The sequence below is a fragment of the Aulonocara sp. 'chitande type north' Nkhata Bay genome, linkage group LG10 (genome assembly GCF_057382095.1).
Source record: "Aulonocara sp. 'chitande type north' Nkhata Bay isolate Kocher_YH1m ecotype deep benthic linkage group LG10, A_spYH_male_GT1.1, whole genome shotgun sequence".
Taxonomy (NCBI): Eukaryota; Metazoa; Chordata; class Actinopteri; order Cichliformes; family Cichlidae; genus Aulonocara; species Aulonocara sp. 'chitande type north' Nkhata Bay.
In genome coordinates this window covers 10,547,627-10,691,805 of record NC_141353.1, presented here as the reverse complement: position 1 = coordinate 10,691,805, position 144,179 = coordinate 10,547,627, and the positions used below count along the sequence as shown (strand labels likewise).

Genomic DNA, 144,179 nt, shown 5'->3' with positions numbered 1-144,179 from the left:
CTGAAGCAGGGCTGTGCGGCTGATTAAGCTTTCAGAGCATGCGGAGCTGCACTGTCGGGGCTCCTCCGTCCATTAGGCTCTGAGGAGTTAAATGAGGCGTGCGCCCCCGCTGCTCCGTTCGCCTCGCATTAAAACAGCACTGGACTCCAACAGAACTCATGCATATGCAAAACTGCATCTCTTATTGTTCTCGAGTAATGAAACTTCATACACTAAAGAGGCAAAAGAAGCACGCTAAAGAGCAGTGATGAGCGATGTGTTATTCACAGCATCCAGCATATGTTTTGTTTGTGGACGGAGGAGGTGAGCGCGCCCCTTCGAGGAGCGCTTCTCGCCACCTTTCACTTCAGTGTTTCCAGTTTATTCGGGATCTGCTGATATCAAAGCGCTGCCTTGTTAAAGTCGTTCTCACACCGCTGAGCAGGAGAGCTGGATGGAGCAGAAAGCGTGTGATTTAGTGTTTGATGCATGCTATTTTAACACAGAGTGAAGCTTTATGATTAAAGGCTGTTCAGTATCTCAGCGTGTTCCCGTTAAATATCCCAGTTTGTTTTCTGCTGGAACTTTTCATCCCCCCGTCAGCACCCCGGGATCCTGTTAAAGTCGAGCGTTTTTGTCAGGAGCTGAGTCTGTTTGCATTTTTGATTTCTTATGTTATGTTGGAAATATGTTAAGTTCTTGTGTTATCATTAGTTAGGATTTAGTTGAGTTTTAGTCTAGTTTATATTTTCTTATTATTATGTTTGTCATGTGTTCTCTAATCATCTATGTTCTCCTTGTGTCTCTCTCCTCCTCTCTCCCTCGCTTATGTCAAATTCATGTTAAGTTCATGTCTCTCCATGTTTCCTGTTTTATTTTGAAAGTCTTGTGTTTCCATAATCAGTGTGTTTAGTTTTGCTTCCCCTGTGGCATCTTGTTCATTTGAGTCCTTTGTGTTTACGTCCTCTGTCTTCCTCTGTTCAGTGTCGGTGCGTCTGTTTCCTTCCCTCCATGTTGTGTCAGGTATTCATGAATCTCATGATTCTGTTCATGCTTTTGGGTCCACACCACAAACACACCGGCCTTATGTTAAGAGAAATCTTAACATAAGACAGAGAAGTGCAATTTTAATAATATTTCTCGGTTTTCGTATATGATAAAGAAATATTGCTGTGGCAAATGAAATAAACCCGTTAACACGACTCTTTGGGTTTAACTCTTACAAATAAATGCAGAAAATTACAGAAAAGGTTCTGGTAGCTCATTGTTAAAAATGCCCTGTAATTAAAAAACAGAAAGTTTTTATTAATTGAGAGGAATGACAGAAAATGTCCCTTTTTTTACATTTCTGTAATAGCTTGTCAATAAACAGAAATTTCAATTTATTTCAATTGTATTTATATAGTGCGGAATCACAATAACTTCACCTCAAGACCCTACAATAATATAACAATACAGAGAAAACCCAACAGTCAAGCTTCTTCGAGCAAACACTTGGTGACAGTAGGAAAGAAAAAATCCCTTTTAACAGGAAGAAACCTCCAGCTCAGGTAGGGGCAGTGACCTGCTGTGACTGGTTGGACTTCTCTGGCATTTAATTGTTTATATATTAGTTATTAGTTACTTTCATGTAGTATGATGAAGGCCTTTATGGACTGGAGAAACCATAAAACCAAACCGTCCAGTAGGTCAGGTGAGTATCTTTTCGTGGTCCCCGGGCTTTATGTTTGACATCTCTGTTCTAGAGCTTTGCATGATTCACAATTCAAAATAATCCTTCTTTGTCTCATGAAGTGCAGGGCCTTGTTGTAATCCTTGGCAGTTCTAGCTCCTCCCTCTTTTAGCCAGCTTTCATGTGCCATCGGCTCAAATGACACAGGCCTGGAGACCAGTTGCAAACTCAAAATGTGTGACACAAGCTGGAAGTAGAGACTTTTCAAAGTAAAAGTTGTTTCCAATTTGCCTTTTTCATTCTCTTTGCAACTAACTCACCAGGCCAGTAAGAATCCTCACAATCATTTTTCTGTGGTGGGCAGAGGTTGCCAGGTTTGTGCCAACACGAGGGTCAGAAAACAAAGGCAAGCAGAAAATGTCTCCACTTTAACACGGAGAGGAGCCATCTCAGCCCCTGTGTACTCTCGCTCGATGTTTAAAGACAGGTCATTTGATTAAAATATAGTCTTTCAAAATAAGAGATTTATAGATTTATGCACAGCCCACAGAGTGCATTTCACTGTGTGGCATTCAGACCAAGGAGAGACAAGAGAAGTAGCTTAAAGGATGTAAAATGACCTGCATGTCAGGTGACTGATGCAGCACAGCTCTGTGAGCGCACACTGCCAACTGAACACATGCAAACAGAAGATCTGGTGCTCGGCAGTCTCCGTGCAGAATATGCAGAAAAACACTGCGAAGTGCTCGGCTGACTGCACGAAGCAACTTTACTGCTTGTAAAATATACATAGCCTGTCAGCATCTGATAGTGAGCAACCTTTCTCCCCCTCACTCCAGCGACCGCTTTCAAATGATTCTCTGTTACATTAAAGTGTCAGCGCTGAGGACCACAAATACGTGTCTGAACACTCAGGGTCAAGAACTCGCAGCAGGTCAGCTCAGCTTTGCTGCACTGGCCTGATGTCAGATTGAGGTTAATCAGAGCGCTCTGAACCAAAACCTCGATTCATCTGTTTAGCAACGCCTCCGCATAATGCAAATCAGCAGCAGGCTGAAGGAAAAGAAACTCAGAGCTGATAAGAAGATAAAAAATGCTGAATTTGTCGAGTTTTTCTTGAAGAGAAAACAGATTTTCCTCGACTGACAGGCTGCTTGAAAGAAGGGTTTTGCTAAACTTTTTGGCCCATATGGAAACAAACTTTTTTTCACAGATTAGCAGCAGATGATCTAAACACTCTCGCACACACACACACAAACACACACGCACACACACACACACACACACACACACACACACACACACACCAGAGCAGATAAGAGGAAACTGTGGTTCTTTATTAACAGGATCTCCTGCTGTTCTCGTTTCTCGTTCTCTCCAGTCATTTTCAGTCTTCTGTCTCTTCACATTTAGACTGAGCTTTTTTTTATTTCCTGACATTTTCTACAAACAAGGCATCAAATGTTGAATTTCATTACTTTTAAGGCCTCGTCAGCACTGCCAGCGTCCTGCTGGATAGAAAGACACTGAATTTGAGACTGATAATCTCAAAGTCTCATCAGGTAAATCTGGACATATGTCAGGCTGAGATCATGGTCCTCAGCAGGTAAAGAGTGGAGTGCTCACGTTGGGTCAGGGACAAGTTTCTGCACCAAGTGAAGGAATTCAAGTATCACAGGGTTTTGTTGAATGAGGGGAGGGTGGAGCAGGAGATCTGCTCCGTGTTGTGTGATGATGTGGATGCTGTACCAGACTCCTGTGGTGAAGAGAGAGCTGAGTGTGGAATAAAAGTTCCTGATTTATGGGTCAATGTTTGTACGTACCCTCACCTGTGGCCACGGGCTCTGGGCAGTGATTGAAACACTGAGACTGAACATGTCTGCAACAGAAATGAGCTCCTCTGAAGGGTGGCTGGGCTCTCAGAGACAGGCTGAGAAGCTCCGTCATTCCGGAGGGGATCAGATTAAAGCTGCTACGCCTCGACATAAAAAGGAGCCAGCGGAGATAGTTTGGACATCTGGACCAGGATGCCTCCTGGGTCAGGAGTTTTGGGTCTCGGTTTGGAGACCTCAGAATCACGGGGAGTTGAATCTAATTGTGAAAGTCTCCTGCCTGAACAGAAAGGAATGCTGGCATGGAGAAACAAACACAAAAAATCTGCTCTGGGCCTGACTGTCAGAGAAAAATGAGCTCTTTGTTTCTTTCTAGCCGATTTAAAAGGTAAATGGCCTGTATTTGTATAGTGCTTTACACATCCAGTCATTCACACACTGGTGATGGCAGCTACGTTGTAGCCACAGCTGCCCTGGGGCGCACTGACAGAGGCGAGGCTGCCGGACACTGGCGCCACCGGGCCCTCTGACCACCACCAGGCGGCAACGGGTGAAGTGTCTTGCCCAAGGATACAACGACCGAGACTGTTGGAGCTGGGACTTGAACCAGCAACCTTCTGATTACGAGACGAACTGCCAACTCTTGAGCCACAATCGCCCACAATTTATTTACTGTATCTGAGCCTCATGACCTGGAGCCTAATCAGCCAATAATAACAAGACATTTCTTGGGAGATGAAAGATAAGCTGAAGCTGCTTAATCATCCAGAGAACATTCGTGGCCGTCCTTTCTTTGTGCTATCAGTGACTCTGTGATTTTGATTTCCAGGTGCCGCCGTGCTGTGACGATCCGTTCAGTCTGCACTAACTCATATTTATCTTGTCAGTCGGCAGCTTGAAGCAGCTCCTCAGCGCACAACACACCGTCAGATTATCGGAGTGAAGCTGTACAAACACTCTCATTTACATTTCCAAATAATGGCTTTAATTTGACAGTTTGGATCGGGTTTGACTTTAAACACCATCTGAGACGCTGCAGGATTCAAAGCTGTTTCCAGCAGAGCAGATAAAATGTTTGTTTTCATCTTGATGTGATTTCACATGCGTTTGAAAGCTGTTTTTCGGAGAGCTATTGTTCCAGCTTCAGCTCTTTTCTTCTTGGATGTGTAGAAGTTTCACAGATAGACGTAAGGACTTTAAACTCTGCATTAATAACTCCACTGAAATAAAGGAAACTATTATCACTTGTTTTACATAAGCTTTCAAAAAGTCATTTTCAGTCTCTGTTGTGCGTCATGGTCACTTCGATATGCTCACCGTTCCACCATGACATGACCCATGCAGCATGTCTGCTCACTTGTTCTCGCTCAGCCCATTACTTCCTTCCTGCTGAGTCAGCTTCCAGTGTGGCCAATATTTTTAGCTCACACCATAGAGGTCCTTCTAATCGGATGATGAATCTCCTTCAGTGTGTTAGAACATCGATCCTTAAACCTGATTTGGTTTAAGGTCATGGAAACTCTGAGCCAGCTTAGTTACAGTTCAGGCCGTTCGTGTTTGTTAGTCTCAGGATGTTACAGGAGAGCTCCACGCTCATGAACTCACAGCTGACCTTTCAGAGAAGATGACTGTGACCATTTTCACTTTACGTGCTGATTTCAAGAACTGTATGATCGCACATCGCTCCAGTCGTGCACTGTGATTTGACATGGTCTGCTGTTTAAACTGGAACCATCTTCTGTCTAGTCTGTGTGATATTTTCTTATTTTGAAACCATCCCCTGTCCTGCCTTTCAGTTGCCTGTATTATCTGGACTTCAAGCTGTTCTCCATCATCCCATCTTCAGCGTTTGCTACAGCCTGCGCTGAGCAGGGAACAAGTGCAATTAGCTGGTACATTTCAGACACTCCATGGATGTACTGTTGCCACATAATTATGCACTGTCTGCTTTTAATTATATCTGTCACATGATCACACTTGAAGCCACCAGTCAAATCTGTGCCACTCTCCAGTAAGGCTGAACACGCTGCAGGTTAAACTTCTACTTCACATCCACAAAAAAACACAAAGCTTGTCAAACAACAATTTTAAAACAAAGATGTCACTCTTCCACATTCAACCAATTACAACCTCCTTTTTTTCTCCTGTGTTATAAATGGAGGGAAGCCCGTTCTTTTACACTCCCTCCTAAAAGGCTGAGCTAGCTCGCTGTTTAGCTCAGCTCAGCCAAGGAGACTAAAATCTTTGGTAAAATATCTCCTAAGAGGAAGTGAAATCTTCTAAAGAAGAGTTGGACCCGTGGAAAGATTGATATCAGCAGCCTGCAGATGCCTCTCAGTTCACTTTAATGGAGGGTAGCGGTTGGCTGTCCACTTCAGCTCCGTGTTTCTCACCCTGAGGCTCCTGTCCTTACTTGGGCCCATCTTTGCTGCCGTGTAAACATCCCGAGGTGGCAGCGTGCCTGCAGAGGCATTTCCCCATGTGAAGCATGCTTTATGATAAAAACACCTGGAAATAACTAACTACCAATTCTAACTCTCTACAGGAACATCCTCCAACTTCTAAATCTATTTTTCACTTACTTAAAAATTCAAAATATATTCATGGTTCAAGGGAATTCCCTTTAATAAGACATGTTTTTAGATAACTTACTGAAGTTATTATTACCAATAAAAATGGAGATTTAATACTGACCTAAATATTTGGGATTATGATTTTTTGTCCAACATTAATATCTCGACAGTGGAAACAGATGTTGTTTAGTGATTTGGGATTCATTCCTTTGCTCGAGGAGCTGATTGTGGTGCCACAGAAAGTGAAGGAGTCAAAATATACTATAGGAGTGATGTGTAAACATGACTTGTTGATGCAGACATCAAGGAGGGAGGTGGACTATCAGGGCAAAATGAGGCTACTTTATTACTTGGGATGAAACAGGCTCTTTAGATGCGAGTACTGCTGAGGCCCCTGAGCGTGTCCTATAAACCATCATGTCCTGTCTGCACCTGAATGCATTCTGCATTTGTAAGCTCTACATTTGATCTCCTGTTAGATTTTCCTCTTTGTGAGCGGTGAGTCTTTGGTCTGACAGCTTCGCCTTCATTACAGCATCGCTGCTCCATTTGCATGGCTTTAATCCTCTCCCATTATGGGCTGTAATTCAATCTGTCAAGCAGCAGCTTTTTGTAGTCAAAGAAGCCACAGCTGAAATTCCTTCCAGCTTTTCTACTTCTGCAATCCAATTTGATGTCCTAATGATCATTCCCCATTTCCATACTGAGTACTGGAGGGGAGTGCAGCACCCCTGCCATGAGACCAATTTCCAGGTGCTGCCATGCTGTGATGAATTTCCATGTTGTGAGTCAGATGGATCTCAGAAGCAGGCTCTCGCTGGCTTTCTAAACTCATTTTGCACTTCACGGCTGTGAGGCGCTGAACCAGAAGAGCAGAATTACTGCCTTTTGTTGTTCTGTTTGATTGCATTTGGTAGAAATCACACTGTTATGCTCTGAACACCGCAGGAAGGGTGGAGACGAAGCTTCTGGCTCTGACTTAAATTAGGTTTGCTTCCAAGTGTTTTTTTTCTGATGTTGATTTCACATGTCAGGCAAAGGAAATAAGTTTAATGCTTTTCTCCCCGAGGCTTAGATGAGAAGATTGATACCACTGTCATGGTTCTGAGCCAAATATGAAGCTGCATCCAGAGGGTAATTAGCTTAGCTTAGCATCAAGACTGGAAATAGCAGATCCGCCGACACAGCCGTCCCAAATGTTTTCCTAGTATCATAAGTCTTTAACTGTTTGAGCTTTAAATGACTCAAACTGTTCCTGAAAGTAGATCAACAATCCTTTGGTAGCAATACAGATTCTTTTATACATCACCAAAGCTCATGTAGCAGATGATAAATACACTTTGCAGCAGTTGTTATGTGTAGAGGAGATCACGCCACTGTGGCCTATTAGAATAGGGCCTCAGCCCTGTGTCCCATTTTTCATCTGCAGCTTTTAAATAAGAGTTTCAGCTCCTGCCTTTGCTTTGCTATCTTCCATTGGAGCCATTTCAGTTTAATTTTTTTTCTTTTTCTGATTAGAAATAAAGTGCACTTGAATTTTAGTGATTACACAGATATGACAGAGTCATGGTAGCAATTATTATAAAAACTGAAGCTCAGTGTTTTCTGAAAACAGGATACATTCAATTTAAACACGATAAAAGACTTTACAGTCCAAAATGCATTTTAATAACCGCTTTTAAACATCTGATTCTAAAGGTTAATGAAATCAAAAGTCAGGAAAGCAGAGAGAGAATATTTTTAAAAAAGAAGTTGTTGTTTTACTTTGTCTTTCGCTGAACAAATTTCAACCACTGGCATTCCAGCAGGGCAAGCAGTGCCTGTCTATTGAAAACTAAAACTAAACCTCAATTAAAACACAGCAAAGTGAAGGTGAACGCTCTCCTTCATCTCAAATAGTGTTCTGTTGTACAGCTCCTCTCACCTTCAGCTCACAGAGGTTGGTGCTTTTGTCTCAGTCTGTGCTTTGTTTGCCAGATTACTACACAGCCAGGCTCAAAAGACAGATGTGCAACTAAGATGAAGCAGCAGCGACCAGGTTGGTCTGCCGATATGGAAACACAAGAAAGGAAGCTGTCTGGCAAGCGGGGATTTTCAAAATAAGATTGAAGGGATTATGGATTAGTTTTTGTTTGTTTGTTTGTTTTGTTTTCCTCAGATAGATATAAAAAATAGATTAGTTAATGTTTGGTAGATGGTATCTTACCATCCATATATAGTCTGGTGTGCGTGACAGGAACAAGACGGGACTTCTGTCTTCATATGTTTGGCATGAGATGATTTCATAAGTGAGGTTTCCGTCAGAGTGGATCAATGTTCAGTCTAACTAAGCACCGGCTTCTGTCTCAACCTCTCACTTTACTTTATGAGCTGAGGCTGTCACATCCAGTGTGAGACACAGACACACACACACTGAATAACTGAGGACCTGTGAGTCGCTGTGCTGACGGAGCGATAATGCCTGTGCATGTTAGTCCTGAGATCTCTGATAAACACCGGGCTTTCACGTCACACATATACGCACGCATACTTCATGGCGCTCTTTTCTCCTGAGCAGAAGTATATACAGTGGGGCAAAAAAGTATTTAGTCAGCCACCGATTGTGCAAGTTCCCCCACTTAAAATGATGACAGAGGTCAGTAATTTGCACCAGAGGTACACTTCAACTGTGAGAGACAGAATGTGAAAAAAAAATCCATGAATCCACATGGTAGGATTTGTAAAGAATTTATTGGTAAATCAGGGTGGAAAATAAGTATTTGGTCAATAACAAAAATACAACTCAATACTTTGTAACATAACCTTTGTTGGCAATAACAGAGGTCAAACGTTTACTATAGGTCTTTACCAGGTTTGCACACACAGTAGCTGGTATTTTGGCCCATTCCTCCATGCAGATCTTCTCGAGAGCAGTGATGTTTTGGGGCTGTCGCCGAGCAACACGGACTTTCAACTCCCGCCACAGATTTTCTATGGGGTTGAGGTCTGGAGACTGGCTAGGCCACTCCAGGACTTTCAAATGCTTCTTACGGAGCCACTCCTTTGTTGCCCGGGCGGTGTGTTTTGGATCATTGTCATGTTGGAAGACCCAGCCTCGTTTCATCTTCAAAGTTCTCACTGATGGAAGGAGGTTTTGGCTCAAAATCTCACGATACATGGCCCCATTCATTCTGTCCTTAACACGGATCAGTCGTCCTGTCCCCTTGGCAGAAAAACAGCCCCATAGCATGATGTTTCCACCCCCATGCTTCACAGTAGGTATGGTGTTCTTGGGATGCAACTCAGTATTCTTCTTCCTCCAAACACGACGAGTTGAGTTTATACCAAAAAGTTCTACTTTGGTTTCATCTGACCACATGACATTCTCCCAATCCTCTGCTGTATCATCCATGTGCTCTCTGGCAAACTTCAGACGGGCCTGGACATGCACTGGCTTCAGCAGCGGAACACGTCTGGCACTGCGGGATTTGATTCCCTGCCGTTGTAGTGTGTTACTGATGGTGACCTTTGTTACTTTGGTCCCAGCTCTCTGCAGGTCATTCACCAGGTCCCCCCGTGTGGTTCTGGGATCTTTGCTCACCGTTCTCATGATCATTTTGACCCCACGGGATGAGATCTTGCGTGGAGCCCCAGATCGAGGGAGATTATCAGTGGTCTTGTATGTCTTCCATTTTCTGATGATTGCTCCCACAGTTGATTTTTTCACACCAAGCTGCTTGCCTATTGTAGATTCACTCTTCCCAGTCTGGTGCAGGTCTACAATACTTTTCCTGGTGTCCTTCGAAAGCTCTTTGGTCTTGGCCATGGCGGAGTTTGGAGTCTGACTGTTTGAGGCTGTGGACAGGTGTCTTTTATACAGATGATGAGTTCAAACAGGTGCCATTCATACAGGTAACGAGTGGGGGACAGAAAAGCTTCTTACAGAAGACGTTACAGGTCTGTGAGAGCCAGAGATTTTCCTTGTTTGAGGTGACCAAATACTTATTTTCCACCCTGATTTACGAATAAATTCTTTACAAATCCTACCATGTGGATTCATGGATTTTTTTTTTCACATTCTGTCTCTCACAGTTGAAGTGTACCTCTGGTGCAAATTACTGACCTCTGTCATCATTTTAAGTGGGGGAACTTGCACAATCGGTGGCTGACTAAATACTTTTTTGCCCCACTGTATGTATACATATACAGTAAAGTTATGTGTCATCAAAGTGCTTCATTTTTTTCTCCAGAGCATAACAGGTACCCACAACTCTTGATTCACTTTGGAGTTATTTTTTTAATAATGAACTCTGGCTGATGAAGGGGGCATAAAATATTACAAAATGTTGGCAAACTGAAAGTATTTTATTATACGACTCTCAATCTGGGCTCCTCTGGACTTCACTGAGAAAAGCACAAACAATCGAGGCCAAATGTGGCCCAGAGACAACGGCAGATGTGAGCTCATTTGGGATAAAGACTCATTGTTATCTGAGACAAAAATGATGGAAGAGCAGAAAGATAAGAAAGATCTTCTCTTAGTTTCTCAGACTGGTTTCAGTAGAGTGTTTCACAGCTTTTTGAAAATAAGTAATAGTAATAGTTTAAATGTAAAGTTTTAATATGAAAAAGATTAGGAGCTGTCATCCACTGGGGTAGATTTATAAAAAGGAGCACAGACTAAAGTCTGCTGAGGGAGCACACGTGCTTCTTTTGTCCTCTGTCAAGGATAAAGGGGATTGAACCAGCGACCTTTGTGCTGCTGGTTTCCGCTCTGCTCCCTGCAGACCTGCAGCTCAGTGAGAACACACGACTGTTCCTGCAGATCTGACGATTAAAACACTCCTGCCCGCAGCTGTCTGCCTCCCTGCCAGGCTGTGTGTGTGTGTGTGTGTGTGTGTGCGTGTGTGTGTGTGTGTGTGTGTGTGTGTGCGTGTGTGTGTGTGTGTGTGTGTGCGTGTGTGTGTGTGTGAGCCTCTGCTGCTCTCTCTGTATTTATCTAAGGCCCAGTAAATCTGCAAATCATCAGCACAGTACAGTTGGCCCCCAAAAAAACTCCTGAAGGCGCCTAAAAACCATCAAATGGCTTCAGAAAGTGCTGTGGTTGCCATGACAACTGGCATAAAAAGCAATTGTCAGATAATTTAAAGCTGATTGGCTGCTAATGGTTTGACAAGACGGAATAGATAACTGCTGGTTCAGAGACAGTGTTTGTTTTCCTCAGCTGTTCCTTCATCCCGTCTGAGGCAGTTGGAAGCTGTGCAGATTAAGATGAAGGAGGGAGGTGTCCTCGCTGTGCACAAACTTTAACCCCGCTGTTCCAAGACTGCTGAAGGTGGACCTGAGCGGTCTCAGATCTGTCAGCTGTTAAATATGAACGTGCACATGCAGGTGAGCAGCACAACCACCACACTCTCCTCCTGAAACATGTTCCTGCACGCGTGATGATACACAGTCGAGTAAAGCAGGCACAGGAATGCAACAGGAAACGCTACACAGAAATAAATGTGCGTGTGACGTGTGGATGTGTGTTGACCTAGATGTCTAACTAATAAAGCTGAATTACTATCACAGGAAGCACTTTCCCCCCAGAATGCCTCGAAGAGGTCGTTTTACACGTCTTCTCCTCCAACTCCTCTTGGAACCAAAACGCGCTCGCTCACCAACGGGCCTTTGAGCCAGGCAGCGCTGCCTGGTGGAAATCATCGGTCTATTCATCGACCCTTTCTCATCTTGGGCCAATTAAGCGGCCACTGCGCGCACTCGGGAGGAAAAACGAGGCGGTGCTTGATGCTGACTGACGGCGCTGTCAGCTTTCATGTTGCTGCTCTACCTGCCATCAGCAGCTACACCCTCACCTGAACCTTTGTGCAGGTGGATTTCAGAGTGAAGCTGCAGTCATGTTGCTGATGCTGATCTGTGTCTGACTTTGGGAGCTCACAGTCTGGAAATGTTCAAAAGTCATCTCCTTCCTTATATCTGTCTTTCTTCCTTTGTTGTGCTTCTTTGTCAGTATTTGCAGGATGGATGTCTCTGCTAAACAGCCTTGTCCTTCAGGTTGAGCAGATCTTTAAACTTTAACACTCCCGATCACAGTTAGCTTTAACTTTAGTCACTGCAACAACCCAGCCAGTATGCCTGAAACAGCAACGCTACGTCTCCGGACATAACTAGTCACAGTATGACGACAAAAACTGCAGAAGTGTTTCCAGAAACAGCAAAAGTAGAAAGTGAGAACAGGGCTGGGAGTGGAGGGAGAACCTTCAGCTTCTGTGGAAGCAGCTTCCAGTTTGGATTCAGGAGACAGACACTATCTCTACTTTCAAGATTAGGCTTCAAACTTTCCTTTTTGCTAAAGCATATAGTTAGGGCTGGACCAGGTGACCCTGAATCCTCCCTTAGTTATGCTGCAGTAGGTATAGGCTGCTGGGGAATACCCATGATGCACTGGGGGTTTCTTCTGTGGTGGAGTTTCTCGCTCACTGTGTGCTTATACACTGTTCTGCATTTAATCATTAGTTATTATTAATCTCTGCCTGTCTTCCACAGCCCCCCCCCCCCCCCCACACACACACACACACAGCTGTGCTCTCTCTCTGTGTAACGAGTGCGTTTGTAGTGAAGCACAGGCTCTCACAGCCCTCTGTATTCCCTCAGTTTCTTTCACTGTCACACACTCTTTGTAGTTTGTGCTCTCCGTGCTAATTGATGTGTTTGAGGCTTACCCAGGATGTCCTTTCAGCCTCCTCCTCCGTCCCGACTGTAGCTGATTGGACTGGTGCCCAAAGCCCCGCTCCAGTCAAGCTGCATCACCGGTTACACGAGCTGCTGAATAGCCGAGCAGGTATTTGGCTCGGTTTGGATTCAGAGAGTGCGTGCTGCTGCTCGTTGGCTCTGACTGTTGTCAGTGTTCATTAATGAGAGCGCGCGGCTTCGTCTCAGTCTCGCAGTGGTGCTTCGGCTCTGTGTGCAGCCACCGTGCACACCTGTAATGAGGTTTGAGACACTGCTAGTTTCTGCTGTAGGGATTAGTCTTCACTGCTACACCTTTCGCACAGGTGATCGCTGCGTTTTTGGTTTGGTGAGGCCGCCAAGCTGGAGTAAGCCATCTTTATTATTCTGGTAGGTCAACAGTTTGATCCCCAAGTACTGTCTGCATGTTGAAGTATCCATCAGAGGGAGGCATGCAGCAATGACTGCTCTCAGTGCTCGGTTTGAGCAGAAATCACTGTTTTTGATTCCAGGATATTCAGCGGTTGGTCAGTAAACTGAGCTTTCTTTGTTTTTCTTTTTGAGCAGAAGTGAAGCCTTGGTCTTCCTCTTTTGTGTTGTTTTGTTCCGTTAAAGTTCATTATTTTTCCTTCACCCACTTCCACACAGACCTTAATGTTGCTCCTGGTAGTCTGAGGTTTTAAGAAAGCACCTGCAGGTTAGGTTAGTGAAAAGGTTTCACTTTTCATCCAAGAGGCTTCTTCTTCCAGGCTGTCACCTTTAAGGTGGACCTGAGAGTCACCGACCCCCTGTGTGAGTCACATGGGTTGTGGTAACAGATATCAGGACTGTGTTATGGGTGTTCCTGGGTCTGAAGTGCATCAGGATGTCACGCTTGGAGAATATTCTTGTGAGTTTCTGCAACATGCCTGCCACAGAAGAGACGATGATGCTGATCTGAGTCTGACTTGGGGAGCTCACAGTCTGGAAATGTTCAAAGGTTAAACACCTGAGACTTTCAGGTATTTAGAAAAAGTCTCTCTGTTTTGGTGTAAGCCTGTTTTTTGCTTCTAAAGCTGGAAGAAGTTCGAAACCCACTGAGTGGAGCTAAGAAGGTGATGAATTGAAGTCATGTCCTGCTCCAAAGGAAATGAGCGTCGTGTTCGTTAAATGTTATTTCTATGTTGATGTTTCAAACTGTCGCTGGGAGGAGAGAGAAGCTTTCCTTATTTTTAAAATTTTCATCTCCTTCCTTCTCTCTGCCTTCGTTTTCTCGACAGGTCTCACAATAGTCATTTCCTACTCCTTAAAAAATACCCAGAAATATATATACTCCTCCTCTCACCTCTTCTCTCTCCTCCACTTATCCACTAACTCCTGCTGACAGCAGAGCCGGTGAAGGGAAGTCTTTTTTTTCTGCTTCCTGCAGGCGGAGGAGACAGAGAAAGAAAGGAAGGAAGGACTGGAAAGAAGACCAGTTTTCTGTTTAAAAAAAACAAGCCTATTTTGATATGGAGGACAAGTGGCACCCCTGAGAACAGCGACTCATGCAGTCTGCGCTGCTCCTGCTCGCAGGCGTGAAAATGGAAGGAGAGGATGGAAATTTAAAGAAATAAGTGCTGCGCCTGACTGACCACATCTGAAATTTAACCTCGAGCTCAGAGGGCCAGACTTGAGTCTGTCGTGTGTTTTATGAAGCTCAGGCTTGCTCACCTTCCCCGACGCCTCGGACCGATCCTCACGTAACCTCAAGCAGGAGGTGAAGATTCACAAAAACACAGTGGAGGAAATGAATCAAACCAAAGATCAGATGTTTTTCTGCACTAACAGTTCGTCGCTCACGTGTGCTGTTATAGAAGATGGTCATAGCTGTATTTTAAAGCCAGGAGGGGGCGACTACTCTGGTTGCAAAAAAAAAAAAAAAAGTACAGTTATGTCAACTCAGTAAACATTTCTCTGATTATTAAAAACGTACATTTTGTGGCATATCTGAGAATTTTTTTTAATTATATTTCTATAAATCAGAGCAAAAACAACTGCTTCAATGTTCAAGTTTTTTTTTATCAGGTTTCATTCTAGTGAAACATCTTTGTGTGAGCTTTGCAGGTGTCACACCAACACAAGCTGCAAGCAACACGTTTTTGTTGCTGCAAGAACTTTTTATGCAGTTTTTGCAAAGCTACATGTGGAAGGAAACTGTGACTTAGGACAAGCTGATGGCATAAGATGTAAGTACAACTCCTCCGGTTTCATATGCAAATGAAATTATTGCGCTAGCTTACGAGGTTGCAGTGCTACCAGGATTTAAAAGTGGCGATCGTGGCTCAAGAGTTGGGAGTTCGCCTTGTAATCGGAAGGTTGCCGGTTCGAGCCCCAGCTCGGACAGTCTCGGTCGTTGTGTCCTTGGGCAAGACACTTCACCCGTTGCCTACTGGTGGTGGTCAGAGGGCCCGGTGGGGCCAGTGTCCGGCAGCCTCGCCTCTGTCAGTGCGCCCCAGGGTGGCTGTGGCTACAATGTAGCTGCCATCACCAGTGTGTGAATGGGTGGATGACTGGATATGTAAAGTGTTTTGGGGTCCTTAGTGACTAGTAAAGCGCTATATAAATACAGGCCATTTACCGTGCCATATAAAAATAGTTAGCGTGGCCGCTCTGTTTTGCACAACTTTAAAGGGTTAAAGGATCATTATGGACAAAATGTAAACAAATACATGTTTTTGCTGCACTTGAATCCTTTAAGTTTGAATGAATGTTTTTGTGAAAACTGTTTTGGTGAGGTTCAGTTCATTCTAGCTATTGAGCTCATTTTCATTAGACAGCCCCCTGCTGGCCTCCTGGGTGAACTGCAGCCATTTCCCCACACAATTGGACTAACAGGAAGTAGAATGGTTCTCCAGTATGTGGGAAACATAATGTGTTCCGTTGCTGCTTTGCCCATTTTACTCTAACAGAGACCTTGATTTCCAAAATGAACATCATGTTGGACTCAACCAGACCTGAAACTCGGGACTAAGACCCTAAACTCATCGAGAGAAGTGTTACTGACCCAGACGTCACCTCCATCCAGTAGCATGTTTTAAATCAACCCTTAAAGCTTACATTTGGTGGAAGAGCGACACATGATGTGGGGTTAAGACTGGACCCAGGAACAGATGAGACAAGTTCACTCGTTTTATTGAATGATAAGTCTTTTGGAGGCAGCGCTCACCAACAGAAGCATGAAACAGCCTGTTGTCCAGGACCTCGATTATGCCAGAGAGGAACCAACATGTGAGACGAGAGGGGAGGGTGTAGTCTAGCTTCTTACCTGCATTCCTTCCCTTGTGTAGGCTCAGAGAGAAATCAGCAGACTCAGGAGAATAAACAGGAGGAAAGTGGGCAGGCGGGTGAGTCACAGGCAGGTAATGATTTCCTTCCTTTTCCACCCACAAAGTTTCAGAGTAACAGGTGAGTGAGTTCCACAGGTGCAGGTGTCTTTCTCTTACAGTCTTGCAGATTTTTCTTCAGCTTTGGAAGCAGCGGTTTCTCCAGGAAGAAGTCGACATCAGAGCGCTGACGGAAACCGGAGCAAAGAGCACTCATAAGAATGCAATGACTGAAGAACCCGAGCAGGGCTCCGCCCACACGCCCTCTCTCCAGCTGAGAGATGAGAAACGAGCGGCAGATGGAAGGAAAGGAGAAAAGGAAGGCTGACAGCGCTGCTGCCTCACAGAGAGGTTTGCTGCTCATCCGAGGAGTTTCAGATGTATGGAGGAGTAAGACTTCCTTTAAATTTCAATTAAATGTAGACAAAAGGATATAACAATATTTTTTTTTCAGCATTTTGTTCAATCCTCAATCACAGAGCAGACACGTTTGCTATGGTCACAGCTCTGCTGAACACACAGTCGAGCAGATGCACCTGAAGGCTGCTCAGTTTGAGCCGTCAGCTGTTTGTAACCTGAATGTTTCCTCTTCAGCTGAAATCTCAGGACCTCTGCTGTGTAGATGAATACATCTCGTTTCTCTCACCTTCATGTAAAAACATTTTAATAGAGTATTAATGTTTTCTCACACTCTTGTTTTGAATTATATTTTTGGAGGCAGTGATGGATGTTTGGCTCCTCCGACTTTCCATTGAAGAGTTTTTATCCAGTGCGGTAGTTTTATGTTCCTGAGGTTTATTCTTGTTTTTAGCAGAGTTAACGTGATCCTAAAGGTTTGAAGAACAAAAAGCTGGCGAACAGATGGAGAGCGAGGACAGACAGAAAGACCGAGGGACACGGCGATGTCCTCAGCTCACCTCATTTCGGCTCAGCTCGCCTTCTCTTCTGCGGTGAAATCTTCTGAGCTCGTTTTTCCGTAACGTGTTGTTATTTCTGGCCTTTGTAGCTCAGCAGAGTGCTTTTTTTGTCTTAAGTGCTTTTGTTAAAAGTGCTTTGATAAACAGTTCAGGCTGATACGAACAGAAGCTGGATCTGAATGTGTGACCCAGGATTGAGCAGCACAGCGGCCCACTGATGCCTTGTGACGGCTTTAATGCAAAGAAAGGCCATGAATAAATCACCGGGCTGCTGCAAGCTTCCTGCTTTCCTCAGGTGTTTGGGCGCAGCATTAGAGGAACAGTCGCTCACAATCTTGTGACACTTGGCAGCTTTCCTTGTTTTTCCTTTTTTAACTTTTCTCACAGTTTCTGGATGTTTGTCTTATTTTGATAAGATATGACTCCTCTCAGTCACACTAGTCATACCGTGTCTATGTAAATCTCACAGGATGGCAACAAGAGGTGGAGTTCAACACTAACCAAAAATGTGCCCAACACAAATCCAGAAACAGAACAGATTTAGAGTTGCACAACTAACTCAAAATACATCATTTAAGACATTAACATTTCAGCTCCTCACCCTTTCTGCCAGGTTTCCTCTGATTGGGTGCCCCTCATGAGATGAGGACAGCTGGTGGGTGGAACTTCCGAGAATACAGCAGCTACGGCAGCTCATAGTCTGCTCTTGCCTCACAGTGATGACTTGTAGCTACACCGAGCTCAGTAATTGAAACTGGGCCAGTTTATCATGAACAGTCAGTGCTGAACAGGCAATACATCACAAGAAGTTTCAACATTTTAACAGGAGCAAAGGGTGAAAGTTTAGCTTTTGCTTGTATGACAGATTCAGCAGATTTACTCTGAGGGCTGAAATAAGCATCTCTTTACCTCCACCTTGATGGATGGAGAGGTTGATGCAGGTTGGAGGAAGAAGAATCCCTGAGGAGGAAGTTCCTGTAAAGTTTGTGGTAATTAGCCTTCGCTGACATGCTGACATGATTTAGGACAATTAGGCTTTGATTTCCAAAACTGGTGTGAGACTGAGACATCTGATTATGTCTCAAGTAACAGCAAACAAAATCAGCCTTCTACCGATGGAGCAAAAGTGTTTCGTAATCAGTGTGTCCCACTTCCCGTTTTACCTGCTTGACCCGTTTTTCAGCCCCTCTGCCTGAACCTCAGTCTCAAAGTTTATAAGTGGCTTTTAAGGAACTCAGGGTTAAATGTTCGATCATGAACACTATCATTACAGCTCGATAAATGGCGTACACAGTCAAAGGCGGGCTCAGAGCTGCAGTTTGCATTTTATTGGAAATTTGATGGGTAAAAAAAATGACTCTCATATGTTTGCAGTCACTTTCTGAGCATCTTCAGTGTTTTTTAATGTGACACTAAATTCTCTTTATTGGTTTTCTTTTACATATCCCATCAACTCCCTGCAGAATGACTTTTTTTCTGCCAAGCCAGTGTTATTTGATTTCATGTATAAAATAATACTTTATCTTCTTATTAAAGCTGGCATCACACTGATAACATTTTAATATATTGTGGTGGACCACTAGAGGGCTCCACTCACACCCAGTGTAGAGGAAGTGTGTTCCTGTGTTTTGTGGCGCGATATGCGCAGTTGATGTTGGAGACGAATAAAGAAGGAGTGAGAACTGAGAGCTGTGTCGTTGATGCTTACCTCCACATTGGTGACCCCTGACTCGAGCATGCAACGGGCCGTAGATAACGCACACTCCGCTATGGATGCATCAGCGGCCGCCGGACCTCCGCCTCCTGTTGCAGCTACGTTCGCTGTGGCGCTGAAACTGCCGGACTTTTGGCTCCATGACCCCCCGTCATGGTTTGTACACGTGGAGGCTCAGTTCGCCCTTCGCGGCATCTTGGCTGACGACACGAAGTATCACCATGTGGTGGCCTCGCTCGACCCGCTGGCCACCCGTCGCGCGATGGCGCTCCTCCGGGACCCACCCGCCCAAGGGAAATACGCCGCCCTCAAAGAGCTGCTTCTTCGGCGCTATGCCCTCTCCGACGCCGAACGAGCTGAAAAGCTCCTCAACCTGTCAGGCTTGGGTGGCGGTACCGCGCTCGAGCTCATGGAGAACATGCTATCGTTGCTCGGGCCGGATGACGGTGGTTTCCTCTTCGTGCACCTCTTCCTTCGCCAACTACCGGCCGCCATGAGAGCTGTCCTCGCGAACTCTCCGCTTCTGCCTGCGAAGGATTATCGCTCCCTGGCTGAAGAAGCGGATCGCATTCTCCTGGCTAGCCGCACTTTCGACGTTCACGCCCTGGCTACGGACACGCCGGCGGCACCTTCCACGCCTCCACCTGCCTCCCCCGGAGCATCCGCCCCCTTGCTGACGGCAGGGATTGCTACACGCCGGCACCGCGGAAAGAGCATCTGTTTCTACCATCAGCGTTTTGGCGACAGAGCGCGTCGCTGCCTGCCGCCTTGCGCTTTCACGGCCCAGGGAAACGGACCCGCCAGCGCGCCGTAGCAGCCGCGACCGCTGGCAATACAGAAAGGCTGCTCTTCATAGAGGACTCGCGCTCCGGGAGACGTTTTCTCGTGGACTCCGGCTCCCAGAAGAGCCTCCTTCCCCCTACCGCTGCCGACGGACTAGCAGCGAACTGTGGGCCGCAGCTCATTGCAGCTAACGGCTCTCCCATCAAAACGTTTGGGGAAAGGTTGGTGACTGTTTGTTTTCATGGCCGGGATTTCCAGTGGAACTTTGTTGTTGCTGCTAGCTCTGTACCTATTTTGGGTGCTGATTTCCTGTGTGCTCATGGACTACTTGTCGATGTCGCTAACAGACGTTTAATCGATGCTCTCTCGTTTTCTTCGCTACCCTGTTTTACTCGGGCCGCCGAGCCCCTGATTCGGGCTAATGTAGTGACCTCCGGGGATGCTTTTCAGCGTTTGCTTTTAGAGTTTCCATCGCTGTCTGTCCCTAATTTCTCTAGCACGGTAACGAAGCATGGGGTTGAGCATTATATTCCCACGGTCGGGCCCCCGGTGTTCGCGCGCGCGCGCCGCCTCGACCCCGCGAAACTGTCCGTCGCTCGGGAAGAGTTTGCAGCCATGGAGCGCCTTGGCATTGTACAGCGTTCGAACAGTGCATGGGCCTCTCCGCTTCACATGGTGCCCAAATCGGACGGTCGGTGGCGGCCATGCGGAGATTTCCGCCGTTTAAATAATGCCACGGAGAATGACCGTTACCCCATCCCCCACATTCAGGATTTTTCTGCCAATCTCGCCGGAACGTCGATTTTTTCTAAAATTGACTTGGTGCGGGGGTATCACCAGGTTCCCGTGCGCCCCGAAGACGTTCCTAAAACCGCTGTCATTACCCCCTTCGGCTTGTTCGAGTTTTTGCGCATGCCGTTTGGCCTGAAAGGTGCCGCCCAGACCTTTCAGCGGCTGATGGACTCCGTTTTGCGTGGGCTGCCGTTCGTTTTTGTTTATCTGGATGATATATTGGTGGCCAGCTGCTCAGCGAGCCAGCACGAGTCCCATCTGCGCCAGGTTTTCCAGCGTTTGGAAGCGCACGGCCTGATCATCAACCGCATTTTCGTTTTTTCCTCGAGGGTCGCAACTTTGCTGCGTACGTTGACCACAAACCTTTGACGTTTGCGATGTCCAAGGTCTCTGACCCATGGAGCGCACGCCAGCAGCGCCAGTTGGCGGCCATTTCTGAGTTTACCACAGACATTCAGCATGTGGCTGGTAAGTCCAATCACGTCGCTGACTGTCTCTCACGTGTGTTGGTTTCTCCGGTGTATGTCGGCATCGACTACGCTGCCATGGCCGCCGAGCAACGTGCTGACCCGGACGTCCTTGCCCTTCAGTCAACAAAAACGGGCCTCGTGCTGGAGGACACCCCGGTGTGGGACGGCGGTCCGCGCCTTCTTTGCGACGTTTCCACCGGCCGCCCCCGCCCGGTGGTTCCCCTTTCGTGGCGTCGTCGTGTTTTTGACTCGGTGCATGCCCTCTCTCATCCCGGTGTCCGGGCCTCGGTCAAGCTGGTCAGTGCCAGGTTTGTTTGGCCGGGCCTTCGCAAGACGGTGAAAGAATGGGCGGCGGTTTGTATCCCATGCCAACGCTCGAAAATCCACCGGCACACACAGGCACCCCTCGAGCCTTTCCGTGTCCCGGGTAGGCGTTTCGATCACGTTCATGTGGACCTGGTTGGTCCCTTGCCGCAGTCACAGGGTTTCACGCACCTTTTGACTGTGGTGGACCGCACAACCAGGTGGCCGGAGGCGGTACCCCTGGCGTCCACGACAGCGGCGACGGTGGCCAGGGCATTTTTGTCAACGTGGGTTTCACGTTTCGGCCCCCCTGCTGACATTACCTCGGACAGGGGCCCCCAGTTTGTTTCCGAGCTTTGGTCTGCTATGGCTGACGGCCTGGGAGTCAAGGTCCACTGCACCACAGCATACCACCCGCAAGCTAATGGGATGTGCGAACGGTTTCACTGGTCACTTAAGGCCGCGCTCTGTGCTTCCTTGACAAGTGGCGACTGGGTCGAACGTCTTCCGTGGGTTTTGCTGGGTTTGCGTAGCGCGGTTAAAGAAGACCTCGGGGTTTCCCCGGCTGAACTGGTCCTTGGCCAGCCTCTCCGGGTCCCCGGGGAATTCTTACCTGAGAGCCCTCCCCCATGTTTCGATACCTCTTTGTTGCCTTTTCGCCCCCCAAGAAACTCATTTCCTGTTCCTGGTCCTGTGCACCACTGCCTGCCTGACACCTTTGTTCCGAGTTCATTGGACTCTGCTCGTTTCGTTTTCGTCAGGCACGATGCCCATAGGACTCCGCTGCGTCCACCATATGACGGGCCATACAGGGTTCTTAAACCAGGCAACAAACATTTCGTTTTGGACTTTGGCGGTCGGCAGGAAGTTGTCTCTGTTGACAGACTTAAGCCTGCACATGTTATGCAAGAGGATCAGGTGGTCCCGGCCCAGGCCCCTCGCCGCGGCCGCCCACCTGCCACCGGGCTGATGGATTCTGTTTTTTCCCCCAGGAGCGACCCGAAATCAACGGAGTCCGAGTCGTCTTCAGCTTTTTCTGACCGCCAGTGCCAGCCTCGCTCCCGGGCTGGGTTTCCCTCTGTCAGTTCCCCACCCCCCCAGTTCAGCCGCTCTGGCCGTTTGCTTAAGCCCCGGGTCCTGGACTAGTTCTGCTGGGTGTTCGGGGGGGGGGGGGGGGGCATGTGTGGTGGACCACTAGAGGGCTCCACTCACACCCAGTGTAGAGGAAGTGTGTTCCTGTGTTTTGTGGCGCGATATGCGCAGTTGATGTTGGAGACGAATAAAGAAGGAGTGAGAACTGAGAGCTGTGTCGTTGATGCTTACCTCCACAATATTACCAAAACTTTTATGTCCTTAGAGGCCAGAAGTGGCAAAACCCAGGGATCCAGCTTGAAACTGAAACCTAGTCTCCTCCTTCAGGTTCTTGAAACATCTCACTCTCAGCTGAGAGACGGCCTCAGCTCTAAAAGCTGATTAGTCTGAAAGCTCAGGTCTTTAACCTGTAGTGCCTCTCATACTGTGTCATCACGTGAGTCATTGTGTGAAGGTGTGAATGGTTACCTGAGGCTAGGTTATTACCCACATTTCTGAACGCTGGCTTGTACTGTAAGAACTCAGACCTTTGTTTTCCACTTCCTCTATGAAGAAGTCAGCTACAGTGAATCACCCCAGGGACCCAACACATCTCAGATCGTCTGTTTTATGAACACATGATGGATTAAACGTGAACATTTTCTCACGTTGTTGGATTTCTTGCAGTAAATAAAGTAAAACATATTTTTAATAGGTGTTAAATGATCGCTTTGGTTTGACACTTCACATCACATGTGGGCCTTGTGATAAAATAACACTCGTGGCATAACCGCCCAGGGTTGGGCGACGTCAAAATGTTCCAACCTACAATCGGCAGTCCAATAATCAACAATGGGTGATATATATACATATATGCATGCGCAGACTTTTTGATCGGCGGAGCAATGTGATGATGCATGAACTGATTTGTGCGTTTGCGACACAGATCAGTCCATGCATGATCATATTGCTCATGACACGTTAACGCGGTCATCACGATTAAGGCGATTGAAATTTTCAACACGCTCAACCCATGTGGAGCGCAGAATGAACAAACGTTGGACAAACTGCCCGAAATGCATAGACAGAGACATTTCAGGGATTTTGACTCAGTCTGTGCACAGATGGGTTAATTGTTAATCGTGTTAGTCATGATGACGGCGTGTTAATGCTGACAGCACTAAAAAATATAAAGTCGCCGATTTAGGATAAAAGAGGTAAGCCTAAGGATGCAACCAAAGCCGTATGCCGCTTGTGCAGACATATAGTGCGAGCAACATACGCAAACATGACTAACTTGCATGAGCATGTATATGACCACCATCTGGTTGAGTATGCTAGGCTATCACCAGCTTCCGCGGTGCTGTTAAAACAGTGCTATGTTTTTTCCTGTTGACTGCTTCTGTTAGCTCCATCGTTATTAGTAAATTTACTCATGGGCAAATAAATAAATTGCCCTTTTAAAAACGATCGGCGATGGGCTCACCCACCACAGTCACATCTCTCCAGACAGAAGCAGATGAGTAGGACACATCTCCCTCTAGTGTGTCACTGACTTGCTAACATCTTTCACGACCAGAATTTTTTAAGGTTACCAGAAAGTTATTTTACATCCTTCCAAGTTTCCTGAGACAGCTCACTGTACAGCGACTCTCTTAAGCAAAGAAAAAGAGTCCTGAAATCATGAGGTACTGCAGCTCAGTTCACTTTAGCTTCCACGAGGGATGCCAGATGCAGAAAGCCAAAATCAATAGCAGCAATGGCCTTGCAAGAGTTTTATATGATGATACAGGGAAGAGGCTGGTGGGTCAAATAGATTTGAACTTTTCTGCTAAACTGCAAAATACAGCAAGTAATATTTTATGTAGAGGATAAATTAATGTTTAGTGGTCCTTTGGCAGAAGTTTGTAGAAACATAACTAAAGAAGAAATGAATGAGGATGCTGTTGGAGTCAAATTGTTAAATGTTGTCATTATGTTATTTAAATTTGTAAGTCTTAGTTCAAACTATAGGATCAAAGACATTCTTTGATGTTGACCTGTTGACCTCCCCAGCCTGTTGGTGGGGGAGGCTGTAGTGTTTTATTATAGGGACACGTCCTGTGTGAGGGTTCTGTTTGCTTGTTTAGTAAGCGTCCTGCTTTTATGACCCTTTTGTGGGCAGGAGGTCACACAAACACACCCCCAAACACAAACACACACACACACATTCTCGCACATGCATACACACACTCACACAGTACCTTATCTTTTAGAACCATGGGGGGGGGGGGGGGTTTACAATGGGTTGTGCTTGTGTGTACTGTAACTGTTTTCAATAGGGCTTTGGAGCGTGATGTCACGGGGGTGGGCGTGGAAAGGATTTTGGCCCGATCCGCCATTTTGGGGGTCTAAGTAAGGAGCGAAAGCATAGCCATGGTTCGTACTTGCTGTGTGGTCGGCTGCAATGTTCGATCTTACGACCGGCACGGGAATAAGTTTCGATTGTCTTTTTATGCTTTCCCAACCTGGAAGCAACATGAAGGAGCTCATGTATCGGATATTACCAAACGAAGGCGTCTAGCCTGGATAGCAGCCGTGAGACGAGCTGATATCAAGTTCTGTTACGTCTCCAGATATATCAGCTGGTGTGCTCAAGACATTTTCATTCCGGTAAGTTCTAAATATGTTCACATCACACTTTATAGCTGAATAATATCATCGTTGGTGGTCTCGGAAGTTATAGAAATTGCGATCAAACATAGAATGGAGTGACTTGATTGGTTGATGTAAAGACAATAAATGAAATGAGACAGGAAGGACACAAATTGGCATTAATAATTTACCCGATTATCAATGTGTTAATTTGCATGTACTTTACAATTATGGGCATATAATATGATAACGATATTTTAGCAGTTCAATGATAAATGTGTAACATTAATTATGGTGGGGGGTGGAAAATGGCTATTTCACTCGATGCACTCCAGCTGACTTACTTTGACGATGTACTCAGAGTTTGGCGGCTTGAAAATAGCCAAATCTTGCACCCAGCCATTTGTAAATTGGATGTGCGCCTCCAGTGACTTGTAATTACGAAACTGGTTCGCTGTGTAAGCGCTTACTCCACAAACAAGATACGTGAAGATATCGGGGTAGGACAGTGGCGGTAAGTCGTCTGGGTCTTTACTCCACTGCCGTATTTCATATGGGTCCAGATTTGCGATGCACTTTATTTTTTTTCCAAGTACCACTGCTTCGCAATCGGTCTCTATACCGTCTGTTTTCTTTTGAGCTGCTTTTAAACATGTTTCTTGTCGTCGTTGTTCCAACACAGTGTGTTTGTTTTGATTCGTAGACCCCGAAAATGGAGCTGCGCTCCCACAATGCATTGCAGCATGACGTCAACTCCAAAGCCCTATACAAGGCGGCAAGTGGAGGCCGGGGTTGAAGGGGTCTGACCGAGGGCAGAGGGGCTGCTCTGAGATCATTCCCTTGCGCAAGTAAAATCGCTGTTGGTCTTGCTTCCTTGTCGTTAACAGGAATACGTTTCTAAACCAGCGGGGCCTGTGGAAGCGCAGACCCAACAGATGCCATTTATTTTCCTACGTGGCTCCATTTCGACCCCTCTTATAAAACGAATGACTGTTAAAAGTTCGATGTGGCAAGGCTACGATAAAGTCGTGCTTCTACACATGAAACTAAACTGATCAAGTGTCACTCAATCAAAAATAAATTAATATGCTTTTAAAAATTACATAAAAAGACCATTTAGAATTTGGATGACAGTAAATATGTTTTAATGTTTTCTTCAGTATTACAATAAGGTTTAAATAAACAGCAATTTCCTGTTTTACAAGCCAATGTTTTTTTGATCCATCCATCCACCCCAACCTCCTCCCAACGTTCCCAAAACAGAAAAGCATAAATGTGTGTGTTCTGATACTGTAGGAGACGACTGTTGATGTGAATTCCTCTTTTATAAATAAAACTAAACTGAACTGAAATGATTCTTAATAATTTTTTTCGTTGTCAATTAATTAACTGCAAAATTCCAAAAGTTAAAGAAAGAACGGCAAAATGTGAATTTTACAAAACATTTGGCGATTATCAGTAGCTCTGCAGGATTTTCCCATCATGCTTTGTCCCATTGGGTGTGGCTCTGTAGTGGTTTCAGTTCAGTTCTGGGATGAAACAGAGATCTGTTGTGTGTTATGTCTGGAGGGGTCTCTGCAGGTCACATGATGAATGTTATGTAGTGGGGACAGATGAGACTGAGGGTGGAGGTTATGGGTCAGGGGTTGGGCACTGAAGGACAAGATGTAGGTACGCTCTCCTTCCACATCGAGCACATCTATGATTTACACTCACAGGAGGTGAATCTGAGCATCACATTCACTCTGCACAGGAACAATAAAGCTGTGTGGGCACAATGCAGTCATCATTTATTCATTTTCACATCACGCTCGATGGAAAACTGCACATGAAAAGCATGATTCTTTTACGAGCCTTCCAGCTGCTTTAGATCTTTTAATGTACGATATAGAAACCTAGTAGTTCTGACCTGAGGGTGAAAACAGGATTCTAAACTGCAGCAGGTTTGAGCTTCATGTCTGACAAACAGCTCGAAGCACAAAATGTAATAAAGGCCAGAATGAAACAGAGAACAAGTGAAGAGTTTACCTCAGAACACTGACAAAAACCTGAAATAATTACAATAAGCAGATAAAGATTTAGTCGTGTGCATGAACAGAAAATATTTCACTGTTTTTGTGACACTCACCACAAAGTTAACAGTTATGCTTGTTTGTAATATGTGTAAATGGTGGTTTGGGGTCCGTAGGATGTTAGAGGCAAGATCAGGCTTAAGTTTCTTCTTGCTTAATTTTTACACCCAAATCAGGGAGTCCTACTCCAGAGGCTCCCAAAGTGTGGGGCCCGCCCCCTGGGGGGGGCAGAGCCATTGCGGGGGGGCATGAAAAGGAAAAAAAAAAGAAAGACGAAAAAAAGAGCGCTTGGACACTGCTAGCATCATGGACAGGTTTTTGACGGGGCTCCCACACAAACGCAGAGCAGGAGATGAAGCATCGCTGAATATGTTTCCAAACCAACTTCATTCTAAGCCAAAGACTAGAAAATATGGTGAAGCAAATCTGCCCTTTGGCTTCACCTGCACAGGTGCTGAGGTAGGTCTCCCTGCAGGATTAGTTTCCCCTTCTTCAGGAGCAGCGCTGGGCTCTTCAAATCACGGACAAACAGGATCCCACAGCTGTTTATGTTTTTGAACCCATTTTGCACAGAGAGACATTTTTTGAGAAATGTATTGATGCAATGTTGAATATTATTACACAGGAAAAAAACAACTACCGTAATTCCCGGACTACAGAGCGCACCTGATTAAAAGCTGCATGCTCTAATTTTAGAAAGAAAATCATCTTGTACTTGTACAGGCCGCACCGGATTTTAAGCCGTATGCGTTTCGCTCGTAATATGAGATATTTACACAGAAATATTACACGTGAGGATTTTTAACGTTTAATTTAATCCGTAAGGTAACATAAACATGGTAACATACAAAAATACATACTGCAAATGCTCTTGTTCCTCAAACAGCGCCTGTAACACGGCTACCTGTAAGTACACGTACGTATCAGTAACACACAAATTACGTTGCTTATGTTTTTTTTTTACAAACAACAAACAACTACTTATCAATTTTATTGGTCTACTGTTACCAGGCAAAATGTTTTTGGCCGCATGAAAAAAAAAGGCTTTAGCCGCACGTCAGTATAAGCCGCAGTGTTCACAGTGTGGGAAAAAAGTAGCGGTTTATGACCCGAAAACTACGGTACACGTTAAATAATCACACAAAGAGTTTTCTTGTAAAACAAAGGGGGGCCTAACAAAAAACGTTTGGGAGCCACTGTCCTACTCAGTGCGTCCTTGGTTCTGCTGGAAGTCTCTTCCTGTTAAAAGAGAGTTCTGTCTCCCCACTTTTGCCAAGTGCTGCTCATCTGGGATTGTCTAATTGCTTTGGGGTGAATAAAAAGTGATATATATGATATTGATGGTGCCACCATGGCATTGTATATTGGTTAATCCTCTTGTTAAGTTTTAAGCTGAGTCTCAGACACGGTGAGCAGAGGGTGGTTTTGACCCTGAAACAGAGGAACAAACATTCCCTGCTTTATTGTCCTCCTGGACACTAACAATAACCTCAGTTTACTCAACAAAGGAGCCGTGGGCTGTTATCTTACAGACTTCTATAAAAACACACTTTCAGCGCTTAGTTTTAAATATCTGTCTACAACTGGAAGTCGTTGTGCACCCAGAGGAGTCGCCCCCTGCTGACCATCAAAAAGAATGCAGGTTTAAAACACTGATGAGAGTTTTGTAGGGTGACTTTAAAGAAGGTGATTTATGTTAGAAGACAAAGCTGTTTTGTCCTTCCCCTCAACCTCCAATCAGTCAGGACATCTTAGTTCTGCAGAGATCTCTTCCTGTTCAAAGGAAGCGCTGCTCATCTGGGACTGTTTGACTGTTGCTTTACTTTGCAATATAAATTACCTTGAGATGACTGACGCTGCATAAATAAAACTGAATTGACATGATTTCTTAAAATAATTTTATTTTGCTTTGTGTTGCTTTCTCAAGACTATAAATGTAACACAATCCAACAGTAATGTGTCTGACCACAAGTAGCTCTGCCTAAAGAAGCAGTCAAACAGAACAAAAACAAAACAAGCACAGTTTTAATTGAGTTTATATCCACGATCACAGACAGGCTTTAGAGCCGCAGGATGCCTCAGTTCTTCTGACCTCCAGCTGTTGTCAGTGTGTAATGAAATTGGTTTGCAGCTGGAAATCAGCACAATGAGGAAAAGAGTCACGTCTGACAGATGTCTCCATTTTTCTGAGCTAAAAGACTCCTATCACAGCCAGATCTCCTTCAGATATTATCGCTAAACATCCTGTCAACCAATCACGTCCTCCTGTCAGCGCGCAGGCAGCGCATGGACTCAGATTAGACCATTTGATGTAGCTCATATAGATAAAGCAGATGCCTGTCTGCATGTGCTGCTTCAGCTAATTACACATGGCGCTAATTAGAGTTGAATCAAGGAGGAGGCAAAAAAAGAGAAAAATGACAATCGCTGCTTTTACTGCTGTGATCTTAATGATATTACACAACATTTACTGATGAAACTGCTTTGAACTGTCGGTTGGTGCCACCTTGTAATAATGCGTCAGAACAGCCACCACACTGCTAATGGGTGGCTAACGTTGCAGCTCTGGTGTGTCTAACAGGTCAGCTTCCCTCCTCTCTGGCGACCACCATCAAACAGAAACAAGAATCTTTATTCTTAGACAAATTTTGAGTCGCGCCATCAATCTGAGAAGTGTTTCCACTGTTATGATGCTGCATCACATCAGTACTAACCCTTAAAAATAACCACAGCACAGACTTCAAAATGAAAAATGGCCACAGGAAACTGGACTGAAAGCAAAATCTAACTGAACAAAAAAAGACTCTTTTAACTTAAATAAAACTTCCTGTCGGGTGTCGGGTGCAGGTCCAAGAGGCCTTTTTGTACACTTCTGCATGTTACATACGTGTACTGAAGCTCATACGTGTAGGTGCTTTGTCGGAGTTGTGTCGGGGATGTCATGCAGCTACACATTGCATCTCATGAGTTCTTGAGGACGTTGATGCCCTCAGAAAGCAAACCTGTGAAAATAACAACGGAGCAGATCCAACAAGGCCTTCACACTCAGTCCCGATAACACAGTAAAGAGCTTAATAAGTAAAAAGGACATGCTGTACTATGTGGAAGTGTACTAACAGAAGTATCTAAACTGGGACCCGGTGGCAGTCTGAGAGTGATTCGAGTGTACGAAGGCTTTAAAGTGCAGAGCGCAGAGTTGCTGTGATCAGCCTCAGAGGCTCCTGGTGTGCCTCACTCTGCCAGCAGAACATGTTTTATGTTTTATCCAACAGCTGCTGAGACTTTTCAGTCTGAACGATCGGATCGACGCATTTTACAATCACGACACAAACATTTTAGATTTGATTCTTCTACTCTGCTGTTACATTAATTAGTGAACATTTCATGGTTTATTTAAAGTCACTTTTCCCACCCAAAAGCTTCAAAGTCCATCAGAATCTCTTTCTCAGGACCAGAGGACAACAGGCGCACCGTTAACGTCCTACAACATGTGCCCACACGTGGAGTAACGGGGACGCTGATAATCCTCTTCTATTCACTCTCAGTCGACCAATTTATGGAGACAAAACAAAGAGAGGGGGGAACGTGACCACCCCCTTTCATGCAAGTCCCTGCCTAATTAATTTATCTGTGCTCAGCAAGCAGGCCAACGGCAGCGTGGGCGGATCCAGAGGAAACACGACAAACGATCGACTTCTGACAGTGAAGCGGCCTCGCTCCCACAGCTCTCCTCTATCTGCTGCTGTCCAGCAGCTACGTGTGTGATGTTGTAAACATCAGCATCTAAAGCGGGCATTTCCACGCTTTCAGTGAGACGCACACGCAGCCTCACCCTCAGTGTGTCACTGCAGAGAAACTCAGCTTTCAGGTGTCCGCTCCCACTTTCCTTTTTCTTTGGTCTAAAATATTTACAATTAAATCCTGTCTGAAGGGAAGCAAATAAATAATCCTGTGTAGGAGACACAGAGAGTTTGTGGTTTCTTCTTTTGTCTCTGTATGTTGGTGAAAGGCGATGTGCTGGTGGCTGCAGTTGGAGGCCACAGCAGCTCCAGTGAATGGACTGATATCCCCATCTTACTGTTGTTCCTGTAGCATCATTATTCATTTTGCTCAGTGATTTATGAGGATTGTAATCACGCATATTCTCTGTTCTCATGGTCATACATGTACACTGTGCTGGTGCTTTGTTACAATGAACAGGAACAGTTTTTAATGTTTTCGTTTTGCCTTCTCTGCCCCAGGATAAGCCCAGTTCTTGTGATTGAAGCTAAAAGCCTGGGGACTGAGCAAAGCTCTGATTGGCTGAAAGAAGATATTGGTTTGTCTTCTGTCTGCATTCTGTTTTAGCAACAGGTTGACATCTGCAAACCCATTTGAGTTTGGGTTTGTGGTCACATTAGATAAGATGAGATAAAATTATGATTTCATGTAACGATACAGCTAATAATACAGCTTTGTGTCAGAACTAGTCGTTCTGGTTGGACTCTGAACAAAAGTTCATGACATTAGAGAACGTGGTGGAAGAAGATTTCTGGTGAGTTGGGTCCACGGTTCTGTTTCAGTTCCTCTCCAATGCTGATGTGAGTTCAGGCATCAGCTGAGCCCTCAGGTGAGCTCGTTACTTCCAGCTGTGTGAGGCTGAAGAGTGAGGTTAACTCTCTCTCACACACACGCACACAAACACACACATGAGAGAACAGCAGGGCTGCAAGATTGTGAACAATGTCAGCAGGTGTGTTAGGAGAACATACGGGTGTGTTGTGAACTAGCAGCAGCCATGTTAAATTAGCAGCAAAAACCAAAACTGGTTTTGGAGAAAGATATAAATGTGTTATTTCCACTGTTGGAGCCTCAAGTGGACGTTCGAGGAACTGCAGGTTTTTGCTCTTTGCTCTAAACTTTTCGTGGTTCTAAGTCACCACCAGGCTTTTCTGTGAAGGTCAGTCCAAGAAAAAAAAAGGTTCTCAGGGCTGCAGTTGCCTTTCTTTGTTCCACCAAACAGCCACTGCTCCGGTCACGCTGATATACTCCTAGGATGGGTCTCGAACCCATAACCACTGATTTAGGAGGACAGTTAGAGGCGCTGCCTCAGTGATGGCCGAGTGGTTAAGGCGTGGGACTTGAAATCCAACCGGGTTTCCCCGCGCAGCTCAGAAGCCTGCTCGCACCGGATGGGAAGGTTTAGAAGGAAAAGACTAAAGTCTGTAAACTGACCAGATCCCGTGACGGTGAAAGGTGTAAACAGTTAGCACATGTGTGAATCTCAGTGACCAGCGGGAGAAGCGGGCGATCCTTCACTAACAGAAATCTGACCTGCTGAACTCTTTTTGTCGTGTGGCCAAATGTGTTTCACAGTAATGTCACGCACTGATTTTGGTGTAACTACACTTGACTGATGTGCGCAGCAGAAAGAGAGAGAGGGTGAGAGAGTGGAGGGGGTGAGAGAGGTACAGTCTCAGCGGCAGCACGGCTCTGCGCTCCGAGTGTGGATGTTAGAAAAGAGGGAAGGACTCCGAGACACACACACACACAGAGGAGCGCTACCGGTGGACGTGAGTGTGCTCGCGGGCTGCGGAGCGTCTCTCCGGTCAGCTGTGAATGGGATTACGGCGGCTCCTCCGGGACTGCAGGAGGAACCATGCGGCCGCAGAGCTGCCCGCTGCCCTCAGCACTGCTCCCGCTGCTGCTCGGGCTCTGCAGCGGCACAAGTTTCCCAACTAACATCAACATAGGTGAGTGAGCCCCGAGAACCCGGGTCTGACCAGCCCGACCCCCACATATTCAGATCATTCATATCATGATTCACGCGTGGACGCCTGGACCCGAGTGCTTGCGCTCCTCCAGACTGTCTCGAACGTTCCTGCTGTGACTTTGTGTCGATGTGCTTCTGTGATCGGGACTCCCTTACTTACACTAAGTTAGGGTTTATATTTCCACGCGAGGACAGGCGCTTTTTGTGTCTGCAGCACTTTAATATCGCTGCAAAACGCAGGGCATCTTTACCACTGTGACGCGAGGCGGAGGTTGTTCACGGTGATTCTCAGCGGCGGGAAGATTATGGAGATCAGCACCGCGGACAGAGTCACAGACTCAACAACCAACAACTGAGTTGATTCAAACATGGCTCAAAAATCGTTAAATATGAGAATCATTGAGGGAAAATGGGGATACCGGCTTCAGCACCACGGACAGAACTACTACATACGAACAATAGTGGACCAGCATGAGCACCAGAGTCACGGCGGGTGTGACTGATTGTTTTTATGGCCTTAAATTAAATATAGTTAAAACGTTGCCATGACTGGGGGGGTCACAGAGACACAGACAGAGCTTATTACAGGCTTATTTTAGGACAAAGGACAGAGTCACAGTAGCTTAATGTGCTTTATGATTCATATGGTTTCTGCCATACACATTTCAGAATCAGCATTTATGGGGTCAGAAAGTCAGACGGTAATATTCAGCACCATGGACAGAATCATGAAAGAACATTGTCTGTTTTTATGGACAAATTCCTAAATTTAAATTTACAATTGAAATAAGAGAATCAGAACTTTAGAGGGAGAGAGCGATAAAGACATGGGCTGGAATTCAGGAGCCGGAGAGAGAGACAGGCCACAGCATGGCTAACATCACTTAAGAACGCAAAGTGTTTTTTAAAGAGAAGTATGGTTATTATATTAATCCATAGGGATTAGAAGAATTAACTCCATGAACAGAGCCATATAGGGCTACCATTTCTCATGTCAATAAACATGATCAGGACATCCCAGTAGTAAGTCCCAGACTCTAATCCCCTCAGCTAGCCCCGAGGCTACATGTACACAACAGGATTTTCCATATTGAGCTATTAATTTATGAGCCAGTCACCTCTGAACCTGATCAGCTGTTTAGTCTGCTTGTTGCTGAGATGCGTGAAGATGTCCGTTTGCGGAGCGGGTGGATTCATTTTCTCTCAGAGGACTGATCATTTAATGATTGCAGCTCTAATGCCACACATTAGCGTATTAACTGTGTTTTTATTGTACGATGGTGTGTTATGATAATCCTGACTTTGCCTGTTTGATGGTTCTTATAATTTCCTCTGAGACATCCCGGCCGATGGGACTGTCAGAGAGGAGCCTGCAATCTTTCTTTGGAATGACTTTATCATATTTTTATCATATTTCTAAATTTAACTGTATCTTTTCATTAATCTGAAGTATTTCCTGAGGCTTTAGTGATTTCCTTCAGCTCTGTGTTAAACCGCAGTCTGCTCGGGTCACTTTACAGTTTTACTGTCAAGTCTAAATACTTGTGCTTTGCTGTTATATCACTAGATGGAGTTATTGATGATTTATTCTCCTTTTAAATGTACCTTTTTTTCCATCATTATATAATATTAAAAACTGAGAAAAGAGCTTATGATTTGTGTCCTAATGGTTCAACTGTTATTATTTAGCTGGTTGTAAAACACTCTGTGCCTCTCATGTAGGCTCACATAGATGGTGTGGTTCTCTTGCTCAAAGTCACTTTCATTTAGGGACAGATGGAGTCAACCCTGCCATTACTCAACATCTTGCACTATGAGACTCTACATATAGAGCTCTAACGCTAATTCAGTCGGGACCACTACAGAGCAGACCCCAGGTCAGTGACAGCAAAGTTGAGACTAATTAAATGGGATGCAAAGCAGCTTACAGACGTTCAGATGTTTAAATAATGCATACCAAATAAGATTAAACAGGGGTCACTGATTCATTTCTTATAAGGGGCTAAACTGCAAGCCCAGTGATGGAAGCAATGCAATGCAAGTAAAAGTGGTCATACTTTAGTATATACCTATTCATCCCCTGGGGGAGTAAAAATCCAGCTTTACTAAGTAAAAGTAGAGGTTAGGGTTAGTGCCTTTTAATCAGAATCCCCACTTTTATTAGATGCGTTGGGTTCAGATTTGGATTGAGGAGGTTTTGCAGGATTTCTTGCTGTGGGAGCACAGAGTTGGACACTGGCTCTTGCTGCTTCTCAGATACATATTTAGCTTGAACAAGAAAATCTGGGAGAGATCATCCTGATGTTCTCAAATAATATCACAACTGGATCCAAGGACTCAGGTGATGCAGAGTGTGGAGGAAGCTTCAGGCTTGGTGGTTAAATGCGCTATCCTGTTAGCAAGGCTGCAGCTGCTTCAAATGGAATTACTAGAGTTATTTTAATCAGTGATTCATTCAAGTTATTGATCAAATTAACCCTCACGTCATACTGGGCTCTTTTTGTGCCACTTTTTTCATTCGTATGAACGCCATTTCCGCTGTGTTGGGTGTAGCATAGCCAAACTTGCCAGCCGGTTTCGTTTTTGTAAAATCTTCAAATTTTCAGTCTGATTTTCTTACATCAGCCTAACACGGCTTAGCAGCAAAAATACTCACACTCAACACCCTAGGGACCGTTTTGTGCCCCATTGAAACCCATTATAAACGCTATTTTTCACGGCAAAAAAATTACGGTCAAATCGATCATGATCGGTTATGTTTCCGCTTCCGCTTGCAGTACTGGCCTTAGAGTTGTAATTTTTTTATTTGTCCACCGGGTGGCGCCCTTGCTCCACATGTGACGCCTGCTGGAACATACACATGTTCTCCAGCGGCCTGCTCGAGACAGATACCCGGAAAAGGCAGACTAATTTCCCGTGTACAGCAGCAGCTTGGCCCGCTGCTCGTTCCGGACCATTTTCTGCCCTTAGGTTCGTTTGATTTATTTATTTATTTTTTAATCAACAGGAAATGACGTATTTGTTTTCACGTGGTAGCGGAAGTGTGTGCTGCAGACACGGGAACCGAACCATATGCTCCGGCGCTGCGCGAAACACACCCGCGGCAGAGGCACTCCTCCCCGGGGGAGCAGGAGCAGCAGCGCCGCCTGGGGACATTTTTGGCTTCTGGAAAAAAAATTAAAACCGGATCGAAATTAATGTTCGTGCCAATCTTTTGTCCATCTAAAGGCCTAATTATAATAACAATAAAATATTACTTCAAATGTTTTTTTTGGAAAATATTTTATGTTTTATGTTTTATGTTTTTGGGGCAAAAAAAGCAGTGTGCTCATGTGACGAAACCGGGATATAAAGGGTTAAAATCCGCAAAATGTAATTAAAACTTGACATGAATATTTCAAGGAGAAGTAGGTCTAAAAGATTGGCTAATTTAAAGTGGAATAAAATATTAATATATAAATTTTTTATAGCACTTTTTCGGGCGTGGCAGAAAACGGTCCCTAGGGTGATGAACGTAAGTTTTTTAAAGGATGACGTGAGAATATATAACCTGCAAAAGTGCCCAGTGATTAAAACTGTTAACATCTGATATTAGTGATGCATAAAGCTCCAGAAAAAGGAAAAAAATACCAACATGCGGTTATAACAAAGTCGTACAAGAGTGAATATTCTGCGTCCTCAGGACTTTAGTTATGTAACTTACATTTCTATGCTACCATTTTCATGCAGCGAGCTCAAGTAAAGCAGGGGCTCAGTATTGTTTTCTGCCCTCAGTCCTGATGTGAGTAAACAGACGTTCAGCGGGAGTTTATGAAGCGGGGACTCCTCTGCCTCCTCGTCTATTCCCATGTCGAGCCTCGACTGGTCGGCTCACACTCAGCGATGTGTGGATGAGGCAGCTGTGGGCTGTAGCGCGTGTTACGCTGCCAAAATGAAGTTTAAATGTGATTCATCAGGCCGCTGGTCCAGATTCCCGCTGTGGCTTCCACTCAGGTGGGATGCTCATTTGGCATCAAGTTGAACTAACCTTCATTTTACTGGAATAAAATCCCTCCTGCAGCGTGACCCTGCACGCCCAACCAGAGCGCCTCGGCACTCCTGCACGTCTTTATAGCTTCAGTCACAGCAGATGGATTGCTTCCAGCCCTCATTTCTCTGATGAATAAATCATAAATGATTCTAATAAAATTTCACAAACTGTCTAGGGATTGCAGATTTTATTCTAGGTCAAATATACACAACAAACTCTATCATTAACAAAACCTTTATCCGAGCATAGTGCCTCATTCAGGTTTTGCAAAGGAGACTTCAAGTTATATAAAGTTTAAAGATGGAGACATGGAGTACACAGATGCAGAAATGAAGAAATTAATTTATTCTATTATTATTGTATTCATGGGCAAACATATTGTGACCCCAGTTGACTGAAAAAAGTCCAGTTAAGTCATGTGACTGAACATGCTTCAGTGATAAGTGACGAATGGAGGGAATTTGACTTCTGTCTGTCATGTTGACCCAGCATTTTCAGTTTCTTATGTTTCTGGTATTCTTCTGTATTATGATTTATGTCTGATTCTTTAGTTATCCTGCTTTGATTATTATTATAAGTCTACGTTTCAGTTTATTCTGGTTTAGGGTTTAGTTCTTAAGTTTTGTTCTTATGCCCTCGTGTTTAGTTTAGGTTTAGTTCTGTGCTTCGTCTTCTCTGCCCGTGTGTTCCCTCTGTGTAAAGTCCATGTTTAGTCTGTCTTTGTGAATTGTTTCCTGTTTTATTTTGAAGGGTTATGTCTGATGTCAGTGTTTCTAGCTTCGCTCCCCCTGTCTCGTTAGGTCTCATTCCTCCCGGCTGTGTTCCCCTGCTGTCTCTAATTCCTTGATGACCTCCTTAGTGTGTTTAAGCCCCATGTTTCTTTGTGCCAGTGTCGTGTTGTACCATCAGATTTTGCCTGTGTGTCCAGTTTGTGGGTTTTCCCAGTTAGGTTTCTGTTTTGTTTTCTGCCAGCAATAAAGCTGTGGTTTTTGAGTTGCACTCAGTCTCTGAGTCCTGCATTTGGATCCTCACCTCCGCCTGCCCGCACACAGAGCCCTGACACTGTCATAGAAATCCAAACAAAGACGAGAGCTGGAGTTCCACTGGATCAGGAAGGAAAATGAGAAACTGCAAAGGTTGTATGTTCCTTTAAGACAGGGGTGTCGGACTCCAGGCCTCGAGGGCCGGTGTCCTGCAGGTTTTAGATCTCACCTTGGGTCAACACACCTGAATCACATGATTAGTTCGTTACCAGGCCTCTGGAGAACTGCAGGAGCTAATTTAGCCATTTAAATCAGCTGTGATGGTTCAAGGACACATCTAAAACCTGCAGGGACACTGGCCCTCGAGGCCTGGAGGTGCCCACCCCGCTTTAAGGAGTACTCCAACCTTCACAATGAAGTAAAATTTTGCAACAAACTGCTCAAAACTCATTGAGCTCATTTTGTAGTCCATCTGGATATCATAGTTCTGACAGAGGAGCCTGGGGTAAGTGCCGTCACATTCTCTGAGCTTCTCTTTACTTGCTGCGACCTATTAAATACTCTTTCACAGCTTTTCTTCCCTTCACGAAATCTTCCATTGAGTTCAAGCACTGTTTGTGTATTAACTGATGCCTTAGTAGTGTGGCTAGAAATGGTGTGTGTGTGTGTGTGTGTGTGTGTGTGTGTGTGTGTGTGTGTGTGTGTGTGTGTGTGTGTGTGTGTGTGTGTGTGTGCGTGCTGAGATTTTTATTTTGAAACTGTAAACAGCAAAAATGTCCCATTTTGTGTTTGCGTTCCTCCTGGCTGATGTGCTTTCATACCTAAAAGTCAGGTATGATAGGAGGGGTTTGGGGTCTAGAACACATTTTGTGTAATTATAACATTATGTAATTTATGACCTGGTTACACAGACATGGAGGCGGTTGGAAGGTGATGAATCATAACAGCTGTCTTGTATTAAAAAGTTATTGTAAAGTTTGAATATCTTCGTGTTCTCCTAAGGTAATAATGACTAAATATGATACTGACTTGTATAACTACCAGTTTAAAAAAACAGTAACTGGGTAGGACACAAAGAAAAAGTCTCCAAAATGCTCGACTGGGTTAAATGAATAACACAGTCAAACTTCAGAGACAGTGTGTCCAGTTGGGAAGCATAAACTGTGAATCCGTTTCACCTGCTTTACAGATGAAAGTGGCAGCAGGTGCGCTGGACAAACCCCAAATAAAGGGAATGGTCTTGCAGGTGCTGACCACAGACTGCTGCGCTCTGCTCATCCCTCCTGGCTGCTTTTTTTTCTTTCCGTTCATGTCTTTGTCACTGCTGGTGGAATGAGACGGTACCTGCAGCTCATTCAGGCTGGATCTGGGCACGGGTTCATCTCCTCCAGGATGGCACATCCATATCGACCAGCACATTCTCAGGAGTGTGATGGATCATTAAAAACAGAACTGGACGGAGCCTTATTTGCTCCTGTGTGAGGAAGAACAAAGTGAGCTTCTGTGCTCGTCTCTGACCGAACTGTCAGATCCAGAATCCACAAGGGGCCGGCGTCCTGCAGTGAGACAGACACCGTGCAGCTGGATTAATGTCCTGTTGGTGTCTCTGCAGTGTAATGGGTGCTTCCTGTCTGGACACATTGATATCTGCGAAGTTCAGCTGACTTTGTGTTATACTGCAATGATCGGGAAAAAAACACCTTCTCTCTGAGTGTGAACCTCAGATGTGAGTTATCAGGACGTTTGGAATAAAAATCATAATGATGGCCACAGTGAAGCTGCTCATGTCTATTTTAGGGGGCCTTGGCTGAAACAAACTGATCAACAATTTCAAATGTGAATACAAAGTGATGACCCGCACCGTGCTTTGTTGGAAAAACTAATATACAGTAGGAGTGTGAAAAGTATGAATTTTTTGTGCTCCATATCGCCCCCCTCTGGTGACTGAAATCCCACTTACTCAATAATAAAAATGGCATCAAATTGTGGAGATGCTGAACTGAATTTGTGCTTATCATAAACTTTTATTTCCCCACATTTATTTTTATGTGATGATCTAAGAAGCTCTGTAAAAATCTCAATATGTTTCTGTTGAGGAAACCATGGCGATGCTAATTTCTGCACTGACTGGCTAAATAAAGATGAAGGAGAAGCTCGATGCAGAAGAAAGATGGTTTCCTTCCTTTTTCTTTAACTGCAGAAAATTTGTGCCTAAATGTCACCAAACAGCAGCAGAAAATCAACCATAACTGCGAAAAAAGCTGGAAACTGAAACTTTTTATTAAACTGCTTTATTCAAAGATCTGTTTGTGTGGAGACAGAGGACAGAGCAATTTTTACTTTCCTGCTGAGAAGAAGAGTCGTGAAAGCTTCACCACAAAAAGAAAGAAAAACATAAATTAACATTTGAATCGAGGAAGTTGGAGCGCCCTGCTGTGCAGTCATATGAAAGCATCTCTTCCTCCTTCAGCACAGAAAACAGAAGAGGGTCAGTCAGTCGGAGTTTAAGTGTTTGGATAATTTCCACGTGACCCTAGAAACCATTATGCTGAGAGGGTATGAGTGCCGTAAAATGGCTCCAGTAAGAGCAGAGAAAAGAGGCTTTTAACAGCAATTACAGCAAAGCGGGCACTCGTCATTATTAGTGACAATGGTAAACTCTGTGTGAGCAGCCAGCTCACGGGCAGCACAATCAAGCATCTCAAAGTTTCTTAACTTTACTCCCATTTCTTATTTTAGGGTAAAGTTGGAGTTTGAGGTGCTCAGGAGCAGTGAGTGTGAATACACTTACATGCAAGTACGAAAACACACAGTTCAGCTCCACTTTTCTTTTATTGGGGACATGAAAGCGAAATAAATTGGAAGAAATCTTCTTTGCTATTGTTAGCATGGCTGCTCTATCACGACTATATGGACATCAAATTAAGAACAGCAAGCTGGAGGAGAGAGAAGCTGGGAGTTTATTCATTTCCACCCAGCATGAAGACAAGGAGCCACATTTAACCTCATTTACAGACAACAGAGAATGAAACCTGACCCTGATTAGCGGCCTTAAGTAGACTAATATGAGCTGAACACGTGAAAATGTTTCACTTCATAGGAACTGAGGAATTTTGGCCTTAAACAGGACAAAGGTTCCAAGTTCAGACAGGAGTGAGACACGGCTGCTGACTGCTGTTTCTGGCTATCAGCAGCAGGAAGTGGCATCCACATTGACCACTTTATAGACAAAATCTTTAGATGGTTGAGTAACTAAAGCTCCACACTGGAAAAAAAGTGGTTAGACATATTTTAAATAACAGTCCTTTAAGGCGAAACAGGAGAAGCCCCACAATTACATCATTTAGTTCCAATTGGTTTTTTTTTAAGGCATTTCTATATGAGTAAGAGAAGCTAGCTTAACAGTAGACTCATGAGCTTCATTAGCTCCCTGCTAAAGGTGCAGATGACTTGCAGGCAATGTTCCCTCTAAGCTACGCGCGTGCGCAATCGCACACTGCTGGCACGTCTCTGCGCACAGAAAATCTAACCTGAATTGAAACTAAAACAAATACGTTAACAATTCTGTTTTGCAGTTTAAGTTAGTAAGTGACCGGAAACTGGCTGCTCCACCCAATGATGCGATTCACATTCGTATATACGCAGCTAATCAACGTCGTTTACGGGAAAGACTAACATGCTTTAATTGTGCTAAACAGCTCCACATGAATAACTAGCACGAGCTAATTAGCACAATGTTACGTCATGGACATTATTATAAAATTTTTGCTTTGCGGAGAGACGTTTTTCCTGCAATAATCCAGAACACACCATTAGCTTTTCTGCAGAGGGAAGCAGGGCGATGCGTTGACCCTTGATTTCCTTTTCTTTTGACTTTTTGAGGTTTAATTTAAAGTTTTACTGAGTGTGACACAGAGCTGCTTTTATAAACTCTGTTTGCATTTATACTCTAAGAACAGCATAAAGTGGGGGCGCTCTTCAGGGCGGTCCTATAAAGCACAATCACTATGAACAGCTCAATAAAGATTTCACTCTTGTATCTGATTTCATGTTAAATCAAACGGCGTCAGCTCTTACTGTAAAGCACACCGGTGTTTTTGGGCTTGTGGGTGAGCGGTCGTTTCTCTCTCTGGGGCTTTCCTGTCCTTTGTGCTTTGGGACACTGAAGAACACCCTCTGTGTGTCTCTGTGTGTTTGTCAACAGGAGGCCTTTTCCCCGGTGACTCCCATGAGTACGAGGTGTTTCGTTTCGCCCTGGCACAAAACCAGGACATCCCCAAGCTGGTGCCACAGGTGGACATGGTGGACACGAGCAGCAGTTTCGCCATGACCTACGCCTGTAAGTTCATAGACCGATGGCGCTCTGGGGCGGGCCAGAGGGTGACTCTTTGTTGGTGTTTGGGGTATTTTACCACATTTTTAACTGAGCTTTTTAATTCTGGTATAAACAGCATTTTGTGCACCTGTGCTTCAGCAGTTAGTTTCCATGGAGCGTTTCTACTTGATTTAATTTCATTTTACAAAGCGGTTCAGGTGCCATGCTCATCTTTTAGATATCTGAATTGATATGAATGAATGCAAGCAGGAGGACCTGGTGCATAAATCTTTGAAACAAAGCATCTCCGGCTGTGCTTTTTTTTCCTTTTCTTTGTGCACTCATATCCCAGATTCCAAAACGCAGCGGGGCATAGAGGATGTTTACCTCACACTGGTGCAGTTGGATCAGATCAAAGTTGAGTTTTGCTCAACAGTTTTGGGATGGAACTGGCTGCCACTGGTCCGGTGGATTTGGAGGTCACTCTGCTTTGCTGAAATGTAGCAACAACACGGTTTATTAACTCTACAAACAGTCTGATGTTTCCTTTCTCTGTAATGAAATTATCAGCGCTCACTGTGGAGTACTTTTATTATTTCATAACAGCAGACAGAAAGGAGTGGCTTCGCTCAGAGTTTGCTCAACATTTATGAGTGAAGCCGTCATTAAAGCATCATCCAGCTCAGCCTGTGGTGATCAGCGTGAACTCATCAAGGAAACAATTACAAGAAAAATAAGAACCATCTGCAGAACTCGGAGACATTTGCAACAATCAGAAAGCTTGTTTATATGAAAATGTAAAATGTACCTTCATAACTTATGACCTGTGTGCTCCAGTCCCCTGACTTTGATGTACTTATTTTCGGCTGTATGTGGATGTAAAAATGTAGTTTATCTGTCAGGTTACACGTGCCCAAACAACTGGCAGAGCTCATATTTGAATAACACTGCAGCTGTTTCATCATCGGCTTACTCCGCACGGTCTCTTACCACAAAGTGCTCCAAACATCTGAATCACATTCCTCCCACGACGTCAGACATGCCGCTGGTGTCCTGCAGCACCGATGCTTCTGCTGCGGCATTATTAGATCCCGAGAGAAGAATGTCTCAACTTCTCCGAGGTTTCAGCACTTCTTAATGTTGGTGTGTGGAGTTGCAGGCTGACAGGAGACGTTCTACATGTATGAAGTAATAGAGCGATTGTTGTGACAGTGGAGTGCGCTGCATTCGAGGGCTCGCTTTCAGGAACCAAACAAACAGTCTCTGCAGCTGATGCTGCTCCGGCTTCATTCATTGAACTGAGAAAGTGTCAAAAAAGACATGAAGAACATTACTGGAGATCTTGATCAGAGAGCCAATGATGAGTTAGAAAATAATGGAAAAAGTCCAGGAGTATAAAAGAGTTTTTACAGTAACTTTAGCATTTTTAAGATAAGATCAAATAACCTTTTTTAGTCCCACACGTTCAAAATTTTTTGGTCACATGCTAAATCTATTTAACACTTTAAAGTCAAGAGTTTATATGAGTTTCTGAGACTTCTACATCATCACTGTATATTTTAGCGATGTTAAAATTTGGTGTTTGGTGATTTGCCCTCTTAACTTCACCAAAGGACAAATAGAATTTGAATTTTAAGGGCTGAAAACAGATTTCGGGTCAGTTTAACTGCCCCGCTGCTTTGCTTTGACCGCAGTTACAAGGCAGCAAATTGTGCCATAGTTCTATTTCCAGACTTTTTATTTTGGAAGGTTTGAAATGATTTTTAAAGACAGGATTTTGCAGCAAATACATGTTTAAGACTTCAGTGTCAAATTCAGCAAAGCAAATTTCCTGCCGGTTATTTTTGGGTCTTGATGATATAACACATGGTTTTTGTAGCTACTGAATGTGCGCTTTTGCTCGGATGCTTTTGTGCATTGTTAGTGTATCATTTGGCTCTCTGTGGTGCTTGTCTGACTGGGTTTTTTGAAGGGTTAGCCTGCCGTCCGCTGCACTCGCCGTCATGGGTCAGTGCATCATTCTCCCGTCATCCAGACTTCATTCAGCAGACCTGGGATTTACAGGGTAAACACAAGTACATGGAGCCTGGCTTCAAAAGGGCACGTTGCGGCAGTAAATGGACGCAGACCATGGGGAGCTCGCCACTAAATGGACTCTGGCTCCGGGGAGCGTTCTGTACAGTGCAGCAGGTTTAGACAATAATGTGCTGACCTGTTTCATTCTGCCCCAAAACACTGAATTTACCACCTGAATGTTCAGCTGCTGCTGCAATGAATCAGTTCAACCTCAGACACGAGGCTTCATGTGTGACATGAGCTGTTTAAAGAGCTACAGTACGAGTGCTTAATCACACTGAGTACAGACCACAGCACATGTCATCACTTAACATCATTAGACAACAGAGGTCATTACAACTTATTTAAACTGAGTATTTCACATACATCACTCTGGAACTCAACTCTTTAAATTAAGAAATCAACCTAGCAACACTTTATCCTTCAGTATTTAGCATTAAAAACAGAGTTTAGTTGTCCTGAAAAAAGTGATAATGTTGGTACTCGTCAGAAAGGTGATGCTACTCAAAACACTTGGTCCAGTAAGTTTTTGGGCCAACGCAGTAAATAATAGAAAAACACAAATACAACAATTTGTGGTCATTTATTTAGAAAAATGTGACTAGTAGCTATGATTCTTATTTAACATGGACATAAACGTATTTATTGTATGCTTTAAACCGATGAGTTGCTCAGGTATATTTGGGGAGTCATTTAAACATTTTAAAAATCTTGTTTTTATGACAACAGTATGATTAATTTACAATTGGATAAACAAACTTTTAAGCCTCAGTCTCAACCAAAGGGATGAATTCTTATTCTTGTTATACTTCTTTGAAGTCCGCTGTCTGAGGTTTATTTGTAGCTGATGTTTTCTAATTAAAGTATCTGCAGATGAGTCTGCGCAGTCAAGAAAATAGGCAGTCTACACGGATCCTTGTTCGCCATGTGGTGGTATAAGTTAGACCCCAGCAAACCTCAGCAGGGTCACAGACATGAAAAGTATCCTCAAGACTTTATGTCTGAAATTTGAGTTGTTGCTAAATTAGCTAAATTACACATGCTAATCAGCAATAGGTAAAAGACTACCGACCACAATTTCTTCAACGATGAGTTAGTACAACCAGCTGCACAGAAAGCTCCACCATTTGTCAGATAACTGCATTAGAAAAACTGCAAAAGGCATCAACAACACAAACATGATCCAGAGATCCAATTCAGTGACTCCAATTAGTAGACAGCTAGCAACTGCAGTCGTCTGTGTTGCAATCCATCCATCAGTCTAAGAGGCCACGCCCCTAGTAATGCAAACTTTAAAATTCATCATTATCCAAGTATTTGAGTTATTAAAGAATTCACCCACCAGGAGGCTAAGGTTCAGGAGGTAGCGTTGGAAGGTTCCCCGGCGCCTTTAGCCTGCGTGGAAGTTTATCCTGAAAAGTTGTCCACAGAGCCTGATGTCGCAGTGTGAATGTGTGAACTTAGGCAAAAACATGGTTGTATGATCGTCTGTGAATAAGTGAAGGAGGCTTGTCGTAAGAAAGTGCTTTAAGTGCTCAAATGGAGTGTAAAAGTACCCATCCCTTTATACACAGATGTAATGAAGCAGCTGAGAGTTGGAACATTTTTCGAAGTAAGACATAAACATGTTTATTTCTGCTGTAAAGAGATTTTATCAGGCAGTCTACAGGGACTGATCACGGTGCACATTCACTTTGATGATTGGTGCTTTACCTGGACCTGACATTTCCCACGGCCGGCGGAGCGGACCAATGTGTCACAGTGAGATTCTCCTCCATAATGCAGAAAGTCTCTAACGTTGCTATCTTGAGATGCTTTGTGGATCCAACCTGTCCTCACTCCCAACTTATCACATGACCCGTTGGTGTCACCGCGGCTTAAACATGTTTAATACGAGGCTCTGATCTTCTGAAATAGATGGAATGAGTGTTGCTGGTGTTGTTGAGGAGTAAAATGTAATAAATGTTATTTATTACTGTGGCAACAAAGAAAATGTTGGAGGAGCTTGTTGCATTTTGACAAGCAGTGTTGGTGCCAATATTTCAAATCAGTGACAGAAAACTTTAAAATAAGAAATAAAAGTGACACAAACTGCAAAAAAGGCTCAGATGAACCTTAACATAAGGAAGTAAACATGACGTTGGTACCAACACTCGAATAAGAAATGCTTCATCGTCATCTCTGAGAAGCTCAAGTATTAACATCAGTTTATTTATTCATATTCTATCTTGAAGCCGGCAGTTTTAGCAGCTCCAGTCTCAGAATACTAAACAAAAAAATGCTAATGCTAATAAAAGTGGAATATAAAATCAGCTCTCAGTGGTGCAGCTGTGCTCTGCAGCATTAAAACTAAATCTGGAGTGAAAGACAATTGGACTGCACATTACACAGGTTAGTGTTGTTATGAGGGCAGATATTTCTTAATAACGTCCTCACTGATCATGTTTTACAGCCTAGCAGAGCAGATAATCCCAAAAACATGCTTCCAGTTCAATTGTGAAGTCTTTAGAACCAGCGCCATGTAGTTAATAAGCAACAAGTGCCTGTGTTTCTGCTGAGTCATACTTTATACATGCGTAGAGCCGCACAGAGCCGGTCGTCCTCTCTCATCTGACAGAATCGTTAGCTTTGATTTGGACGGGGCTCAGTCAGGATCTCAAAGTTTGATATTCACAATCTCTTTTCACCCAGTTTTTCATCTTTATTAACCCTTAAACGCACAGCCTGCTGGCTTGGATGCATTTGTTGATCTGAGTGTTTCAGGAAGACAAAGCGTCCGTCCATAGGAACGTTTCTAGACACTTGAGAGGGGTGAGGATTTTGAACCAACGTGTTCTCTATTACTATCATTTACGTACAAAATAAATATCTTTATCTCCAGTTTGGTACCAAAGACTTGGAGAAACAATGCTGAGGAGCACTAACGCTGCTCTGGTGACTCAGCACCTCACTAAGATGCTTAGTTTTCCTATCAATTACCTAATTAAAACAACCAGTGTATCATAGGCCTCTAAGCAGTGTTAGCCTATTGGTTGTTTGTAGCTGAGTGAGAAATGTTTTCAGTCAGTTATAGTGAGTTTGTCTGTGCTGGTGTTTTGGGTTTGGCTTATTCCACCTGAAGGTGAGTCCATCGAGTCTCTGGATCTCTTTAAAATGAAAATTAATGAGAGAAAATCAGTGAAACCAAAAGTGGCCAAAAGGATAGCTGTCCATGCATCCATCAGTCCATCCATTTTGTAGGTGCATACTACTGTTTGCAAGTCCCCCCCCTCGTAGAGTCTGCCAAGGAGAATGGTTAGAAGCTATGATTGCAAGGAAAGATGGAACCAGAGATCACATCGCCTCGTCTGAGACAGCCCTGAGGGAGGCCTTTGTTGGCAAAAGCTGGGCGGAAGCCATCCTCTGGACCTGGAGGAAGGACAGTGAGGGTCCTGTGCTTTTAGCCCTCTGATTACCTCTAGTGTTTTGTTTATCATCATATTTCCAATTTTAATTCTTATAGAAAAAAAGGCGTCACAAAGGATTCACATGTCCTCCATCTCAGGACGTCTCTGTCTGAAACTGAGGGTCAAAGTGGCTTCCAGAAAAAGTCCAACAGTTAGAGGAAGGTTTCACAGTTGTGTGAAGGCAGCTCAGTGCAGAGCAGACCTCTGTGGGTCTTATCCTCGCAGCGCTACCACCTGTTCCGACAGGCCAGTTTCTTTGGGTGAAACAAAGCAGCCTCAGTGTCTGATGCTCTCCTAAAAACGCGTCCTCTGCTCGCTCCTCTGAGCAAACAGGAAACCACAAAGTGCAACTCCTGGTTTCCTCTTTTCTGCTGGTCAGCAGGTGCCTCTGAGTGTTTCTATGGAAATGCTGGTTAGTGGGTGTCACCGATTGTTACCATGGAAACTCCGCTCAGTCGGTGTCGCCCATTGCTGCCATGGAAACACCGGTCAATGGGTGTTTTCTTGTTGAGAGACTGGCTCCGGAGCTGCTGTTTCTGTGTCCTGTGGGAAAATCAGGCTGCAGTCACTGACTCCTGTCTGTTGCTCTTAAAATGGCCGGTTTCTGCTTTTCCTTACTTCCTGTTGGCTCTCGTGCTCCAGTGGCGGAGGTTCTTATTAATGATGGCCTCAGTTACTTTCAGATAATGAGGTCAGAATAAATACAAGTAATCTCAGACTCCTTTAAACACTTTGATTTGTTTAGCTCTTCCCTACTCTTGGATGTGTATGACACCAGTAACATTGTCACCGCAGGCACTGAAACCTCAACCACCTGCTGTTCAAACTTTCTGAGGGGCAGCCAATTAGAAGAGAGTTGGCTTAAAGTGGGAGGGGCTTGTTTCAGATGTGGCATAGCCTGAGGGATTGCACCAAAGCTAACTGTTGTATAAATGAGGATTATTTTGGATTCTGAATCATGCAAAACTTCTCTAATAGAGTCCCAGAATAAAGATATGCAGCTGGATCTGAGCAGAATACGACCACTTCAGGCTCTGACTCTGTTTCTGTAATATTAACTCATTGCCTTAAAATATCTTTTCACATATAATTTTTTTTGTATAACTGCACCCAGAATAGCTGATAACTGCACTTTATTAAGTGTCTGAGGACTGAGGAAGTTACCTGTTGTAGCCAGATTTATTCCATTGCCAGCTGATGCTCAGGTTCAGCCGCTTTGTTGTTTTATCAGCGCTCTGATTGTTTTCAGCCCAGACTCTGACTGCAGAGCTGCACTCTTGGAATATGAGCAGACTGTGGTTTGGGCATCATCTTCTCGAAAGAAATGCTAAAAAAACAACATTTGAAAAATAGGCTTTCTACACTTCTCACGTCAATAGCAGATTGTGGATTATAGGTTATCATTTGTGTAGAACGTTGTATTAAGACTGTAAGCAGTTGCAGGTTGGTTGTGTTTTTTGGATGTTCTGGCAGCCTGGGTGACATCAGACAGGCAAAACTAATAGATTCATATCATTTATTCATAATAAAGTCTGAAGGCCATGAAAATCATGAGAGAACAAAAGAGCAGGAGTGAACCTGGAGAAGGTCATGAAGCAGGTGAGAGAATGTGTACCGGCAGATGTGTTTGTTAATGCTAACTAATGAGCTAATCAGCTTCATTAGGAGGACGCTGATTTAACAAAAGTCAGACCCAGAGGTATCACACACAGATAATCTGATGATGCTGCAGGTATTTGCATATTCAGAGAAAAACCTGAGTTGAGTGAAAACGTGAGTTAACATTTCTGTTCTGAAAGTGATATAATCATCTGTGCTTTAAAAATTAGATGTAACTTGTGTTTAGTGAGCTCAGGAGATGCTGTCAACAGAACCAGGCGGCTGTTTTTATCCTGAGGTAAGCCAGCTGTCCGTTCCACCTTTGTGCAGTCGAGTTTTCATTTTAGTTTTTTCTACGTGCGAGTTTTATTTTTCTTTCCTGAGCTCAGGCCACGCTGTCGAGTGAAGCGGCTGTCAGTCACTCGAGCCGTCATCACGAGACTAAATCTTGATAAAAGTGAGAGTGAGCAGCTTGTGTCGGAGTCTCAGCGCTCAGAGAGATGTTTGTTTTTCTGCCTCAGAGCGCGCTGGAAAGACGCAGCCATGCTGCTCGGCGCCGACTCTAGAGTCTGTCTCGCAGGAGGCCGAGCTCAGTCTGTTTTACATTTCACACAACAACAGACCGGGGAGAAAGCGGGAGGGGAGGGGTTAACAGTAAGAGAGAAAAGAAGCGAGAGACTGAGCAGGAACAGAGGGAAAACGGGGAGACCGAGGCTGGTACAAAAAGCACAGAGGACAGTTTCTCATGTGCAATTATGATTTCAAATTCAGGTTCAGCTGTGGAGAGGACATTTTATCAGCTTCAGTCCTGAGCTGGCCAAACGGCAAGTGAACAGACACTGACAGCAGGACTGCAGAAATCATAACCATGAATATGAGCTTCATTATTTAACATGAGCGCTAACAAGTGAGGATTTCCTGAAAGAGTTGGAGCTTGTGGGTTGCACGGGGTTCTCAGAGTTGGCGCCAGCCCTGGCTCCCTACCATCGTCTGGTTCCACTGTGGGATCTTTGTGGGTTCATTTGAGGGAGTGGGAGGCCCAGGTGGCAGTGGACAGAAGCCACAGGGAGAGCGATGGAGGGATGAAGCCACAATCAGCTCACACCTCTGTCACATGTCAGTGAAGGCGGATCAGGTGAGAGACTTGCGGCAATCCGGAGATGAGGGCAGCTGCAGCCACCCATTAATGATTCTTCCACAGGTTCACAGATGGAAATCTTTGTTGGTTGATGTTTTTGACCAAATGTTCCCTCTCCATCGTCTCGACTCAAGCTGGACTAAACAGTGAGCGAGATCAGTGGAAGGAAAAAGGTGATGCACTTGATTTATATCACAGGACAAAACGAGAGCTTTGGATTGACTATTAATGCAAAACTCTTTATCTAGGTTGCATTGTGTTAGTAACAGCTGGAAACCAAATTTGTAATTAAATAAAAAAAATCGGATGAATTGCTCAGCCCCAGTTGACGGTGAAATCACTCCCTGCAGGTCTGTGTGAGTGCAGCCCAAAGATTTCACACAAAAGGATGCTGTGACATCACCCACTGATTTGTGGCCTACTGGTTTTGCTCTCACATGATTAATGGACCAATTGTTACAGCCTTAAATTAAATCAGTTAAAAGCTGACATTTCTCTGGCTGTGTAAAAATAACAGTGATGATGATTGCTGGGTAACGTTGTGGCTGTTCCTGTATAATCAACAACTGATTGAAAAGACTTTAAAAAGACTATTTTCTAAGACGTCCAATCAAAGTTGAGATTTGGTTTGGTTACAAAGAGAAGAGACTTCAGAGCGTATGAGACGACAGAGTCACCACCGTGTCATCCCAGCATGTCGGAGCCGCACAACTGTGACGCACAGATGTAGGAATGGGTTTGATTAGAACTGAGCAGTTCTGATCCGGTTCTCGATTCCCATCACTACACAAATGGTAAATAGACCAATTTTTAAAGGTTTTTAAAGTTCTTATACGCTTTGCTTGAGAACACAAAGCATTCTTTATAACAGTGGTTCCCAAACTTTTTTTGCTAGGCCGCCTGTTTTACAAAAAAATGTTTGCGCCCCCACCCAACCCCCCGCGCGCACGCACAAACACACCCTCCAACCACACACGCCCATATTTTGTTTTCAAACTCCGTTGCGGTTTATTTCACACCTCAAACATTTAGAAAACAATTAAGCAAATGCAAGTAAACTGCAATAAATTACAGGTAGTTAAAATAAACTCTTTTACGCTGCGTCCGCACCTACACGGGTATTTTTGAAAACGCAGCTGTTTCGTCCGCACATAAACGGCGTTTCGAATCACCGGAAACAGATTTTTTAAAATTCCTTTTCTGTGTTTACCTGTGGACGAGAGTTCGTCATGAAACATTAAAGGTATGTGCTTTATTTCATGTCAGCTGTGTGCACGTTATTGCTTACATGAGAGGAATTGCAGAATGGAGATAGAGACAAAATACTGTTAATCTGACTGTCTGCAGGTTTACAAAGGCAGAGGCGTCACGCTGTGATTATTTTACGTGTAGTTGTTTTTTCCTGTGTAATAATATTCAACATTGCTGTCAATACATTTTTCAAAAAATGCCTCTCTGTGCAAAATGGGTGTAAAAACATAAACAGCTGAGGGATCCTGTTTGTCCATGATTTAGACAGGGGGAACAAATCGTGGCAGGATCAGCCTGATGTTATTTGTATCCAGCTGCAACTTTACTGTATAAAGAGCAAACATCTCCAACATGTCAGGAGCAGTTAGTCATTACAACAAGTGTTTGTGAACTAAAAATCAAGGATGTGGGATCCTGTTTGTCCGTGATTTGAAGAGCCCAGCGCTGCTCCCGACGCAGGGAAGACCAATCCTGCAGGGAGACCTCCCTCAGCACCTGTGTAGGTGAAACCAAAGGGCAGATTTGCTTCATCATATTTTCTAGTCTTTGTCTTAGAATGAAGTTGGTTTGGAAACATATTCAGCGATGCTTCATCCCCTGCTTTGCGTCTGTGTGGGAGCCCCGTGCTGGCAGTGTCCAAGTGTTGTTGTTGTTTTTTTTTTTTCCTTTTCATACCCCCTGCGCTCCCCCTGCAATGGCTCTGCGCCCCCCCGCCCCCCGAGGTGGCGGGCCCCACACTTTGGGAAGGTCTGCTTTATTCACCCATTTATACAAGCACTTTTTTCTACACTTTCTATGTAACATTCAAGGGTACTTTGGTATGCAGACTGGAGCAACCAGGGATTGGACCACCAACCTTTGATTGGTGGTTATGTGGCTCAAGGCATTAAACCCTGGGGGAAATTATATATGACATAAATATGTTTTTACATTTGAAACACATGAAACAAACTCATAAAATCAAATTTCAGGTTATAGTTCAATCAATCAATCAATCAAAATTTATTTATATCGCACATTTTTAAGACCAAAGTACACCAAAGTGCTTTCCAGTAAAATTGCAGTACAAATAAAATCACAATAAAATATAAATTACAAATATATAAAATATAAGATAATTACATAATCTAAATACAGAGCCAGATGTAAATTACCCTAATTCGCCTTAAATGCCAGATCAAACAAATACGTTTTTAAACGTGATTTAAAAGACTGAATGGAATCTGACGCGCGAATATGAAGAGGGAGAGTATTCCATAGCCTGGGTGCAGCAACGGCAAAGGCACGGTCTCCTCTGGTCTTCAGCCGAGACCTAGGTTGCACCAAGAGCAGTTGGCCCGATGATCTTAGTGCTCTCTGAGGGCTGTACAGACAGAGGAGATCAGCTAAGTAGTCAGGTGCCATATTGTTTAAAATTTTATAAGTAAACAATAGAATTTTAAAATCAATTCGATATTTGATAGGAAGCCAGTGTAAATTTTTCAGAACAGGGGTGATAGAGTCAAACTTTCTAGTGCCGGTCAAGAGACGTGCTGCGGCATTCTGGACCAGCTGCAGACGCTGCAGAAGAGAAGATTGAAGACCCAAGTAGAGAGAGTTACAATAGTCCAGTTCTACAAATACACAATGAAATAAACGGGCAAAACTAACAGTTCTGGATCAAATGTAACCTAATTTGAACTTTCATTGAGATGTATCATGAAGTCATCTGTTAGACCTCTAACCAACAGAAAATTGCTCAGTGGGTAAATGGTTGTAATGAGGTTGAATTCATGTCTTTATAACAGCGTGAAAAGATGCCTTTTAACTTTTACCTTACAGCCAAATTTAGACATAAAGGGATAATCTCACCACAGCCAGTCACAATAGTTCACTAGCAAGCATGCCAATACGTGACACAAAGAGTGGAAACATTTGGTGAGAAAAATCTCAACCAGATCTCAAAGCTTTGAGTCTTTGTGGAAGAGAAAAGGGTAGAGCGATGGGTGGAATAAAGCAGAGGACAGAAAGGGAAGCTAAACAAGACAGAAATGCAGTAAGAGAGGGCGAGAGAAATGAAGACAAGTGGCTTCACAGGATAAGACGGGGACAGATAATGAAAAGGGCAAACAAGAGGGAGACAAAGAGATGGATGGAAGGAGAAAGAGAGAGAGACAGATAGATAGAGGAAGGGTTTTTCGGTAGTATCCAGGGGGCAGTGGGGATCAGCTCAGGTGCTGCAGCTCCATTATTCAGACTCTGTTCACGTCTGGTTTAGAAAAATAACCTGCAGCACCGAGCAGAATCAGGGCACACCTTCATTTTCAGGTTAATTCCAGTTTATTATAACCAAGGTCTTAATTTTGAAGTTTGATCTATTGATTTCTTTTGCTCATTCATCCTGTTGGGGACATTTGAGGCATTTAATCTGGAGAGAATCATGTGATCTTGGTATGGGCCATTGTTTGTGGATGCTTTTTGCTTGTTTGATAAAGCCTCTATAGTTCACGCTCACCTTCATCTGATTCTTGCCTTGGGCTGTTTGTTAGTGATCCCTTCCAGATCAGGTTAGTAGTGTATGTGGTGCCAGAGACTGCTGCCATCAGGTGGTGCACTGCCATGCACATGAATACCAAGTATCTCAGAAGAACACTGAGTAACTGCCATAAACTGTATTTCCTGTAACTCCACTTGAAGGTGAATCAGTCCTCATAGACTCAGTAGTGAAAATATCCAGATGTAAGATGATCACAGCTATTGCCTCCCTTTATATCAACTCTACAGGTTACGAATTTGTTATGAGTCATCAACTTGAGTTTTTTAAGGCTTAAACTTGGCTATTTGGATTGACAGGTGGATGATGACACAGGTGGCTGTAGCTGACTGTACTACTGACTGTACTAGGCATTATTGTAGGGTCTTAATCTCACAATATTAAGCACCTTGAGGTGACTGTTGTAGTGATTTGGCACTGCGCAAATAAAATAAAATGGAGTAGGTTCCACCACAGCTAACTGGAGTGAGTGACCTGGGCCCTATTTCAGGAAGCCGGTTTAGAAAACTCAGAGTTACAAATGATACACGGGGTTGAGTAACCCCGAACTGTCCAACTCGGAATATTCGGTTTCAGAAAGGCTGATAACAATTAGTTCAATCAACGCGGAGTTGCTTTAACCCCAAGTGAAGCGCGCGGACGAGGCTACATAAAGCCCTGATAAGCGGAGCACAGATTAAGCGAGTCACCATGGAGACGGAGGGAAAGAAGGCGCGGTCAATGTATTTTACAGCGCTTGAGGCCGAAATTCTGATGGCAGCATATGCCGATAACATGCAAATTCCGCGGAAAAAAGTAACACAGCGACAGCTGCAAAAGAAAGGGAGCATGCATGGCAAAACATAGCCGACAGAGTCAATGCGTGAGTGTTAATATAAACATTGATCGAGGGATTTCCACCCATTTAACACGTTATTTTATCATATGTTATTTTATTTGTTATTTTATACATTTTATTTTGTGACGTGATGTGAGCGCAGGTGCAACCCAACAGGCCCCAAACGTGCCTGGCAGCAAGTAAAAATGAAATATAAAAATATAGTCCAAACAGGTGAGGTGTAATTGTATTATGAGCCATAGTGCTTGGTCTGTTTGTCCCATGTAAATCAATTGCAGTTAGAGGCTACATTAATTTTCTTTCTGTAAGCACTTATTGAAATTATCTGAGCACATTACAAGTACATATTTGCTTACTCTGTATGCTCAAATGTGGCCCGTTATAGCCAACAGAAAAAAAGCGGAGGCCCGAAAAACAGGTGGGGGTCCTCCACCACCACCACTCACAGAGGCTGAGCAGTTGGCTCTCAGCCAAAACAGTGGGCGCCCTGTGGCCGAAGGCATCTCTGCGGGGACATCCTCTGAGGCAATAACCCCGCAAGACACAAGTGCCTACATAAGGGGTAAATTCAAAATAATACATGATGTGCATACATCCTTTCTTCACAGTCACCTTTGCAGTGCTACTCATTCATTTGATAAACTCTTTACCATAATGGATTATTTTGTAGTGAAGTTATTTTCCTACTGATTTTGCCTTCCCTCAGCCTTGGTTGTCTTTGAGAGCATAATGACAATGAAGTGTAAGCTGAGTGCTATATGTTTGTTAATTGCCATTTGGTCCCTTGTAAGTTATAAGTGACCTGTATAAACCTCATATTCTATCAGTTGATGGTGGTGGTGTACTGCATCTGGTGCAGCCTCCTGTTGAGCCAGACCAACATGCAGTTGTGAGTAATACTCCACAGATTATATGAGTTTACAGTAGAACAGCAATGTTGTCTATTTCTTTACTACAGGAAAATAATGAAGAAACATTGACAGCTGTTACAGAGGAGGAAGCAACAGAGACACTTCATGAGGTTTACATCTTTTAATACTTTGTGTACAGGAAACACAGGTGACCAATAAAGCCAGTTGAACAAAAAATCTGTTTATTCTTCTTTCAACATGTTGAGGTGATGGGTCAAAAGAAATGATTGTGACATATGGTGTCTCTGACTGCGCTTCCATCTTGTATGTCCGTGGGAGGGTCAGGATGTTCATGGTTTGGATCACTGCTGATGTTTGGTTCAGAAGGACAGTGTTCTCCTCTAATTGTGGCAATGTTGTGAAGAATCACACATGCCACAATAATGTCACATGCCCTTTCTGGGGTGACCCTGAGTCTTTGCAGGCACTGGAACCGGGCCTTAAGCATTCCGATAGTCATTTCAATTCTGGCTCTTGTCCTGCAATTAGCCAGATTATATCGCTGCTGTGGGCCCGGTTCAGGGTCAGGGTAAGGGGTAAGCAAATAGGGTAAACATGGATACCCCCTATCACCAAGCAAGTAGCCAGTGAACTCTCCTAAGACAGAAGGATACACTTCAGTTCAAATGTCCCTGAAGCAATTGGTCTTTATATATTTTAAAGTATTCTCAACTCACCATGTCCAAATTTTGTGCTCAGTGTACATTCACGGAATATTTGTGAGTCATGGACAGAGCCTGGCCACTTGGCTTCCACATTTGTGATAATGTTGGCAGCATCACATATGATCTTCACAGTGCAGAGAACACAAATTAGCATCCATTACTATAATGAAATAATTTGTTAGTTTGACATGCTACAGGGAACTATGTACCTGTACATTAATGCTGTGGAAAGACTTCCTGTTCACATAGTCTCCTTCATTTACTGAAGGAGCAATGATTGGAATGTGAGTGCCATCTGTACAGCCAATCACGCCTGGGAACCCTGAAAATAAATGTAAAATTTAAGTAGTAGTCCAAGTATCACCACATCATACATTAAGTTTTGGTCATCCTGCCACCTGCAATTTTGTGGAATCCCTCTTTGATAAATCTTGTGGGTCTGTGACCGGGGAACACCACAGACGAGTACAGGAGACGTTTCAGTGCAACTGTAACATTCCTGACTGCCCGACAGACGGTAGCCTTGGAAACGTGCTCAGCGTCACCAATATTATACAGAAAGCTCCCGTTTGCAAAAAACCGAAGTGCAATACAAATAATATGTAATGAACTGAGAGAATGTCCGCGATGTGTCACATGCGTAATATATGGCCTGAGGATGTTATCCAAATAACTTAGAGATTGTGCTGAGAAACGGTAACGTTCGCACAAAAAATCATCAGGAAATGATAAAATGTCCAAACGCGCTCTGATCACTCTCTCCCGGCGGAGAGCTCTGCGGAGAATTTGGGCTTCACGATCTACTGGCTCTTCAAGGAAGGGGCACGCCATGTCTGACACTTCCTACTGTCAGGTTTCCGACAAAGGGGCGGAGACAGTCAGGGTTAGTTGTAGTAAACCTGCTAGGGGGCAGGTTAGCTTCACGGAGTGTGTCGTCATAGTGACTCACTGAGGCTTCATCTGAACTCACTTTGTGAAACCGAAAACCCAGAGTTTTCGTTAACTCAGGGTATACTTACTCAGTTTTTCCACTAAACCGGCTTCCTGAAATAGGGCCCTGGACGTTTGGACCATGTTTGTGGCTGAGTGTTTAAGCCTGTTTGTTACTCTCTTACTTATATGTTTATGTCTCTGTAATAGATGCAGTTCACAGATGCAGGTTGCCAACTAACCATTTAAAGTAACTTACACATCAACATGGCAGTAGCTAAGATGCTAACTCTGAAGCTTTAAATTGCTGAGCAGGTTACATTTTCAATGGTTATGCTTGTGTTAACAACCCAGGAAATCTGCAGAAAGTCCTAAATACTTTTCATTTGTTTCTGCATCTGATTGCTGACTGTTGGGAGAAGTCACACACCAGTAAACTGTACGTGGGATTGTTGTAGCAGTCGATGGTGAATTTTTAATTAGCTTATCCATCTGTCCGCTTTCACACCACACTGCATTAATTAACTCAATGGCATATTTGAAGTTGTAGTTGTTATTTACAGCTGATAAGTGCTAACAAAAATATGATGCGAATGAAAACTCATTCTGCACTAAATCGTCCGTTCTGTTGTGAATGTGAAACTGTAATTAAATTTCCTCTTTAAAAGCTTACAGTACAAACTGTGTGTCAGACATTTGTCTCTTTTTTTTTTTTTTTTTTTTTTTTTTTTTTTGGTTTTTTGTGCCCATTACTTTTCCACTGATGACATTTCCCCTTCAGAACAGTCTCAATGTCAGCTGCCTGTACATCAACAGTGTACAGTACAGAAAGTAGGGTGCATCTGTGCAGGGGGATGGTGGGAGAACAGCTGAGCACCACAAGGGATTTGTGAACACAGGGACTGTATGAATGAAAAAAGCTTCACGGAAAAACCTGCAGTTGCGCCTCTGCTGCTGGAGCTTCATCAATGCAACTCTGCAGTTACTGTAAATGGAAAATAGGTGCCAACGGATATTGATCAGTGATATCAGCGATGTATTTCCATGTAATCTCATAATAAATTCCCTACAGTTGGCAACAAAGTAACTAAGCTCTGTCATCCTTAACTTCAAAGACAAAAGAAGAAAGATGAGATCTCTAAGAAGAGATCTCTGTGGTGTAACATCGAACTTGAAAAGTTAAATTAAATAATTTCAGTATTTGTTTCTGTATCTTTATTTAGATCATTATGCTTTGTAATCTCAGTGTTATTAAACACCAGGCGATACTAATGTGGCTAACTCTTTTTAGTTGAACTAACCAACTGACAGTGCTGGGGAGCAACGGAATACATGTACCGCGGTTACGTATTTAAAATACAAAATATGAGTAACTGTATTCCGTTACAGTTACCATTTAAAAAAGTGGTATTTAGAATACAGTTACTTTGTTGAAATAAATGGATTACACGGTGGTGTTTTCCTGTTTCATATTGTGGCGGGTCAGGACTGTTTGGGTTTGTTTGACAGCTGTGATGTTCTGTTGTTCCAGGCGGCAGCGTTACGGTTGCCATGGTTACAGGATGACACGCTCTCTGCGACTGTGTTTCCTGGGTGAGAGAGTGCCTTTTTGTTGTTGTTGAATGCTACAGGCATAGCTCTAAAGAATGTAGCCTGATGGGCAGTGTAGTCCGTGCTGCAGGGAGAATGGACTGTTATACTCGTTATGTGTCTGTGAGCGAGGAGGGAGAAAAAGGCAAAGTACTGTCACTGAGCAGAAACGGGAGCTGGAAGCATGTAAATATAATAATAACCACTGCGGCCAAGAAGAGAGCCTGATGAGCCCAGCTGTAAGTAAGCTATTAAGACTCGACTGTACACCGTGTTCGTGTTTTCCTCTGAAACAATAAGTTCCGTTGGAGCAGCCTTTCAACGCCTCTCTCTGTCTCTCACTAGCAAAGTCGACCCAGACAACAAAGTAAAGCTAGTTTTCGGCTACAAGCCGACACGAACCCGACGTATTAGCCAGAGGTCCCTTTACCTCCAGTAATAGTAATAAATCACACAGCAATAGTACATTCACGTAGTTGTAAAAAGCACGATAATATATTAAGTAATCCAAAGTATTCAGAATATGTTACTCTCATTGAGTAACGTAACGGAATACGTTACAGAATACATTTTGGGGCATGTAATCTGTAATTTTTAGTGGAATACAAGTATGACAAACCCCACCAACCAGCCAAGCCCACAATCCTAACCTGTAGGGCCAAGCACCCTAATGTTACCAAATCCACCTAATGCTAAACCTAATCCCAGCTCACTCACTGATCCCAGCTAACCCACGCAACTGACAATAAACCTAAATAACCAGCCGATCAGCCTACCAAACTTTTTCCCCCAATGCGACCAACCATCCCACCACACTAACCCATCAAACCAAACCCACCTATCCACTCTACCTCCAGCACTTATCTCCACCAACTTGCAGATACTAATTAACACAATCAACAAGCTGACACAACCAACCAACATCCACTTTTGTCACCCCATGCAACCAAATCCACCTACCCCACGTCTCGTCAGTCACTCTATCGAACCAACACAACCTTAACAAACAACCAGCTCTTCTAAACCATCTGAATCATTCCAAGCAAAGACCCCAAGAGAAAACATGCCGGCTAATTGAGTTATTAATTTTACAGAAAACAAGTCTTCCTAACAAAAGATATCATCTTCACAATACGCAGTACCTGTTTCTTAGAAAAACAGATAAACTAAAAATATAATCTTCTTATCAACACAGACCAGAAAATGTCACCACAGAGAAAGAGAAATTTTGACTGTTTGGTTTGCCAACCACTTATGAACACCTGATTTACCCACCAAATGATCAAATAATAAGAATATAATGCCACACTTTACATCAGCAATAAACAAAAGTAGTTGATATGTTCTGCTCTTCGTGTCAGTCATGTCCTTTATGGAGATTGACGCATACAAATAATGCAGAGCCAGCTTCCTGTCTCGGTCATCAGACAGCCGGTGACAAAACCTGTGATGTGTCTCACTCTCGACGTGGCTTACATCTGTCAGACTGCGTTTATTGTAGGCCTGAACCCTCAGAGGATTCTGTCTCCCCAGTTTGAAACTCAATTTCTTTACATCCTCACATTTTTTCATCATATTATTTTCATTTGCATGTTTTTCATGCTTTGGATATTATCCGTCAGTTTTTATTTGACTCTCCTGCAGACCATACACCTACACTCTAATGCATTTATTTTCCTCTCGGTTATTCTAATGCATGCTAGTGTTGTGTGTTTTTGTTTTTGTTTTTTTTGTTTTTTTTAATCACTGTGTTTCTAGCGTATCTAACATTGAGTATGTTCACGTATACGTCGTCAAACACCTGCTTTTGAGACCAGTGCATGTTGAAACATGATGGGTGACAGCTCACTGTCTGCCCTGTGTTGTGATGTTTGTGCCTCATCAGCCTTGTTGCCTTCTTATTCACCTGCTGATGTTTGTATTCATGTAAACAAAACTGGTTAAATACTACTTTATTCAGCTTACATTCAACTGCATTTTCTCAATGAAGCTACAGCCACCAACTGTTCCACAACATGTGACACAGGATTAGAGGAGCTAGTGTAGACTCAGCTGATCCTCATTTCCCAGCATGTTGTGACACACTAACACTGAATGTAATGTTTGAGAATAATTAATAAATGGTTTTGAGGCATAAGGAATAATGTTGGTATATATTTGTATATTTTGTATAAACACAGACGGAAATGGCAAAAAGGAGGTTTTGAACTTCGTACTTGCTCCTGGTGTTAGTGTTAGATGCACCTAACTTAACTGAATCCATAAATTGCATGTGTGTCACCAACTCTTAGTTGGAGAGTTTCACTGTGTAATATCCAAAAAAAGCACCATCACCACAGATACTATCCAGAGGTCCAGTTCAAGGACACCAGTTAGCAGAGGTAAAGCAGTTACCGAGATAGATGCCACGTGTCAGTTACTTAAAGCGCCCTGCTTTATGCCTGTGAGTATTTTCTGGGATAAACAGTCCATGAGAACAAAACTTTTTCTTAACATTTTAGTTTCTGCAGTAAAGACGTTTTAATCTGGGATGATCATGTGGATTCATTCATTTTCAGGACCGGCCTCAAATGGCTACTTGAAGAATTGGAGGATGACCGTAGTGGATGTGGCTGCTCGTCACATCCACTACTACTCGTCTGTCGCTGTCGGTTTTGTTTTTATATTGTTTCTGCTATGTGTCACTCTGGAAGTCGGGTCTTTACTGGTGTACGATCGCCAATCGCTTCTCAATCTCCGAAGCTCTGGTCAAAATACCGTTTGCTAATGGAAAACAGAATTCCTGTTGTCCGCTGCTGTCACAAATACCAACTTGCTTATGCCGTGCTGTTTTGCTACCTGCCCGGCGAAGGCGCCAGGGTAGGCGCAGTGGTTGGCTGGTTAACCTCAAGCTCTCCTTGGCGCATCATCCCACTACTGCCCAAGGAGTACATCGATTATTTCCTGGCGTTTTTGTGCATCGACGATTCTTGGACCCTGTGGAAGCCTGCCTCATCCCCGTGAGCAACTGGGATGATACTCCGCTTTTTCGCAACCCCTGTCCTCCTCGGCTGAAGGTGCGCCAGACGAACCTCCGCAATCTGTGGCCCTTGTGCTGAGTTCCCTATGCTGCTGAGGCCCCAGCTTCTGTCAGGGTTGGATTGGTAAACGCCAGATCGCTGATAAACAAATCTTTTGTTCTGAAGGAGTTATTCACCTTCTGGAGTCTGGACTTGGCTGAACACTGGTGAGTCCAGTATGTTTTCCGAACTTTTACCAGCAGACTGTTCTTATTTTAACACATCGAGGACATCAGGAAGAGGAGGTACGGCGGTTGTTTTTAAAAAGGATTTTAAATGTAAACCACGCTTTTTACAGGCTTCTTCCAGCTTTGAGCTGATGTGTTTTGAAGTTATTTGCTCTAACTCAGTGCTCTTTGCTGTTATTTATCATCCCCCTAAATCAGGGGTCCCCAATCCCAGTCCATGAGGGCCGGTGTCCCTGCAGGTTCTAGATGTGTCCTTGATCCATCACAGCTGATTTAAATGGATAAATAACCATCTTGAAGTTCTCCAGAAGCCTGGTAATGAACTAATCATGTGATTCAGGTGTGCTGACCCAGGGTGAGATCTAAACCCTGCAGGGACACCGGCCCTTGTGTACTGGGATTGGGGACCCCTGCCCTAAATATACTAAGGACTTCATAAATGACTTTTCAGAATTTCTAGCTGGGTTATGCCCAACTACGATTACGTTCTCATTGTGGGAGATTTTAACATTCGTGTCTGCTACTGATACTGTGTTTTCGCGCACTACAGGTCAAAACAGTGCTCCAGCTTGCCTCTGTCGGATCATCAACCCCTTCCACTACTGCCCGGTTCTCCTCTGCCTTTAGCCAGCTGTCTGTCCCTTCCGATCTGGACACAGAGGTCCTTAGCTCTTGGTTTGAATCCTCGTGCCTAACTATTTTGGACTCTGTGGCTCCACTTAAAACCAGGCAGCCCAATTCTAAAACCGAGCCTTGGTTTAATGAACCACTCGGGCTGTGAGGAGGGAATGTCATAGAGCTGAATGCAGATGGAAGAGGGACAATTTACAGGTGTCTCTACAACTCCTAAAGAACTCCTGGCATCTCTATCGTGATACGGTTAAAGAGGCTAAGAGGGAATACTTTCCCAAGATCATTTCCTCCAACAGTCATAATCCCCGTGTGTTATTTAACTCTATTGGTTTAGTTTTAAATGCTCCACAAAGTGGCTGTTTAGACGCCTCTATCAAATTATCTAATGATTTTATGTGTTTTTTTTTTATTGATAAGGTTGCAACCACACAGGACCTCATCTCTGCCCCTGAGTCTGACCTCTGTTTTAATCCCTTGCTCTGCTGTTTTCGACCAGTTCAAGCCCATAACTCTTTCTTATTTAGAGGATGTGGTTGGGCACCTGAGGCCCTCTGGTTCTCCAAATGATCCTCTACTGCCACATTTTTTTAAGGAGATATTTTCTTGCATAGGGCAGGCTGTTCTTACTGTTATAAATAGCAGTTTAAGATCTGGTGTAGTCCCTGCTAATTTTAAGCATGCAATAGTACAGCTCTTGCTTAAGAAACCTGCCCTGGACCACACTGTATTGGCTAACTATAGGCCTATCTCTAAGCTGCCTTTTATGTCTAAAATCTTAGAGAAAATACTGTACTCCCAGTTGGTGGACTTTTTCAATGAGAATGGTATTCTAGAGGTTTTAAAAACCTTCACAGCACTGAGTCAGCTCAGTTAAAGGTTTTGAATGACATCCTTCTTACCTGTGATCCAGGTAATTATGTTGTTCTTGTCCTTCTTGACCTAACAGCTGCTTTTGATACCGTAGACCACAACATCTTATTGTCTCGCTTACACCATCCTGCAGGCATCTGTGGTACGGCTTTGAATTGGTTTAGGTCCGATCTTACTGACAGAACTTTTAATGTTAATTTTTTAGGGTATGAGTCCTTTTCTGCCACGTTTCAGTTTGGGGTCCCACATGGCTCAGGTTTAGGGCCTTTGCTTTTTGCATTGTACTTACAGCCCTTGGGTACCATCCTTATAGGCATGGAATAGCCTTCCACTGCTATGCTGACGACCAGTGTTGGGTGTAACACGTTACTGTAATTAAATTACTTTTCCACTGAAAAGTAGAGTAACTGATTACTGTTCATTTTTAGGTATTTTAATTACATTGACTTACAATGTGCTTGCGTTACATTGTAAAATAATTAAACTCGCTGAATATCATTATTTAATTTCAATCATTTGTCTTCTAAACGTAGAGGTAAACTCTGCTGCTTTAACATCGCTGTAGTGCAGCTGCTCGTCATTTCGCGTCAGTTTGCTGCACAGTCGTATTCTAAAGCAGGAGCTGCCGGACTCGGCTGAAGCGAGTTTTATGAAATGGACATATTCCCGTCTCTTCACTTTTCTGAAACAAGCAGACAAGAACATTACAGTAATATGTAAAAACTATCGGCGGCTGTTAATAGCAGGAGTAATCTGCCGAAGCGCCTGACACAGAGCACAGACGAACACTTCTGAGTGATCCTTGTTCATCATCCATGGATAACACAGCGGCAACTCCTGCTGAGCAGCAAAACCTGATTTTACTTCAGCAGCACAGAAGGTGCTTAAAAAGGTGAGCTTAAAAATAACTGCAGGCGACACTGTGGAAGAGATGCTACCGCTGCTGTAGAGTCCCTGTCTTTAAAAAAAAAGATTTATTATTTAAAGAGTTTAATTTCTATTGTTTGTCCACTCAAGGTTTTATTGGGATTTTAAGTATTTAGTTAAATTACTTATTTAGTAATTAAGTTACTTTTCAGACACAGTAATTAGATAAGTATTTTAAATACAATATTGATTAAGTAATTAGTAATTAATTACTTTTTTAAAAGTAACTTACCTTAATTTACAACACTGCTGACGACTGTCAGATTTATTTGCCTCTGGAGCAGAAAGGCGCCTCTTCCATTCAACCACTTTTGACATGTCTAGATGATATTAAAACTTGGATGGCCCCAAATTTTCTAAGATTCAATTCAAGCAAAGCTGAGGTGATTGTGTTTGGTCCTAGTGGACCTTGTGACCCCTCCACTATTGATTTGGGACCCTGGCAGAGTATTTTACGCATGTTGTCACTAACTTGGGTTTTTAGATGGATAGTGATTTTAAATTGAACACTCAAATTACTGTCAAGTCCAGTTTTTATCACGTAAGAGAGAGCATATAACTCCTATCCTGGCTTCACTCAGCTGGCTGCTTGTTCATTTTAGAGTTCATTTTAAAATTTTAATGTTTGTTTTTAAATGTTTAAATGGTCTTGCTCCACCTTATCTCTCTGAGCTTCTTCATGCTTCTTCACCTCCTAGGTCTCTCAGGTCAGCTGACGAGCTGCTCCTGGAGGTACCCAGGTTTAAGAGGAAGCTCAGAGGGAACAGGGCTTTCTCTATTGTTGCTCCAAATCTCAGGAACAATTTGCCTCAGCTCATAAGAGAGGCTCCATCATTGTCCATCATTAAAACTCACTTTTGCTCCCTGACCCGGACTTTTTATATGTTTTTAGTCTAATTAAATTTGCATTTATTTTTATTTATTTACTTTTTTACATATACTATTTCACTATTGTTATTTGTTATGTCATGTGTACAGCACTTTATTTTCAGCTGAGAGTTGTTTTGAAAGTGCGATATAAATAAATTGCTTGCTTGCTTCAAGACATGCTTGCTGGAACGATTCAGAGGATTTTGTTATCTTTCTCCAAAGCCGGATAAGTTGTCCCCACTGTTTCCTGTTTTTTGCTAAGCTACACTAACTGCCTTCTGGCTTTGGCCTTTAACTGACACACTGACTCATCTCACTCTCAACAAGACGGCAGATAAGCTTTAATGAGTTGACTCTTGAGGTCGAGAACAGAGCAAAATATGTGGGACTGAGGTCGTGACCTTTTACAGTCACTGCAGAGCAGCAGAGGAGAGCGGGTGATGGAGAGAAGCCTGGATCTTAATAAAGATGTTGCGGCAATAATAAAAACATCGTGTTTCAAAGGAACCCAAATGCAGTCTTTGCCAATACGTCACCATGTCTCATTCACGCCAGCAAATCGGGCTGAATTGAATGGAGATGGACTGAATAGAAGTGAAATGAATTGAGTCAGGACAGGCAGAGAGAGGGATGGGGGTTGGAGCGAGCATCCCAGTGTAGCAGAGCATGTAACAGGGTTGTGAATGGAGCTTTAACCTGAGCGTGACCCCGTGTTAACGCAGGCTCAGACTCTGCTGATGGCTCCATGAACTCGCACCCCACCGCACCTTGAAAATCTGCGATGGCACCGTTTTATGAAGAAATATGGAGCTTATTTTATTTTTTCTTAGGCTGAAGTAATGGTTCGGGGCTGAGCGGCAGAAAATCCATCCGTCAGCAGAGAAGAAATGAAGTGGAGGAAAGTACTCCGAGCACAGAAAATGAAGTTTCTTTTATTTTGGCTAAGGTAATTTTTCGGGCCGTTAAATTGCTTTGCGACACCGCTCACCTGCAGGATTGTGAAATTAAACAAGTGTCACACTGAATTTTACTGCAGCAAACGTATAAAACACTGTTTGATTTCAAGGGAAAATATGAAGCGTCTCTATTGCTGAGCTAGTCTGTTAAATTTAAGGAAGAGTGACTATTCCATGGGTCTTATTTTACTTTATGATCGGCTCGGATCCCAAATAGTTTACAGCTGCATGTCAAGGCAGAGATAAGCAAACAATGAAGTCAAGGTAAAAATAAATAAATGAATAAAAATGAATAATGTGTTAAAAATAAATACATAGAATGACGAGGACAAATGTCTATAAATGAACAATCACAGAAGATTTCGTCTAGAAACCAGACTTTGTTATATATCTGATATTTTTATCCTTCCATCAGAAATGACTCCTGATTTTTGATTCCACCCTACCTGTCCTCTCTCCTCACCTTTGTCACGCAGTGTCTGTAGCTTTGGATGGCTGACCGCCGATATTTAACCTCATCTACCTAAACTACCTCCCCTTTAACTCTGTGTCCTCATTCACAATGAGACATTCTTGACCTTCTTTATACCTCTCCGCCAACACATTAACCGATCAGGTAAAAAAAGCCCACTGCCCTCTCTCATAGATGCCCGCATACCTTCACAGGTATGTCATGTGGACCAGCAGCATTCCACTCCTCACCCTCTTCATTAAGTGCTCTCACCCCTGATTGAACCGTTCTCCACCCATACATCCTTCTCTCATTTTAATTCATAAGCTTCTCAAAGTTAGATCTCTAACCACCAAACGGACTCCTCACCAGAATTAGGTGAACTAATGTTCGCTAATATTACTCGGAAACTCAGATTTATATTATGGAGACTGTTTGGCCAAACAGGCATTTGATCAACTTCAGCAAAAACCCCAAGCTGTCTGTCTGTATGTTATCATATCAGCTTATCATAAGAGCTGGCTATGCAAGGTTTTTATAAGAAAGATTGCTGTGAAATCAACTATGTTCCTTAAGCTAAGTGTTTGTATGGTATGGATAAGCATGGGTAATGTTATCGCTCATAGTAACAGTGCATTTAAATAAGCTGTCTGCCTCCACCATGTCTATGACTATTTTTAATAAAGTACTTTATGTTTAGGTAAATGATGTACTTTCATTTATGTCTTATTTATTACCGTGGTTTCAAACTTAGTTTCAGGCACTGGTGCATTCTGCTGGTGTTTGTACTGGTTACTACATTTCTGCTGTTTTGACCTCTCTGCTTTCTACCGTAAAAGCCAGCGTGGAGGCAGCTAGCTAGCTAGCTGTAACAAAGTCCCCTTTGTCATTCCACACAGGTCTACAGTATATACAGCACACTGCTCTCTCAGCTCTTATGCATACAACAGAACAACATTACAGTTTATATCTCACTGCTGTTTCAGCCAGTGTTAGCGCACACGTGGAGTGTGACTGCAGTCCATTAATCCCAAAGGTGTTCTGAGGTGACGCAGAGGTCTTTTAAAGTTTGAGTTTTCACACTTCATCAGACGGAGCAGCTGTAATATCACAGCTCCTCCTCTGAATCCTCAGCAGTTTAACTTTGCACATTAAATATCAGCTGTAATCACTGAGCAGCAGCAGCATGGGAGCCCGCTCACTCACATTTTAACTCACCGCCCTCCCCGAGGGCCAGATGAAGATGGGAGGAGGAGGAAGGAGGCAGGGAGGGAGACGGAGGAGAAATTAAATGGTGATTCTCGCTGCCAGGACTCGCCTTATCAGGAGCGTACAGATTGAGACGACAGAAGGAAGAAACACGACTGCCCCGCTCCCCGTAGTTAGTGTTATTTGTTGTTTATTGGTGTAGAAAATAAAAAAAATAAAGAGCGCATCGTGTCGGACACACTGAGACAGGAAGCCGGTGGAAAGAGAGGAGCGAGAGAAACAGGAAGAGAGAGAGAGGGCTGATTTGGGTTGCTGGTGACATTTCGCCCTTGAGGACTCACTTGTAGTTACACGCTCAGTTGAATGCCTCAAATGTGAAATGAGGATAAAGTGCAGCCCTGAAAAAAAGAGCGCTGCGTGTATCGCCTGGAAAGACGTTTTATCTCAACAACACAATTTGGCAAATAATGGCAGAAACGAAAAGCTGTCTGTCAGACACGAGGGCTAGCTGCAGGGAGGGAGGGGATTATCTTTAATTAATAATCTTAATCTCTAATTTCATGTCGGACAAACAGAAGTGATATCAGATGGCAGAGTGGCAGGATAAAAGAGGAAGATTCAGATTGTGTTCAGAGAGGAAATAACAAAGGAGGAGAGAGGAGAACTAAAGCGCAGAGTTTTAGAGAAGGAGCCGGAAACATCTCACTGTCCACTGACAAACGCTAAATGTTGGATTAAACAACAGAATCAAAACGCTGATGTGTGAAGAACTGGTTCCTGACCTCAGAGAGTTCAAAGGTCGCAGTCGGGCGTGTGGTTTTCCTTGTGTTTGAAACAGCTGTACTGCATTAAAACTATAATTTTCAGTATTGATCTTCTTGTGTTTGGATTTGGTTCAGTTGACCTCCGTTGCTATTAGGGACGAGGACATCGGGCTGTAACATACCAGTAGCTGAGCAACTTAATTATTTGATGGAGAAAAATAATATCGCAGACATTTTTCAGTCTGTTTTGCACATTTTACTGTTTCTGGTGACGTGTTGATAGCAGCAGACTCCAGAGAATTCAGAGTTTTAGTTTTATTGGAGCCCGTCTCTGTTGCTCACAGCATCATGATAAACAGGCTTAATGACTTGTTTGTGATCAAAAATATAAATATGTCCTGGAGATATTTTACTGTTGAAATGAATTAAGTGAGTTCTGCCTCTCGGGGCTTTACATTTTGGCTTTACAAACTCCCTGAAGACCAAATTATTAGACGTTATATTAATACCTCTTATCATGCTAATGACATTCAGTCAGAGACTTTATATATAGTTTTATACATTGTCTACTTTAAGTATTTGCTAAAAGAATTCAAACTATTACATAAAACCTTCCTTCATGTAAACACAGATAAAAGAGAAACTATGATTATTGCTCCTGATCGTGAGATTTTAGAAATTAGGGGTTATATCTTCTTCTAAATCTTCTCCTCTTCAGTCAAGCCTCAGAAATTTGGGTGTCATAGCTACTGGGTGCTTTGCATCCATCCTGCAGGTATGAGGAAAAAACTTGAGATTTTGCTTCCAGGAAATGCACTTAGGCCATGTGAATCAGCAGGTTGCCTGGGAAAATCAATTAATAAAGGTTTATTTAAAGTGAAAGCAGAGTTCTGTTGATTTAACTTCGTGGTAAGTTTTGGTTCAGCTTTTTATTATAAGAGATTCAGTGAATTCACCTAAATAAGGACCTTTTTTTTTTTTTTTCAATAATTTAACTGATATCAACCTTTTTTTTAGTTTGTTTGAATTTATTGTCACTGTTCCAGAATAACAAAGAAATTAAATCACCATGAAAACTTTGAGCTTTTCATTTTTGAACATTTTGACATCAGACACATTTCATCAGTCATTTTAGTTGCACATATGCCAACAACTGTCAGGTTGTAGTTAATGGACTCAGGCGCAGGCCGGGAATCCTTGCAGAGTAGACAGTCAGTTTATTAACACAACGACACCAGGTGACACTGTTTGCAACGTGCTGGAGGGAGGGGATGGGGGTCCAGGGCATGTGAGGGGAAGAACGGAAATCAGACACACTCCAAAGAATCTCTCTCCTTTCTCCACAGTGGGGTAACACAAATCCACTCACTCGTCCACACAGTAACAGGCAGGCAGGGGAAGGTCCGGGGTAGATCTGTACACAGAAACTAGAGTTAACGACGAACTGACGGAAATTTAACTCACTAACGGCAGAGTGTCTGACGCTGATAGCCCAATGATCCAGCGACGAGTAACACAGCGCTGCCGTCTTAAATAGACCTTGCGATCACCCAGCAGGTGTGGAGATGGCAGGTGCGTGGGCCAGGGGCGGGGGCCCATAATGAGCACCGCCCCTACAGGTGAGAGAGAAGGAGAGAGCAAAAAACAACAAAACACATGTTGCCTAATACAGGATCAGCTGGTGAGGCACAGGGACCATGACAAGAGCAAGGTCAAGGTTTGTCTTCTTCTGCTAAATAAAGGCTGAGTGGTTCACGCAGCTTTTGTTATCTCTGCAGTGAATTGTGGGTAAATCTCTGTGGATGATTGAAATGTAAATGTAGAGGTTCTGAGCTCTGAGCTGACAGATGGGGTTTGAACCTACAACTGTAGGGGGGTAACACATGTAGAGAGGCTCTAGATCAGCGTGTCTGTGTAACTTTGTGTGTGTCAGAGCTGCGTTCTCAGCAGGAGATTATTGCATTGATGCCTCAGAGGCAGCAGTTGCCTAAATGACTTTAGTGTGTGTGTGTGTGTGTGCGCTGCATCACCCCGAGGAAGGCAGTCATTTAATTCATTATTCAGCATTGCTACAAAACACATTAATTAGAGCCTGAGGTTGGGCTGGGTTCACAGTGCCGCTCAGATCACTGCGAGTCAGAATTAAAATTTCATCTCTTCTAATTTTATTTGAAGATCTCACTGTTGGCCTCTCGGTCCTGGACACCTGCTTCCAGAGCCTTTAACACCGAATAAATGACGTGTAGTTGCCGTACACTGTACACGTAGCCACTGTGACAGCACTCTGAAGCTAAAGTAGCACCTCACGTTCGTATCCACACCTGTTGATTTTTACATTTGTACATTTTTAAAGCTTAGTTATAAAAGCATCCCCCCCTTTGCAGAATGGAAGTGAGCTATTATATTTTTTGTGTGTTTGTTTGTTTGCAGTGGGCTGTAAGCATGTTTATTTCTGCTGTGAAGTCAGACAATTTAACATTAGACACAGCTGGACTTTACTGTTGAGATTTATACGTTGAAACCACCCAAGTTTAAAAAGTCTAAGAATATAAACTCAGATGGACATTTAAAGGGTATTTAGACAGAGGGCTCATGTCTTCACCACTCCACTGTCTGTGAACTTTGAAGTTCCCATTTTGGGCTTTTATAATGTCACACACTTCCAGCTGAATCTCTCCCTGAACGTCACCTCAGATCAAATAAACAGTGAATATAAATGTCACTATGAAAGCTTTGGTGCTGGAGTTACTCCTCTTTCTGTTTCCGACCTGACTCGATGTCACTCTGTTAGAAGCGACAGTGACTCGTGCTGGCCGAGTGACAGAATGCCGAACGGCGCACCGAGACAGTGACCTGATCATCGGCTGTGTGTCTCCGGGCCGGCCTGTTTGCTCGGTGGAGGAGAGTAAACAGTCGAGAAGGAGGATGACGGTGAAAGCCTAAGGTTAATAGATGTCCTCACAATTACCCGCCTGTTCCCCTGGGCGGAAGAGTCCTTTCTTCCTCTTCTCTCTCCCTGCAAACATGAGGGTGATGATGATTATTCATCACAGACAGGCAGATCTGCAGAGATGGACCGGCGTGTCAGGAGGATGAATGGCTCTGTGGGTAGACGCGGTCTCAGCTGCGGGCCCCGTGGCACTTGGCGTCGTCGACTGTGGGCTGTGTTTAAATAAAGCTCTGTCTAAAAGCCTTAGGTGGCGAGGAGCGAGCTGTCTGACTGGAGGAGCCTCTGTGGGTACGAGGCGAGGTCAGCTCATTCGCTGAGACGCCGTGATCGATGTCCTCATTCACTGTTTGGCTCCCGAACGTTAAAGGTGGCTTGAATCAGGACAGCTGTGGTTTAAACATCTGTGGTGGAGACAGGAAGTCCAGCACGTAGTGAACCCATACTGGACTTTTGATTGGTGTTACAGCAAATGAGGTACATCTAATATGAATCTTATTTAGCAGCTTTAAGGTTGCACTCGCACTGTGGTTAAAATGTGTCCTGGCCTTGTTTTTAGTAGTTTTTAGCATCTAAACTTAAACAGCAAGTGAAAGTAATATGAGTGGAAATGAAACAAGTCATCAAGAGGGAAATAAACTGAAGTGCCAAACACAAAGATGGGAACAGGGTCTAATAAAAGTATAACTAATAGCATCACATGTACCTGCACTCTCCTGTATTTTAAGAACATCTCCAGTGATCTCCAATAGTGGTTTCTATTTCCCAGGCCCTCGAACTTTCTTCTGACTAATGTGAAAACAATTTCATCTGTTTTTATGTGTGTTTAATGCACCCAAGTTACCAGAGTGCCTATGAACCAGTCCACACACAAATACAGTTTCCACCTATCTGTCAGCACAACCAGGCAACACACAGCCAGGTCCAGGCTGTGTTGATCTCTGCACACACTCAACCAATTATCTGCTGTCTCAGCTGTTCTTGGACACGTTCTGCTGCCAAACCGCAAAGACATCACAACTGGATGAGACTTCAGAAACGCACAGAATTCAGTGGTGGTGAGTTGAGCCGTGTGTTTGAGTATTTGGGTGTGTACGCAACCTTGAGTTGTTGACTTTGATATAGCTGGAAACTATTAGCTGATTCAAGCTTGCAGTTAAAATAAACATAGAAAAGTCATAAATTGCACAAAATAACACATTTTCAAGTGCGATTAAAATCACCCGAGCTGGACGATTTCATGAAAATCGTTGCAACTCATGTTTAACTAAAACCTGCACGTTATGCGCCGTAGTCTCACCAAAATCCTGTCACACATCACTGACCTCCTCTCGATCATCAGAGGAACTGAATCGTTTTGGAAAGAACGACGACAGCTTGTTTGCATTGTATATTCTCAAACTGGATCATTGTCTATATTAAAAAAAATAGACTGAAACGGCAAAACTCACATTAAAAAAATGTCCCATTTGACATAAAGGCAGCATCAACATTAAGGCCAAAAAAAGGGAATGTGCCTGGCTCTGCCAAGTTTAAAGAATCTGACTGCAAGCATGTCTTCACACCGCTATTCAACACTCTGCAGGCTGATTTTTAACCCCTACAAAGCTGAAAAAAGATTGTTGTGTTGCTGTGCATTCAATCTCAAACTCTTTGAAATCAATGACCGGGTCAAGAAAGAGTCTCACGTTTGACATTTCTCCTGGTTACTTACTTACAAAAGGAAAAATAGTTACACTGACGACAACCACATTTGGTATTTTATGCAACAGTTTATAAAAGGCATTAAAAAAAAGAATATTCATACATTTAAAGAGACAAAATATGACATGAATTTTAAATCATTATGGAAAAAAACAGCACAAACTGAGCTCATTAAATCAACAAAGACAGCTATTTATGTAATGCTACATAAATTAGAAACCACTTCATTGGCTAATCCCATAGGTTAAACATCTGGACTCCCATCATGTTGGCTTTAATTTAAACACAACTAACTACAAAGCTTCCCAAGGCTCGCAGCATCTGTCAACTCTGTGCTGCCCGACCCCCTCTGATGAAGGACCCGCCTGTCGTCCCAGTTGGACAGCAGCGCTAATGCTAAGAGACAGATACCTCGTTAGCACTGATAGCATTTGCCTGAGGGTAAACATCTATTGTTAGCATGATAGCATGGCCCCAAAGGGGATGGTTATTTCCAGTGTGAGTCTGCTAAGGGTAGATGGTCTTGCTGTTAGCATGTTAGCGCTGGCCTCAGGGATCTGCACCAAGGACACACACACATTCACAAAGAAAGTAGACGAGGACATCTGTCAGCACCTATGTGTCTGATCCAATACTGATTCATTGATTAGCAGTTTGGCAGCGATTTAGCAAATTTAGAAACAAAAAAACAGATGAATAAGTACATTTCAGCAGTTTGATTTTAAAACTGCAAAAAGTGGATTCTTTTTTGAGTTTTGGTCAGTCTGTGGACCATTTATTAAGAAGTTTACTCAGGAGAAACAAAAGCATATTGAATCAACAGCTCCACGGCTGGAAGAAAGACTGAAGAACCTATTAATTAACAGTTGTTCTCTGAATTTGAATGCATCCGAATAGCTTTACTTCCAGTGTGGGTGGGTGAGACAACCTGGAGATTTAACCATATTTGCTTTATATCTGTAAATGTATAGCGATTACACAAGCTTATAGGTCAATTACTGCCAAAAGAGGGGTTGATGTTTCACTAACCTGACGCACCAGATGTTTGTTATGCAGAACCATCTGGAAGGTCATCATCGTAAACTGTTTAGAAAAAGGCCAACACTAAAAAATAGGTTACTGAATTACAAACAGATGTCTGTTGCCGTGTATGAACTTTTGAACTCTCACTGTTTTTAACTTTGACACATAACATCAATGAACCACTACCAGAGGAACCAGCATGGCAACAAAGTTCAGCTCAAACTCAAACAGTAGATTGGCCAAATGCTGTAGCCCCAATCAACTGATAGGTCAGATAGTTTCCTTTTACACTTGGAGAAGCTGAATGTCATACAGGGTTCAATATTTATGCATTTGGGTCTCAGGTTTTCACTTGATCAGTGTCAGCGCCATAAACAAAAGCCTGTAATGATTAAATACTCTCCAGCTCTGACAAACAGTCATGTCCTGGTCGTTGTGTCCTTGGGCAAGACACTTTACCCTACCGCCTACTGGTGTTGGCCAGAGGGGCCGATGGCGCGATATGGCAGCCTCGCTTCTGTCAGTCTGCCCCAGGGCAGCTGTGGCTACAACTGTAGCCTCCGCCAGTGTGTGAATGTGAGAGTGAATGAATAGTGGCATTGTAAAGCGCTTTGGGTGCCTTGAAAAGCGCTATATAAATCCACTCCATTATTATTATCATTATCATTATGTCAGGAAGAAAGCTTGAAGTTAATAACCATCACACCTAAAGCACCTCTATAGCTACCAATGTAGGAAGACCAAGTACTGGGTCCAAGTGCTTAGCTTGAAGTTGAGTGTACTGGCAGTTATGCTTTGTGAATGAGCCAAAACATTAAAAGAAGTGAGAAGTGCATAGCACTGAGCTTCTTGCAGACCTAACTTATATTGTAAATCTGCTGAGTTACATGCCCTGTTAGCAGCAGCACTCCCCGATGGCAGTCGTCTCTCTCCCGATTAGTGTCAAAAGCCTTCCAACTCCCCAGATTCCAATCAAATCAGGCCTCAAAGGGATGTATATGAACAAGCCTGAACTATGGAGGCAACCAAAGGTCCACCACCAAGCTGGTACAAAAGAGGTCATGATGCAGTCACAGTTTTGTGCAGTCTGTACCTTTGCAGATCAGGACTGATCTGGCAGCATAGAGAGGGGGTGTAACAAAACATTGGCACAGGTGGTTTTAATATTGCTGCTCACTGGTGTAGATGCCTCCTTCTTTCCTTCTTTCCTCTCAGGTTTCACTTGTTTTAGCCTAAATGGGGATTTTTCTGGGTGATGACACACAAATATGGACATGTTTTGATTCAGTCTAAATCCGGGAGGACCATAAAATGAGCCAGTGATTTACAGAATGACTTTTGGAGCCTCAGCAGTGAGTATTATTTTGTCTTAAGACTTAATCCCTGACTGTGAAGGATCTCAGAGTAATTTGATTAGAGCTATTGTGTGTACGGGAATTTAGCATGTGGGAGCGCTTTGTGTGAAACAGGAAGCTGCTCTTCATCAGCTACACAGCGGCAGATAAGTCAGCTGCAGAGATGATGTCTGTTTACCATGAAGATAAGGACACTTTATCATCTGTTAGCTTATTACCACATGGAGATTGGGCTGTTCTGTGTTGATGGGAGGAAGAAAACCCACTGGAAGCGCTGATAAAACAATAAACATGCATGAAAAATGGCAGAGTTCAGCATATTCAGAAGTGTTCATGTTTGTTTGAAGAAGACTGTTAAAAATGCCAAAGAAAGGCGACCCGAATGTGACAAGATAACGCTAAGAAGAAGGAAAAAAGCTGTCACGGTTTTGCACCATTAAGTCAAAATGAAGCACAGTGTGACTGAGGAGTCATAATAAAGTGTACGAGCTAGATTTTACTCGTGGATTGTTTGCTGACCTGGATTTATGGACAACTGGAGCTTAAAAACAAGACAGACAATGAGACAAATGGCATTATTAGAGAGAGAGAGAGTAAGTGCGAGGGAAGAGAACGGGAGGTGAGCGAGAGGCCAGAGGATGGAGGGACTCCTAGTGACAGAGGATGGAGGCAGATGACGAGGTTTTTACTGTTGATGTCACGCTGGTTTGCAAACAGCCAGTGAACTCACAGGTCACAGGAAGGTAGGCATTACTATGAGCACCGGCACTCTGTAACCTCCGGCCGAAGGCACAGAAGCAAAATGAAGCAGATGTGGGACGAGAGAGACAGCTGGCCTTTAAAGGGACAGTTCTCCCCAAACACTCTGGTCTGTAGTGTTTTTCATTCACTTCTGTTTATTCTGGATTGTTTTGATGTGAGATGCCCAGTTTGTCAGAGATGTCTGTCTTCTCTTGAATGTAATTGAACTAAATGGTATTGCCTTGTGGGACGAAAATTAAAAATGGCAGCGTTGCTGTCTCTTTCCAGAAATCGTGACCCAGTAAGTAAAAAAAACAAACTCCATAAACCTCCAGGAGCAGCGTCGTGTTAGAAGGCTTTTCCTTCTGCTGAGAAACGTTTCTGTTACTACGTCTAACGAAAGACTCGTGGCTGTGACCATGTGACAGGATGTAAACATTACTTTCCTCTGATGTTAGCTAGCAACACAGTTTTTTTGTTGTAGTTGGTGATGTAAATAATGGAATAATGGCCTGTTTTATTTTTGAGTAAATGTGTAAGAAAAGACACAAATGCTGGGGCACTGAGGATAACAAAAAGAGTCCACTGATTAATATTCAGCAACAAAAAGGAAGAGAAATGCTAACGACAGTGACATTATCACTTGTGACTGATTATTCTGCAGAAACTCTACATTCTTAGTTATCATGTAACTACATGTAACCCCTTTACCGCATACGCCGTTACCTTCCATGGCGACCACGTCGACCTGATGTGTGGTCATATTTCTCAGGAGGTGCACGTCAGGTTCTGTGGAAGGTTAAGGGTAGATTTCCCACAGAAGTCTAAATCAGGTCACATGTTTTGAGCAACGTTTAGTTTCATTAAACAAAAGAAAAGAAAAGATGTGGGAGTGGGGTGTTGGGGCAATAACCCACTGCCCCCCATCCTTTCAAGGCCCATGGTCTGAGTCAAATTTGTTCCCCTTTTCAGATCTTGGTATATTAAACATCGTCAGTATGTTGGAGTCATATCTAACCACGTCTATGTGTTTAATGTTACTTCAGTTATATGAACTGTAAAGATTTTTTTTGTCAGACATGTAATAAACACACTTGTGGAAACTTTGTTCCAGTAGATGTTGGGATTTGTTAGTTTGGCTCCAAATGGCAGACGGACTAAAGCATTCAAAAATGATCTAAATAAACATTAATGAAACCCTCTTGTTCTGTGTTTCTGTACCAGTCTGCTCACAGTTCTCTAAGGGAGTGTACGCCATCATGGGTCTGTACGACCGGCGGACGGTCAACATGCTGATGTCCTTCTGCGGGTCTCTGCACGTCTGCTTCGTCACGCCGTCCTTCCCCGTGCAGACCAACAACCAGTTCGTCCTGCAGCTGCGGCCCCAGCTGCAGGAGCCCCTCATGGCCCTGCTCGAGCACTTCTACTGGACCAGGTTCGTCTACATGTACAGCTCTGAATCAGGTGAGGACGCCAGCATGCAGCACAAATGGTTTCTCTGTATCAAGCTTCGTGTTGGAGTGCCTGTTCAGCAAGCAGTGCAACATTACTCCTGAGCAAAGTGTGCGGGTCTGAGGAGGGGGCGGGGTTAAAGAGCACGTGTTTGTTCGTTCTCGATGTTCTCAGACTCTTTAGTCTGAGTGGAGAACTGAAAGTAAGAGAAACCTGGATTTAGAAATCAATTTGTTCTAATGTTAACGTGATGCTCTCGGTGGGTATAAAAACAAAAATAGATATCTGGAAGATTATTTTATTTCATTACAAAACCAAAGCTTTAGAAATGACAAACAATGAGTTACGGTAACATTGCGGTAAGTCTGAAGTTTTCTCATGTCAGCAAACAGAAAAAGGGGAAAATATGTCTGGTTGGTCTGACACTGAAGCATTCAGGATCAGCATATCCAGGATAGAGAAACAAGAAGAAGCTGGTTGTCAACTCGATGAATTAACGCAGACCTTATCATTCTGACCAAACGCAAACACGGACGGGTCCACTGGCAGCAGATTTCATAAAAGAAGATCAATCTGTGATATTAGCAAAATATGTGAGACATCAATCAACAGTCAAAGCAGCAGTGTGTGAGTGTGCGTGACGAGGGAAGTGTTGTACGGCGTTTTATTTTTAACAGTCAGGAAGGAAAGAGCTCAGTGTGCTCAATGAAAGCTAATAGGCTAATCGCTTTCACGGCGCTATCATCCAGGCACGCGGCGCCATGGCTGTAATTACAGATGTGTATTCCAGTAAATCAGCGTGTCGCTCCGATGGCTTCTTCTGATGTGTGACACAGTTTCACACTCCGCCTTCTAGCTGCAGCTGCCTGCGCTTTTAGGAGAAGATCACTGCAGATGCTTGCAGCCTCGTCCTCAGGCTCTGCATTCATACAGACAAAGACTTTAGACCATCTGAAACTGTAGACGTGACAATAGTGAACAACATCTGCCACGTGTGCAATTTCAGCTGATCATAACGAGCTGCAAAAAAAGGAGTCGTCTCTGTGGTTGACTTCAGGCTGCTGAACATGAACTCAGTGTTTGTCTGACTACTGAAAGATTCACTTGTGCAGACACAAACTTTGGATTGTGTCCTGAAAACTTCACCTCCAGCTCTTTGGTTCAAGCAAACAACAACCTTTGGAGAATTGACCAAAAAAGGTCTGTTAGCTTGGTCGGCCTCCCTCCCTCCTGCGCCAGGCCGAGTGTCCCCCCGCAGCCCGTGATCTGTTATAGTCCATTTGGCAATCGGCAGCAGACTGTCTAATCTTATTGCCTCTTTTACATCTACCCGGGAAGTGTTATTGGAAGTCTATGTGGTGTAATAGTGCATGGCTGTCTGCCTCGGCAGTGCAGTCTGTCTGATGTTATTGCTCCTCGACATCTGCTGAGGACACTGGCTGTCTGTTGGAGGCAGAGTGGATTTCCTGAGGCCGAGCGCCTCCAGCTCAGCTCTGATTTACGTCCACTCTCAGCGTCTGCACAAACAGGAGGGTCCCTGCTGGGGATGAAATGGAACAGTCAATCAACAGTCAGGCTTCAGTCAGACTGCAGTAATAGTTTAAGTAGTTAGAAAGAAAAATGGTTTTCAGAAATCCGAATTCACTCGTTCGTTTCTTTTTGACTTCAGGCTCAATTATTTACTCTTTAGAAATGTGTGAAAAAGAGGAGAATCAGACTGAAGGACTGGATACTGCAACTGGAAGAATTCTCAAAGTGTCTGAAACGAATGACTTAACCAGCCTTTTCCATAAAATACAGATTTAAATACTACAAAGCCCTGCGACAGGCCGGGGCCTGTCCAGGGTCTACCCCACCTCTCACTCCATGCCAGCTGGGATAAGCTCCACCCCTCCCCAACCATGACAACCCTGAATTGAAAAAGCAGAAGAAAATGGATGGCTAAGCAGCAGTGGACTGAAATGGTTCTGACTAATTCAAATTCATGTGACAGAAAAACTGAAAAGAAAGGTTAGAGAGGAAAAGTTGGATTTTATGTTATAAGAAATCTGGACTAAGGTAAAGACTGAATTTAAAAAGTTGGCCTGGAGTAAAGTTATGTGAGGAAACTGGAATGACCTTTCACATGAGAGAAAAAGCTTCTGTGCAAGCGTGCTCTCCTTCTCCCTATTTTTCCTGCCTCGTTCTTTCCTCTTCCTTTCCCCTCTTCGTCGTCGGGTTACTTCTCATTACTCCGTCTCTTCTTCTGTTCCTGCTCTCTGTACTCTCAGCTTGTACCTCTCAGTAAACGCAGTGTTGAGAGCCTATTTTCTGCTTGGCTGCTGGTGGACGACTCACAGCCACAGGCTCAGCTCTGCCTATTTAGTGTGTGTGTGTGTGTGTGTGTGTGTGTGTGTGTGTGTGTGTGTGTGTGTGTGTGTGTGTGTGCACCACAAACACATGTGTACGACTTCACTAACCTCGCCATTTATTACATAAATGAACTTGCCGGCGTGTTCGAACCTTATTCAACACATGGACAGATAAAAAGTTATCAAATCTGACTCATCCCATAATTGTCTCTCTGTGTTGTTGCCATGGATACAGACTTACAGATGTGAGAGCCTGCTGAAAGCAGAGTAGTTACAGTGAAGTGTTTTCAGCCCTCCATCATTTCATCCTCCTCTGAGCCCTGCCCTCCTCGTCTCCTTTCACCTTTTCCTCCTTCAGTCTGACATTTCCTGTCCTTCCATGTTGTAAAGGGTTTTTTTCACTCTCATTTGAAGGATTTTTAGGAATGTTTTCTTTGTCTCTGTCCAGGATCTGAAGATGTTTTCACTTTTTTCTAGTGAGGAAAACCACAAAGATCTATGAGCTGTAGCTCTGCAGAGTCCGACCTGCACTCCTTCCATTTAGACAGATTTCCACCCGCCTTCGCTGGCGAAGGGCCAATCACAGCCGCTGATCTCATACAGGGCTGATTTGATTTGATGGCCACATGTAACCATACACAGCAGAATGTTATTTACTCAGTTTGATACAGCACGAGTGAACATGTTCTAAATGTCTGAGAGAACTTCAATAAGCTGATCAGAGTAACCCACATGGAAAAGAAATAGAAAAAACTTATAAAAGACTTGCATCAGATGTGGCCTACTTCATATAGTGAATCATAGAAGGCTTATATGATTTACTCATGAAAGTGGCCACTTTCTCATTACTTTCATATATTGTTTTAGTAAGTAATAATAATAATAATGGATTGGATTTATATAGCGCTTTTCAAGGCACCCAAAGCGCTTTACAATGTCACTATTCATTCACACACTGGTGGAGGCAGCTACAGTTGTAGCCACAGCTGCCCTGGGGCAGACTGACAGAAGCGAGGCTGCCATATGCCATCGGCCCGATGGCGTGATATGACAGGGGTAAAGTGTCTTGCCCAAGGACACAACGACCAGGACAGAGAGCCCGGGGATCGAACCGGCAACCTTCCGGTTACAGATGCGCTTCCCAACCCCCAGCGCCACGGTCGCCCCAAGTAGCCAAAAACATATAAGTTTCATTTATATAATTTTTCAAGGGATCTTATATCTGTTTTCACTCTTGTATGCTTTTCATGCAAGTTTCACACAAGACAGAAACAAACTTTATAGGATTTATATAAATCTTTTCCATGTGGAAAACGCTGCTGAGACTGTGGAGAAGAAAGAGCTACGACTGCACAGCTGTCCGTCCTTCTTTGTTCCTTCATTTCTCCTCCAGCAGAACATTTGATTCAATTTTCTTTTCATTTGATCCCTGTTGATAGTTTCTAAACACACATACTTAGTTCTGTTAAATATTGTTTCACTGTTAGATTATACAGATGATAAGTACTTTTTCTGATAAGTCAAAAACAGCGCCAGCTAAACTGGAAGAAGTTGATGTGTCAGATATAAAAACTTGAGGAATGAAGTCGCAGATACTGACAGTAGAAACGGGTTTCTTTTGAAGGAGGGCTGGGCTCTCCCTCAGAGATAGGGTGAGGACCTCGGCCATTTGAGGGACTCGCAGTAGAGCGGCTGCTCCTCCACATTGAAAGGAGTCAGTCGACATGTTTCGGGCACGGAACCGAACATCTCCTTGGCGAGGAGCAGAAAGTGGATGGATGTGATTGTTGCACTCCGGTGGAGATGGTCGGTTAATATTCGGGTCCTCTCACTGAGACCATTTTTTTCCTGTGGGCTCATTCAAGGTAAAAATCCTTGACCTGAGACAATAAACGCTTCCTCTCCTGTGTTCTCTGAACTGTCCAGAGGATCAAGAAAGCTTTTACATGTTCCTTTCATCTTGTGCTGCTTCTTTATTTTTTTCTATTTTCTCATCTTTTTGCTCACCAACGACGTGGTTAAAGCGGACGGCGGGGAGCTCCGTCCACTTATTAAAAGAGAAAAAAAGCTGGACATATGGACGGGCAGCAGCTGTAAAGGAAATAAACCACGGAGAAGAAATGAGCAGTCTCTGTGTAATTGAACATGAAACTGTGTGTGTCTGTGTGTCGTTGACATAACTGTTGCCGCATCGCCAGTTTAATATCCAACACACACACAAATATGTGCACGTTCATGCACCAGCACACACATTACAGGCTGAGGCAGCAGAGAAAGAGAGCGCTGCTTCTTCTTCTCTGCTGGAGTAAAAAGAAGTGTTTTTATGACAGCTTTTTTTTTTTCATCTACTTTTGCAAACTGAGGGAGAGACGAGCGCAGAGTTCAGACTGTGACAGCCAACAAATGTTAACACTTGGTAGTGAGCACCACGCAGACAGTAATGCTGAGTCATGCAGTCGCATTTATTCTTAAACTAAAATATTTCTGTCTTACTTCCTGTTGTTTCCTCAGAGTGGAGCAGCTGTTAGCACAGTGTTGACCTCAAGCTAGCCTTCCAGTTTTGTTGGTTAGTGTTAGCTAAGACTTGTTTGACATAACCAGACTGCAGAACTTCATCATTCATGTGACTGTGTATTTGTGCTCCAGAGCACAGCCAGTATTTGTGGCTCTTTCGTCGGCTCGATTTTCCACCGCAGCCACCGGACCTGGGTCGGAGACAGGAGCGTACAATCGTGTTGGTTTACAATGACAAACAGATGTTGCAGTCGTTTGAAAACTAAAGACTTTGTGGAAAAAACAGGAAACATTTTGAGTTCTTCTCTTGCTGTATCAGCTCTTATTATCTGCCAGGATTGTCTGAGTGGCGCCAGCTATAGTTCAGGAGAATACTGCACCTTAATTTTGGGTTAGGGGCTGTGTGATGATGGTAGGGCGGGTGTTTTATCCCTGGATTGGTTCCGTTTTTGCTCCTCCCCTCTCTCTTCTTTGTTTTTTTCTATTCCTGAGTTTTTCTTCTGAAATATCTGGTTTTGCTTTCCTCATATTTTCTCACCTCATCTTTCTCCATCACCTGGTTTTATTCTTTCTGTCCTCATCTTTACTTCCTGTTTATCACTTGTTTAGAGGTAAATGATATGCAGGCATCATATTATAAAAGGGCAGATTAGAGTCTATGATTTTAAAAATCATTACACCTGTTTTTATCCCTGCTTTTGTTCGCTCTTTTATTTGAGTCTTCTGTCTCTCACTATTGTTCTCTCTCCGTCCTCAGCAGTGACTGACACTTGGCCTGTCAGCGTGGGTGTCTTGCTGTATGTCTAATTGAAGGTTGTGCATTATCATTAACACACTTGACTTGCGGAGCTGAGCCTGTGCAGCAGCTGTAAACACTGACAGCGTATGGGCTTTAATGAACAGCTACCTTTCAGAGGAGATGCATAATTTCTTTCAGATAGTAGCAATTATGGCCAACATATCTGCTGATGTCCATTTTTAACACATCCCTATGAGGAAGAGGTGAAGTGAAAGAAACATTTGGATCCTTTATTTAAGTAAAACAGGCAAGAACACAATAGGAAGGCTCTCTGACAGTAGTTATTCTGCAGGAAGCTATGAATTATTTCAGTATTAATACTGATACATGGATGTGTTGGCAGGAATTTACTGTTTCCTGAAGTAGAACAGGCTGGTATTGATTCTTTTAGCCTTGTTTGTGACTCTTGGATGTCTCCAGTTGTTGGTATGTTGTTGGCTATCAGTAGTAAGCCTGACTCCAGCCCCTGGTTGGCCTTGTGTTGATTTCATAGCCTGGTTTTGGCCCTCTGTTCAGCCGGTACTCACCCCTTGCTTGTTATTCATTTGTTGGCCCTATATTAACTCATGTTAGTTTAAATATATATATATATATATACACACACAGTGGGGCAAAAAAGTATTTAGTCAGCCACCGATTGTGCAAGTTCCCCCACCTAAAATGATGACAGAGGTCAGTAATTTGCACTAGAGGTACACTTCAACTGTGAGAGACAGAATGTGAAAAAAAAAATCCATGAATCCACATGGTAGGATTTGTAAAGAATTTATTGGTAAATCAGGGTGGAAAATAAGTATTTGGTCAATAACAAAAATACAACTCAATACTTTGTAACATAACCTTTGTTGGCAATAACAGAGGTCAAACGTTTACTATAGGTCTTTACCAGGTTTGCACACACAGTAGCTGGTATTTTGGCCCATTCCTCCATGCAGATCTTCTCGAGAGCAGTGATGTTTTGGGGCTGTCGCCGAGCAACACGGACTTTCAACTCCCGCCACAGATTTTCTATGGGGTTGAGGTCTGGAGACTGGCTAGGCCACTCCAGGACTTTCAAATGCTTCTTACGGAGCCACTCCTTTGTTGCCCGGGCGGTGTGTTTTGGATCATTGTCATGTTGGAAGACCCAGCCTCGTTTCATCTTCAAAGTTCTCACTGATGGAAGGAGGTTTTGGCTCAAAATCTCACGATACATGGCCCCATTCATTCTGTCCTTAACACGGATCAGTCGTCCTGTCCCCTTGGCAGAAAAACAGCCCCATAGCATGATGTTTCCACCCCCATGCTTCACAGTAGGTATGGTGTTCTTGGGATGCAACTCAGTATTCTTCTTCCTCCAAACACGACGAGTTGAGTTTATACCAAAAAGTTCTACTTTGGTTTCATCTGACCACATGACATTCTCCCAATCCTCTGCTGTATCATCCATGTGCTCTCTGGCAAACTTCAGACGGGCCTGGACATGCACTGGCTTCAGCAGCGGAACACGTCTGGCACTGCGGGATTTGATTCCCTGCCGTTGTAGTGTGTTACTGATGGTGACCTTTGTTACTTTGGTCCCAGCTCTCTGCAGGTCATTCACCAGGTCCCCCCGTGTGGTTCTGGGATCTTTGCTCACCGTTCTCATGATCATTTCGACCCCACGGGATGAGATCTTGCGTGGAGCCCCAGATGGAGGGAGATTATCAGTGGTCTTGTATGTCTTCCATTTTCTGATGATTGCTCCCACAGTTGATTTTTTCACACCAAGCTGCTTGCCTATTGTAGATTCACTCTTCCCAGTCTGGTGCAGGTCTACAATACTTTTCCTGGTGTCCTTCGAAAGCTCTTTGGTCTTGGCCATGGCGGCGTTTGGAGTCTGACTGTTTGAGGCTGTGGACAGGTGTCTTTTATACAGATGATGAGTTCAAACAGGTGCCATTCATACAGGTAACGAGTGGGGGACAGAAAAGCTTCTTACAGAAGACGTTACAGGTCTGTGAGAGCCAGAGATTTTCCTTGTTTGAGGTGACCAAATACTTATTTTCCACCCTAATTTACGAATAAATTCTTTACAAATCCTACCATGTGGATTCATGGATTTTTTTTTCACATTCTGTCTCTCACAGTTGAAGTGTACCTCTGGTGCAAATTACTGACCTCTGTCATCATTTTAGGTGGGGGAACTTGCACAATCGGTGGCTGACTAAATACTTTTTTGCCCCACTGTATATAAATATATATATTATTGTTCGGCCTTGGTTTGCCTAATATTTTCCCTTGGTGGTGCCTTTGTATTCCTCAGTTGGCCTGGTATTGTTTATTGGTATCTTAGGTTACCGGTTACCCTGGTGTTATTCCACTGGTCCAGTGATTCCATCATGGATGATTATCTAATGGTGTAGCTGAAGCTATGATGAAATCATTTCTGGGATCAAGAGGCATGGAAGTGCTGCTCCAACAGCAGGGATTTAGTCCCATGCAAACCAAGCATTAAGTGGGATTGATGGATGGATTTATTCATGTTTGTCATGACATGTGTCAGATCAATAATCTTCCTCTGGAAGATATTTTGTATTTCTCTTTCCTTTTTTTTCCCCCATGCCTGAAACTTTAGGTGTCTTGCAGTTTGAGCCAGTTTAAATCAGTTATTTGATTTATAAGAGTTTTATTCTTAAAGTATGTAGGTGTGTAAAAATATTCTTGGGAAAGTGTTGGTGTTTACTTTGCAGAACCCAGTTTGAAAGCAATTAAAACTGACATTATCTAACCTGCTGAGTCAAAGAGGACTAGAGAAGTTTTGGAGCTCAGCACTTGATCTTCATCCATCAGATGTTAGCACTGAATTGCCTTTTGTCCCCCTGTTGAAACTAATGTTCCCATGTATCACACACACACACACACACACACACACACACACACACACACACACACACACACACACACACACACACACACACACACACACACACACACACACACGGAGCGAGTCTGCTGATTGTAACGACGTCTAATCTTCTGCTCTGAGTGTGAGACACTGAGGTAATAACGCTGGAGGAGGTGTTGCTGCGCACGTGTCACAGTATCTTTGAAGTCTCTTTTTCAGTGTGTCTCTCTCTGCTCTTTGAAGTCTATCTGAATTCTGCTGACTTGTCTTTTGAACAGTGTGTGTGTGTGTGTGTGTGTGTGTGTGTACTGTAAAATGCTGATGTGATTACTCTGCTTGTTGACTCATTGCGTTTTTAAACACAGAGAAGAAAACTCCCTGTTAGGTTGTAGAAACACACTACAAGACATGTGAAGATGCACTAATTGAGAATTTGAATGATTTTATTTTTGCCGGCTGAGAGGCAGAGGAGCGGGGGGTGAGTAAGCAGTAACAGGGTCACTGGTAGGAAAAGTGCAGTGATATAAAAAAGGTTTTGATTCTTTTGAGCAGGAAAACCAGCACAGTGATCTAATACCTTTCCCTCCATTTGAAAAGGGGATGCTAGCTTCACATCAAATACACCCCAGAGCATTCTTCACACATGGACTGCAGCCCTGTGCTGGGTTTACTGCTACTGTGAGACTGTACAGTAGCTGCTTTTTCAGCTGCCAGCCTGCTACTGCAGTAGTCTTGAGCGCTGCCTCCTGCACTCGCCATCCAGGCAGCTCCCTCACCTTAACCACAGTTGAATAGAACTGGATCATTTTCTGCTTTGTGCTGTGGGCAAAATCACAGGCTTGTTCTCCTGAAATTGTTCTATCCTTTCAAGACCCTGAAAGGTTTAAAGGAGATGTTGAAAAAGTAGGTCACGGGGCAGAAATAGGTGCAAAAACATTTAGTAGCAAGCTGTGGCAAGCATTCAATCCACTATACTTATGGCTGTGAGCATCACCTGCATGGACGCTGACGCTCACACAGGTAAGAAAGGGACGCAAAGAACCAGAATACAAACAGGTAACAAAGCTGAAGGTGATCCTGTTTCCTGTTAACATACAGTTTAAATGTGGTGATGTGTAAATATTACAAATGTACACAATACGTTCATATATATATATACAAGAATCTAAGCGACTGCAGAAAACCTATTTTACTCATCGATTCTCTCGCCCCGGTCGCTCCATGCCCAGGACATTTTCACACATTCCTGTTTTCACATCAGTTGATTTGACCAGCTGATTCCCAGCAGACACTGATGAAGCACAGACGAGAAAGAAGAAATCAATCAATATCGAACTGAGTCTGATGTGATTATAAAGTCCAAACAGCTTAGCATTAGCTTCAAGACTTTCTTCCAAACCATCATCTTTAATAACGGTGTTATAAAGCAGTTTCTCAGAGACTTTGTAAAACTGTGCAGCAAATATGAGAAAACACTGGGATTCAGATATTCCTGAGTCTGGGATTAAAAACAGAATCATGGGATAGCTTTGCTACGCTCACAAATGATGCCCCAGTCTTCAGTTCCTGTGTAAATGTATGACCAAAACTATTTACAAAGGGCAGCCCTGGTGGATTGCAGCACCCAGTGGACTGGTCTGGATATCATGACCATTTCTACGGTTTACAGAGAATGTCAGAAATAAGAAACTATGCAGTGAGCTGCAGTTGTCTGTGACAAAATGCCATAATGGTGTTAGAGAACAGGCCAATGGAGACTCAAATAACTAAATATAGCCAAAGTATGCAGAAGAGCATCTCTGAGAGCACAACACATCAAACCTTGAAGCTGGTGGGCAGCAGCAAAAGACCACACTGGGTGCCATTCCTGTCAGCTAAGCAATTGTAATTATGGGGATAATTTATTTGCACACTCTGGGATCAATAGTAGCAACTGAGCATCATTAAAAACCACAGCCTGAGTACCGTTTCTGTCCAGCCCTTTGTGACCACAGTGGACCAACCTTCTGTGGTTGATCTTCAGTGTTATGAAGATCAGATCTGTAGCAAATATATGAGGTTTTTATATCAATATGGAGCAAAATCTAGAAGGAATATTTCCAGCACTTAGTTGAATTACAATAGAATGAGTACTAGCAAGTGTTTGTCCTGCCTCTCTCCCATCAACCCACCTGTCCCTGAGCCTGGATTTAAGGGGGAAAGTTGTCTGATTGTTGGAGCTTTCTCTGTATCATTGTAGTCTTTACTACATGCACTGAGGCGACTGCTTTTGTGATTTACCACTATATTTCTAAAATGTCATTGAATTGAAAATCACATCCAGTATGTATCTTCCAGGTTTGATCCCGAGGCCAGCTGGTGTATCATGTTTCTTTGACCATTGACTGTTTAAGGTCAGGCTTCTCTGCTTAAATAATATATCACAGCACAGAAGATGAAGCAGTGTGAGAGATAAGAGAGTCTGTGCTGCTCTGAATAAGCTTCTCAGGTATTATCCTGGATACTTCAACACCATCACAGACATTGATTTATTTTCTCAGTCAAATGCGATCTCTTAAACAAAAATAAATTCGCATCTGTGGCATCTCCATGTGAAGCAGCTTTTTGAAGTGGCACACGGGTCAAGTCCAGCCTGAGGCAGACAGCAGATTAGGGCTGCCACGATTAGTCGACTAGTCACGATTACGTCGACTATCAAAATCGTCGACGACTGATTTAATAGTCGACGCGTCGTTTGAAGCTTTGTAAGATCACAAAAGACGCAGGAATAAGTAGCAGGATTTAAGAGTGTAATAACGGACTGAAACAGAAGATGGCAGCACTGCATGTACAAGGATGCCAGCTGCTGTTAAACCCCGAAGAAGCAGAAGCTGTGTCCCAGAATTCATAGCGCAGCCCAGCGCAGTTTCCAACAATGGCGGCAGCTAGTTAGTTTTAATGTTACTCTTATTATTCTTTCTGGGTCACAAAATAAACGTTTAACATATTTTCAGGCGAGAATGTAGCTGTGTAAACCTCAAATATCTGCTCAGTTTATCAAGACACCACATATTTTCAAAAGCGCTCCGACGTTTTCGGAGACGTCTGTTACCCACTAGCTCGATAGCTAGCCGGGGGCTAGGCTAACTAGAGCCCAGCGGACTCCCGGCAAATCGTTTTCAAACCCACCGCCGTCTTTCACTTCTCAGGTTAAACATGATATATGAGTCACTTAGAGAACTTAAAAATGTTATTGTTTGGCTTTTTTTAGTATTTTATTTGTTCCTGAGTAAATCGGTTTGTCTGAGATTAAAGTTATAGTTTTTACACAGCTGAATAAACGTCAAGCAGACAGCTGATCATCAGAAGTGTGAGATGCTCGAGAATATACTCCAGTGTCCTGTTATATTTTAGATAGAAGGAGTTTATTAAACTTCACCGAAACAATCTGCAAATTTCATTAACATTTAATAAACTATCATCTTGTCTTTATTTTTAGTTAGCACAGACCTTAAACACTTAAAGCTGTAAGCTAATGAGAGTTATATAAGAGCAGATGCTGCTGGTGCAATAAGCTGTACGTTTTATGTCCAATGGATGATGATCTGATTAGTCGACTATCAAAATAATCGTTTGTGGCAGCCCTACAGCAGACATCATATGAGGCTGATTCCGCTAACCCCCCCCCCCAAAAAAAAACAAAAAAAACAAAAAAAACAAAACAAAACTACAAAACAGTTTGACATTCAGTCAGAGGAGCCACTGCCTCTTCAAATCCAGTCCTCAGCAGCTGACATGAAAACATATCTCTGCATTCATTCAGCAGTTTGGAGCAAAGCGTCTTTGAAAAGTAATCCGTCAGGCTGACGAATGGCAACAAGAGCTGGAGAAAAGATATCTGCCAACAAAGATCAAAGGAAGCAGAGATCATTTCTAAGTAAAGAGAAAGGTCACTCTATAATACAGCTGGGATGAGTTTCAGAGTCAGACTCTCCGGGTAAACTGTTGGACTGCTGCAGGTTTACACAAATATATTGTATTCAACGTAGGACAATTATTCTGAAGGTCATAAACACTGTATCTCATATCAACATGAAAACATACTCAACAAATCCTCTTCAGAATAATCATACTTGATTGAGATTCGAGTTAATGTGGACTTTTGATGCAGTCTGAATCTGGAAACACTCTGTACTTCCTTTTAGCTGGGTCACCGTTGTAATTCAGTGATAACTGCCTACCAGCAGCTAAACATATGGGATACATAACAAATAATGAGGCTCATTCAATGAGCTGATAACATTTCAAACAAGTGACTCAGCGATTATATCTCCCACTCACTCAAACTTTTCTCATAATATTTCTCATTCTAAGTTTTTTTTTTGAGACCTGGCTCTCAAAAAAAAGTAAAAAACTTCTTAGTCATAATTACGACATACAATGTGCTAATGAAAAATAAGTTTTATTGTCTTGCTCTGACTTAAAGTTGTAAAAGTCAGAGACAGTTTTCAATGAGTCCGCTGATCTTAATCACTACCTCAAACGTCTGTTACTCGTCTACTTTTCAGGTTGCAGGTCTGCAAGTTGTGAAGCTGAAAATCAGTTTGATGGTCAAAACAATTTCTGCCTTGTGAAAACCCCGGATTTGGTGATTCCCAATCGGCAGTAAATAGCCCAAGAGTCACTTGTACAGTAGTCACGGAGCATGCAAAAGATTAGCCTAACCAATCTGAGAAACACTGAAACTTTCACTAAGTTAATGAACCTGAACAGGTTTAGCAGAAAAGTTAAGTTAGTTAAAAGTCATGGAGTAGGAGACATTATACCCCCCCCCCCCCCTCCCGCTGTGCTGAACAATGGTTGGATTGCTACGTAGCTTAGATAGCTGAGAAACAAAATAGTTAAAACAGCTAAAAATGTTATAATACAGGAACAGTTCAAGGAGCTTCTATAATTAGGAATAAAATATTGGAAACCATTGGCTAAAAATATTGCAGTAAGTAATAATTTTAGTTAACGTTGCAGATAACCAAATCTATTTGATAAAGTATAATATAGAGCTGAAATAAAAATGACTTATTCTTACTGGAATATTTAGCAGCGCAAAATGGTTATTCTGAAACTTAAAATATAGCTTAGCAAGTGAAAGTGATGAAGCACAGATGGGCATGAAAAAAATCCCAAAATAAATCTGTTAGGTACAAACAATATTAAATGATGAAAAGCTGTCAGTTAAACAGGATCAACTCAAAATGACTTCCTGTGTCCGTTCTAGTTTTAATGTTGGTCACGTAACAGTGAATAGCTGTTAAAGGAAGTAGAAGCTAAAAACAGTGGCTTCATGGTTGGATTAATAAGCCAGCTGTTATAGATGAATGATTAGATACGATTGCTGACCATAGCTGATTGTTGGTAAGCTGATAAACTGATCAAAGTAAATGGTAAACTGAAAGTAACCAAGATCCAGTTTAAAGAAGTTTAAATGAATACTAGATGATGATGGGGGTTACTTGAGTCCACCTGATCAGTCACTGGGACTGTGTCAGGTGAAATAGCTATTGGATGCTGATGTTAAGTTAAGCTTAATAAAGCTTATAATGAATACAAATTTTATTAAAAAAATTAGATTATCCAAATTTAAATCATGTCATCTTGTCTATGACTAAATGCAGCTGAGGCGGCTCCCGTCTTACTTTGCTGTCCCTCAGGTTTGGCAGTGTTGCAGAGGATCCTGGACACGGCGGCAGAACGAAGTTGGCAGGTCACCTCGGTTAACCTGGACAGTCTCACAGAGCCGGCCTTCATCAAGCTGCTGGCTGACCTCGACTACAAGAAGGACTTCCAGATCATCATCGACTGCGAGCTGAAACGCCTCAACTACATCCTCAACCTGGTAAAACACTCTGAAACCAAACCAGTGGCCTCCACTCTGTCTGCATAAGAATTACTGCCTGATACTTCTGAGGGCCTACAGTAATGATATTGTGAATTAGCATGAAATTTTATCAGCGCTCTGGTGTGAGAAGTCAGAAATGCTGATTGTAACTATTATTATAATTTCTGTATTTTTATTTTTAGTAGATAATTTGTTTTGTTAAGTACAAAAACTCCTCCCGCCCTGTGGTACCTGGGAGAGGCTCTAGCCCTCCAGCAACCCTAAACTGGATGAACAGTTCGGAAAGTGCATGGATGGATGGTTCCCTCTCCATTCATATAATAAAAAAGTTCTTGTAAATAACTTCTCAAATAGCTGCTGAGTGGCAGCACTAATAACTGGGCAGGTAATGTTTCTTCCTGATCTTGTGGAAATACAGCCAACTCAATATTGCCTTGGAGCTTTCCCCAAGTCTCCAAGCTCTTTTGGTTTCACCCTCGCTCTTCACCATCTTCAATTATTTGGGGAAAATCCCCGATTTGTTTTTTTTCTGTAAGCCTGCCTTTACAGTGAAGCTGAACCCAACTAAAAGCCGGTGATTTCAGTTTGTTTTTATCCACTGGTCAGTCTAAATTGAATTAATAGTTTCATGTAAGTGTTATTTAAGGGCAGAAACAAACTGAATGTTGGATGATTTTAGCTTCTTCCTCTAATCACCTGTGGAAAATGATAACAGTTTTATGTTGAGGCATTCCATCTGAAATCAACATGAGCCTCCAGCTCGACTGTCTAAAGCTAAAGAATGGTTGCGTTGAAACCGTAGATTCATATATCAAATATTCTCCAGCACCATGAACTTGACAAGAATAAGTGGAAGAGGATGAATGGATGTGAAATATCAGAAGTTGTGCCACAGAAACAAAACACCAGTAGATAGTCTAATCCAATTCAAACACAGCTCTGGAGTTTTCCAGATGGTACTCCAGCTCTAACAGGAAATCATTTTGTTCAATATGTGCATATTTTTCATTTTGGAAAATTTCGACCCTGGAGGAGTCTAAAAAGGAAACTTAATGATTCTAAGAGACATTAAAAACTCAACAAGGATCAATGTCATGTTTTTGTATATAACATTTGATGTGAGCAGGCTTGAAGGCCAAGCTGCTGTATCAGTACACACCAACCCTCTAACCACTGCTACCATATTAGTGATTAGAAACCATACCACTGCTATAACAAGACAGTTACAGTATTTTTCTGATTGGCCCCTCATGACATCATACAGATCCAATACTATGAAACCGGAGTGCTTTGGCCTGCAGGGATTACAGACACCAACTGCATTGTATTGAATCAGAGTATTTTCCCCTTTATTGAGAATAACAGCGGCACTTTAACTCAGACTCGTCTGGGATGATCCCGTTCTCGGTGTCGGTTAATGAGAAGCTCGTGTGTAAGCAAACCCTCGACGCGACGAGCAGCGGAGCTAAAGTGAACAGAACAATGCGGCCCTGATGAGCTGATACTGACTGTGTGTGAAAAAGAAACAGATTTCAGATTCAGCGTGGCGCAGAAAGTAATAACCAGATGGCAGTCAAAGATTAATTAGATTAATCATGTATTAAATTTAATGACAGTTTCTGTTTGGAAGATTCAACAGATATCAGGCTTTAAAAAGCTCAACAACCTGTCTGCTGTTAGGAGAGGGAGCCGCAGGATTAGGTGCCACTCTGCATGACTAAAACTCACCACATAGCACAGCTTTTTTCCCCGAGACTCGGCACAGTTTTGGCTCGGCTCGGCTCAGCTTGGCACTGTTACTGTGCTTCTTTTCATCCCCTTGGCTCCCTCTGGGAAGCTGCTGTTGTCTGCCAGCTGTTAAGAGCCTATTAGAGCCAGTGTTAGTGCGACAGTAGAGTCTGAAGAGGCGTCGTCAGAGCACCACAGATAGGTGTGAACCTGAAGGTGGAAGGGTTCACGGTTAGGATTTCTTCAGTGACTTCTCAGCTGTCTTTGTTTTTGCTAACGCTGTGACTCACACACAGCTGCTGGTGTTGAAGAATTCAATTATGGGACTGGAAAAGAGCAGAATCGTCCCCAAATGATCTCCTAATGAGCCTCTTTAACATCGTTACAGCACTGACGACTGTTTGGTTCATTTGTGAGAAAAAAGTCCTGGGAAAGAGAAATTTGAATAATTTATATTTTAGGTTTAGTGTTCCTAAAATCGAAAAAAACAAAACTTTCTTTTTCCACAGGATTCCATATTATATCTTCTAATTTTCTAGCAACATTTACAAAGTATTTTATAGTCATAAATTTCACAGTACAAGTGTTTTCAGTGATAACCAGTACTCCTGTGTCACGGATCGTACCAACCAATAGCAGCACATAAGAGCACAAAGAGCGGGGGGGCGGGAAAGCTTATCCAGGGAGACTCCAGGAGGCCGGATTTGGCTGCGGTGCTCGGAGCTCCTGCCCACAGAGATATTCCAGCTTTTAGAAATAATTATGCTTTTTGGTTCTTTTATATAAAATAACCAAATGTGAAAATATTTCCCAGGTGACTCTTTCAGAATCTGTGGATTATTCTTTATATAACTTTAATAAATAAACACAATAATATATAAAACATTAACTTGAGGCATTTCATCTTCATACTGTAAAAACTTTCAGAGCTTCAGGCCTCAGCGTACCTGAGGTGGATTCAATTTGGTGCTTTCAAATGATTTTTTGGCATCTTTAAAGCCTCATAACTTGTTAATCACAGAAGATAGAAATATGAAACTGAAAAACACGTTTAAGATCTGTTAAAACCTGCAAACAAATCAATATTACATTATAAGGACAAAGATATCCCTCTAAATGTAATGTAGCAGACGGATTCTGCACAGTCATTTTCCTGGTACTATAGAAAGGCGGGCGTTATATACGAAGATCATCATCATTCACAGTCTGGTGACAGAAGCAGGCCCAGGTCCCAGCTGGCAGGATAAAAACTTCACTCTATCAGACTGGAAAAGTTCTCAAACAAGCACCGAAGGCTGGTATTTTAGAAAATGACTCACAGCTAGAACGTGAGCTTTTTATGTTCTGACTTGCTTCAAGCAGCTCTCTCTCTGACATGGTGATCGAGGTTTTACCTAAAATGGACTTTTTGAAGTTTCCTGCAGTGATTTATCAGAAAAGAAGTCAAAGACAACCGACATGTGTTCCTCTACTTCAGCGACGTTACACTAGTGCAGTTATGATACATCCCATAATACTGAAGCTCAGAGCTGGTTATAACACCAAGCACATTTTATATTAATCAGTCTGTTTTCAAAGGAGCTTGCAAAGAAAAGTGTCTGGACTTCTTTAAGTTGCTTGAAGACGTTTCACCTCTCATCCGAGAAGCTTCTTCAGTTCTAAGGTCAAATGGTGGAGAGTCCCAGATATAAACCTAGTGGGAGTAATATCTGGGACTCTCCACCATTTGACCTTAGAACTGAAGAAGCTTCTCGGATGAGAGGTGAAACATCTTCAAGCAACTTAAAGAAGTCCAGACACTTTTCTTTGCAAGCTCTGTAGACTACCATGACCTGGATGACTGAGAACCTTCAGAATCAGTCTGTTTATTTTTTACTAATTGTTCCCTCAAAGATAATAAATAACTCTGAGGGTATTGACATGATGCTTTATTATCCACAGGGATGATGATGATGATGATGATGCTGTTAATTGTGGTTGTATTTCTTTGTGTTTTCCTGTTAATTATTTCTCATTGGTTTTATGGAACGAGTGTTTTATAAACTCATCAGTCGTGAATGTCTGTGATGTCATGTGGATGGAAATCCTTATATGGTCATCTCTGATCCCAACCAGCTCCTCTTTGAGCTTTGTGTTTACGAGAGGCAGCCAATCAGTGTGAGATATATAAAGATTGCTTTGGGCTGTGATTCACGCAGAGCTACTCCGGCAGAGTAAAAGAACAAAACTATGAAGCAGGAAGTCAGTGGCTCGTGTCCTTATGTTGTTTTATAATCTTTTCATGCATACATGTTTATCACAGACCCCACAAACACAGAGTTGTTCTGTTTGAGCCTCTCGGTGTTCAGAGCAGCTGGATTTCGTGCTCAGTGTCTTCAGCTGCAGCTGCTTTACTGTCCAGATTTTGGTGGAACACTTTGATTTCAGAGAGACACTTCAAAATTCAGGAAGAAGGAACGTTTGGTATCAGCTGAGATCAGTTTGTAAGAGAGGAATGAAAGAGGGCAGCAGGAGAGAGACGAGAAGCCAAAGGTGCTCAGTGGGAACTCTGGCCAGAAACCAGCTGTCATTTGGGAAATTCCTCTTTCTGCTGAGCTCCAGCTGGCTGAACGAGACTCAAGTATCAGGTGGCTTGTTGGATCTGTGAAATGAAGCCATTGGCTTCAGCATCACCGTTTAGTTTGGCTGAAATGATCAGGTGGCGCTTGCTTTGGCTCAAATTGGTTCATTTAGTCCAGCTGGATGGGGTGAAAGTTTCCAGTGGATGACGTCGGTGACTTCAGATGGAAGACTGATTTTTACAGAAAGTTGATTCTAATCATGTGGACGCAGAGTTTTCAGTGGGAGAAACCAGTGACTGCAGCTGATACTGACGTGTCACATAACAACGACTGAAAACTCAACATCCAGATAAACAAAATCCATTTTCTTTCAGCTCCACGACGTGGCAAAAGTCAGGAGATCATAACGGTCCGACTGGGACTGATAAATCAATAAATGACAAGGTGATAAAAATAACAACAACAACAAAACACTGACAGCTTTCACAAGCTTGTGGTCCAGCTGTGGGCCCACTGCACCAGCACCCTGTAAATGACCGTAACTCGTGCTCGAGCTTTAGGGAGATCTTTGGTATCACAGTCGCACAAAACATGCAGAGTGTACTGCTGTCTGCACACAGACAGGGTCATATTATGTGAACTTTACAATAACATAATTCAAAAACCATTTTGGACATGAGAGAACAAACAAGTTACTCCTGAAAAATAATTTTTTAAGTCCAGACAGCCTGTATGTTATATCGTTATACCTGAGTAAAAACCAGTTAAAAATCATCTCAACTTCATACTAAGAAGTTATGAAGGTGTTCACTAATGTGCGTCCAGGTCAGGTGTGGTAATGTGTTGTGTTCCCAGTACAAAGCTGAGCAGTCAACGCTAACCTTCTTTACAACCGAGAAAAACTCTGAGCTGAGGCCATAAATCTAAACAGGCAGAAAAGCACTTTTCACTCCTACTAACTCAGGAAAATGTCATATTTTCTTCTCCTTTTTCCTCATCTAGTGATGGATTTTTCTGAACACTCGTATCATTTAAACTAAAGCAGCTCACACAGAAGGCTAAGTTAGCTCCTGCTCAGTTAACAGATGCATGTTTCTGCTAATCAGAGCAAAGTTCCAAGCAAAGCAAGGATAAACCTGGTGTGTTAGATAACTGCATTACAAAAGCTCCAGATATGGTCCACGGGTCCAGGTCAGGGACTCTAGTACAAGAGTTTAAACAGGTGAGACTATGGGGACTGTGGCCATAATAAAGGTTATCTTATCTTATCTTATCTTATCAGATGAACTGCAGGTTTTGGTGACAGTGTTGCTGTTGCTGTTCGATATTCAATTCTTTGACTGAGTAAAACTGCAACGTGCATCTTTCACTGTTTTGTACACATTTATTATAACAACTGTTAAGTGTTTGATCACAATATGAAAATTATTATCAGCTGAATGTGTTTGCTGTGAATGAACACCAAAAGAAACCAGAGGAATGAAGTGTTGGCTGGAAGCAAAAGGAGAGGAGGAGGTTTAAGAGGAGGGACGCTTCAGCAGCGTTCTCCTCCCTTCCTCCTCCAGAAGTGCCCAGTGATGCAGAGCAGCTGTTCGCGAACGCTCTTCGACTGCCGCTCATTAAAAGCCGGACCTGAGAGGAAGGCGTCAAACAACACCTGCTCCTCCTCTTCATAAACTTTCTCCTTTCTCTCCATCTTCCTTCCTTCCTGTCGTCTGTCAGTGGAGTCGTGAATCTGAGGAGAGCTTCTTGCTTTCTTTCCAGCTCCTCCTGATGGCAAAGATGGGCAATTAATTCCTCAAAGAGCAGCCGAGTCTTCCAATTAGCAGCTGTTTGAGAGGACACACACACACATGGCGATGATTGTGATGAATGTGTGATTGGTGCTTTTTATCATCATTAGAAACATCAGGAAAATGTAATTAGCATATCATTTACTGTGCCTCTCGCTCCTGCTCAGATTGCTGCTCAGAAGAGGAACTTGAAGAACTACCACTACATCCTTGCCAATCTGGTGAGTTCAGGCTCAGCTTCCCCACACACAGGGCTGAGGTTAAGGACGTATGCAGATGACTTTAACAGTTTGCACAAACTTTCCAGAGACGTGAAAGTGCTCCCTGTTGTCTGCATGTGGAGCTGTTTCCAAATAAACTGCAGCATTTCAGTTCATAAGTTTAAAGAGCTAGAAATTTCCAAATACATTTGGAAATATGCAGGCTTTCTTTTAACACTAAACTAAACTCGAAACACAGAGTAGTGCAAATAACTTCCAGACAATGATGTCATTTTTCATCACCAAAGTGTGCATGTCATTGTTTATCTATACCGAAGACAGGGTTTTATGGGATGCAGTGAAAGTTCAGGCAGTGAAACCTGTTGCTTTCCTTTGTGTGTGTGTGTGTGTGTGTGTGTGTGTGTGTGTGTGTGTGTGTGTGTGTGTGTGTGTGTGTGTGTGTGTTAGGGCTTCTTGGACCTGAACGTCACAGAATTTCAGAAGCTCGGACCGAACGTGACCGGCTTCCAACTGGTGAATCGGTCGGATCCCGCTGTGCAGAAGATCAATCAGAACTGGCTGGACTTCGACAACAAAGACCTCAAAGTGGCTCGCAGGAGGCTCAAGGTACACACACACACACACACACACACAAACACACACACACACACAGTGTTTTCATACTTTTTCTTTGTGAGGAAATCTGAATTGTATCCTCCCAGTATAAATGATCCTGACATTGTTGTTCTGACATTTTTTTACAGGTGTGATATAAATGGTCATTTGGGTTTGGGTTTTTTTGTTTTGTTTTTTTGCCTGTCCTGTTTGGATCTTTAGCCATCAGAATTGTTGTCTGAAGGTCAAGAAAGATGCCAAGTGGATTTACTTTACCGATTGGATCATCATGGCCATATTGGTCCATTATTTTTATTAAATACTTTATTTTAAGTATTTCTTTTATTTGATTCTCGGTTGTTATAGACGGGACAGACATGACTGGGGGATTGGACAGGGAGAAAGAATGAAAGAAAGAGAGGGAGAGAAAGAAAAATAGAGGAGGAGAGAGGAGACGGTGATAAAGGGGGAAGAAAGAAAAAACACCTGGATCACCTGTATGGAGATAAGAAAAAACAGAAGAGAAAACAAACAAAAAAGAGCAACATAATAAATACAACACCATCACAATAAACTAGCTAACAGTAGATACTGAATATTACATGTTATTGTGCAGCACACAAGATCGACAGCGCACAATGTGCTTTGAGGTAGCAGCCAAGAAAGGTGTAGTTTGTGTCTGTGTACACCTGTGTGGATCAGCACGCTTGTATTCCAAAGGTTTCTCCATGTAACGATCTGCTAGGGGGTCTGGGGAGTCATAGCCCCGTCCCCCAGGGCATGAAGCAGGTATGGAGGAGATCCAGGCCCCAGACATCCAGAGGCCCCAGAGTACGAGGACCCAAGGAGGACCACCAGGGGGGCAACTGTGCCACCCTCCTGGGAAGAGCTGAGGAGAGCCTCAAACGAAAGGTCAACCAGCAGCCACAGAGCAGAGGCCAGAGGGGGTTGCAGTGACGTGCCCGTGGGCTGTGCTGGCAGCCAGCAGGCCCAGAGGCCTGAGGGCACCCCACCCCCCGGAAGGGGCCTTGCCGGGCCACAGGCGCCAGGTCCCGCCAATCGGCCACCAGGAGTGAGTCAGTACATACATGAGTGCCCAGCCCCAGACACCAAGAACCACCAACACACCAACGTCTGAGGGCATCAGCCACTGGCAGGGGGAGTGTGGTGAGGGGAGATAGACCTCCGTACTTTGGAGAGCCTGAGATGTTCCCAGCGAGGTGGAGTGTAAGACCCAAGCTGACATATAGACACAGACCAACAGGTGCACGCGGACATAAACGTGTATTCCCACCCCCATATACACAAACAAATACTTTGCACTCACCCGATGTGGAGACAGACACAAATAGACACTGTACACACATTCACACTCCCCAAACATACTCTAAATCCCAGGTCCAGATACCCCTGCTCCCAGAGCACCTCCACCCAGCCCCCCAGCCCCGACGGCTAACAAAACGGGGGTGAGTGAAGACCCCATACCTCCCTCCGCTCGCTCATATGTAGTGTTGCTGCGTGCTGTTCTAACGTGCATTTAAAACACAGGAGGGCATGGTGCTTCCAGCCAGAGAGCAGCACGGCTCCTCCCGAAAACCCTTAATGTCTATATGCATTTAAAATTGAGGGTAGGGCACCAGCGCCAAAGGTGGGTTTGAATACAAAGACCATCCTCTGGACACTGTATAACGTGCCCACCCTCAAAGCCCTATATGTATGTGTTATGAGAATATGAGTAATGTCTAGGTGTCTAGGTTGCGGAATTAAATTGAGGCACAGGCAGCCAGAAGGGGACAGAAGGGGAGTACCTCCCCTGCACCCTGGTGAGACACCTGCACCCCAAGCCCTGCCTGTGTGTGGGTGTGGTGGAGCGGGAAGAGTGAGGCAGAGTGAGGCAGCTGAGGATGGGGAGGGAAGAAAAGGAGGGGCAAGCGGCCCCTCTCTGGGGCCAGCTCTCCCACTGACCCCAGTAGGCACCCCCACACTCTGGAATCCACCAGGGCAAGGGGGCCAAGGCCCATCCGGACCGGGGCCCACAGCAGCAGCACCACCCGGCCCCACAGAGTCCGGGGCAGCCCACCCGACCCCACCAGAGAGAAAACTGCACCCACCCCATCATCCAATCTTCTCCCAGACTACACAAGACAATAGACACTCAGGTTGAGTCATTCTCCACCTCTCCAATATCTCTCCCCCACCTGCAGAGTGAGCTCCTGTAGAGAGGAGACCTCCTGCAAAGATGTAACAGCCTCCCCACCAGTTAGAGAGCCCTCCAGTTGGGCAGATGCACCAGAGGTCCCCCGCACTGGGGCTGAGCCCCCATGCACCCACCCGCCCACCACCCTGGCGACACAACAACCAGGACCCAAGGCCCAGCCAGAGCCCCAGCCCGGGGGCAGAGCACCCCCAAACCCTCAAGCCTCCACGCCCATCCCGGACCCACCCTGGGGCAGCCAGGCTACCAGGCCAGTAACCAACGTCCGCCAGCACAGACCCTCTCGCCACCAGAGCCCCTAACCAGGTCATGGCCACAACCCCCGCGTTAGGCCCTCCTGGGAAAACGTCCCTAGAGAATCCCCAGACGCCCTAAGGCCTTCCCTACCCCCATATCAACCACACTAGAGAAGGCAGGACCAAACTATGACCCCCCCACCCCCACCCCCACTAGGTGATGAAGCCGATCAAAGGAGCCCAGAGGGATTGATCAAATGTGATGGCAGAGGCTGTCTCAAGACTAATGTGATCTATCAGAGGGTTTTTATATTTGCTAGAATTAAGATTATTTTTATTTTTCCAGTTAATGAGGACTGTTTTCTTGGCAATGCATAGGGCTGTAAAATCTTTTATTTTTGGCAAGACCATCATTTTTATAGCGGCGACCCTTCCCATGAGTGACATGGGTAGAGATTTCCATCTAGCTAGATCGCCTTCTACTGTCTTTAAAAGTGGGATGTGGTTTAATTTAGTTAATTCTGCAAGCTTAGGAGACATATTGATACCTAAATATTTAATATTTCCAGATTGCAGTCGGGTAGATGAAGAATTATAGAAGGAGCAAATACTCAGAAGAACTGTAGATTTTGACCAGTTAATTGAGTAATCTGAGACTCTTGAGAAAGAGTTTATCAATGCAGTTACCCCAGAGAGATTGGTTTGTGAGTTTTGGAGAAAAAGTAACACATCATCAGCATAGAGACTGATTTTATGTTCTACATTCTTACATTTTATGCCCGTACTTGTTGTAGCCTTTCTAATTGCTGCTGCTAGTGGCTCAATAAAAATTGCAAACAGTGAAGGGGAGAGTGGGCATCCCTGCCTGGTGCCCCTCAGGAGACAGAAGCTGGAGGATGTTTGGTCATTTGTTCTGACACAAGCTGTTGGGGAATTATATCATATTTTTAACCAGCTTATGAAAGAGTTTCCAAAACCAAATTTGTGTAAAGTTACAAATAGAAATTTCCAGTTAACTCTGTCAAATGCTTTTTCTGCATCAAGAGACAATATTATGGTTTCAATGTTTTTACTGCATGAGTAGTCTATTAAATTAAGTAATCTACATGTGTTTGTTGATGAGTGCCTACCTTTTATGAAACCAGTTTGGTCAGGATGAATTAAGAGGGGGGTTATTTTCTCTAATTTCTTTGAGAGAGCTTTGCAGATTATTTTAAGGTCTACATTTATAAGGGATATTGGACGATAGCTTGAAGGAAATAAAGGGTCTTTGCCTGGTTTTACTAAGAGACTAATATTTGCAGAGTTCATATTTGGTGGTAGTCTGCCAATTTCTTTGATTTCCTCCAACATTCTGTGAAAAACTGGTGCCAGAATCGTCCAGAATTCTTTGTAAAATTCTGCAGGAAAGCCGTCTGGACTTGGAGCCTTATATTGGGCATACTTATCAGAGCTTCCTGGAGTTCACCTGGCGTCAGTGGCGAATCCAGTGCCATTGCTTGGGTATCTAATAATTTTGGAAGAGTTACGTTGTCGAGAAATTGATCAATTTCGTTTGTAGATGGGGTTATTTGTGGTGTATTTAAAGTTTCATAGAAATCCCTAAAATTTTTGTTTAATTTTTTTAAGGTCATATATTGTATTCCCAGATAAATCTTTAACAGCTCATATAGTTGTTTTTTCTTTATTGATTTTTAACTGGTTAGCTAGAAATTGTCCGGATTTGTTACCGTGTTCAAAATTTTGGAACCAAAGTCTTTGTACTAACAATTGAGTCTTTTTATTAATAATTTCATTTCATTCTGGTTTTGTTTTGCGTATTTTGTTCAAAATTTCTTGATCTTGGTGGGACACATAGGCTTTTTCTAAGGATTTGATGTTTTTTTCTAATTCCTGAACATTTTTGTTTTCTTCTTTCTTCTTAAGTGATGAGAAAGAAATTATTTTAGCTCTCATCACAGCTTTCCCTGCTTCCCAGAGGACAGATAAATGGTCATTTGTAGCTGCACTTCAAGATCGTCACTCTCCTGAAGCAAAAGGAATTAACAGGCGTTGTTCAGGCTAAAGCAGCAGTGACACAAATACAAACTATCATTCACAGATACTTTTCCATCTGCCCCATTGCTTTTATTCCCACTTGTTTCTTCTATTCTACTTCTATTTTGAATCTATTTAAGGAAAGTACAAAAAAAACCACATTTCTGTGTATGTAAAGCAAAATCTTGTCTCATTGTGTCACCAATAAAACTGTGAACAGGATCAGGATTTTAACCACTTTCCTCCTGCCTGACCACTCAGTACACAGGAGCTCTGACCTATGATGGTGTCAGCGTCATGGCAACGGCATTCCAGAATCTGCGGAGGCAACGGATCGACATCTCTCGCCGGGGCAACGCAGGGGAGTGCCTGGCCAACCCGCCCGCTCCGTGGGGACAGGGCATCGATATCCAGAGAGCCCTGCAGCAGGTATGCATAAACAGCACACAGGCAGAACTGAGAGTGGGTCCAGAGGGAGCAGCTGCCACAGAAGCCCCACCCACCTGCTCTTCAAAGCTTGTGTTTGTGAAAAACAGCCAATCAGAAAAGTTAGTTTAAAGGGAGATAAATAAGGATTATTTTGAACTGTAAATCACGTATAGAAATATGGAGGTTGGAATGAGGAGAATACTCCCTCTTTAAAAACACCAATATTTTTAGGTCCTCTGAGAAAGTAAATATTAACTCCGAGCTGTTCTCAGATCCTCAGGCTGCTCCAGCAGCTCAGAGGAAATGAAAAATGAAAGTTTTGTCCTGAAATGTCCCAGAAATGTCCTAGTCTGTAGATCGAAAAACATGTCAGACAAACGGAGCGTGAAGCACTTTAAACACAGAGGAATTTAAAATCAATGTAAGTGTTAAAAGCAGAAATAACGGGCTCTCTCCATCAGTGCTGCCGAGCTCTTCTGGTTATGAAATCCTGCAGTTTTTCATTTTTGCTTTGCTTTTCTTTGTGTTGACAGGTTCGTCTGGAGGGGCTGACGGGTCACGTCCAGTTCGATGAGCGCGGACATCGAACCAACTACACTTTGACTGTGATGGAGCTCAGCCACATTGGACCCAGGAAGGTGCTGCTCCCGCCGCTTGTTGTTTTGTTCAGTTCAGGCGGGTTTTGTGTGGAATTGCACTCAGCAGGTTTTCACTGCATCAGCTCCTTCCAGTAATTAGCTCCCTCTCCTCAGATTAAAGCTGCGATAATCAGTGAAATCAGCCTCTGCTGCGTTTGTTTGCTGCGGAAATCTGCCAACTCTCAGTTTTCTATTAAATTCCGTCAAACAGTGCATCACACAACGACTTATCATTGTGATGAGCTGCTTAGTCCTGCTTACTTTGTGGTTTACAAGACATCAGAGTGGGATATTTTAAAGTTTGATGGGCGCTATGGAAGAAACCAATGCATAAATGTTTCCAATAATTGCCGGAGGCTCCTGGAACTTTATAGTGTACAACACCCAAAAGACACCAAATTGCACAAAACAACAGCAAATGGATGCAAAATTACAAAAAACAGTACTCAAACCTGATACAAACCAACACAAGCGATGCAAAGAAATAAATATAGTCATAATATAACAAAATTATAATTAAACAAAATGACTCAAAAGGCCCGTAAAACTTGAGCAAAATGCAGACATGAAATGTAAAAGTGAGTTCAGAGATGTGACTCATATTTTTTGTTGAGGAAGGAAACGCAAAAATGCAAATGTCTGTTTTCCCAACTCATACACACAAAATTCTCCCTGGGATTTCTTTTAGATTTCAACCCTCTGTTCTTTTAGCTCATGTTTCATATTTATCGTGACTGCTGCAAAGTACAGTTAACACAGCAGTGACAATGAAAGAGATTTTTTATTTAAATTAATTAAAAGCTTATTTAATTAAATAAAATAAATAAATAGCATTCATAATTAATTAAAAGAATATTATTTAATAAAGAAGAAACGATCCGTGCTGCTGTTTTACACATGAAGGTGATATCACACTAATGCTACCATCTGCTGTCACACTTTACTAAACTTTCTCAGGTGAAATGGGCCACAGTGTATTGAAGTGTCATAATAAACATGTAAATGAAAAACATTTTATTAATCACAAAATCAGCATAGCAAATACGTTAAATAAGCAGGAAGGTAAGCAGGAGGCTCAGTAATGATGACATAAGTACAGAGTTGTGGTCCAACGGTGCTGTTTTGTGTCCAGATCGGCTTCTGGAATGAGAAGAGAGGCTATGTGAACACTGCCATCTACAGGCCGATGCAGGAGGAGTTTTACAATGTGCAGAACAAAACCTACATCGTCACTACCATCCTGGTAAGTTTGGGAAGGCAAGATGATTAGTTCAAATATTTCACACAGTGCAGTAATATATTACTTGTTATGTTTGGAAAAAGTAAAGTATTTTGTGCAAATTAGGCAACGTTCTCACACACAGTCACAAATCTCTGACTGCTCCTGTTACCTGTTGAACTTCAGGCTCTGGCTGCTTGACTGCAGTCAGCATACACTCAACTTTAACATCACTCTGTAAAGATGTTTGCACAGACTTTATATCATCTTATCAGCTGTGGGTTTTTTTCATTTTCCTCAGAAAAGAAGAGGCACTTTTTACTAGAGAAGCACAATGTAAAATAATCTAAGTTAAACATACTCGAGTAGAGTGGCAGTGACATTCACACTTCTACCTCCTCACAGGAAGCTCCCTACATGATGCTAAAGAAGAACCACGAGCAGTTTTGGGGAAACGATAAATATGAAGGTTACTGTGCCGAGCTCGCCGCAGAGATCGCCAAACACGTCGGGTTCACGTACCGCCTTGAGCTAGTAGGTGACGGCAAGTACGGTGCCAGAGACGCTGAAACAAAGATGTGGAATGGCATGGTGGGAGAGCTGGTGTATGGGGTGAGTGTGAGCAGTGCTCATTTCCACAGTTAAAATGTTTCTTTTCCTTATTTTTATCTTATTTTTAACAAACCAACAGCACATTTTTGAATATCTTAACAGTTTCTGTATTTGGCTAAAAACTCTCAGCTTTTATTACATCATCATGTTGAGCATATGTTGTTCTATACCTTTCAGCACTGATGGTGCCTTTCCAAATGTGCAAGCTGCCAATGCCATAAGCCCAGATGCCCCCCAGTACTATGCAGCTTCAGACAGTGTCTTTTGCTGGTTATTGGTGGAGACTCAGCACACTGAAAAAAATATGTTGGATTAATTTGATTCAGTAGTGGACATTGATTGCACGCAGATGTTTTGCTTTGGCAGCAACTTAAACAATTGAGTTAAATTAACACACTTTATTCATGTTCAATAAACCTGTGCAATTTGTGTTGATAAAATGTGACTTAAACATGTTTTGATGAAGTAATTTGAGCTCTTAGAATATTTTAATCCTGCACAATTTTCTCACTTTATCCCAACACCATTCAGTAACTTTTACCCCAATATTACTTGGTCACTTAAATACTACATGTTATCTTCAGATTACATGTTGCTATTATATTCTAGTATCAAATCCGCTATTTTCAAATGGAGGCCTTATAACAGATTGTATTGTTCTCTTCCAAGATAGTTGCTGGCATCCACCAGTAACCTTTCAAAAAAAAAATGTATATATATATAAAACACCCAGCACGCCCCTGCGGGCGGTTTATCCTTCAAGCTCGGGTCCTCTACCAGAGGCCTGGGAGCTTGAGGGTCCTGCACAGTATCTTAGCTGTTCCCAGGACTGCGCTCTTCTGGACAGAGATCTCCGATGTTGTTCCCGGGATCTGCTGGAGACACTCGCCTAGCTTGGGAGTCACCGCACCTAGTGCTCCGATTACCACGGGGACCACCGTTACCTTCACCCTCCACATCCTCTCGAGCTCTTCTCTGAGCCCTTGGTATTTCTCCAGCTTCTCGTGTTCCTTCTTCCTGATATTGCTGTCATTCGGAACCGCTACATCGATCACTACGGCCGTCTTCTTCTGTTTGTCTACCACCACTATGTCCGGTTGGTTAGCCACCACCATTTTGTCCGTCTGTATCTGGAAGTCCCACAGGATCTTAGCTCGGTCATTCTCCACCACCCTTGGGGGCATCTCCCATTTTGACCTCGGGACTTCCAGGTTATACTCGGCACAGATGTTCCTGTACACTATGCCGGCCACTTGGTTATGGCGTTCCATGTATGCCTTGCCTGCTAGCATCTTGCACCCTGCTGTTATGTGCTGGATTGTCTCTGGGGCATCTTTACACAGCCTGCACCTGGAGTCTTGTCTGGTGTGATAGACCCCAGCCTCTATGGATCTTGTGCTCAGAGCTTGTGTATATATATATATATATATATATATATATATATATATATATATATATATATATATATATATATCCAGAAATCCTACCAGTGGCTGGACAAAGCTGGACTGAAAGACAGCACAGAGGCACTAATCATGGCAGCACAAGAACAAGCTCTGAGTACAAGATCCATAGAGGCTGGGGTCTATCACACCAGGCAAGACCCCAGGTGCAGGCTGTGTAAAGATGCCCCTGAGACAATCCAGCACATAACAGCAGGGTGTAAGATGCTAGCAGGCAGGGCATAAAAGGAACGCTATAACCAAGTGGCCGGCATAGTGTACAGGAACATCTGTGCCGAGTATAACCTGGAAGTCCCGAGGTCAAAATGGGAGATGCCCCCAAGGGTGGTGGAGAATGACCGAGCTAAGATCCTGTGGGACTTCCAGATACAGACGGACAAAATGATGGTGGCTAACCAACCGGACATAGTGGTGGTAGACAAACAGAAGAAGACGGCCGTAGTGATCGACGTAGCGGTTCCGAATGACAGCAATATCAGGAAGAAGGAACACGAGAAGCTGGAGAAATACCAAGGGCTCAGAGAAGAGCTCGAGAGGATGTGGAGGGTGAAGGTAACGGTGGTCCCCGTGGTAATCGGAGCACTAGGTGCGGTGACTCCCAAGCTAGGCGAGTGGCTCCAGCAGATCCCGGGAACAACATCGGAGATCTCTGTCCAGAAGAGCGCAGTCCTGGGAACAGCTAAGATACTGCGCAGGACCCTCAAGCTCCCAGAGGACCCGAGCTTGAAGGATAGACCGCCCGCAGGGGCGTGCTGGGTGTGGGTATATATATATATATATATATATATATATATATATATATATATATATATATATGATCAATTTCTCACAGTAGGCCAGTAAATGCATGATGAAAATTATGGCATCCCTTCAGTGGAATCTGTACTCACAGGTAATAGTTGACTGTTTTAATGGATGCAGCATAAAAATCTTTTACTGACCTAATGCAATACATATACACTTTGTAGTTAAAGAATTTTGAAGTTCTTAATGTCATCATGGCAGCTACATCCTTTAGCTTTGTGCCCTGCTCCCCCGATCACTTTGCAAACACTCTCAGCAGACTTTCAGAGAGAAACTCAAGCAGAAACCTTGACTATAAAGGCATGGCTGGGATGGACTTGAATGCTGCATTTTATCTGAAATCACATAAAATTATTTTAAAATAACAGCAGGCACTGTTAATGGTTAATCAGTAATTTTTTTGTTAAATAAAACCTGTGTTTCCAGATCTTATGGGATTAAAAAGATCCTAAGATGTTTGTTTTGAATTTGCAACCCCACAACACACAGGTTACAACCTCATTTTTCTTCAAGTGTGCATTAATGCGAGTCCAGTAATCACCTTTCTGACAATATATACAGGTATAAGTTAAACCTATGGCAGATTTTGGATTTCACAGTTGTATTAATAAGGTGGCCTGTGTGAGTATGCATGCACCTAATAATTACAAAAAGTCTGTTATAATTATGTCCCAGAAACCTTAAGCGAAAATAGAATATACTTTCTCACCATAACACCTTGAACCCACAATCCACAATTGGCAAATTAATTCACACAGAAAACCAAATTATGTTATGAGCGCCTCGGACTTAAGTTTAATGTGACATTGTGGCTCTTGCGCCAAAAACCATAATATCACATTAAACATTATGGTTTTTGGTTTTAAGTGTAGAGCTTCATTTTGACCTGAAAATACGTTTGGGAAATTGGGTGAGACGTTATGGATTTGTTTTTACTGTTTTGGGAATACGAGGCATAGTTTCAAGAAATGTGTTTAAGCAATCGAGAAAAACTGCAAATTTGGATATCTGTTGTGGACATATGATAATGTGCTTCCATACATACAGATGCTTTTCTTTTAGCAAAGGGTTTTGTGTCTCTCCTCCTGCAGAAGGCGGACATGGCAGTGGCCCCGCTGACCATCACTCTGGTGCGAGAGCAGGTGATCGACTTCACAAAACCCTTCATGTCTCTGGGAATCTCCATCATGATCAAGAAACCTACCAAGTCCAAACCGGGCGTCTTCTCTTTCCTCGACCCGCTGGCCTACGAGATCTGGATGTGCATCGTCTTTGCCTACATCGGGGTCAGCGTGGTGCTCTTCCTGGTGAGACTGGGCAGACTGGATAAAGAAAGCTTTCTTTTAACTAATGTTAGCTAACATGATACTTTGTGAAAGACAGATGGATGGATGGGTGGACGGAGCTGGTGCAAGCCTAGTCAGTGACATTAAAATGATTTTTGATTGCTTCACATACTGTAGAAATGACTCCAAAGGCTGTTAGGACTAGAAGAGTAAGTGACATCTAATTCTTTAAGTTTACTGTTAAACTGAGGATCCTTGTTTTTTTTTGTTTTGTTTTTTATCTTAAACAGGTGAGTCGGTTCAGTCCTTACGAATGGAACGGTGAGGAGTCTGATGATGAAGATGAAACTGCTCCCTCTTCTTCTCGAAGAGCTCAGGCCTCTTCATCCGCAGAACATACCCACTCTCCAGGTATCTCAGCATATATGTCTTTTTTTTTTACGTTTATTCTTGTAACAACAGAAACCGAACCTTCATCTTTTATATTTTTGATTGTTTCCTCTGTTAGGGTTCTCCCAGGCTCAGGGGCAGAACCAGAACCAGCAGAAGGAAAAGGAGACCCCAGAATGCACCAATGACTTTGGCATCTTTAATTCTCTGTGGTTCTCACTCGGAGCGTTTATGCAGCAGGGCTGTGACATCTCTCCCAGGTAATTACTTATCTTCTAGCGCCTTACATGCTTTTGTGAAATATTGGGGTTTTGCCATTTTGTGATGCAATGATGCAATTTTATTGTAAACCAAAATGTTCGAAACGGTTCCTGTAATTCATTTTTCTTAACTTCTGTATTACACATTTATTTTATTTTTGTTTTACTTTATTTTATGATCAGCCAAAAGGTCTCAATGATCACTGTAATTTTAATTTCACTTATTAATTAGGTATCCCACACGGGAGCAGTTTGTGTCTGTTTTACTGGAGCAACTTTACTATTTTTCTGGTGTCAGTGGAGAGTGCAACGTTTTTAAGAATTAAAAATTGAAACGAACCAAACAAAGACGTTCTGTGAAATCTGTATGAGTGCTGTTACAGAGGACCTCGCAAACACGAGAACACACACGCAGCTTTATAATACACTCTCAGCTGCATTATTGATGCACACATGTATCATGAAATGCGGCCGATTCTGTGTGACATGCTGCCGGGTTTGTTGTATGTTACCGCTGCATTAAGGCCTGAGGCTCTTTCTATTTTGGATCTGCTACAGTCTGTGCGCTTGTGCGTGTCCTCATATGTATGTAAGTGTGTCACTGTGTGTGTATTTTGAACCATTACAGTGATTGTCTTCCTCATGATCCCTAAGCCAGATTTCATGAGATGTTATCTGTATGTTGCATACAGATAACATCTTATACATGTTGTATAAGAAGGCAGTTATAGTCGCACTTTTGCCTCAATCAGACTTTTACAGTTGTGACGATTCTTCTTGGCATTACCTTTAGCATGTCTTGCTGTGTACATGGACCTATGAGAGGGCTGGACCTTTCTCACTGGATGTCCGTTAATAATACCATAATGTTACGGCCCTAGCAGGGCCTCCTCCTGAAAGTGCCTGTGTGGGCGTGTCCCACCACCTCTTCTGCCTGAGGTGCCACCTTTCCCTTTTGTGCAGCTGACTCTTGTCAGTAATCAAGGAGATTTAAGCCCAGGAAAAGGTGAGCTCTGGGCCAGAGTGCCATTAGTGTGTTTGCAGCTAGTGAGTTGTGCGTTTGGTGTATTTGCAGTTAGTGAGCTGCTCTCTCTTTTTGACTTACTTTTTACTTTATTGACCAACGCTTGAGTTTTGTTTGTTTTCCTTAAATGGTGATAGCGGCTTGTCCGTCTCCTTTAGTTGAGCTAATTCTAATAAAACTATTTAATTTAACCCTTTTGCCTCCTTGACTCCTTTTTCTGACCTGGACACTTCTTGTTACTTCCCCCTCATTGCCTGGACCCTTTTAGGGGAACGTAACAAGTGGGGGCTCGCCCGGGATCTTTGAAAAGGGAGTTTCAAGTTGGATTTGGTTTTGATTATCTTGCTTTGTCACCTTTTGAGAACCACAACTTCCCAGTTAAGTTAGGTGAGTGTCCAGCTGAGCTTTTTAAGTTTTTCCGTTGGGCACTCTTTTATTATTTTGCCTTTCTTATTTTTGGAGTAATCCTGGGTGGGGATTAGTTCCCTGTTGGGGGTAGGCAATTCAGGGCTACGTATGTGTGGGTAATTGTGCTGTTCTAGGACCAGTTCTGTTCTGGATCCAGGCTGCCAATGAAATCCTACGGTTGACAATCATCTTAACAGCGCCCCTAATGAGTTATTTTGCCTTACTTAATTCAAGCCTCTGTCTAAATGAATGGTTAGAGAGTCATAACATTCATTTTAGTGGTCATGGGAATCTTAAATCGCCAGTCATACCTGATGCTTTAAAATAGTTGCTGACATTTCTCAAAATAAATTTAAGGAATAGCTTTCTCCTTCTGTTGTTCATATTACATTTGGTCATGTTTCATCCACCCATCTTTTGCTTCTTGGATTGGATTCTATGGATTGTGGAGGCAGCAGTCTAAGCAAACATGCCAAGACCTTTAATTCCCTAAGAAGTTGAGAGATATAATTTTGGTTTGCACAGGGGCCTCTTCCCAATGGAGATTTCCAAGCAGATGCTCAAACCACTTGAACGGACTCCTGTTGATGTAGAGGACTGGTAGCCCTTCTCTAACGACTTCCCAAATAGCCAAGCTCCTCATCTCCATGGGAGAGAGAAAGCTAACTTCTGCTTGTACAGGGAGTGCAGAATTATTAGGCAAGTTGTATTTTTGAGGAATAATTTTATTATTGAACAACAACCATGTTCTCAATGAACCCAAAAAACTCATTAATATCAAAGCTGAATGTTTGTGGAAGTAGTTTTTAGTTTGTTTTTAGCTTTAGCTATTTTAGGGGGATATCTGTGTGTGCAGGTGACTATTACTGTGCATAATTATTAGGCAACTTAACAACAAACAAATATATACCCATTTCAATTATTTATTTTTACCAGTGAAACCAATATAACATCTCCACATTCACAAATATACATTTCTGACATTCAAAAACAAAACAAAAACAAATCAGCGACCAATATAGCCACCTTTCTTTGCAAGGACACTCAAAAGCCTGCCATCCATGGATTCTGTCAGTGTTTTGATCTGTTCACCATCAACATTGCGTGCAGCAGCAACCACAGCCTCCCAGACACTGTTCAGAGAGGTGTACTGTTTTCCCTCCTTGTAAATCTCACATTTGATGATGGACCACAGGTTCTCAATGGGGTTCAGATCAGGTGAACAAGGAGGCCATGTCATTAGTTTTTCTTCTTTTATACCCTTTCTTGCCAGCCACGCTGTGGAGTACTTGGACGCGTGTGATGGAGCATTGTCCTGCATGAAAATCATGTTTTTCTTGAAGGATGCAGACTTCTTCCTGTACCACTGCTTGAAGAAGGTGTCTTCCAGAAACTGGCAGTAGGACTGGGAGTTGAGCTTGACTCCATCCTCAACCCGAAAAGGCCCCACAAGCTCATATTTGATGATACCAGCCCAAACCAGTACTCCACCTCCACCTTGCTGGCGTCTGAGTCGGGCTGGAGCTCTCTGCCCTTTACCAATCCAGCCACGGGCCCATCCATCTGGCCCATCAAGACTCACTCTCATTTCATCAGTCCATAAAACCTTAGAAAAACCAGTCTTGAGATATTTCTTGGCCCAGTCTTGACGTTTCAGCTTGTGTGTCTTGTTCAGTGGTGGTCGTCTTTCAGCCTTTCTTACCTTGGCCATGTCTCTGAGTATTGCACACCTTGTGCTTTTGGGCACTCCAGTGATGTTGCAGCTCTGAAATATGGCCAAACTGGTGGCAAGTGGCATCTTGGCAGCTGCACGCTTGACTTTTCTCAGTTCATGGGCAGTTATTTTGCGCCTTGGTTTTTCCACACGCTTCTTGCGACCCTGTTGACTATTTTGAATGAAACGCTTGATTGTTCGATGATCACGCTTCAGAAGCTTTGCAATTTTGAGACTGCTGCATCCCTCTGCAAGATATCTCACTATTTTTGACTTTTCTGAGCCTGTCAAGTCCTTCTTTTGACCCATTTTGCCAAAGGAAAGGACGTTGCCTAATAATTATGCACACCTGATATAGGGTGTTGATGTCATTAGACCACACCCCTTCTCATTACAGAGATGCACATCACCTAATATGCTTAATTGGTAGTAGGCTTTCGAGCCTATACAGCTTGGAGTAAGACAACATGCATGAAGAGGATGATGTGGACAAAATACTCATTTGCCTAATAATTCTGCACTCCCTGTATATGCAGTATTATTTTGAATATTAAGTCTCAGTCTGTGACTATTGGTGAGGGTGGGAATGTAGACTGACCGGTAAATCAACAACTTTGCTTTTACAATCAGCTTGCTCTTTACCACAACAGAAAGGCATCTCTCAGTCTCCCGTTCCTCTCTCCCCTCATTCATGAACAATTTTCTGAGGTGCTTAAACTGATTTGTTCTGAAACTGATCCTTGATCTCGAGTAGACACTGGAGAAGCTAATTCTCATTCCTGCTGCTCTACACTCTGCTCACCTGTGCCAGCGTGAGCTGCAGATCACCACCAGATGACACCAACAGAACCACATCATCTGCAAAAAATAGATAGGTGACTCTAAGGACCCGTCCTCCTGGCTATGACTGTCCCAAAAAATAATGGACAGAATTAATATTAAAGAAAAACCCTGGCACAAACCTAATGATGATGTAGCTCTTAGTACGGTTGCAACAATGGGCCAGGTACTGCTTACTTCTCAAGGAGTAAGCAGGCCTGCGGTCCTGGTCCACATGCCTTTGAACCTTCTGCTTGTGTTGTCAGCATGAGTTAGTTTTTGTCATCTGACCCATGCAAATATCTCCAGGTCTCAGATTGCCACTGATTCACTATTGTTGACTCAGCTTATGAACTGAAATGTGTGAACCTCTTCCCTCCTCTTTTTCATGTCTGTTTCATTAAGGTGATGCATGCCAGAGTTACACAGAGAGAGAAAACATCTGACCTGCATTTTTATGCCAGACTGTCATCTGTGATGCAAGTGTTGAAGCTAGAGTATTTGTTTGCATGTCAGCATCTGTTTAACTCTGACAGTCAAGTTATGTTTTACACACAGCTCTTAAATGCTGACTTTTGATCCCAGCTATGAGTCATGAATATGCAGAGACAGATACTATTTGAAAGAAGCTTTATAAATATAAAACACATGGACAGATAAATTAGAACAGGCATTCCATCTGGTGGCACTTATGCTCCAGGGGTTTGTTTCCAATTTTCTAGAGGTACATACTATTGGTTAAAGAAGAAAAAGTTTGTGCAGAGACCGTTTTAACTGTCGTGATTGAGAATGCATAAACATGCATAAACACACTCACCAGCTCGTTAACACAAATGTCTAATCAGCCAGTCACATGAGAGCAACTGGGTGCATTTAGATATGTAGACATGGTCAAAACAGCCTGCTGAAGTTCAAACTGTACAGAATGAGGATGGAAGGTTTTCTAAGTAACTTTGAGGATGGCAGGGTCTCAAACTCAAACTAGGTTCTTGAAAACAGCAAATTCATTTCAGAAGGACCCCAGAGGCAGTAGAGCTCAATTCATGAGAACATGAGAATTGTATCATGGATGTCCAGCCTACAAATCTACTGCAGCTGTGTGATGGTATCATGTCAATATGGACCCAAATCACTGTGGCCAAAAAGCCAAAAGCAGATCAACCGGGTACTAGTATGGGTGTTACATAACACTAGAGAGATAAATAAAATAAACAACAACAAAAAAGACTAAAATGCACTCCCAAATATTGGAAAAATGTCAATATTCAGTAGGTGGATTACTTAAAAGTGACTGGGTCTTTGTAGTAACTACAAGTTTCCTAATCCCAGACTCTATAGTACATTCTGTATATGATTATAATTGCTATTAATTATTATTAATTATTATGCTATTAAATATTTACTGGGAGCTTTCTCATATTTGTTTTATACATGTTTTATCAAAACATCTAGGAGCATGTTCTTCAGTTTTGATGAATTGCATTCTGCAGATGGCTTGTAATGTAGTAATGTAATGTAGCCACCAGGCCCTGGTAAAAACTAGAGAAAATATATGTTTCTGACAAGAAATAGCTACATAAACTCTGTTTTCTATACTTTAATAACTTTAAAAAATGATGGCCATTCTCACCAGAAGCATGTATGGTTTGCAGGAACAATCACATGTAAACAGGCTTTTGTGTACACAGGCTGATGAGAAAGAGTCTGGCTTAATTTTTCTGCTAAATGCATCAGACAAGCATCAACTATCATCCGCTAATGATTGAACTGATCTTTACCTTTGGGATTTGAAAGGTTCAGAATATATTAAAGTGCAATTTATTTTGTGTTTTTAACCTGGTCTGGTTCGGTAAAGGATTGTGACAAGAGCTTTTATGCCATATGGTCTTTTTTTTGTTTAGCTACAACCAATGTTGTTCTCTCTAATGTTTCATGAGTCTGAGCAAACACACCCTTGGACCACTGTGAGCGACAGCAGACGTGTGCACTGTGGTCACGCCAGCATCCAATCCATCCAAGTTACATGGTTCATTAAAATAATCAAATTACAGCATTTATGTTAGACTACTTTTAATTAACTGCTTTAGCCCACTTACAATGACAATTTAAAAAAATCTTGTTCATGACCTGTGTAGCATGTTAACACTATTGGAAGTAAAAATAACTTGAACTCCAATTTTGAAAACACAACTGTAGTGTCTGTAACTATGTCTGGAAAATACAGTAAATAATGACCAATGTTGGGCAATTAATTATATAGTTACTTCTTCAAAAAAGTAACTGAGTTTTGCAAACAAAGTTTTTTGCAGCTGTTTACCTAAAAATGCAGCCAAGACGTTTTTTTAAACAAACATTTCAAACTATTTGCAGAACAATCAGCTGTTCTGCATCAAATCTGATGCCACACAAACTATTTGTGCCACTCCAAAAAAATCCAAAAAATAATTTCTGTCCACTATGAGATGAAGGAGAACAACAGCCTGATACCTGCAGGCCTGACAGCAGCAGATGTGTCACTGCTGTAACACCTGTAACACTCAGCAGTCGCCTCATTGTTCTGACACACACAACAACACTATTGACTACACTACACACTAACTACACACTAACTACACAAGATTTGCGCTAAACATCGCAAATCTCTCACATCTCAAAACTCTGCCGTCACTCCTAAAACTTCCCCCTTCCTAAACAACTAAATGCCATGTTGCCATATCATTTTTTGATTGGTCCACATGGTACATTTTTTGACCAATAGGAAAGGCTGGGTTTTTTTTGGTGTTGTCTTTGCTCACAGGCTTTCGAGCGTTTTCCTTATAAAACACATTTTATACCGTTTCTTCCTGCAGTAAATATAAACAACGACAGTATTCAGGAAGAAAAACAAACATTGCAGATATTTTATCATAACTCTGGTTTTACGTGGCCGATCAACACAATTTAAAAACTGGTATAAAGTCCACACTTTTTCCATCAGTTGTTCCGTCTGTCCTGCTCACGTCTCCAATGGTTGTACATGTTGTCATTAACGTGGCTTCACTCCACATCAGCCGCTTTGCTCGCTAAAACACCGGCGTCGGCACATAAGGACGCTGTCATAGCCTGTCAATGACGTTGATCAGCTGCGTATATACGAATGTGAATCGCATCATTGGCTGGACTATGGGATAAGGTGGCATCATTCTAATCCTACACGGGAGCAGCCAGTCACTGACTAACACTGCAAAACAGAATTGTTAAAGTTTTTATTTTAATTTCATTTCAGGTTAGATTTATTTATTTTTTTTGTGCGCAACGCAGATTTTTTTCTGCGCAGAGACGTGCCAGCAATTGCTATTGATAATGTTATTAGGAGACACCATTTGTGTATCATCTACATAACTGAAATAATTTGTTATAACAGATTTGGAAAACAGAGTGAGGTGGAAGCAGAATCACTTATTATTGCATTTTCTGAAAATTCAATGAATAGTCGGCTTTGTTCCTGGTTCAGTCACAGTGAATATAATTGAAGAAAATGGGAAGGACGCTGAAATATCCCCAGTACACCCCTTTAACCCTGCCTGCTGTGCCTGAAATGGAAAATTTATCTTCCTTGCTCTTCTTCCCCTTCTTGTCTTCTCCAGGTCTCTCTCAGGTCGAATTGTCGGAGGAGTTTGGTGGTTTTTCACCCTCATCATCATCTCTTCCTACACAGCCAACCTGGCAGCCTTCCTCACCGTAGAGAGGATGGTGTCCCCCATAGAGAGTGCAGAGGACCTGGCCAAGCAAACAGAGATTGCCTATGGTACCTTGGATGGAGGCTCCACTAAAGAATTCTTCAGGGTGGGGGCACATTTCTAGAAGTGCAGACGTTGTAGTCAAGGCAGCAGTCTGAGAAGGAATGTTTTTCTACAAGCACAATAACACATAGATATTCTCTGCTCCTCCACCAGCGGTCAAAGATTGCAGTGTTCGAGAAGATGTGGTCGTACATGCGGAGTGCAGACCCATCGGTCTTCGTCAAGAGCACTAGTGAAGGCATGATACGGGTCAGAAAGTCAAAAGGGAAATATGCTTACCTGCTGGAGTCCTCCATGAATGAGTACATCGAGCAGAGGAAGCCCTGTGACACCATGAAAGTAGGAGGCAACCTGGACTCTAAAGGCTATGGAGTGGCCACGCCTAAAGGATCCCCCCTCAGGTAGACTCTGAATCTCCAGATAGAGGATAGTCTGTGCGGGACTAATGTCGGTGTCTTGTTCTGTCTGCTTTTTTTGTGGGGAAATTAGGTCACTGCATGCAAACGTATCACACTGGGGTGTATTTTTAAAAACATTATATATCATGGTCTCATAATATTGGAATGTAGTAAATACAAATTACAACTATTAAAAACTTTCAGCCAGTCTTTCCAGCGCTCTCTGGTGTGTGGATGCCGGCATGTCTAGTTCCTCTGGGAAAAATAAAAAGGGCAGGAAAGCTGAAGTTTGCATTAAAGTTTTGTTTTATAGCTAAAATAATTTAGTTAGCAGGGCTGCTTTTGTCTGATTGTCACAATAATAGACAATTTTGTCAAAGTCTTATAGAATTATAAGCAAAACCCACTAAGTGTATCAGAGGTGGAAGAACTTGGAAGATGTCCACTAAAGGATCTATTTATAGTTTGCTGACTGGCTATAAGCACAATAGATTTTTCTGTGACAGTTTCTCAGTTTGGAGCTACTTTTAATTAGTTTGTATAAAGTGAGCTACTTATCAAGAGTTCAGCCCTGCTTAGAGGGTCACAAGATTAATCTGAGGGATTGTGAAATGATTAATTGGAGAGTAAAGAACTTTTACCTTCTGCTTGTGTTGTGAATCACTGGATAATTTATCCTCTTTGAACGTCGCATGGCTATTTAAATGAAACAATGCAAGCAGAAGAATAGCTTCTTCATGGAACAACTTTCATATATCTTATGTTATTGTCTTTGGGTCACAAGCTTAAAAGCTTGGGAGCTTCTGCTTCAATCTTCGTAATGTATTAATTTTACAAGCTTGTGATACACATAGTGGGACTGAAATGTCAATGTTTGACTCTGAAGTATGGCTAAGTAGAAGTTTTACAGAAGAGGGAAATAAAAATAAATGGCTATATTGGTGTTATATAATCAGTGGAATTACTTTATAGTTTACTCTTAGGAACTGAGACTGAGGAGACTTGGGGACAAAATGACCTCTGCACAGCACAGAGTGCTGTTTCAAACTCATCAACCTGGATGCTGTTTTTGCAGAAACCTGATGACTGGCTGGCATTCACAGAGCAGATCCAGGTGTTTAGACATGAAAATTAAATGTCAAAATTGGTATTCATGATTGGAACATGAAAACTAGTCTAACCCCAGAGAACAGCTTTTTAGACTTTTAGACTTGTTTACTGTCTGTCTGTGTGTGTCTGTGTGTCTGTCTGTCTCTTAATCTGTCTTTTTGTCTGTCTTGTCTCTCTCTTTTTGTTTGTCTTTGTCAGTATCTGTGTTTGTCTGCCTGATGCTGCCCTGTCGGCCTTTTTGCTGTCTGTTGTCATTTGTTATGCCCGTCCTACTGCCTACCTGCCCGTCTTTGCTTCTACATTCACCAGAATCCTGACATCTAAAGTAACATCCTAATGAATCTCATTCTGTGTCTGTCGATCAGTCTTTGAGCTTTGCTGCTGTCAGGTAAAACGCTGCTTTAAGATAAACACTTCGATGAACCTCATTCATGTTTATTTATCAGATATGGCAGTTTGCTGACGATCACTGAAGTAAATAAGGATTATTCTGGAACTGAAGTCTCATATTGAACTATGAACAGTTTAAAGTTTTGCATTTGGTTTGGATTGTCTCTCCCTTACAAACCAGTATTCTTACACTTAAAAGTTTTCCATGACGTCCACTAGAAAGCAAGATCCTTGCATGATGTAAGTCGTATTATTCCTGTAAGACTGTAGAGTTCCCATGCTTGAAAAATAGGCCTGTGTATAAGAGTAGAAAAGTGCTATTAAAGAATTACTCCATTTACTCTTTAGCATCATGCAGGGAGTCACATACATTCTAGTCTCTGACGTTTGTCACCCCCACTAGCATCCGTCCTGCTAAAGGGTGGAATTCCTGTGTATCAAGGGCATTGCTCCCATTACAGTGTGTGAGGCGTATCACTCCTGTTGCAGACCAGTATTTCTGAGCATGAAGAGCCATACTCACATCAGACATGGCTGCTCCTAGAGCTGGCCTTCCTCACTTTCATTACAGACTGTCAGGAGTGTCACTTCCACTGCAAAGCATGATGTAAGGTGTAGCAATCAGGGAGGACATCATCACTCCTGTCAGAGAGTGGTCTTTGTAGGCTTGAGGTTTGTCAGTCCTGCAGATAAGCATAATTCCTGTAGATGAAGAGCATCACATCTATTAGAAATTAGGGCTGTGGTGATTCTTCTGTTCTGGGCAATGGGATTCCCATCCATAAGGAGCATCACTGCCTAATTTTGTGATAGAAATCAAAATATTCCCTCCCCCAGTGATCTGGGTCCCAGATGTGAGGTTTTATCACTCCTGTATTACAGTGAGATTACTGTTGCTAGAGAGCAGAGTCCCAGATGTGTTTTGTGTAATTCCCATAGGAGAGCTGGGTCCCCAGGCACAAGGAGTATCACTGAAAGAGACCCAAGTGACGTGTGCTGTTTGAACTGCAAGATGGTGTCACTACTGTAGGACAGCAGGGCTACAGCTGTGAGGCTGATTGGAGTAAAGAATACATAAATACATAAATAGGAAAACAAGCAATACTCTTGAACAAATGAGCCCAACCTGACATGTAAAATTTTAATGAATTTTTTCCCATATAAATGTTACATTTGATAACAGATGAGTTGCTGGTTTAGAGCCATTTAAGGTGAATTGAAAAACATGGCTTTTGTCCACAGAAGAGGAAAACAAAACAGAAATTGAGCTGAAAAATATAACCTGAGGTGGAGTTGGTGAGTTTTAATTATACCTGACAGCAGCATAAAGTCACGTTCTTCCTTTTTCTTTGTTTCATACATGAATGAACTCAGTCCATGTTTTTATCAGATGTTCAGTGAAAGAACATCTTGTTCTCATTCTCTCTGCTTCATGTCAGCAATTTACGGCCAACCCAGAGTCAGAGAAAGGCAGACGAACTAGAAGAACAAAGACTGCACCATGTGGAATGTGATATTTTTTTCCCTTTGAGTTTTGAATCTATTTAATCCCTGAAAATAATCTGTGTGTATGATCCGACTCAATCAATCGATGGATCAATAAATCACTTTGAAATGCAGCTTGCATAGAGAAGGTGGTATGTATTTACCTCTGCTCCCTGCTGTAGATGCAGGAAGCACCAAATCAACATTTTTTTTAAAAAAATATAAAGGGTTGAGTTTTTGTCATCAGTTGCTTAGCAACACAGTTGTGTTAAACCCATTGAATGCTGAGCATATTGTATAATCAACTTTACACATCAAAAAGATGAGCTCTTGAGTTCTCTGTGAGCAGTCTCTCTCTCTCTCTCTGGGTTGACCGGCTCTTAGTACGAACAGATGACAATAAAAAAATCATCAGTCGACTTCATTCAATCTGCTTTCTGCTCATCATCCTTCTGCTGTTTCCCAGCCACTGTTTCTGAGCCTTAACCATGACTGTGTTTCTGCAAGATTTGTTCCAAATGACATTCTCACAGTTTTCACAGAATCTGGTTGATAGGATTCAAACAAATGGTAGTTTTTTGTGCCAAAATGGTGATTTTCTACAATAAAGTGCCACGGGGATGATGGGTTTTTGTAGGCTGACTTGGAAGTGAGCGTCACCCTGATTCCTTTGCTAAAAAGCAAAACAGATTTTGATTTTTGAGTTAGACTATTAAATAAGCTCTGTGGGAAATAAAAGTTTTGGATACTTACACATTTTGGTGGGCATAATGAGGTCCATAGGCTTCAAAGACTTAAAGTAAAACCTTCAAAATTTATGAAATGAATATTTACTTATGTACTTGATGTTATAGAACAAAACATAAAAATCTCTGAAGTTCATATCAACCACAGTCCCATTTAAAAATCCTGCTGACTGCGACAAGGGAATTGGAAGTGCACAAATACTAACTCATTTCTGGATTGTAGGACTGGCTTCTTTGATATCCCAACTGAGATAATCCTGAACAATTAGGAATACCACCAATCTGACCAAACATAGCTGTGTGTAGACATGAAATGTAATTTAGCAGGAATCTTCTCAGTGTGAACTCAAGCATCACTTCTGTGAACAGTTACGCTGGGTTCAGACTTTTTGATTTTGTTCTGACCACATCAGAATAAAAGATAAACTTTGTTCTGGCCACTGGGAATGATGAGACCATACCAAATAGAGAGGTTAAAACCTCGAAAAAATACATACATTTTCCTGAAAACATTTGAGGGGAGGAGTAAATATGTATTCATTTAGATAGTCCACAGCTAGTTTTCAGCTTTGCACAGCTAGCTCCACAAGTCATTAATTAGCAGAATGGGTAGCTCCTGTGGACACACACCATTACTCAAGACATACAGCTATCAGCACTTCCTTCCATTACGCACGCCTTGAAAGTAAGGTAGCATTCATGATCCGGAAACAATGTTTAGTCTGTTTCAGTCATGAAAAGCAACGATTTTTCAAAATAAAAAACGAGTATTCTCTAGTCTGAACCCAGCGTAAGTGATTCTCCTGATATGTCAAATTTGTAAAATTACTATTTTCAGCATCTGATTCACAAACATTTTTAATCTGAATTTAATCGGAGTTTTTTCACACTGAATTTATACAGATCTTTTTTTAAATTAAATTATGCACTTTAGAACAAAACTCTTCTGCTGCTTTCACACTCATCACATCATCTGTTATTGACATTTCAAACTGAATTACTGCTGCTCATTGATCATTTTATTGATTTACCATGTACCGTTCAACATCATCTGCTGCCTTCTGCCACACTATAGTTTTGATCATTTATGGTATGTAAAGGGGAACAACAAGGACATGTACAATGTCACAAAATTTATATTTAAAAGACATTTACCCTTTAATTTGAACTGATTTACACCTGAATACTTGACTGGTGTTCCGCCTTTATTTATCAGGTATTGACTAGAAGTAAATGCAAGTGGCGCTTTGCTGCACAGTAGTAAAATGGAATCATTTTCTGTTTTTTCGACCCAGACAATATTAAAGTGCAGTTTACCTTTCCTTTGGTTTTGAGAAACTTGTCATTCTGCTACAACTAATGGCTGAGTTTAACACAATCCACTGAAGCAATTGTTGAATGAGTGAATCAAGCCAGCCATTTACAAGTCAGAGCCAAGAATGAGCTATAGACAATGCAAATTAAACCGAGAAGCTGATGCCATATTGGCATCGGCGTGGTGCCATTGTTTCATAAAATAATGAATGCAGTGATTAGCCTTGTTTTGGAGGATTGGGATCCAACCAGTGAGACCATTGTCAACATATGCTACCACTGAAAAGATGCTCACAAACAGGAATTTTTACCAGTTTTACTTATAATTAGAGACAGAAATTAAAGTGTTTGTCAAACATTTACTATTGATTGTTATTTACTTTAAAAGTCTAAATGATTCTTGTATTATAGACACCGCACTGATATTCCATTCAGTATTGCATACTTATTTATGACATTTAATTCAATTCAGTTTTATTTATACAGCACCAAATCACAACTACAGTGCCCTCAAGGCGCTTTGTAATAATAATAATAATAATAATAATGGATTGCATTTATATAGCGCTTTTCAAGGAACCCAAAGCACTTTTACAATTCCACTATTCATTCACTCTCACATTCACACACTGGTGGAGGCAGCTACAGTTGTAGCCACAGCTGCCCTTTATATTGTAAGATGGACCCTACAATAATACATACAGAGAAAAACCTAACAATCATATGACCCCCTATGAGCGAGCACTTTGGCGACAGTGGGAAGGAAAAACTCCCTTTTAACAGGAAGAAACCTCCAGCAGAACCAGGCTCAGGGAGGGGCGGGGCCATCTACTGTGACCGGTTGTGGTGAGAGAAGGAAAACAGGATAAAAACATGCTGTGGAAGAGAGACAGAGGTTATTAACTAATTACATTTAAATGGGCATCACACCTTTAATTGAGTTTGACAACGGTGTTTCTCCATTTAAAGACCACAGTGTTCGGAGATTCAAAAGAGACTGCATGAGTCCTGTAAAGTAGACAGACAGACAGTCACTAGTGTGCATTACCTGAAGATTTTCCCAGTTCAGAAAATTTGATTTAAAAAAAATGATGGCATTTTTCTCTAACTGTAAGTATTTGGTCTACTTGCATTGTAATGTTCACAATGCAGGAGGAAGATGCAGGAAAACAGCATGTTACAAGGTCTGGGCTGAATAGCAGTGAATCTGTTGTTTTTATGTACCATTCATTAATAATATCATGCCTGTCATAGGTACACATGTGTATTAATGTTGCTATCTTCACTGTGGCAGTCGTCTGTTCATTAACACCAGGTTCCCTTTTATCCCTTATTGTTACTATCATCCCCGTAGAAACCCTGTTAACTTGGCAGTGTTAAAACTGAACGAGCAGGGCCTGTTGGACAAATTGAAAAACAGATGGTGGTATGACAAGGGAGAGTGCGGCACCGGGGGAGGGGACTCCAAGGTCAGATCACCGTAACCCCAACGGGTAACGACAGGCAATGGCACACCAGGGTAACCGGCAATAACCCAGAATTCGCTACCTAACTAAAACACTCCGGATGGCACCAATGAAATGCTACAGGAACCTTCTATTTGGTGTCTTTCTCAGAAAATTATTACAGATAAGTAGGAGGTGATAGAGCCATCAAAACTGTGACCTTCTTTGTCAAAGACATTTTTGAATTCTTACTTTCTGATCGATGGGGTATTTTACAAAAGAAAATCTTTCATTACTAAAAGACTAACATCCACCTTACTTTCAGTACTTTTTAGTACTTTTAGTCGTGTAGAAGGAAGATGGTGATTTTCTCCAGGTTTACACAGTGACAGAAAGGTTTTCGACCCTGGACTTGAACAAAAGAAGTGACTTGGGCAACCAGAGACTGGACCAGTGACCAGCCTTGAGAAACAATGAACCCAGCCACTTTATAGGTGAATGGGGCTTTAGAACCCTTTGGGAAACTCAGGTTGTCTACCTGCATTTATACCAGAGGAACCAGCAAAACTTGATTTACATATTTAAAGTCTAGGAGTTGATTGCTTAAATACTGTAGTCTTTCATAGTACTATAGGACATTTATCTGTAAATTTATTTACAAAAGTAAAAGATTGGTGAAATACGTCCCAACCGTCTGTCTTAGGTGTTTCAAGTCTAATATGGATAAGAACAATATTTCAGAGATAGGTAGGTGGACTGTTTTACCTATATAAATATACAGCCTGACACTAAAACCAACTTTTGTGGTTCTACCTCTGGTTGCTGTGACATGTCATATGGGCAGAAGGTTGTCTGTGGCGTCAGGCAGTATATAATTAGAGTACTCAAAAGTTGCAAGGTGCGACTTCCCCAGATTCAACATGTTTATATGCCTGGTTTAGATGCTGGATTGAGTTGGGATCTAGACTTGCCTAGACAATGTCTGTCTGGGTTTCTTAAGGCTTTCTAGAGTTGTTTTTGTAGTGTGGCAGTACAGGTTGTCGGGCTGATGAAAGCAGAGGAAAGCCATTCTAGGACCCGGGGTTTCCTGGAACAACACTGAATTGTAAGACAATAAATGCCTTTTAGTGACCAAAGGTTCAAAGGTTGTGGCTGATTGGTTCAGCATACAAATCTAGTCTGTTCATGGAGTTGAAGAAAATAAATCCTGGCTAACTAGCAATGAATTGATAAGTACTAAACCTACTTAATAAAATACCCCTTCAGTCAGTTTTGTCAGTTCAATTTTATTCCAGAAAAAGTTAGCTGTTCAGCCTTCCTTGCCTAGAGACTACAGTTTATAGTATGCAGTCTGTTTTTTTAGACAGCTTATGACGCATTCTTGCTCAGAAAACCCAAAGTTCCCGGAGTGTTTTCAGCCCTTGCCGGTTACCCAAAGTGATATAGTAATACACATCTCGCACGTAGGGAGTCAGGCTAAACCAAGCTAGATGGAGTATTAATGCATATCACTTTGATGCTGACATTTTCCAGAGTTTTCCGTGTGATTGTGCCTGTTTTTGTTTGTTTGTTTGTTTTTCTTTCTGCTGTTTTTGAGGTGTTTTCTGTAGTGTTCCACAGCTACTGTACTGCTAAAGTCACTTTTGCTAAAAACGTTGCTGCCACCACCACTGCTACTGCTGTAGCTATCGCAGCCCTGTTGCTGTGCAGCTGAACAATAACATAAGATAACATGGAGGTGCATAATGTTATTTATGTTATTTCCAATTCCCCTCCCTTCCTCTTATGGTTCTTTGAAGAATCCCAGTAAACCTAGCAGTACTGAAGCTCAATGAACAAGCCGTCTTAGACAAGTTGAAAAACAAGTGGTGGTATGACAAGGGGGAGTGTGGACACAAGGACTCCGGCAGAAAGGTCAGTTCTTGAGGCCTGGTCCCAAGGTCATGTGTTGGTTAACCCCCTACACCACCCCACCCAATCCCCTCCCCCTTCCCTTATTAGTTTCTGAAACTCCAGCAGCTACACTGTAAAAACAAAAAGTTGAGCTAATTCATATTTTTGATCCTTTATTCCACATTTTTATTGACTGGTATGCTTTAAGCTAAAAGTTACCTGGAAGAAAGTGTTTTTATAAGTGAAGGCACCGCTAATAGTCTGCAGCTAAATAGAAAGCAAATGTTTGTTTATTGTCCTGCATTAAAATGTATTTTTTAGTTTTAAAGTCAGTTTAAATTCAAAATATGAATCCTGTAAAAATTCTGTTTACATTTAGGGAGATAAACAGATATCAGTAAGACAAAACCAATAACAGAGCATGTTACTACTTTCTGGGGACCAACACTGTCCCTTGGCCTTGAGCAGTAATATAGCATGACCTTTACACTTTATACATACTACATCACAGTGACTGAATTCGTTTAGGTAACCTGGGGTGAGGATCCTGCATGAGGAAGAAAATACATTTTTAAAATGAAAGTTCTTAAACATCTCTTAACCTGTAGATAACTTCTTCAAAACTCAAATAGATACCAGCAGATGAATGTGAACAATCAGCAGCAAGCTTTCTCGTGCCTGATTGTACTTGTTTGTGGTTATAATAATGCAGGTAAAACATCTTTGTGAAGAGCAAAAAAGAAAAGCACCTGTCAAAACGAACTCTTAAAACCTTTGCTAGCATTTGACAATAATTTAACCTTTTAAGTCTCGTTTACATTGGTACCGACTTGGATCAACTCGCCACGACTCGACTCAGATCGACTGGTTTTCCATTACGATCCAGTAATACTTGATGTGTGTGGTTGTCACCATAGCAATGCATCCACGTGTCCCATTATGTAATTAATGTGCGACATGAGCGCTACAACAAAGGTGTATGTTAAGGCAAAAATATACCTGCTGTGCTGTGCCTCTTCGTCAGACTCGGGGACCACAGGGTTGTTTCTTGTAGCCGTTTCATTCGTTGCCAGCTCTTATAAATGGGGGCTTTGATTTTCCTGAACAAGACACTCTCATAAGTCACTGAGTGACACTACTGACCAGCCAATTGGTGGAATACAGTCTAACAAAGTCACATTTTAGTACCTCCTTGGATCCCTTGGAACCCTGGCCAAGCAGGGTTCCAAGGGATCCTGGTACCAGGTACTCTCACTATGACCTAATGGAAAACCCTGAAAACCATGGCGAACTGTGATGACTCGATCCGAGTAGGTCCTAATGGAAAGGTTACTGTATTAGATCTTCCAATAAAACTACACTTGTAAACAATGACCAGTGGACACAACAGGAAACGTGTTTTCAGTAGAATAAATGTTTTAGTGAGATTTAAGGTGCTCATTGGGTATATTTTGTTACCCCTTCACAAAGACTGTTTGTCTCAAGTCCTTAAAGTAAGGCCTCAGTAATACAGGCCAAGGGACCTGCCCTGGAAAACCTTGTTTGACAGCGAAAAATATGTATTTTCCAATGATTTGGCAAGTAGTGCTGTAGTTTGCTAACTGTTCCTGGGTGAAATCATTCACAAAGATGGTGCTGCCAACAAAAGTTGTGCCAACACATTTCAAAAGGCACATATTTCACACTGAACAGAAACAGCTTCTGTTTGTTTCCCAACAAATTCATACAATCTATGTGTGATTACAGCAACCTGCAAGTGGCTAAAGCATTTGCAACAAAGTTTTTGGCGCATCACTGTAGACCTATTTGAAACCAAACCAGTGACTGCCAGCAACTACTCACCAACTGGTTGAGGAATAATGGTATGTCCTGTGACTGAAGCCTCAGAAGGTTAAACATGAACGGTCTCTTCTCACCTATAAGTATGAAAGCAGGTCGCAAAGTGACAAACTTTTCATTCAAGGTCATAAAGTCATTTTTTAATTGATTATTTTTTTTGGTTTATTGAGGATTTTTGTTTTTGCTTTTACAGTGTATCACTGCTACTCAGTTGACCATTCTGAAGAACTGAAAGATAAACATATTAAAACATGAAAACATTTTAATATCCTGATGGCATGTGTAAACCCCACAACTCCAATTTGTACTCCTGACTTAAACTGAGAGGCCGCTGAAATGTGCTGAGTATTTTTTATGAACTTCTTTCCTACCAAACGTGATTCAAGCTCGAAGACAAATTTATGCAAATTGGGAGGCAAACGAGCGGGGCTTCAGCCATTTCTGACAAAGCAGACATTTTTTGGAGATAAGGGGTTTTCATGAGTCCAGATCAGTGGAAATCCATCAGATTTCTTCAGAGGCTTTTCTCTGCTCAGCCTTCCTTCTGTTCTCCAGAATATTTGGTGGTCAGCACAGTTCAATGGAAGCAGCCGCAGACAGACAGACGAGTGACTCTGCTGAAAAATGTGACCTTTTACATCACTTTTAATCGCACATCCAACTGCCTTTGGGTGCCACTTTTACATGTGTATTTTTAGTCTCTGCTCGTGGCTGTACAGTGTCACAGAGTTTTGAAAAAGACACTTTGTCTGCTAAAAAAGAAAGAAGAAGCCGTCAAACAGACATAATCAGGCCCGGAAGATAAGCTCCAGATTAAAGCAGGTTTGCGTTCCCTTCACACAGGTCAGATGTAAAATGTCAGATTTTTATAAATGCAGATATATTTGCCTGTTTCTTCCTCTCTCGCTCTTTGAGTCTCTCTCTCTCTCTCTCTCTCTCTCTCTCTCTCTGTTTATGGCTGCTGACCAACTTTGATTAAATTGAAGCAAATGACCACAGCTTTGCCCCCACCCATCCTCCCTCCTCCCCTTTCCTTCCCACACACAAATGCTGATGTTTTTGTCTCCAATCTGTCATGTACCTCCTGCTTCTTCTGAACTCGCTGAGTAACAGACCGTGACTAACAAATGGTGGAAAAACGTTCATCAATCTGTTGAGAAAAGACACTTTTAATGTCAGACTGAAAGTGCAGCACTGAGAGTCATGCCGATGATTGGTGTATTTCCACCTTCCCTTTGGATTAGTTTAGTGTAGAGAGAACTTTCCATAACAAAAATATACAGAGATGATAAGATGTGTCCACTAATTGAGATTCATTTACTAAAATTGATCTTTGTCATCTCTTTATTGAAGCCATTCATATCAGAGGCTGTATTCAGAAGGCTTTCGCATTATGTAAAAAAACCCAAAATGCCCTCAAGTTTTCAAAATGTTTAATGTGACATGATTAATTCTGGAGTTTATCTACATTTTGTTTACACGTTGTCAGTAATGGCAGTGATCATGCTTCACAGCTCACTGAGCTCAGCTGCTGAGTTTTTTCAGTAACATATTATACTACTATACTTTAACACCACTACATAGGACAACTGATTATGTACAAGTCTCACGGACAAAGAAAAGTCCCTATAAAGGCTGTTGATCTTATTGATGCAGTCTGTAAAACACTTGTAAATACAAGGGTGATGGCAGGGACAACTTTAAAAATGACCCGTGACTGTTTATTCCCAGAAACAATTCTTAAAAGAAAATTTAACCTACCTGGTATCTAATCAGTGTATTTGGTTAAAAGATCTCTGTTAACAAGCTGATTTCTACTATCATTCACATGATCTCTTAGCTAACTGGTTAACAACTATAAAGCATCAATGAACTATACTATTGCATCAGATGTTACACACAAATTCAGATGACTTTGTTTTTAAGAAGTCTGACTTTTTTAGTGTCTTTTGGTGGGATTTCCCAGAAGCTGATTGGTTGAGGTTAACATGACAGTGTGGAGAGGAAATCCCACTGATAGGCTCACACCACTTCCTACTGTTGAAGGGAGGCCCCGCCCACTATTTCCTCCTTTCTTTTTTTCTAACAGGCTGCATGCTATTGGATGAAAAAGCTAAGTCACACCCACCAAAAACCAAGCGATGCATGTGAGGAAAGAACGTGCAAAATTCAAGAGCTCGCCAACTGAGTCTGTTTTTTAAAAGATTGTGATATAAAGCTATTTTTCATAAATGACACATTTCTATGACCGTGAAGACCAGCACAGATATAATGAACCTCTGAATTGAAGTATAAGACCTTTTTGTTAAGAATTTCAAGATAATTTTTTTTCCTCATTTTGTTTGCATTTTCGTGCATGAAGCTGCATGTGACCGATCAATAGATGTGGAGGTTCAAAGGCTATGATTGAGGCAACGGAGGGTCATTCTTTTCATGAGGAGATGAACATTAGCAGGGTCTTTGCCCTGTTCAGTAGGGTCAGATACATTTGGACTTTTAAATACATTTATATATCAGATAATATTGGGCTAAAGACTAGATGGTTGAATTGGACTCTTGGAGTGACAAACTCTCATTTTAATTAGTTTTAATGTTTGTTATTTGTTAACATTTGTTAGCATTTATTAACTATTTTAACTGTTTCCTTATTGTGATTAGCTGGGAAAAAGTGATGATTTTTTTACAAAGAGGAGTTTGTTCATATCTCAAAATAGACTCTGATGTACAAAAACATCAAAGCACAATTAAAACTTACTTTCCTGGCAGGTGTAACCGATTAGGTTTTATGTTTTGAATGGAAACTACAAACTTATCAGTTAGGCAGTAAATTTCAAATTTCAAATTTGAGTGGATGTCGCCCAAAAGTAATTTCATATTAAATTCCATAATTCAGGGGATCTCAGACATTCTCTGAGGGGATTTATATTTCCATTTGTCAGAATATCACAGCCTTTGAACGCTGCATAATGGTCTTCCTAGTTAGAAACTTGTATTTAGCTTTGGGATTTTAGACCATTTTAAACTTTCTAAAAATAATTTTGTCCTTTTGCTTACAGTTGGATTCAAACCATAGTGATGTCATGCCTCTGTGCACCATGATTTGGTGTCTCTAACCTCACTTCTCTGTGCTGATAGGACAAAACTAGCGCGCTCAGTCTGAGCAATGTAGCTGGAGTTTTCTACATCCTGATTGGTGGGCTGGGCCTGGCCATGCTGGTGGCTCTGGTCGAGTTCTGCTACAAGTCTCGGATTGAGTCAAGAAGGATGAAGGTGAGATCAGAGAAATGGTAAAATTGTAAAAACAAGTCTGCGATTTTTGCTTTTAAACGCTGAGCCTGAAATGTTTTAGCTGGATATTTCACATATCTGATGTTGCAGTAATTTTTTTAGCTTCTTTTGATCCAAATGAAGCACAAATGTCTATTACATAGCTGTCAGAAGTTGGGCTGTCCTGGCCAGCGTGAACATACAATATATTGCCAAAAGTATCAATCTGCAGTGCTCGTCTGCCTTCACTCACATATGAACTTTAGTGACATCCCACTTTTATTCATATGCTTAAAACTTTGCAGCTATAGAAGGCTTTCCAGAAAGTTTAGGAGTGTCTTTATGGAAATTTCTGATCATTCTCTAGTAGCACATTTGCCAGGTCAGGCACGGATGTTGGATGAGAAGGTCTGGCTCACAGTCTCTGCTCTAATTCAGTCCAAAGGTGTTCTGTCAGGTTGAGGTCAGGACTCTGTGCAGGCCAGTCAAGATTAACCACACCAAACTCTCTCGTCCATGTCTTTACAGACCTCGTTTCTTGCACTTGTGCACTGATTTGTTAACAGTTACAGAGGTAGATGATCTGGAGGAGAGGTTGTTCTCCTCCAGATCATTTCTGAGCTTCAGCTTGAAATTTCTCTGTTGAATACAATCTGGTGGTTTAAACAGCTGCTGGTGATGTGATCTAAATGAGTAGCATGGTACATGAAACAAGTGTGATTAGCACTTGGGAGCAAACACATGTTGGAATTTTGCAGCCAGGATGGTGATGTGTACTCATTTACTTGTTTGTGTGCATCAGTCAGGACTCTCGCAGGAGCATTTTGGAAGAGCCCGAGTCCACATAAAAATGCAGTAATTCATTCTGAGCATGATGAAAGCACGGATAACCTTCTCAAGGTTGTTTTTTGAAACAAAGCTGGCTCTGGCAACAGATTTGATTTGCAAATTTAAGTTAGGAAGAATAAAAAAATAACATAAAAGTTCTCACAGAAGCAACACCAACAACCAGAGATAGAGAGGAATATTAGTGAATGAAGGTGATGGAGACAGATGGGTAATATATGCTGAAGAACATACGTAAGGGCGAACTGAGTAGGTATATCTGAATATTATCAGTGCGCGGCTCATGTGTCTATATGGATCCGAGGGACAGAAAAAAGAATAGAACTCCAGTCAGGCCACCACAAATCAAAGGTGGTACTTAACAGGAAGAAAAGAGTATTTTAGCCATATATTTAGGGGAGTGCAACAGATTCAGGTTTGCTTTAGTCAAGTTTAGTTTCCACTGTTTCAGTTTGGTGTAGTACTTACTGGTTTCTGTGGTAGTTCAGTTTTCTGTCTATAGGCTTAATTATGATGGCTTCAGAATTTCTGAATAGATTTAAAAGATTTTAGAACTTTCAGTCATGAAAACATCCCAGTCTCAAATTTACAGACATTTCCTGTTTATTTTGTACTAGTTTTTTTTTGTAGTAGTAGTACAGCATCTCTGTAGGTGATATATAACCTTCGTTCCAGCTAAGTGGGTGTTTTAAGCCTGGTCAAATAGATAAACATAATTTTAGTGCATGTTTCTTTTACACCAGAGAACTCAAAGTTCGTTCATTCATGGGTGCAGTTTTATTTTTAATCATGTGCATGAGCTGCTGCCCTTTTCTGCATGGAGCCACAGGGCAGGAGCAAAAACACTTCTGCCATTTCAAAGTACATCAACTGAACTCTGCTCATCTGCCACTCGGGTCTCGAGCTCCTCTTTATCGCCGGCGTCCGTATGTGATGAAACTGCGGTCGCCTCATTACTGACTGTGCTGGTTAATACTGAGACTTTGATGGGCTGCTCAGAAGGAACAAACAAGTCATTAGAGTCGTTTTTCCACAGCAGAGGCACCAGTGTGTCAGGTCTCCTCTCCGCTGGACTTTGCATTCACTTCACATTTCTGTCTGAGCACAAAGGGAGGACTTAAAAAACTCTGCAGTGGTGACACAACATGTGGCCAAGATTTCATCAGTAAGAGCAGATGGGGGCACATACGGAGCAGGGCTACACAACGGTTACCTGCTGCAGAGGAATGTGAAGGAGCACGACAGCACACACGGGACTGATAATCAATAAAGGAATATCCATGATGCATTCTCTTCTGATACATTGTTGAAACTAGGCTGTTAATATTGCATCATAGTCTCCCATAACAGAGAAGCAAGGGTTTTTAACTGCACTAAACGTTTGGATTGTGAAGCTGTTCTGGTCTTTGCAGCTGTAGCTTTTCTTTTTATTTAAGGTTGGTTGCATGTGTCTTTGTGCTCCAACATAACTTCGGTGCCAAGTTGCGATTAGATTGACCATCGTCTAAGGCACCAGCACTTTCTTACCCCAGCCCATAATATAATGGCTTTTTCTTAGATGCGAGACGTTCTTTGTCATTGTGGCATTAGCTGATACTGAGAGATAATGGTCCCATATTAGAGGTCTAGATAGTCTGTGTCCTATTTTCCTTTAGTTTTCACTTGTTGGTTATTTCTAAGAACTCAAACTTCTTGGTCAGGTTTATGTGCTCAAAAGTAACTGGTTAAGTTTAAACACTAAAACGTTCGGGATTAGGTTTAGAAGCTGAAAAGAACTTTGTTAGACTGAAGCACTAACAAGTACTTGATGGACTTGAGGAAGAGCTTGTGGTTTGGGTTTAAGAAGCATCCTGCACTTGGGGGTATACGTGACAAAGATCAGGACTAGTTAGGTCTAGTCAAAGGACCCAAATGGTTTATTTATTTATATTTCATATAATAATGGTTAAATTTAGGTGCTGTGAAGTAGTCCTAGTTTTCAGGTTTCTGAAAACTGCAGTTAGGTTTACGAGAAGATTGTGGCTTGGGCTACACAGCTCACAACAATAACCCATACACTCACTAATGATGGGATTTGAGGACAGACCCCTCGCGCTGATCTCATAACCTACTGTGTCAAGGCACAGAAACTAAAGGACACCCTGTGCTCAACAGAGACACGACAGCGACAAAACTGCATTAAGTAATACCCGAGGGATGAGAACGCGCTAGAAGCAGAGATACTGATCGTGTTAAACCCATACATGACAAATATCTGCCATGTGTTGGGATGTTCATTCAAGAAAAGAAATGCATTACACGTTACTTGTCATTTGTGTCCTGGACAAAGTAAGTTGTTGCATTACTTTTGCATTAAGTGGCGTGAGATGCTTTGTGGCTTAATTGCATATGATCAGTATAAACCTTATGCTCCATGCTCACATTCTGACACAACTTCCTGTCCTAATGAGGCTGCAGATCATTAAAGTTCTTTGTTCTTCATTAGTAACATCTGTGCAAACCTTGATACTAATTTGTCACATAGAAGTGGACATCAGGATTAATCTTCCTGGGACAGATGATTCTTCCTGGAGTTTGCATGCTCTCTGTGTTGCTGCAAGAGTTTTCTCAAGATTTTCGAGCTTCCTGCTACAGTCCAAAGACATGCATGTCCAGTCAAGTTTGTACATTCACTTTATGACAGTTAAGATATCATAACAACAACAACTGTGTATTAGGTTAGAAAAGTTCATGGTCTCCAAAAAAGGAATCCTTCCCACCTATATTCCAACCTGTTTGCATTCATCTGTTTGAAACTTTCCACCTGTTTAACACCAGCTTTAAGTTTTTCCACCTATTACTCAGTGGCTTTATTACTTCTCTTCACATTGAGACTTATTTTGAATCAAGTCTCTACATGAAAATGCCCCTGTAAGTTCTATAATGTCTTTTACTTATCATCAGATTCTTACTTTTTGTACTTAAAAACTGGCCAAATCGACAAGTGATGCTTAAAATTCAGTTTTAGCTTCAACAGGGCCGTCATTGGGGCCACAGTGTTGGAAGGAGACATTTTCATATTCAGGACACAAAAATCTCTTGCCTGCTTCACGATGGTTTAACAGGTGGCTATTATTATCTGCAGGCAACAGCAGTGATGGTCTGACTCTGCAGGGACAGATGCTGTTTTGTTGTTGACATCATATGTAGAGCTGCTATCATAATAAAACCTTCTATCAAAACGAAAAAGATGGGCAGGAGATGCAGAGACATGAGGGGAGATGCCCATGGTGCTCGGTGTCGGGCGTTCAGACGTAAGTACGCTCGCTCCAAGGCGTTGTAGGCGCTGAAGCTGCTTCAGTAAGTGAATAAATCCAGGATTTATTTGTACCAATCTGCCTGACGACTGTCGGCACTCTGCAGCAAACAGAGAGGGAGCGTGGGAGCCTCAGAGGCCCGATGCAGGATATTAACTTTGGATCCACATCATTAGTTTTACTGAGAGGTGAGGCTGAGGGAAAGAGCTTCATTCTGCTACTGAAAAACAACTTCTACTCTGATCACTTTTGGTGATGACTCTTTTACACACACACACACACACACACACACACACACACACACACACACACACACACACACACGGTCTACTGCGGTACACACTCATTCAAGCATCATTTATCCAAAAACTGGATGTGCAGCTGTGAAACAATTCATGGAGGCAATTAGGAGCCTTCAACCAGATCACTGTAGTTTATGCCAAAAGTCTTACTTCTCAGAGTCATAACTCTGTGAACAATATTAACATATATAAAGTGCGTCATTATTTCTGACTTCAGCCGACTGAATGTCTATGAATCAAACTAGAAATCTGAGGAATAAAGAAACTAAAGAACCTCAGTGGAAAAACCATCTAGTGTAATAGGAGGTAATACTTCCTCCATCCATCCTCTTCCGCTAGGCAATGTTTACTGTTGTTAATTTGTTAAAACATCATTTTAAAAACACCCCCCCCCCCCCACACACACACACACACACACACACACACACACACACACACACACACACACATTTATTATTGATACCTCATGAACTTCCTCAGCATCCACCAGGTTTCCACTCTGTGTTGGTGGATGTGAAAGCCAAAAACAACAAGAATATCCCTCCATTAATCAAATGAATCAAGGTAAGTGATTAGTAGAATACATTTCTATGCTGATATTTGGTGATTGTTATTGTTCATGCTGGGAGCATGAACATCACATCTTTTTGATTTGTGCAGAAAGAACATCTTTCACATAGAGCGAAGAGTCTGGAAAGTACACTGGCAAAAAGTAAAATTTTCAACATATGAAATATAAAAACTGAATAAATAAAAGAAACAACATGGACTCGAAGAATTTGTCGATAAGATCCAAATAGACTTTTTGCTATCTGGTTATGGATGGAAATAAAAATATCTACATTATGGATATCCAAGGTAAATTCACGTGAAATGTGGCTGATTAATTCTGGCCTTAAAAAGGTAATATTAATTCTGTTAACTGGAAACTGAGGTCAAGAGAAAAACTCACTGTTGAAACTATTAGAAGGATTTTCATCTGCTAAATGAAAGAGTTTTGAGATATTTTTCCTCTTTGCCAAACAATTTAACTATTTAAACTGAATTTAATAAAGATTTGTCTTTGTGTGAGTCTGTGTGCTTAAATAACTTTTGTCTCATCTCTCCCTGTCTTGCAGGAGCTTATTGATGCCGCAATGATGAGCACCAGCCTTGGCGGGATAGCGGTGGCAGGAGGAGGAGCGGTTGCTGGTGGGTTAGGAGTTGGACCGTCAGGACTTGGAGGGGAGAATGGCCGCGTGGTGGCCCACGATTTCCCAAAAGCCGGAGCTCAGGGTTTACCCTGCATGAGCAAAGCAGCCGGCCTGGGACTCTCCTCCACAGGCATGTGATCCTAGCCAAGACTCATTATTGGACAAGACGCTTCTATCCATCTACCTGTTTGTCAGTCTGTTGGTGAGGAGAGAAATAGAAGGTACAAAGTAAAGAGAAAAAGGGAAGCATAAAAGAAGAATAAGGATGAAATGTCGGGTGGCAAGGGAAGTGAAAAAAGGGGAGGAAGAACTATAAAAATGGATGAATGGGAAAAGTGTTGAATTCAGAAGAGAAAAGAAAAAGATTAAGAGGGATTTGGCAGGCAGAAGGAGAAGTGTTCATGTTCACCGTGAATGACTGAATACTGTAGAACTCTGAACAGAGAGCACCTGAACAAAACACCTGAGAGAAATCAAGACAAGCAGCGGGGCTTAACAAACTCTAACTAAATGAACTGGAATTACTTTTTCTATGAGCACTGTCTTAAACTGAAGCAGCAGAGGGGGTTGACCAGCGTTTTGGTTGGGGGGGATAACTTTTTTAAACCTCTTCTTGACCTTCACTCCAGTCCCCTCCTCTTCCTTTGTGCTTCGTCACATTCACACAGAACACCATGTCCAGATCAGAGAGGGCTCAGAAGTTTGAGCATGAAGACCTTTTTCAGGAACGTGCTGAAGAGCAGGAGCACGGTGGTTAGCACTGTTGCCGCACAGCAAGAAGGTCCTGAGTTCAATTCCACCATCAGGCCGGGGTCTTTCTGTGTGGAGTTTGCATGTTCTCCCCGTGTTTGCGTGGGTTCCCTCCGGGTACTCCGGCTTCCTCCCGCCGTCCAAAGACATGCAGTTAGTGGGGATAGGTTAATTGGATAATCCAAATTGCCCATAGGTGTGAATGTGAGCGCGAATGGTTGTCTGTCCCTGTGTGTTAGCCCTGCGACAGACTGGTGACCTCTCCAGGGTGTACCCCGCCTCTCGCCATATGACAGCTGGGATAGGCCCCAGTGCCCCCCGCGACCCTGAAAAGGACAAGCGGAAGCGGATGGATGTGCGGAAGAACAGCTGACAGCGCTCTGATCTGTGATCTGCCCCAAGAGTTATATTCATATTAATGCAGTTTAGGAATACAGACTGATGTGTCATATGCTTTGAAATTGTGAGCGTGTTTATGTGGAGATATGTTTACTGGTTATGTTTAAGTGTCCTGCTATTGACACCTACATTTCAAAAATTCAGAGCGTCTTCAATATGAAGCAGGCTTAATCAGTCAGCAAATTATTTCAAGCTTATTAAAGAGTGTTTTTTTCTGCTATGAAGGTGACACAAACAAACCTCATCATACATAACTGCTACCAGTGAAAGAAGTCCTGATTTCTAGTTGCAGCAGCACTAATGGTGCGCCGCAATGTCACAGGAATTTACTTGCATTCGTTTAGGGTTCCAGAAAATGTATAAAGACGTCACAAACTCTGGCTAGTGGACAGTAGGCAGTAGAAATAAGCTTTTTATGAAGGGTAGCTGGCCTCAACCTTAGCGACAAGGTGAGGAGCTCCACATCGAAAGGAGGCAGTTGAGTTTTTTCAAGCACCTGACTAGGATGCAAGGATGACAAGTTTCTAATCCGTTCTGTTTGCTGCCTAAAAATGTCCACAAACAATCATTGCCCTGAACTTCCAAAGCAATTTCCAAACTCCCTTACTGTCAAAAACCCCACCTGCAGCAAATTGGTCAACGGTGGAATTGATGACGATCAGTTATTGAAATGTCAGATATCACCAGCTTGAACAATATGCAGAAGCCAGGATGCTCGTATTATCATAGTTTCCATATCATTAATAGCAGGACGCTACATAGCCATGTAAGCACACTCACTGAAAATGTGTTTTGTGGTAAATTTACACTGAACCTTTCTTGATGTGACACACATAAAATTTTTAAGTGAGTGTTTTTTTTCCAATATTTTACCTTTGGTTTAAAAGATTTTCCCCCCTTTCGAGTCTTTTAATATACTCAAATATAAATTTACCCTCTTAACATCCAGCAAGTCACCAGTAATCCATTTTGAGTTCGAGTCTACCCCTTTATACAGAATTTTCACCTGTGTGTCATATCCAAATGGAACTAATATAACAGAGGAACTGAAAGGCCAACATGCTTTTAACACAGTTAATTTGAAAGGTAACAACTATCCACATTTAGAATGTGGCTAAAGTGCAGCCATAATTCCAAGGGCTTCACTGGTGACCTGGAGGATGTCAAGGGGTTAAATCAGGTGCCAGTAATATGTGCTACAGGAAAAAACAACATCTAAGATCCAAAAATATGATGCCATAAGTCAAGATATGACCTAGAATTGTCTCAGACAGTAACTCCAGTATGCAAACTGTAACATGTGTCCCAAACCAGCAGACACCATGAACCATCTGATCAGCTATGGAAGATCTTTTTTTAAGGTCAACCAGAATTACCATTTTCTGGATAAAACGTTCTGTTATAGATAGAAGCCATCGAAAGAATAGATGTAGCTCATTTTTTACAGGTTAGGAATGCAGTAAAATACTTTTCTGTGAGTATTAGAGTCACCATTTTGATTTCACTCACACACAGCAGAGAGTTTGTAGCAGTAGCCTCCTGACAGCACCACCTTCAGCCAACACAACCAGCTGCTTCTCCTGTACACATGGAAGTTTCTGCTGGGCTTTAGCTACACTCCTACGTCTGGTGTAGTCAATCATGTGGAAACAGGCACCATCAAAGGGACCAATCAGAACAAAATTTCTAACTAGTGGAAATGAACAACATCACCTGTATCCACTGGACTATTGGACACACAAACCAAAAGTCATTCAGCTCTCGAAATTAAATACAAGAGAAACAAGACTGTGACCAGCATGCTGTGAGTTATAATACTGGATCTTACAGTTACTTTAAGTATCCACTAAACTCTCCCATAAATGTCAATAATCTCATATACTCATATAATTTCAGGACTTGATGTTGATCGGTGTTAGGGTCATGTGAAAGGTGTTCAGTGTGTTCTGTGTTATAAAGAAGCTGAGTTTTCCTTCAGTTTGCTCAACATTTCTCTCTGATCAGGAATCCTGAGAAAGAGGACAACTCGGTTTGATTTGGAGGTTGTTTCCTCACATTACTCCTGGATTTCCTCCCCAGTGTTTTCTGGACTACGCGAGCAATCAAGCAGCACCGCAGCAAAATGTTTTATACTCTGAAACTGAAAAATCAGGTGTTCACAGTTGTATATGAATGATACTGTGCCGAGCTTCGCCTGTTTGTCTGCATAATCTTTTTCATTATTTTGGAATTTATAATCTTTTGATTTTTGTCACTAATACTATTTAATAAAAACTTACATTATAAGCTTGACTGTTGAAGTTTTCCTTTTTTTTCCCGCTTTTGAGTTGAAATGATAACAGATCCAAGTCTCTGCAGGACTAATTTGCCTGCTTGTTCTGGCACTTTACACTTTTTCATTTAGGGCTTGGCAAATCAATTAAATCCATGGGTTCACGCTTGATTAGAGATTTTTACTGAATGTCAAAGTGCTTGCTTAAAACTACATTGCATGATTTTCAACAGCTTGTTCATCATCAAGTCGTTTCAATTTTCTAAGATTCTTTAATGACTTTGATTTGAAAACCACCCTTGACACCTCCATGGTATTAAGTGTGGAATGCCCACTCTGATTTGAGGAGTTGTTCCCTGTAGTGGGGGAGTTTGAGTATCTCAGTTTGGTTTTCATGATGGATTGATGCATCATCTGCAGTGACGTAGATGTTATACCTGTATGTGGTGAAGAGAGGGCTTGAAGGTGAAGCTATTGATTTACTGGTCAATCTATATTCCTGCCCTCACCTGTGGCTATGAGCTGTGGGTGGTGACTGAAAAACTAAGACTGAGGAGACAAACAGCAGAAATGAGCTTTCTCCAAAGAGTTTTTGAGCTCAGCCTTACAGACAAGTTCAAGAACTTGGTCAATTAGCACTGAATGTTGGTTTTTAAAAGTGAGAGAGGCAGATCAGAGCATCTTTGTTTAGATGGTTGACTGAGTCAATTGTGGGAGAAGCTGAGTGGTTAATACTGTGGGTTCACAGTGGCTTGCATTGAGTGTGACGAGTTTGTATGTTCTTTAGGTGCTTGGGCAGGTTTTCTCTCAGACCTTTGGTTTTTCCCACCCTGTTGACATGTCCTGTGTAATATGTGAACACATCATCTCCTTTCTTTTTAAAAAGGATCTTTGGTTGTATCCTTTGTTGAAGGAGGTAATAAAGGAAGGGCTGAAGCATCCTTTCTTTCTATTTACACAATTCAACTAGCTCTTATTATCATTAGCATCATTCAGCCAACATAAACTGTAATATTCTCATGTATGTATATATATATGGTTAATGTATTTTATTGAGCGTGTCTGTGTTTGGTTTTCTGCTGAAACTGTGTTGTTTGGTGATGGTGCTAAAATTAAGACCTGACTTACACCCAGCAGAGTTTTGCCGCTAAAGAAAAAAACGATTTTTTGCGGCTTGAGTGGGGACTATTTTCCTCATCTATCATGTTATAGAACATTATGAAATGATTTGTTGATACTCTGAAGCCACAGGGCAATGCCAGAAGGGAGGTTAAATCAGATCGAGAGTCCTATTTCCCGCTCGACATGAGGCTCTTTGAAACTCTTAATCTTGTGTCTTTTTATAGTATGTATTCTTTCTATAGGCGGGTATGTGTCTGTTAGATGAAGGAATGTGATATCAAGCCTCTCTTCACTTTAATTATCTCCCATTATCTGGCATGACCAATTGGTAGAAATGACAGTTGTATGCGTTCTGCAGAAATATCCACAAGCAGCTGTAATGTTGTAATGTGGTAACTGAGCCGCTGTAAAGACATCAGGCTAAAAAACATTTTGTGATGAAATTAGACAGCAGGAGATACTCTGATGACCAACACTCCAAAATCCACTGTAGAGCTGGCTGACAGCAGAGGCAGATCAGAGGAATGTCACTCTGATAATGTGACCAGAGAGGCTCAATAAGGCGTCACTTCAGCAGACATTTCTGAGGAAAATCACCCTGCAGGAAGCACGACTCACCAGCACAATCAATACTAAATGTGAGACACGGAAAGCTTGTTTTCAAAGATTTGACAGCAACTCGGGAAACGAGAACAGCAGGCCCTCTGCTCGATGCACGAGGCATCTGAACAATCCATTTTACAAACATACCAGACTCATTATAAGCTACCTGAAGCCGATGTCTATCAAAGGGAACATTGTATGCTTTTATTTCCTGTCTCATAAAAAGTCTTGCAGTGGTGGATTTTCATATTAGACATGGCCAAAGTTTCTAATAATGAGGTCAGTATATGTACAAGTAACCCTTGTAAGCTAAAGACATCAGACAACAGAATTTTTTTTCTCTCACCCTTTTGTGATGTAGAAAAAAGGGATTTCCAATATGGTATTCTCATGCATAGAAGCCCCACCCACCTGCCATTCAAATCTTAAGATGATCAGTTACTGAAATAACAGATATCACTGGCTCAGACAATATGCAGGAACCAGGATGTTCGTGCTACCATAGCTTCCACACCAGGAATATCGGAATACTACATATCCACATAGGCATAAACTTGAAAATGAACTCAAAGTAAAACCTAAAACTATGATAAAGTAAATCAATACAAGACAAATATCCCAAAAACTATTATGGTGGCAGAAGTGATAAGAAATCATTTCATACAGTAGAGTTTTACACTGTGTTTTTCTCACAAACCTTAAACCTTATCAATGAAGGGATATGATTGTGTGTAGGTTCTTCAAAGCATTACGTTATCAGAAACTCAAATCTAAACATAATTATTGCAGCCTGTAAAT

The 144,179-nt window shown here is 42.6% G+C and overlaps 1 protein-coding gene across 6 annotated transcripts; it reads left to right on the top strand.

Moving 5' to 3' along the window:
- Window positions 1–32,313: 32,313 nt before the first annotated feature.
- Window positions 32,314–141,676, top strand: LOC147320310 (glutamate receptor 1-like). Of its 6 annotated transcripts, none has more exons than XM_086308149.1 (18): window positions 32,314–32,599; window positions 41,837–41,971; window positions 77,846–78,085; window positions 92,291–92,475; window positions 98,728–98,781; window positions 99,229–99,387; window positions 104,125–104,292; window positions 104,826–104,930; window positions 106,063–106,173; window positions 106,555–106,761; window positions 110,120–110,335; window positions 110,605–110,725; window positions 110,823–110,964; window positions 118,556–118,754; window positions 118,865–119,112; window positions 127,399–127,513; window positions 132,467–132,601; window positions 138,161–141,676. In XM_086308149.1, exons 1-18 carry the CDS (start codon window positions 32,506–32,508, stop codon window positions 138,371–138,373), a joined length of 2,847 nt encoding a protein of 948 aa, XP_086164275.1. In that variant the 5' UTR covers window positions 32,314–32,505; the 3' UTR covers window positions 138,374–141,676. The 6 variants fall into 6 exon arrangements, 5 of the variants coding, with proteins under 5 accessions (XP_086164275.1, XP_086164274.1, XP_086164278.1 ...); XM_086308148.1 differs by lacking the exon at window positions 127,399–127,513 and adding an exon at window positions 125,509–125,623; XM_086308150.1 differs by lacking the exons at window positions 32,314–32,599; window positions 127,399–127,513 and adding exons at window positions 37,988–38,137; window positions 125,509–125,623.
- The last annotated feature ends 2,503 nt before the right edge of the window (window positions 141,677–144,179 follow it).

Bases quoted from the DNA above. Each gene is read 5' to 3' on its own strand.
- LOC147320310 (XM_086308149.1), top strand. From the start codon at position 32,506: ATGCGGCCGCAGAGCTGCCCGCTGCCCTCAGCACTGCTCCCGCTGCTG. The intron at 41,972-77,845 runs GTAAGTTCATAG...TTTCTGTACCAG, and splicing joins TTTCGCCATGACCTACGCCT to TCTGCTCACAGTTCTCTAAG. The intron at 110,965-118,555 runs GTAATTACTTAT...TGTCTTCTCCAG, and splicing joins GGCTGTGACATCTCTCCCAG to GTCTCTCTCAGGTCGAATTG.